The sequence below is a fragment of the Xenopus laevis genome, chromosome 2L (assembly GCF_017654675.1).
Source record: "Xenopus laevis strain J_2021 chromosome 2L, Xenopus_laevis_v10.1, whole genome shotgun sequence".
NCBI lineage: Eukaryota > Metazoa > Chordata > Amphibia > Anura > Pipidae > Xenopus > Xenopus laevis.
This window is the reverse complement of record NC_054373.1, coordinates 181,028,315-181,172,493: the sequence shown is the minus strand read 5'-3', so window position 1 is coordinate 181,172,493 and position 144,179 is coordinate 181,028,315. Positions and strand designations below refer to the sequence as shown.

Below are 144,179 nucleotides of genomic sequence, written 5' to 3'. Positions count from 1 at the left end.
CCCTACTAAATCCCAATAGCTGATATCTCCATGGCTTGATGGGAAGGAGGTGCTAATTGTGCTAAAGAGGTTTACAGTAAATAATTCATCTGACTCATTAATATTTCAGCTATGGAATCACATCACTTGCCATTAGTTAACAAGACTGCTGAGCTAGACCTTCTCCCCCCCCCCAAACCCAGAGAATGGTAAAATCCTTGGAAAATCTCCAAATCAGACTGGGAGGGGCAAGGGGCCAGGAAAGGTCTCTCCTAAATTGTAATGAGGTGTAATATCCACATGGCCTGGAATTCCCTATGTCATTAGTTTCATTCTACACTAAAGTCATTAGCCATTGAGCTGTCCATTAAGAGCCAATACGGCAATATGGCCTTGTTATGAGCTAAGGGGGCCCAGTCTGAAGGCCAGTTAGGGGGAGATTTGGGGTGAATGCTTATTTGTACCCTGGGTACCCCTGGAACTATAGTAGGGTGACTGTTACCCCAATGTTTCTATATATCTGTAACCTTGTTATGAGCTAAGGGGGCCCAGTCTGAAGGCCAGTTAGGGGGAGATTTGGGGTGAATGCTTATTTGTACCCTGGGTACCCCTGGAACAATAGTAGGGTGACTGTTACCCCAATGTTTCTATATATCTGTAACCTTGTTATGAGCTAAGGGGGCCCAGTCTGAAGGCCAGTTAGGGGGAGATTTGGGGTCAGTGCTTATTTGTGCCCTGGGTACCCCTGGAACTATAGCAGGGTGACTGTTACTCCAATGTTTCTATATATCTGTAACCTTGTTATGAGCTAAGGGGACCAGTCTGAAGGTCAGTTAGGGAGAAATTTGGGGTGAGTGTTTATTTGTTCCCTGGGTACCCCTGGAACTATAGCAGGGTGACTGTTACCCCAATGTTTCTATATATCTGTAACCTTGTTACGAGCTAAGGGGGGCCAGCCTGAAGTTCAGTTGGGGGAGATTTGGGGTGAGTGTTTATTTGTGTCCTGGGTACCCCTGGAACTATAGCAGGGTGACTGTTACACCAATGTTTCTATATATCTGTAACCTTGTTATGAGCTAAGGGGGCCCAGCCTGAAGGTCAGTTAGGGGGAGATTTGGGGTGAGTGTTTCTTTGTACCCTGGGTACCCCTATAACTATAGCAGGGTGACACCCCAATGTTTCTATATATCTGTAACCTTGTTATGAGCTAAGGGGGCCCAGCCTGAAGGCCAGTTAGGGAGAGATTTGGGGTGAGTGCCTATTTATACCCTGGGAACCCCTGGAACTATAGCAGGGTGACTGTTACCCCAATGTTTCTATATATCTGTAACCTTGTTATGAGCTAAGGGGGCCCAGCCTGAAGGCCAGTTAGGGAGAGATTTGGGGTGAGTGCCTATTTGTACCCTGGGAACCCCTGGAACTATAGCATGGTGTCTGTTAAATCTTCCCCTTGCTCCTCAGTAGGGAGAGGGGATTGGGGCAGGTGCATAATAATTGGACTCAGCGCAGCCTCTAGCATTTTCCTCTCATTAGTCTGAATTAGATTCAAGCACGCAGGTGATAATAGGGTATTGATAAAATTGGCTCCCCAATGCACCTTGGCATTGCTAGAAGTCACTCAGTGAAATAAGGGTGTTTCAGGCTCCCTAAATCACAGCCTAGAAGACTGTTAGAGGAATAGGTGGGGAACAGGTAGGTTGTTAAGACAGTGGTATGACCAGGCAAATACCCCCCCCATAACAAATTTGTTTAAAGGGTAAGTTAAACCTTTTACATTTAGTAAGAGAGAAGTTGTGCAGTTTTGGATGTTTAATGTCACAGTTGGTCTTTTTTTAGCATTGAAACAATCCTTTTCATCCCCACAAGTATAAGTATAATATGTATTACTGGAAAGCCTGGTGTGAATGTGATTCTAATCAGGACTTATTCACAGAAGAGCAGAATGGGGCCCTGGCCATGGGTACAGGGGTGAGAGGATTTGGCATAATCAGTCATAATATAACTAATTACACCTTGAGTTTGTGTGAACTGTATTTATCATTTCAGCGGTAGCCATGGAAACCCTAAAACAGCGTCTTGTCTTCTGATTTTGGTCAGTCACCCCCAGCTGCAAACACGTCTAACAATGAGAAAGCATTCAATGGGCAATCTGGGGAAGAAAAAAGTATTTTTACATTATTAAAGGGAAAGTGTCCAGGCTCTAAGGTGCGTGTGGTTGTAAATGGGGCGCATTGTGTTCCCCCATACATTTAATTAATTTCAGCATGAAAATACCCTTAGGGCCCCTGAAATTAGATTTGTTTTGGAGGGTTAAATAGATTATAAAGCATTTGATGACCATAAAGTAGAATATCTAGAGCCCGGCCTCCTGTGGATGTTTATTACCTGTTGGATGTTTATTGCAGGGAAATGTCAAACCGACTTCAATTAATTGCACTACCAGAGCTGCATCTGTCTGTCTTTCAGAATTAATCTCCTTATCACTCATTTACCCAATGTCTCATCTCCCCAAACCCCTCCCTACAAAATCTCTCCATGCACCAAATACATTCACAAGACTGTTAAAAGGGGAACTTACCCTTCAAATTAACTGCTAGTATGATGGGGTACAACCGGCTGCAGACTGCCTGTCCCTGACGCTCACAGAGAAATTCTTGGGCAGTTTGTAGCTGGTAATTAATTTTTATGGATTGTGGGTTTTTTATTACTTAAATTCTTTGCTCTGCAGCTCTCTTTTAACTGCTCTTGGCTTTCCCGAAATGATTTATTTCTAACTTGAACAATTGGAATTTGGCCATATTTTATTTAAAAAAATGTTTTTAGAACGGGTTCTATGTAAATGGTGGTTGTGAGTACAGCAACACCTGTGGTTGGTGACAGTAGGCCAAGATGAAGACAGTAGGACAAGATGGAGACAGTAGGACAAGATGCAGACAGTAGGACAAGATGGAGACAGTAGGACAAGATGGAGACAGTAGGACAAGATGCAGACAGTAGGACAAGATGGAGACAGTAGGACAAGATGCAGACAGTAGGACAAGATGGAGACAGTAGGACAAGATGGAGACAGTAGGCCAAGTTGAAGACAGTAGGCCAAGATGCAGACAGTAGGACAAGATGCAGACAGTAGGACAAGATGGAGACAATAGGCCAAGATGGAGACAATAGGCCAAGATGAAGACAGTAGGGCAAGATGGAGACAATAGGCCAAGATAGTAACATACATAGTAACATAGTAAGTAAGGTTGAAAAAAGACAAGATGGAGACAGTAGGACACTAGGAGAAAGTAGGACAAGATGGAGACAGTAGGAAAAGATGGAAACAATAAGCAAAAATGGAGACAGTAGGACAAGATACAGACAGTAGGGCAAGATGGAGACAATAGGCCAAGGTAGAAACAATAGACCAAGATGAAGACAGTAGGGCAAGATGGAGACAATAGGCCAAGATAGTAACATAGTAACATACATAGTAACCTAGTAAGTAAGGTTGAAAAAAGACACACGCCCATCAACCTTTTAGGTTTTTTTGGTTTTTTTAATCTGCCTAACTGCTAGTTGATCCAGAGGATGACAGTAGGACAAGATGGAGACCGTAGGACAAGATGGAGACAGTAGGACAAGATGGAGACAGTAGGGCAAGATGGAGACAATAGGCCAAGATGGAGACAGTAGGACAAGATGGAGACAGTAGGGCAAGATGAAGACAGTAGGCCAAGATGGAGACAGTAGGACAAGATGGAGACAGTAGGACAAGATGGAGACAGTAGAACAAGATAGAGACAGTAGGGCAAAATGCTAACAATACGCCAAGATGGAGACAGTAGGACACTAGGAGACAGAAGGACAATATGGAGACAGTAGGACAAGATGGAAACAATAGGCAAAGATGGAGACCGTAGGACAAGATGGAGACAGTAGAGCAAGATGGAAACAGTATGGCAAGATGGAGACAATTGGCAAAAGATGGAGACAATAGGACAAGATGGAAACAGTAGGACAAGATGGAGACAGTAGGACAAGATGGAGACAGTAGGTCAAGATGGAGACAGTAGGTCAAGATGGAGACAGTAGGTCAAGATGGAGACAGTAGGTCAAGATGGAGACAATATGCCAAGATGGAGACAGTATGCCAAGATGGAGACAGTAGGGCAAGATTAAGACAGTAGGGCAAGATTAAGACAGTAGGGCAAGATGGAGACAGTAGGACAAGATGGAGACAGTAGGACAAGATGGAGACAGTAGAACAAGATGGAGACAGTAGAACAAGATGGAGACAGTAGGGCAAAATGCAAATAATACACCAAGATGGAGACAGTAGGACACTAGGAGACAGTAGGACAAGATGGAGACAGTAGGACAAGATGAAAACAATAGGCAAATATGGAGACAGTAGGACAAGATGGACACAGTAGGACAAGATGGAGACAGTAGGACAAGATGAAAACAATAGGCAAATATGGAGACAGTAGGACAAGATGGACACAGTAGGACAAGATGGAGACAGTAAGACCAGATGGAGACAGTAGAGCAAGATGGAGACAGTATGGCAAGATGGAGACAATAGGCATAAGATGGAGACAATAGGACAAGATGGAAACAGTAGGACAATATGGAGAAAGTAGGACAAAATGGAGAAAGTAGGACAAGATGGAGACAGTAGGCCAAGATGGAGACAGTAGGTCAAGATGGAGACAGTAAGGCAAGATGGAGACAGTAAGGCAAGATGGAGACAATAGGCATAAGATGGAGACAATAGGACAAGATGGAAACAGTAGGACAATATGGAGAAAGTAGGACAAAATGGAGACAGTAGGACAAGATGGAGACAGTAGAACAAGATGGAGACAGTAGAACAAGATAGAGACAGTAGGGCAAAATGCAAATAATACACCAAGATGGAGACAGTAGGACACTAGGAGACAGTAGGACAAGATGGAGACAGTAGGACAAGATGAAAACAATAGGCAAATATGGAGACAGTAGGACAAGATGGACACAGTAGGACAAGATGGAGACAGTAGGACAAGATGAAAACAATAGGCAAATATGGAGACAGTAGGACAAGATGGACACAGTAGGACAAGATGGAGACAGTAAGACCAGATGGAGACAGTAGAGCAAGATGGAGACAGTATGGCAAGATGGAGACAATAGGACAAGATGGAAACAGTAGGACAAGATGGAAACAGTAGGACAATATGGAGAAAGTAGAACAAAATGGAGAAAGTAGGACAAGATGGAGACAGTAGGCCAAGATGGAGACAGTAGGTCAAGATGGAGACAGTAAGGCAAGATGGAGACAGTAAGGCAAGATGGAGACAGTAGAACAAGATAGAGACAGTAGGGCAAAATGCAAATAATACATCAAGATGGAGACAGTAGGACACTAGGAGACAGTAGGTCAAGATGGAGACAGTAGGTCAAGATGGAGACAGTAAGGCAAGATTGAGACAGTAAGGCAAGAGAAATAGAAACATAGGTTTAAAAAGATAAAAGTTGAAGCTGACTAACCAAAAAAATCTGCAGCCTCTTTACTTTGCCTCCCAGATAGCAATCCAACCACTATCTGGACCAACTGGTACTAAGAGTCCATTTCAGTAAGCCTCTATTTACTCACTTGCTAAAAAGCCCTTCCTACAACTTGGGAGTAACGTCAGGAACCCATTGCTAACATGCGTGTTTTCACTTTTCATCTTTACAGAATCATTCTCTTGGGTTAGACTTCAGGGACACGTGCCGTTTTACATTCTAATTGCCAAGTTATTATGTGGAGGCAGTGGAATAAGATGGAGACAGTAGGAAAAGATGGAGACAGAAGGCCAAGATGGAGACAGTAGGACAAGAGGGAAACAATAGACCAAGATGGAGACAGTAGGACAAGATGGAAACAGTAGGGCAAGATGGAGACAATAGGGCAAGATGGAGACAGTAGGGAAAGATGGAGAAAGTAGGCCAAGATGGAGACAGTAGGGCAAGATAGAGACAGTAGGACAAGATGCAGACAGTAGGCCAAGATGGAGACAGTAGGCCAAGATGTAGACGGTAGGCTAAGATGGAGACAGTATGGCAATATAGAGAAACAGAAAAATAGGTTGGAAAAAAAAAAAAAGTTGAAGCTGACAAACCAAAACAAATCTGCAGCCTCTTCACCTTGCCTACCAGATAGCAATCCAACCACTCACTGGACCAACTTGTACTAAGAGCTAATTTCAGGAAGCTTGTATTTACTCACTTGCTAAAAAGCCATCCAACCCATCCGACAACTTGGGAGTAATGCGAGGAACCCATTGCTAATATGAATCTTTCACTTTTCATCTTTACAGAATCTGTTGGGTTAGACTTCATGGACACATCGTTTTACATTTCAATTTCCAAGTTATTATGTGATTCTATAAAAATCCTGTCCAAAAAAATGAATTGTGTGCCCCAATATAAAGATCACACCAAGCTGCACTGATCACTTGTAATGGTTAGAGATAAAAGAGATGATGGAAGCCAGATTATGGAAGTTATTGAGCAGTAGTTACATGGGATCAATAGGAAACGATAGAAGAATGGAATGTGCAGAGACAAACTGAATGGAGAGAAAGGGGAGCAGAGAGCAGGGCCAAGGATGGGGCGACTGTAGTAACTAGAAAAGTTACTGAGATGATTTCCAACTGCCCTTTTCATTTCCCCCCACGGTCTCATCAGCACTGAGAATGAATAGACTGAACTGGAACAATCACATAACACAATCTCCGTGTCAGGCTGCACCAATACAAAGTGTGAAATTGTCTTTGCAGAGAAACCAACTGCTGTCACACTAATGATAGGAGTAAATGTGAAATGGCTTCCTAATAAGATAATGGGTGCTAATGGGGTAACATCATCCTCTTTCAGCTGCCGAACCTCTTAGCACAGACACGCAATGGGATTGATGGGAGTGTGTCACAGATTGTCCCCCACCTGGTTATTATCCTAATGCTTTGTGTGAAATGGTGCCTATAGTAAAAGTGGAATAATAGTCTCTGGGAAGGGAGTGTGACTGTGGGATAGCAGGTATAGTAGGGAGAGATGGTGCCTATAGTAAAAGTGGAATAATAGTCTCTGGGAAGGGAGTGTGACTGTGGGATAGCAAGTATAGTAGGGAGAGATGATGTCTATAGTAACAGTGGGATAATAGTCTCTGGGAAGGGAGTGTGACTGTGGGATAGCAGGTATAGTAGGGAGAGATGGTGCCTATAGTAACAGTGGATAATAGTCTCTGGGAAGGGAGTGTGACTGTGGGATAGCAGGTATAGTAGGGAGAGATGGTGCCTATAGTAACAGTGGATAATAGTCTCTGGGAAGGGAGTGTGACTATGGGATAGCAGGTATAGTAGGGAGAGATGGTGCCTATAGTAACAGTGGATAATAGTCTCTGGGAAGGGAGTGTGACTGTGGGATAGCAGGTATAGTAGGGAGAGATGGTGCCTATAGTAACAGTGGATAATAGTCTCTGGGAAGGGAGTGTGACTGTGGGATATCAGGTATAGTAGTGAGAGATGGTGTCTATAGTAACAGTGGATAATAGTCTCTGGGAAGGGAGTGTGACTGTGGGATAGCAGGTATAGTAGGGAGAGATGGTGCCTATAGTAACAGTGGATAAGAGTCTCTGGGAAGGGAGTGTGACTGTGGGATAGCAGGTATAGTAGGGAGAGATGGTGTCTATAGTAACAGTGGATAATAGTCTCTGGGAAAGGAGTGTGACTGTGGGATAGCAGGTATAGTAGGGAGAGATGGTGCCTATAGTAACAGTGGATAATAGTCTCTGGGAAGGGAGTGTGACTATGGGATAGCAGGTATAGTAGGGAGAGATGGTGCCTATAGTAACAGTGGGATAATAGTCTCTGGGAAGGGAGTGTGACTGTGGGATAGCAGGTATAGTAGGGAGAGATGGTGCCTATAGTAACAGTGGGATAATAGTCTCTGGGAAGGGAGTGTGACTGTGGGATAGCAGGTATAGTAGAGAGAGATGGTGCCTATAGTAACAGTGGATAATAGTCTCTGGGAAGAGAGTGTGACTGTGAGATAGCAGGTATAGTAGGGAGAGATGGTGCCTATAGTAACAGTGGATAATAGTCTCTGGGAAGGGAGTGTGACTGTGGGATAGCAGGTATAGTAGGGAGAGATGGTGCCTATAGTAACAGTGGATAATAGTCTCTGGGAAGGGAGTGTGACTGTGGGATAGCAGGTATAGTAGGGAGAGATGGAGTCTATAGTAACAGTGGATAATAGTCTCTGGGAAGGGAGTGTGACTGTGGGATAGCAGGTATAGTAGGGAGAGATGGAGTCTATAGTAACAGTGGATAATAGTCTCTGGGAAGGGAGTGTGACTGTGGGATAACAGGTATAGTAGAGAGATGGTGCCTATAGTAACAGTGGATAATAGTCTCTGGGAAGAGAGTGTGACTGTGAGATAGCAGGTATAGTAGGGAGAGATGGTGCCTATAGTAACAGTGGATAATAGTCTCTGGGAAGGTATCGGGTTGGGGTATAGCAGGTGTAGTAGCCTAATTTGTAATAATGGGAATATAGTTAATTATTTGTTACTCCTACTTTAGCCCTGAGCAGTTTTCAATGTAAGATCACAATTTGAATGTTACTGTAACAAAATATTTTAGTTTCAGTCTCAGTGGACATGCCCAGCCATTGGCCTTCCATTATTATTCAACTACTAATCCCCTGATCCCCTTTGGCAGCCATATTAGTAGAGTTAGTTAATACATTCATTTGAGTAACAAATGTAGCAATTCTATTGGTTCTATTGGCAAACATAAGTCACATGATACGAATAAAACAGGCCCATTAGGACAGTAATGATGATTTCCATAGAGAGAAATAAAGTGACACTGAGGGGGGAGTCCTACGTGGGGTGCTGGATGCCCAAGAGGAGGCATGAGACACACATAGATGGTAGCGCATGTGAGAGGCCAATATTCCCGATCTGCCCCTTTTCTCTAGCAAATGTCTCGTAAGGAAGAACCAAACTCCAATCTTAAAGCCAAGAAAGATGTCTCCTTATATAAACAAGGCACAAGCTATTAAAGGGGAACTGTTACTATTATAAAAAGAAATCCCCCCAACAAATGTTTTTTATTGGTTTTTCTGAGAGTTGTATGTAATGATTTGTTTCTCCACCAAACGATGTATTTGTCATTTGTTCAACCAACTGCTGCAACCAACCCAGTCCTGCTGACTCTAATTGTACTTGGTTGGGTTACAATGTTGGGTGGAGCATCTGATTAACTATTATTATCTCAAAACCTCAAAAAATAATAATACTTATTAATGATAAAGAATTACTGAGCATCCACTACTTATTCAGAAATAGTGATGGGCGAATTTGTAGCGCTTCGCTTTGGCAAAAAACGAGTGAAATTCGCGAAATGTCGAAAAATTTGTGAAACGTCGCCGGCGTCTCGTTTTTGACGCCAGAGTCCGATTTTTTCACTTGGCGCAAATTCGCTGGCGTAAAAAAACTGACGCTGGCGAATTTTTGCTGCGGCTTCGCAAACTTATTCGCCGGCGGCGAATCGCTGGAATTCGCTGCGAATTCGCTGCGAATTTGCTGCGAATTCGCACCTGCCGAATAAATTCACCCATCACTATTCATAAAGTCCTGGCTATTATTAACATAGACTCTAAGCCACTCAAAGAATCCTAAACCTTCATATGCTTCCAGCTTCCAGCCTGGCTCTGATCCATTCCTAGACTTCCAATCAATTTAGAGACTTTTACATATTAACAATCTAGTCATTCATATATCTAAGGCCATTCCTACACCCCTAGCAATTCATGTACGTTGAGCCATTCTTACATCCCTTGCAGTTCACACAGGTTGAGCCATTCCTACACCCCTAGCAGTTCATGTACATTGAGCCATTCACACACCGCTCTCCATTCACAGTTTTGCAATAATATTTGTAGACCAGTATTTCTTGACTTTTTTTCTCTACAAACCCAAACTGGCTTTGGAAATCAGCCTAGAAGCAGTTACACTACAGGTTCCCAATATCTGTAGTAGAAGAGAATGTTACTTTATTCAGGGGTTAATCATAAGCAAACATTTAAAATGATACATTTCTAGTTCCCCCATGTAAGTCAATAAATAACTTTTAACTTGGTGTCCATTTGTGTCTCATGTTTATATCGTCCTACATAGAAACCCCCCAATCTGAAAACATTATGTAAATCCCAGATGTTCAACCTACAGCCACCCCCATACATATAGTAAGCTCAACTGTTTATAGCAGAGGCAAGAGAACTGACCAATGAGAATGCTGCTCTCCATATCCCAGGCATCTTATTGTTATGTTACTGTACATTATTATTATTATTATTGTGTCATTCTGATATGACTATATGATATGGAATCAAACATCAGGAGGGAAGGCATACTCTGTGTAGTTGTTGTGTTATAGAGACAGACAGATGATGATAGATAGATAGATGATAGATAGATAGATAGATAGATAGATAGATAGATAGATAGATAGATAGATAGATAGATAGATAGATAGATAGATAGATAGATAGATAGATAGATAGATGATATATAGATAGACAGACAGACAGATGATAGACAGACAGACAGACAGACAGATAGATAGATGATAGAGACAGATAGACAGATCGACAGATAGACAGATAGACAGATAGATAGATAGATGATAGATAGATAGATAGACAGACAGACAGACAGACAGACAGACAGACAGACAGACAGACAGATAGATAGATAGATAGTAGATAATAGATAGATGATATATAGATAGATAGATAAATAGACATACAGACAGATAGATAGACAGACAGACAGACAGACAGACAGACAGACAGATAGATAGATAGATAGATAGATGATATATAAATAGAGATAGATAGATAGATGATATATAGATAGATGATATATAGCCAGACAGACAAACAGATATGTATAAACTACCTGCACACCTAATCCCCAGTGCTCCGGAGGGAACCAGTGCATGTGGGCGCACACTCGCAAGAGGGGGGGGCAGGTGACATTCTGGCCTAGTGGTGGCCCAAACAGAAATCCGGCCCTGCTGTGTCCAGTAACAACTGTTTGGAGTTTTGTTAGTGACAGTGTTTATTTCCCCTTTATTCCCTCTTTGCTGATTTCTATATCATCCCAAAGTCACTGTAAAACATGGGATGGGAACTTCAGAGCCGAGATCCTTTATTATCCATGAAACTTTTCTCAGATCAGCGCAGGTCCTGGCACTTTGTCTCCCTATTGATCAGGACTGAATTATTCATGGGATGTCTCGGGCTGATGAGGGGAAGGGAAGCAGTTGATGACTCTCTCTCTCTCTCTCTTGCTCTCGGCTTGTGTAATTCCTGGCCTGGCCAATGTCAAATATTGGAAGAATCTCATTGAATCCGATACAACATCACAATTTGCGGATACTGATCTTCTATCACTGACCTCCCACTCTCTGGGCTGCACTTCATTTTGCCCTACTGTTGCCATCTTCCTTACTTTGTGGTGGCCAAGATTGAACCCATCCCCCAATTAAAGGGGCCACAAATAAGGCCATTGCTTACTATTTTTCTATCATTTATTGTTTATAAAAATATATTTTTCTCTCTACACTCTCAAAACAATTGGTCCATCAGTCGCTCCATTTCCCAGCAGCCCCTACTGAGCATGCTCCCTAAGCGTTACTAACGTCTGTCCCATAGCAACTGTTACAGTTGGCTCCAGGCCCGGACTGACAATCTGTGGGTTCTGGCAAATGCCAGAGGGGCTGCTATAAGATGCCATAGAAAGTTACTATTTGTGGGCTGGTGGGAGCTGATTGGGCCTCTGTGTACCTGAAATGCCAGGGCCTATTTTAATTCTCAGTCTGGACCTGGTTGGCACATTCTTGAAACAAAGTCGTTATTTGAAGTTTACTATAAAAAAAACTGCTTTGTGCAAGTTAACTTCCCCTTTATGTCAGCTCTGTAACATTTCCTATTATTGTATCTTATTTTCCTATTATTGTAGCTCATTATACAGCAGTAACAATGATTGGGAAGTAAATAGTAACACATAATAATAATATATGGGTAAAATGTCTATTCATCAGATGACAAGTCGTTTTTGGGGAGCAAATGTGCAGCTTTTGTCCAGACCCCACTGCAGGTACATTATTGTCTCTGGACACTTTTCTATTGGGTTAAAACAATATTGAAGAACAGAAAATGACTATTTACTTGTGATCTTGTCCTTCAGCACCTACTTGTATACACGTTGCCACCCAATTCCTGGCAGCTGTGGGGGCAACTAATTTGCAGCCAATCAATGAATTACCCTCATGAGGTGGTACCAACCTATCCGTGGATCACTAAGGCGGCGCCACATAACTAGACACAATATCTACACAACTTATAGCAACTAGATATAAGCATGTGCCGACAGAACAGCAGCCATTTATACAGTGTTCCACTTACAGAGATTGTAAGCTCTCAAGCCCAGATCTTTACTATGAAAGGAAAGGTACATGAAAAGAACAGCACCCGACTGTGACCCTCAACCCATATACCAAGGGGGATTGTGGGACCAAGAAATATCCATGGCTCAGTCTGAATTCAGGCAGAAGTGATTATATTCCACTCCCTGCACCCCCGTTACCCACTCGTCCTCCCTCCAAAAAGTTCACTCTGATACTCACAACAAAGATTAACTAGATATTAACTTTAATCTCCTGATGGGGAGTTTAACTGCTAACGAATGTTTAAAATAACAAAGACATTCTTGCGCTTGGTCTACTTTTTCCCCCCATCTTATAGTAACTTCTTCTATTCTTTTCTGGATAGGAATAGGAATAGGGGGGAACCTGAGAACCATATAACACCAACCAATGTTCTGGTTGCTATGTTACGTGACCCTAGCAACCAACTAGAATACAGCATTTACACTAAGTCACTAATAATGAACAAAGGCAGCGATGCACAGATCATGTTCTAAAAGTTAAAGGCAAAATTTCCCTTGAATAATTATAAATTGTCATGCACTGAATGACCCAATAATAGGCCTCCAGGTCACTGAAGTACAACAGCAGCAGGAGGGCCACACGGTAGCCAGTGACTTTGATTCATAACCAGCATAAGGCCAATCCTTGTGCCCCGGTCACTTTCCTTATGCTTACACTCCCCTCTACTCCCAGGTCCCACTCCATAGAGATCAGCACTTACATATCAGATGTTGTCGGCTGGTACTGTTGGCTCCGGCACAGGATTGAGTGTCCGCAAGTCTGACCCATCTCTCTTCATCCTCCCTCCAACCCACGGCCACAGATGGGGAGTCTGGGGCTTCTCCTCCCTGATGTCCCAAGTAAAGAGCAGAACAGAGAAGTCTCTGGGGCTCACACTGAGCGACCCTGTCTCCAGCTGGGGCTGATAATGGAGCTGCTATTTCTCCCCTGTGCTGTGAGAGGGTGTTTGAAGGCTGGAGCAGTAACAGATACTAATGCAGTAAGAGACACTAATGCAGCGTGTGAAGCATACAGGGGCGGGAGGGAGCCAGGAGCAGCATGTGTGTGTGTGTGTGTGAGTGTATGACACAATGTGTGTGTGTGAGTGTATGACACAATGTTTGTGTGAGTGTATGACACAATGTGTGTGTGTGAGTGTATGACACAATGTTTGTGTGAGTGTATGACACAATGTGTGTGTGTGTGTGTATGTATGACACAATGTGTGTGTGTGTGTGTGTGAGACACAATGTTTGTGTGTGTGACACAATGTGTGTGTGTGTGTGAGTGTATGACACAATGTGTGTGTGTGTGTGTGGGTGTGTGTGTGAGACACAATGTTTGTGTGTGTGTATGTATGACACAATGTGTGTGTGTGTGTGTGTGAGACACAATGTTTGTGTGTATGACACAATGTGTGTGTGTGACACAGTGTGTGTGTGTGTGACACAATGCGCGTGTGTGTGTGAGACAATGTTGGGTTAACCTGGTAATCAATGCTTGGTCTGCAATCATCTCAGCCATTATAGGGAGACACTGATGGGGGAAAGTAATTTTTCCTATATCATTTAAACATTGGGAGGATTAAGGTCCCACTGGCCCAGCTGCTTTTTTATTGTTTTTCCAAAGTCCCCGGATGGGCTGCAGCCCAGGGATTATTTATAGGCGGAAGAGTTTCTTGAAGATGCAGAAATATATACAGAAATATTCAGATCCCATTGCTGCCCTGGTTCTCATACGATGGGACACAGAGAAAGGGCCGGATATCTGTAGGGTCCCCCCCCTTGTAAGTGCATTATGGGTGGTCAGTGCAGAAAAACAATATGGCAGCTCCCACCCATATCAATTTTTACCTCGGACGCAAAGTTTGTGAATCAGATTTGCAAATGAAAATAAAGATTGTCAGCTTTTACCAGTGATCTGGAAGTAGTGCGTTTCTTCAAGGTGCTTCTGGAGTGCGCTGCCGAAACTGTTGTGTCAAATTTTTAAATAGCCTCACAGTATGAGGGGCTTATATAATATATAGATATATATATAAATCCAGGGTCGGACTGGGTCAGCGGGGCACCAGGAAAAAACCCCAGTCGGACCCACTGGCCCAGACCTCCCTCCTCTTGCTGCCCCTCCCTCTCCGGCCCAAGTCCCCCCAGTCCGACCCTGTATAAGTCTGAGTGATCTGGAACATTACATTTTGCCAATATTTTAGCATTTCTATTAATCACTGCACAGAAGGAGCATGAAATGTATGGAAACCCCACATTACAAGAAGTGCCCTGGTAAAGTCTCATAAACGCCACATGTTCTGTTGGGCTGGTGGGTGAGAGATGGGGGTCTAATTTTTTCCAACTTTATTTTCACTGCACCACGAGGTTCCACAAAGCAATAGATGAAGGAGTCCAGGAGAAATGTTGGGGGGACCCAGAAGCAATGCTGAGCCTATGGCTGAGGGTTCCCAAAGTAATCCCACGTCCCACACCCTAATGTGCCTCTTCTGTCTGCCCCTAGTTCTGGCCCTGCCCAAAAGCAATGGGTGGAAGCAGCGACATAACTACATATTACTGGGCCCACAGCAAATTATTTTTCAGGCCCCCGAAATGTTTACAGTTTGTCTTGTTTTACCAACATTTATTGAAACTGAGCGTTCAATGCCCTTTTGTCCTGAATGTTCCCAGTTAAATATTGACCTGTTTCATTACTTATGGCATACCTCCCAACATTTTGGAAGTAAAAAGAGGGACAAAAAATTTTTTTCCGCATGTAGCACAGCAATTTTTTGACCACACCCCTTTCTGTGGCCACCCCCCCTAATTACCATGTTTGTTTTACAAAATTTGGCAGGTTATGAAAGTTTGAAAATATTTCTCTTTATCTAAACTGTATTTTTTGTGTCTCAAAATTGTTACAAAGTATCTTAGTTGCACCTGTTAGCTGTTCTGGGCTCTCTGCTAAAAGCCAATTAAGTGAGAAACTTTGTTTCTTTTTCTGGCTGTTCAGTGCAGAGAAAAGAGGGACTTTCCAGTACAAATAAGGGACTGCGGGTTGAGCTGTCAAAAGAGGGACTGTCCCTCAGTGAGGCAACTTCGGGCGACTATAGAAAACGCATCTCCGCATGTGAATTAGCGCAGGCGACTTTTCATTGCAGCCTATGGGGGAAAACGCTGAGGCAGTTCGGGAGATAGTCGCTCAAAAGACGAGGCGATTAGTCGACAGGCAACAAAATCTCCCGGAATCTCCTCGTGTGGCCTTACTCTTAGACAGTTTAGATGGTGTTGCCACCAATGAATTATAGCCTGATACTCTTCTATTCTTCTAATTTTATATCAGTCCATTGCTGGACTTTTGCTATAATCTTGTTTGTTTATGTAAAACACAATAAAAATGTGTTAAACTGAAACTGAGCATAAATTAGGGCTTCATGGGACCCCTGTACCTCCTGGGCCCCCCTGCAGCCGCAGGGTCTGCTTCCTCTACACTTACACCCCTGGGTGCTAAAAGCAATGGGTGGAGGGGAACCCACACAGAATAGGGGGAACCAGAAGCAATGGGTGGAGGGGGGCCCAGAAGCAATAGGGGGTGCCAGAAGCAATGGGTGGAGGGGGACCCAGACAGAATAAGGGGAGCCAGAAGCAATGGGTGGAGGGGGGCCCAGAAGCAATAGGGGGAGCCAGAAGCAATAGGGAGAGCCAGATGCAATGGGTGAAGGGGCCCAGAAGCAATAGGGGGAGCCAGAAGCAATGGGTGGAGGGGCCCAGAAGCAATAGGGGGAGCCAGAAGCAATGGGTGGAGGGGGAAGTTTGTTCTTCTAGATACCCCCTAAAAGACCAGTATTCACGTCAGGGAGAGTGATATTTGGTGGACTAATTGGATTTGTGTCTGTTGATCCAGCACCTAAACCCAAACTGTTTCTTGGAAACAAAAGCTCTACTTTATATGAGAGAGGTTTGAATTCCATAGTTCTGTACAGCCGTATACAGAGAGTTCCAATATAAGTCCTGGATAAGGGGGATATGATCACTATATATAAATATATAAGGGGGATATGATCACTATATATAAATATATAAGGGGGATGTGATCACTATATATAAATATATAAGGGATATGATCACTATATATAAATATTTAAGGGGGATATGATCACTATATATAAATATATACGGGGGATATGATCACTATATATAAATATATACGGGGGATATGATCACCATATATAAATATATAAGGGGGATATAATCACTATATATAAATATATAAGGGGGATATGATCACTATATATAAATATATAAGGGGATATGATCACTATATATATATATATATATATATATATATATATATATGTATATATATATATATATATACACACACACATATATATAGGGATATGATCACTATATATAAATATATAAGGGAGATATTATAGCCTGATACTCTTCTATTCTATTCTTCTAATTTTATATCAGTCCATTGCTGGACTTTTGCTATAATCTTGTTTGTTATCACTATATATAAATATATAAAGGGATATACAAAACTCATGATTTATTCACCAGTTGTGTATTGTGCACGTGACACTACTAGACTAATTTAGCCTCTTGCAGCACCTCGAGGGCACAGGTATATACAAGAGATAATAATGTCACGGCACCTTTACATGTTGGACAGTAACATTCTGCTTTATGGCAGCACCATCAATATGACAGGCAGTGGCAGTAGCGTTGTCTATTTGCTGTACAATGTGTCTCCCCTGTAGGATGACAAACTCCATGTGATAATTCCCAGGCCACAATTAAGTTACTGGGACCAAGTGACCCCCCAGTCTCAGTCTGATGAACACGCGAGTGACATTTAGTTAAAACGTGGCCTTGGAAATGGTGGAAGGAAAGTTGCTTTGGGGTCAGAAATGTCACTACAATGAAAAACAGTGGAGGAATCAATAGATGATAAATGGCACATAAATAAAAATGATTAGTGACCCCGGGAAGTTAAGGGGAAGTATTCCCTAAAGAAATAAATGAAAAGATGATTTTACATTTTTTCTTCCTTTTCATCAAATCCTGATGTGAGAGATATTAAAGTGACAAGAAGGGAGCTCTGGGGAGGGATAAAGGGGTCACTGAGCATTAGATGTGACCATAGCGATGTTCTCGGAGGCACAGAAGGGACAAAATTACCTGTCAGGCTGTCTAACACTATGGGGGGGGTCAGGCCTTGAGAAGTTCCATGTACAATTCTATATCCATCACGGAACTGCTCTGAGCATCAGAATCCGAGGGTGTTATCAACCCAGTGACTGGTCCAAAATGTTTGGTCCCTTAAAGGGCCAGTACTGCTACCAGAGGGCATGGCCTAATGTCAAAGGAGTGTGGTTTAACATGAAGTGTGTGTCCCTGTATCAGGAAATACCCAGACTCATCAATCTTTAAAGAGGTTGTTCACCTTTAAATGAACGTTTACATTTTTTTATTATTTTGTTTTTTGTTATTTATAGGGATGCACCGAATCCTCTATTTGGGATAAGATCCCTGAATCCTTCATGAAAGATTCAGCCCAATACCAAACCGAATGCAAATCCTAATTTGCATATGCAAATAGGGACAACAAGGGAAAAAGTGGAATTTTTTTTTACTTTTCTTGTTTTGTGCGAAAAAGTTACGTGATTTACCTTCCCGACACTAATTTGCATATACAAATTAGGATTCAGATATGGTTCGGCCTGGCACAAGTATTCCGCTGATTCCTGCTGAAAAAAGCCAAATCCTGGCCAATTCCTGAACCAAATTCTGGATTTAGTGCATCCCTAGTTATTTTGGCAGCTCTCCAGTTTGCAATTTCAGCCATATGGTTGCTAGGCTCCAAATTCCCCTAGCAACCATGCATTGATATAAATAAAAAATTGGAATATGAATAGGAGAGGCCTGAATAGAAAGACGAGTAATAAAAAGTACCAATATTTTTGTAGCCTTACAGAGCATTTTGTTTTTAGAAAGGAATAGGAGTGCCCATAAAGGTGCCAGAGCATAACATGGCTATCCGTGTTCCACTGCTTATAGCCAATTAGGGTGGTACATGTGGCAGTGCCCTCTAAACCATACACTTATTAACCACATGATTGTGCCAAAGCCCCCTGTCTCATACAGATTATTATTCATATGTCTGTGATTCGTTACAGAAGCTGCAATATGTACTAAAACATGAGAGCAATTATCACATGAATGTCCATTGGCAGAACTGCTAGTGACGATGAGAGTCAAGTCCTGCTGTGTCCCCTCTCTATCAGTGACATTTACATTCCCTTCCTTCCTGGGCCTCCAGCAAGGCTTCTGCTTATTAAATGTTTTAGCTGATTAAAAGCCCAGAAATTAATCATGGTGGGCTACAGACATGAGGACTCCCAGCTGGGCCGGTGCTGAGTTCCAAGGATTCAGAAAGGGCAGGAGGAAGCCAAAGTGACAGATACATTTGCCTGATACATTGTCTCTAACACTCACATTGAGCCCAATTCCTGTGGCGCCTTATGGCCACTATTAATATTCATTTGCTTATCCAAATAGGATCTGCGCTGTCCCACAGCTTCTAAATAGCTTGTCTGATAGATACAGAGATCTTCCCACTCCCTGGCGCTCTCTCTGGGCATGTGGGGCTTCTATTAACATAAATGTCCTTGTATCAAGTTTCTCTATTTGCCCATTATGAAATATGACTTAGTCTTACATTCAGCACACACATGAGATAAAAACAGTGCCAATTCCATGTATAATACACCAGAACACACAGCAGATAAATACAGTGCCAATTCCATGTATAATACCCCAGAACACACAGCAGATAAATACAGTGCCAATTCCATGTATAATACCCCAGAACACACAGCAGATAAATACAGAGCCAATTCCATGTATAATACGCCAGAACACACAGCAGATAAATACAGTGCCAATTCCATGTATAATACCCCAGAACACACAGCAGATAAATACAGTGCCAATTCCATGTATAATACCCCAGAACATACAGCAGATAAATACAGTGCCAATTCCATGTATAATACCCCAGAACACACAGCAGGATAAATACAGTGCCAATTCCATGTATAATACCCCAGAACACACATCAGATAAATACAGTGCCAATTCCATGTATAATACCCCAGAACACACAGCAGATAAATACAGTGCCAATTCCATGTATAATACCCCAGAACACACGGCAGATAAACACAGAGCAAATTCCATGTATAATACCCCAGAACACACAGCAGATAAATACAGTGCCAATTCCATGTATAATACCCCAGAACACACAGCAGATAAATACAGAGCCAATTCCATGTATAATACCCCAGAACACACAGCAGATAAATACAGTGCCAATTCCATGTATAATACCCCAGAACACACGGCAGATAAATACAGTGCCAATTCCATGTATAATACCCCAGAACACACAGCAGATAAATACAGAGCCAATTCCATGTATAATACCCCAGAACACACAGCAGATAAATACAGTGCCAATTCCATGTATAATACCCCAGAACACACGGCAGATAAATACAGTGCCAATTCCATGTATAATACCCCAGAACACACAGCAGATAAATACAGGGCCAATTCCATGTATAATACCCCAGAACACACAGCAGATAAATACAGGGCCAATTCCATGTATAATACCCCAGAACATACAGCAGGATAAATACAGTGCCAATTCCATGTATAATACCCCAGAACATACAGCAGGATAAATACAGTGCCTATTCCATGTATAATACCCCAGAACACATGGCAGATAAATACAGTGCCAATTCCATGTATAATAATACACCAGAACACTCGGCAGGATAAATACAGTGGCAATTCCATGTATAATACCCCAGCAGATAAGTACAGGGCCAATTCCATGTATAATACCCCAGAACACACAGCAGATAAATACAGTGCCAATTCCATGTATAATACCCCAGAACACACGGCAGATAAATACAGTGCCAATTCCGTGTATAATACCGAAGAAAACACAGCAGATAAATACAGTGCCAATTCCATGTATAATACCCTATAACACACAGCAGATAAATACAGGGCCAATTTCATGTATAATACCCAGAACACACAGCAGATAAATACAGTGCCAATTCCATGTATAATACCCCAGAACACATGGCAGGATAAATACAGTGCCAATTCCATGTATAATACCCTATAACACACAGCAGATAAATACAGGGCCAATTTCATGTATAATACCCAGAACACACAGCAGATAAATACAGAGCCAATTCCATGTATAATAATACACCAGAAAACACGGCAGGATAAATACAGTGCCAATTCCATGTATAATACACTAGCAGATAAGTACAGGGCCAATTTCATGTATAATACCCCAGAACACACGGCAGATAAACACAGAGCAAATTCCATGTATAATACCCCAGAACACACATCAGATAAATACAGTGCCAATTCCATGTATAATACCCCAGAACACACGGCAGATAAACACAGAGCAAATTCCATGTATAATACCCCAGAACACACAGCTGATAAATACAGTGCCAATTCAATGTATAATACCCCAGAACACACAGCAGATAAATACAGTGCCAATTCCATGTATAATACCCCAGAACACACAGCAGATAAATACAGTGCCAATTCCATGTATAATACCCCAAAACACATGGCAGGATAAATACAGTGCCAATTCCATGTATAATACCCCAAAACACATGGCAGGATAGATACAGTGCCAATTCCATGTATAATACCCCAAAACACATAGCAGGATAAATGCAGGGCCAATTCCATGTATAATACCCCAAAACACATGACAGGATAAATACAGGGCCAATTCCATGTAGAACACTAAAATAAACCTGCCTGTTATTAATCAAACATCTGTGCTGCCTGTGCTCTCAATTCATATAATATCTGCCCAGTACTGATGTACAATGTATGTGCAGCTCACAGATCTGGAAGACAATCAAAAGCCCTTTTCTACCTGCCGTACTCGCCATGTATTTGATATTGGGGTCACCAAGATCTGACAGGGGCCGAATATATTGTGTTCTAACAGGGGCCTTGAGATTTCACCTTTCCCTTCTCCTTCCCCAGAAGCCGTGGCCCCCTCTCCCAGTGCGGCGCCTGGAGATCAATCAGCCGTCGCTGAAAGAGACAATTACAAAGAGACATCTTACATGGAATTAGCATAATTACAAAGAGGCCTTCTATTGTCAGGCTGGCGGTACGAGGAGCGATGGCGGTGTCACCATGATGAGAACTATCAATTCTGAGAGAAAAAGAGAAGAAAGTGAATTTGGAATCAAGAAGCTGCATGTAATGGTTTAATTTGTCTCCAATCATAAAGCCACATGTCCTGAGACATTAAAGTGCTGAGTACCCCCATTATTTCAGTATTCCCAGCGCATTCTCATGTCTCTGAGAGCTCGGTAGCAATTCTACAATATGGAGACTGGGGTAACTTTCAAACCAAAATTGGTGACATATACTTAATCCTCTAAAACGAACGGCGTCTCCCCAATCCGGCAATCAAAAAAGAGCTCTCCTCCATCCTCAAATAGACACTTCCCACAGATAGATTGCTGTATATCTCAAAGACCATAAGTCATTGATGGGAAAAAAACAGAAAAATAATATAGTGTAGTATTTCTAATAACATTTTTGCACGTGCACTTTAAGTGATTTGAAAGTGCTTAAATACACCCAAAGTTTGTTTTTCGTGCCACCTTAGAACAGATATATCCTGTGAAATACTATTCCCTTAGGACAGAGGGTATTGTTATGCCTTTGAATGGTTGAAATTAAACCCGTGGTGTCTAGTTGTAGTTCAACAAGAGCCCACACTCCGGTTCCTAGAGAGTCTGACAGGTGATCATACTTACAAACTGTAGGTTAGTAAGAGACACTGATAATGGTAAACGTTCCGATTCACTTCTAATCTTCTTGTGTCCTTAGTGGGTAAAGTGAAGCAACATGTGTGGAAGTGTTTATACAAGTTTAATAAATAAATAAGATTGCACTCACAAAAGTTTCTTCATAATCAATAGATCCCTATTGTAAATGTATGGGCATGTTATGTTCCTTGACTCTATCTCCAGAACCTGGAATTGCAGTTTCTTGTTGTGGAAGAGAAATACAAGATTATATTGATCAAAACATTTAGAGGGTTGTTTACTAAGGGTTGACACCAGCTGATATTAGTGTGCCCTCCTGCCCTGCATTTGCTTCATCTCCACCACTTGACATTATCTCCATTTCCAATATTTTTTATTGGCCCCACCGCTGGTCCTTGAATTTACTCCATCTCCTTTCTTTGATAATGTTTCCACTTCTTACCATTATATTTGCTCTATCTGCTACACTTGATATTGGCTCCGCTCCATCTCCTACACCTAGGATTGGCTCTATGTCCTACACTTGACATTGCTTCCACCTCCTGCACTTGTATTTGCTTCATCTTCTACACTTCATATTGGCTCCATCTCCTACACCTGATATTGGCTCTGTGTCCTTGATATTGGATCCACCACCTGCCCTTTTATTTACTTTATCTCCTACACCTGCCTTTGGCTCCATCTTCTGAGCTTATATTTACTTCATATCCTACTCTTGATATTGGTTCCACCACCTGTATTTGCTTCATCTCCTACACTTGATATTGGTTTCCTCTCCTATATTTGATATCAAGTCTAACCCCTGCTCTTGAAATCATTCCTGCAACGGCTGTTGGCTGCATTTCTTGCACCTGTTATTGCTTCTGTCTTTTATTGGTGGTATTGTCTGTATCTTCTACATCTTCCTTTAAATCTCCTACACTTTCCCTGACTCACTCTCCGATTTCCATTATTATGTGCATTGCTTCATCTGATTCCTACATCTGTTACAGGCTCCATCTCCGACACTTTGGGGCAGATTCACTAAGGGTCGAATTTCGAAGTAAAAAATACTTCGAAATTCGACCCTCGAATTGAAATCCTTCGACTTCGAATATCGAAGTCGAAGGATTTAGCGCTAAACGTTCGTTCGATCGATCGAAGGATTTTTCGTTCGATCGAACGATTAAATCCTTCGAATCGAACGATTCGAAGGATTTTAATCCAACGATCGAAGGAAAATCCTTCGATCAAAAAAAGTTTAGCAAGCCTATGGGGACCTTCCCCATAGGCTAACATTGACTTCGGTAGGTTTTATCTGCCGAAGTAGGGGGTCGAAGTTTTTTTTAAAGGGAAAGTACTTCGACTATCGAATGGTCGAATAGTCGAACGATTTTTCGTTCGAATCGTTCGAATCGAAGTCTAAGGTCGTAGTCGAAGGTCGAAGTAGCCCATTCGATGGTCGAAGTACCCAAAAAATACTTCGAAATTCGAAGTATTTTTCATTCGAATCCTTCACTCGAGCTTAGTGAATCGGCCCCCTAGTTTTGGCTTCATGTCCTACATCTGCTACTGGTACATTTCTCCCTGTGTCTTTGTGACCCATCTGCTTTCTGCTCTGTTATTCCCCTAATTTCCAGGAGAGGTAAGGGCTCAAACACCACTGCCCCTTTGGGTTAGACAGAGGAGGAGATTGGTCAATTTGTACTTTACCCAGTGTTTGCACAATGGGCCCAAAATATCAGCCTGGGAGTAAAGGTGGCCAAAGACATAACAATTACGATCTTTCTTAGAAAAGATGTTTCCAAGAAAGATCGTTTGTTTCAATACACACGTGTAGAGCTGAATGGTCAGATATACAGATAGAAACAATAGAATTCTACCTGTATCTGATGATTCAGCACTAACAATGGCCCATGTTTAGTTGAATTCAAAGGCACCCAATCAAAATTTTCCTCTCAGCCCGATAGACGAGCCGACCGATATCCAAATCTTTTGCCGATATCGGTCGGCTCTTTTCCCACCATACACGCACTGAATATCGTACGAAAATTAATTTCGTACAATATTATCTATGCGTCTATGGACACCTTATGAGCCTAACTGTGTACCCAGATAATGTCCCTAACTTTATTGGACTCATAGCTGATCCCCATTAGCTCGAGAGACAGTCACACTATTTGTGCCACACACACAATTATTCCTTTTACAATAGTGATTATTTGCCCCCCCCCGGAATTAAAAAAAAATGTAACCAATAAGAAAGCACTTTAGAGAGGAAATGTAACATTAGGCAATTAAGACACGTTACCCTAATTGACACATAGGTAACTGCTGAGCAGATTTCCTAAATGAAGTGTATGTAATGTAACCGCTAATTAGGTATTTCAGCAAAGGCAACAAATTAACATTAAGTGGTGTTTGCCTGGCGATGATTATGTACATGAGCACAGAGAATGTGGCCCCATCATTATGTTCAAATGGAAATTAGGATCAACTTGGAAATCCAGATGGAAGGGGTGCAAGGAAACTAGGAATAGGTAGAAGAGGCACAGGCCTAGGGTTCAGTGGCATTGCCCCAGGTTCAGCAATAGAGGTTTAATTCTTAGACCTCCCTTTGTTACTATTGTTAGTACCATCTATGAGCACCACGGATTCAGCCTCTGCTTCAGAGAATTCAGTGACACAGGCAGATTCCAAAAGTGGAACGGATTTGGCCCTTTCAGATCCCCTAGGACTGAGAGATCAAGCTGCGTAGTGAGGGGCTGATATATTTAGAAGCCCCACATTCTCCCCTGCTGAGACTTTGCTTATGAGTTGGCATGGAGATTAATATGTGACACCCACTCACATTCTCTGCGCTGCCCACCACTGACACCCGGGCACCACATACAAAGGATCCAGAGTAATTTGTAATATGAGCAAAATAAAAGCTTGAAACCAAGAAAAAGCTTCTTCCCCTTTAATGTGAGTGTGTCTCTATGAGAGCCTTGTGTGCACAACAATATCAACTCGTTTATTCTTATTAAATGGAACATCTAATGAAGTCGCTTTCACTGCAGGTAGAAAGGCTCCTGGGGGCCCTTGTACTGTAAAATGGAAAAGTAAGTTCTGGATTCCCGAGTGCGGCACTGAGAATGAACCGATTGAGAATGTGCCCCCTAAATGCCTAGAGAATCCCACCCGGCACCTACACTGAGCCAACGTGTGTCACGAGTGGGGGACCCTCGTGTGGATCGTGAACATACACTGAATATGTCTTTAAATTCTTTAAAACATGAGTAACTATAAATATCTCTGGAGCAGACTTTCAACACATTGAAAAAATTCTGAGGGTTTACTTGCCCTTTCAAGCCCCCAGGAGTGGATATATGTGTGTTTCACTTACCCACGTTATCAGCTAAATATAGATCTCACTGCCGACGCTACAATGCAGGGCTGAACTCTCATAATGAACACTCAGCAAATATCCTCTTTATCTCATTTTATTCCCTTTAGATTGTAAGCTCTTGTGAGTCCATTTTATTCTGAAACCCTTGTTGTTAAACAATTGTAGGACCCCTGTTGTAAATTAAAGGCGTGGTTCACCTTTGTGGTAACTTTTAGTGTAGAATGTCCATTTCCTAGCAAGTTTGCAATTGGTCTTCATTATTTTTATAGTTCTTAAATTTGCCGTCTTCTTCTGACTCTTTCCAACTTTCAAATGAGGGTCACTGACCCCATCTAAAAACAAATGCTCTGTAAGGCTACAAATGTATTGGTATTGCTACTTTTTATTCCTCATCTTTCTATTCAGGCCTCTCCTATTCATATTCCAGTCTCTTATTTAAATCGGTGCATGGTTGCTAGGGGATTTGGACCCTAGCAACCAGACTGCTGAAATTGCAAACTGCTGAATTAAAAGCTAAATAAGTCAAAAAACACAAATAATAAAAAATGAAAACCAATTACAAATTATCTCAGAATATCTATCTCTACATCATATGAACAGTTCATTTACAGGTAAACACTCCCTTTACTATAAAGCACTGCATGTGTGACGATGAGGATGATTTCCAGGATTCTTGTTATTCTTTTTATTATTAATATTATTAATAAGAGGCTGAAACACCATTTATATCCATCCAGACTGGATGTAACCATTTTGCCACCCTCTATTTGCCTGGCTGAGAATGCTGGGAACTGTAAGCCTTGCTATTCCTGAACTAGATCCTAATACAGGGATCCCCAACCTTTTGAACCCGTGAACAACATTCAGAAGTAAAAGGAGTTGGAGAGCAACAGTAGCATGAAAAATGTTCTTGGGGTGCCAAATAAGTGCTGTGATTGGCCATTTAGTAGCCCCTTTGTGGATTGTCAACCTACATTGAGACTCTGTTTGGCAGGGCACCTGGTTTTTATACAACTAAAACTTGCCTCCAAGCCTGGAATTCAAAAATAATCACCTGCTTTGAGGCCACTCGGAGCAACATCCAAGGGGTTGGAGAGCAACATGTTACTCATGAGCTACTGGTTGGGGATCACTGTCCTAATATAATCAACCCTATGATGTCATGCATAGATGTCAGTTCTAATGGAGGTTAGTTAGGACATGCTGCTCACTTATGTACCAAGTTGATAATTAAAGCTTGACATCATCCATGTTGCATCTTAGGCACCTAAACCATAGCACCAACTGCCACATAGTGTGACGTTATATATGCGCCCTGTAACTTTGTGCACTGCTACCAGGGGCGTAACTATAGAGGAAGCAGACCCTGCGGTGCAGGGGGGCCCAGGAGGTATAGAGGCCCCATTAGGCCCTAATTCATATACATTTTGAATAAATATTGGTAAAACAAGTCAACCTCTAGACATTTTTGGGGCCTGAAAAATCATTTGCTGTGGGGCCCAGTAACATCTAGTTACACCACTGACTGCTACAGTAAGTGGTTCCACTAGTACTCTGTGCTGTCCCCAAATCATGCCAATGACTGCAGAGCAGCAGAGATGGAGTCGGAAGCAATTTTCGGTATCTGGATTCTATATAGCTATATAGTAGTCTCTCTGAAGCAAACACCATTTTTACCAGTGCATTGTAACAGTGTGTTATATTGTCATTACTTTTATCCACTTTCAGTTTTTGGTGCTACTGGTCCTTTAAAAACAGAGACATCAGAAGTACAAAAAATAAGGAGTCAGAGAATTTATGTTCCCTGCCCTGAATGGCCGGTATATAGAAGAGTAATGATATGCCCCTGCACTGGCACCTCTGTGCACAAATTGAAAGCTTCCTGACAGTTTTGCAGTGACATTGATGTGCTGTGGGTATTAGCAGCGAGCGCAACATTTTAAGTCTGGGCCCTTGCAGAGTTAAATGCCCTGCCCTGGATACTCTCAGATAGGGATGCACCGAATCCACTTTTTTGGATTCGCCGATCCTGTGAATCCTTTGCGAAAGATTCTACCGAATACCGAACCAAATCCTAATTTGCATATGCAAATCAGGGGTGGGAAGAGGAAAATTTTTTACTTCCATGTTTTGTGACGCGATTTCCCTCCCTGTCCCTAATTTGCATATGCAAATTAGGATTCGGGGCGGCCTGGCAGAAGGATTCGGCCAAATCCGAATCCTGCTAAAAAATGCTGAATCCTCAACTGAATACTGTGCATCCCTACTCTCAGATCACTAAAGATAGGTGAATAATCTTTTATGGCCAATAAAAGCTGCCTCCGGATCAAGCCTGACCATGTGATTGACCCTATGGCCTGTCCAATGGATCTCATGCTGACAATCAGACATATACTGTATCAGAAAATCCCATTGGATGAGGATGGTATCTGTGTGCCCAGCTTTCTATAATTGCCCTAACTGAACCCAAAGGTCTGACAAGTTCTGCCCCAGACGGATCACAGATCATGGCCTGTTGGTTGTTATGGGTGACTAAATGTGTTCCCTTTTGCACCCAAGTTCTTAGTAGTAGGTTCCTTGCCACCCTTTTCTCAACATGTGCCCCTGTCCCTGTGCCATCTCCGTGCAGAGAGACAGCGGAACAGATAGAGACAGTGAGGAGGAAAGCGAGAGGTTGATGTGGGCGGGTGAGAAGCAGAGACAGAGAATGTAGGGGAGAGTGGGCAGATTGCACAGCAAGTGCCAAGTGTTGGGGGGGGCAGATAAAATGACAGTTATTAGCTGAACGCAGGAAACAATAATGGGGTTTGTAGCCGAGGGAGCGGCACCTGCAGGGGTCAGACTTGCTCTCAAATTGCTCAGAGGTTTGACTGATAAATAAAAATAATCACTTTTACTCCACAGCGTCAGGCAATGATAGTACAGCCAATGGGAGCCACCGGCAGCATGCTGGGTAATAACACTACTACCAATAATAATACTGTTACCTTCTTTCCTAATAAATGCCTTCGTTTTTTTCACACGTATCAATGGCACCTCTTTCTCTACCTTATCCCTCCCATCCTCCTATTTAAGTGAGTTGCAGCAGAGCTGTTATCCTTTCTAGATAAGAGAGACTGGCAAAAGTACGGGGACCTCTGCACCCCTCAACATCACAAACCCAAGGGGATTAATAAGAAGTTGCAGGGTCGGACTGGGGGGCCCGGTGCCCACCGGGGCTGCTGCCCCAGGGTTCCCGTCTGCCCCCCGTGCTGTGACGGCTTGACGTATGAATGTTTTTTTACCATTGAGACGCTAATATGGGTGCAGATCTAGTTCAGCGGGGACCACAAAAGCCCGGTGTCCTGCTGGCCCAGTCCGACCCAGAGAAGTTGCCCCTCGTGCTCCTATAACTGCCCCTAATCTTCTGAGAAGGTTCCATTAGATGTTGGAGCATTGTTGCTCGGAGTTGCTTCCATTCAGCCACAAGAGTATTAGTGAGGTTGGACACTGATGTTGGGGATCAGGATAACAGTTGGGGTTCCAATTCATCCCACAGGGGTCAAGTTGAGTTGAGCTCAGGTTCTTCCCATCCCAGCAAACCCATTCTGTAGGACCTGTACTACAAAGGAGAGGAATGAAGCTGCTGCTTTAAGAGTCAGGGTAGAAGCAATCATGATTTGGGGAGACAGTGACGATGTAACTGCCCCCACGAGGGAGAATGGGTAAATGGGGCAGATCTATGGGGGTTCTGCGAGTGACGCACAATGTTGCCCATTTAACCATAACTTGTGCTGAGTGGATTCTCGGCAGAACCATCATTACCCGGTGGGCAGAGTTTAATGTGAGAGAATCTGATTTTGCTGCCAGGGATCTGACTCCTGTCTCTAAATTGCCTAATTACATGGATCGCCAGCTCTTTCCCCGCTGTGACAAGTCCTATTAATGTTCTGCGGAAAAAGAGAACAATTTGGCCGTTCATTAAGCTGATTGTATATTCCACGGCTCTGCCTGATTCTATCTGAGTTCCCACAGCCAGAACCTGCAGTGCTGCACTACAGAGACGCTCTCAAGTAACAAAGGACTGTAGGACAGATAGACAGACCCAGGCTGGATATACAGAGAGTCCCCTGGCATCAGGAATTAAAGCAACACTTACTATAGAAATACGCTGTGTAAATGTAGAGGCATTTTGCAATCGGTGTCTATATGACTATCCTTGAAGTGAGAGAAAACCTTCATACTAATAGGCCCATAATAATTTCCATTCCCTGTCCTTAACAATGAGGGTCTTGACACTAAGGCTTGCAATCTAAAGCCACAAGTGTCGACACAACTACAGCGCAAGCTCTGTGATGTCTCTTGTTCCTCACACTGGAACATTAATAGGATCAATCTCCTCTCCCCCATTTGTCTCTCTACTCCCTAACCCCCTTTTCCTTCTCTCCTTCTATCTCTCATTCCCTCTCCTTTCCTTTTCTCCCCCAACTGTTTGGCCTTACTCTCCCCCATCCTCCCTCTTCTCTCCCCTTCTATATTTCTCCTCTCCCCCATTTGTCTCTCTACTCCGTAACCCCCTTTCCCTTCTCTCCTTCTGTCTCTCATCCCCTCTCCTTTCCTTTTCTCCCCCAACTGTTTGGCCTTACTTTCCCCCATCCTCCCTCTTCTCTCCCCTTCTATATTTCTCCTCTCCCCCATTTGTTTCTCTACTCCGTAACCCCCTTTCCCTTATCTCCTTCTGTCTCTCATCCCCTCTCCTTTCCTTTTCTCCCCCAACTGTTTGGTCTTACTCTCCCCCATTCTTCCTCTTCTCTCCCCTTCTATATTTCTCCTCTCCCCCATTTGTCTCTCTACTCCATAACCCCCTTTCCCTTCTCTCCTGCTGTCTCTTACCCCCTGTCCTTTTCTTTTCTATTCTCCCCCAACTGTTTGGCCTTACTCTCCCCATCCTCCCTCTTCTCTCTCCTTCTATATTTCTCCTCTCCCCATTTGTCTCTCTACACCCTAACCCCCCTTTCCCTCCCCTACTCTTTTTCTCAGCTCTGCTCTACGTAGTCATGCCTATTTTCTTTACCACCCCACTTTTCTCCTCCTCCTGCATGTGTCCCGTGATGCAAGTGAATTTTCTTTTTTTAACGTTGCCGGGCGACCTGTGATTTTGTGAATCTGAAAAAACATCTATGAACCTGCAGGGGCAGAAGGAGCAGAGAAACCAAAACCATAAAGGAGTTACAATAATTACATCATTCCTGGGTGGTCGGTTTTGCCAGTTCAGGTGGTACATTAACAGATAAAATTCACAAAGGCCCCTCTACACTAGCAGTTCCACTAGGGACCCCAGGGACAGGATCAGTAGTACTGTAATGACTTTAAGGACAGAAATCAGATGAGAGCAAACATTGTCACTGAATAACCTACATCAGAAGAGAAGCCTTCAACCCTACAACTCACCTACCTTAGCTGAGCCACGATCATGAAAATGTCATTTATTGTAGATGTGTTTTCTTTTTTTAATTCTATTAAAACTTCCTGCAGTACCCACCTATTTCCTGTCCAAGATTCCTGCTTCCTGTTTGGAGGGGGCGGAGATTGGAATGTGTAATTCTGCAGCCCATGAGTGGGAGGAGTACTGAGTGTAGGGAAAGTCTAGAGCTCCCCCTGTTGGAGGGCACAGAGAATTGCATTTAGTGTCTAACTTGGCTGCAGGTCTTGTTGCAGATGTTGCAGAGACTTCAATATGAACAGAAACAGTGTTTCATGGTCTCACTGGACACACACTACTCCCCTGATAGAGAACCTGAGTGGACAGAGTTGGGCCGGGTTACACCATAAGGATTGGTCACAGTTTGGCAATAGACCAGTATGTGTTAGAGCTGCTGTATGTGTGTGAGGCTACAGGGGCGTTAGTGATCCTGCAACTGCTCTTTAACACATTTCTACTGATATTTCCCCCAGATCAGATTGAGCTTTAGAAGAAGCAGTTGTTACATCTCTCCACTCCCCGTGAGCAATTTCATGCTGATTGTGAGGGAATAAGCAAAACAGAAGCCTCTCAATGCAGAGTGAGTGCGAGATTATCTCTGCCATTGAAAGAATTGCAGCATTTCACTCGCACGGCCTTCAGCCCCTGTTCCATTGTAACCGCTCATTATGTGCCATTGGCAGAAATCTATTATTTGGTGCTCGATATTTTTCAGAAGAATAAAACCAACATAATATAAAGGGGAAGTATCACTTGAACACACACATGTTGCAGAGCTTGTCCAGTTCCAATAACTTATCTTAATGTCCTTGTAGAGAGTATTTATATCCCCTCGCAAGCCCCCCATACTCAAGGTAAGGCCTTACATGGGACCTATATCCATCCCTGGAGGTAATGCTCTTTTAGTCTGGCGGAAACTATTTCCCATAAAATCACTTATCATAATGTTGTGATATGAAATGAATTCCAATATGTTGTCCCTTAATATCCTGTCTCAGAGCTTTACTCCCACAGATGTCAGAACAACAGGCCTATAGTTGCCTGGCTGAGAATGGGATGATTCTTTATGCAACTCCTTTGCAATTTACCAATCCCTTGGTACAGTAGCACACACAATTTGCCTTAACCTATTTAACAGGGGTTCCACATCCTCCAGCTTCATTTTATTTTCTTTAAATAATAGTTACCCTGGCCAGCAAAATCAGGAGAAGACCTGCTCATCTGTTAATTCATGCAGATCTTTTTTTTTTTTTGGCATGACTATCATTGTACCAGCAGATTTATAGCTGATTCCAGTGAAAAAATTCTTAGCTATCCTTGTGTTTGCTACCAACTTGCTCCTCATGGGCAGAGTCACAGGCCAGAAAGATCAATCTCTGTCACAGCAGCTAAAAAACAATTCTGTGTACTTGGTTTGCCCCATAAAGGCAAAGGAAGGGAGCAACTGTCAGGTTCTTCTTAATAACAACTCCCACTATATGTTATTGCTAACAACATTGGGAGTTGTAGTTCAGCTGCAGGGCCAATGGTTTGGAAACTCTACATGCAGCAATCATTGTATCAGCTTCAGTGAGAGAGGGCAGTGAGCATCTGTGCATCAGACTTGTGCTTCAGGGAACTGAGGTCTTAGATGAAGAAGAGCTGGCTTGTACTAGTTAGTTTCAGGAGTCAGAACCAGCAGTGCAGAACCAAACAAACAAGTTCTGTTTGGAAATAACTTAAAAATTATTGAATAGATAACAAAAAATGAAATATAAAGTTGGGCCATGCTGTACTTATACTTTTTGCAGCAATAACAACTGTGTGTGTGTCTGTGTGTTTTTTGACAAGTGTTCAGAGTAATGCAGGTGGCACATATCTAACATTGGCCTGTATATGGGGGGCAGCACAGTGCTGGGGGGCTGCCCGTTATTAGCAGGGTATGGGCTGGGCATCTGGTTACAGTAGGAATGTGATTGGGTAATTAGGCAACAACACGGAATCTTGGGAATGGTCCAATCACAGTCCTGATCTCTACCCAACTGAGAATCTGTGGCACCATCTGATCTGCCTGATGTGTTGTAGCAAATGGCCAATGTATATTCCTTATTATTGCTGCTATATCTGACTTATAGTAATCTATGTCTTGGGGGGAGTCTTCCATAGCCCCCCCTTCCATTAGGCAGAGGCATCACACTGTTAATTCCCAGTCTCACCTACCGGTAACCAACGGGGCAGGGACAGAGGTGGATGTGATAGGGCAATAAGATTGTAAGCTCACTGGGGCAGGGACAGAGGGGGTGTGATAGGGCAATTAGATTGTAAGCTCCACTGAGGCAGGGAGAGAGGGGGATGAGATAGGGCAATTAGATTGTTAGCTCCACTGGGGCAATCGAGGAAGCACGAGGGGGATGTGATGGGCTCAATCAAGATATATAGCTCACCCCGCCTGTGCAAAGGACATATGAGGTGTGCATCAGGGATATTAGATGTGCGGGACATGAGTAGTGCAGCAGAGGCTCCACTGGGGACAGGGCAGAGGGATGTGATAGCTTCTGTATCACTGGGGCAGGGACTTTGACTCTATTACAAGATAATAATATCACTCTCGCTTTTGAACTGCTACTTAGTTTCTTTCACATGGATATTTATCTATATATGAAGACATGTCATACAGAGGATATTATGGGATGTGCGGTGACACCTGATTAGTCAGAGAGGCTCAGGGACATTCTATGGATGTGACACTTCTGTTTCTCACTTTACCTTGAGAATCAGCTCCTGAGAGATACAAAGTCCTATAGACTGAGGGATTATTATATAATGGATTCATACTTACCAGTATGCTCTCCCGGGTTCTCTCTATAAAGCACCTCTGCACGTTATACATTATCACACTTCTGTACCATGTATGAGCAAAGCTGCAATCCAAGTGCTCTCCAGAAATCATTAACCCCCTGCACCTTTCCATCTCTAAGTTTGTTTAACAAAATAATTCCACTCTCTCAACTTTATTGGGCTAAAGAGGAGGGGCAACTGCTCCGTGGGATCTTCCTATTTGGGATTCTGTGTTGCAGGGGAATAATTATCAGCCATAAGCAGAGAAGATCAGAAATATAGAAGGGGAGAGAAGAGGGAGGATGGGGGAGAGTAAGGCCAAACAGTTGGGGGGGGGAAGGAAAGGAGAGGGGATGAGAGACAGAAGGAGAGAAGGGAAAGGGGGTTGGGGAGTAGAGAGACAAATGGGGGAGAGGAGAAATATAGAAGGGGAGAGGTGGGGGAGAGTAAGGCCAAACAATTGGGGGAGAAAAGGAAAGGAGAGGGGATGAGAGACAGAAGGAGAGAAGGGAAAGGGGGTTGGGGAGCAGAGAGACAAATGGGGGAGAGGGAAATATAGAAGGGGAGAGAAGAGGGAGGAGAGAGTAAGAGAGTAAGGCCAAACAGTTGGAGGAGAAAAGGAAAGGAGAGGGGATGAGAGACAGAAGGAGAGAAGAGAAAGGGGGTTAGGGAGTTGAGAGACAAAAGGGGGAGAGGAGAAATATAGAAGGGAGAGAAGAGGGAGGGAGAGTAAGGCCATTTGGGCAGAGGGACATAAAGAACAAGAGATAAAAGAGAGAAAGTGGAGAGAAGAAAGAGAGTGGGCAGGAGAGGATATCATTATAACTCAGCAGAGCCAGGTATGAATATCGCTATGAAATTTCCATTCACTCTATTGTCAGTTTGTTTCTGATGTGACACATTAACTCACAGTGAGTTGGGTACAAAGAGGTACAAATACTCATTATCTCTTGTTCCGGGGGAACATTATATGACAAATGGGGAGAGCGACTCGCAAGAAGCGCAGGGGATTGTGGCATTTACATTGCAGAGGGAGCACATCTCTGCCTGGTTTCCCTTCGAGTGTCTGTCACTTGTTCCCAGGAGCTTACAGTCATTAGAAGCAGCAATGGTTCCAACTCTCATAGTGACAGGTTTAACTCTGAATCAGAACTTCTGTATCCCTCCATTGCCTTGTCAGCACTAGGAGTGGAAGCACATTATGAGGGGGGATGTTCTTTCCTCTAGAAAATGTACATTTTGGGATGAAATAAAAGATTTACTGATAGGTGATACTCTTCATTCTACTGGCAGTGGTTTGGCATGGGATGGCTAGTTATGATCTCAGCTTCTCCTTTAACAGCGGCCCTTTTGTAATCTAATTGCTAGCTCAGCAGCCAAGTGATCAAATCAAACATGAAACCCCTTGGAGACCCTTCATCTAGGCCTTAGATACAATCCCATTATTTCTTAAAGGGGACACACATATTTGTTTATTGCTTTCTGAAATCAGCTTCATTGTATAGGGCCTATATCATTTGCTGCCTGTGCTGAGGAGCTGACACTTCTTTGAGATGTTATCTATATGTGCTTAATTCTCTCTTCTCTTGCCAGAAATTCCTCGTTTGGAGCTACATTGTAGGCAATGACAATAAATAAATGATCCTGTTGCAGACGATTGTTACAGTTCAACGTGACACATTTATGTGCGGAGGGTACAGGTGCCTTATAACCATTAAACACTAAAATTTGGGGAAAAAACATGGCAGAACTAGTCATCAAGATGAGGGAAGGTGATGGGACAGATGGGGAACAGGACAACAGCTCCACCTAGTGCCCGTAACACAATATCATTATATTACTGACTATTTCCAGCTTCCAATTTCCATTTGTAAAACAACAAAAAGGAAGACTATGTGACCTTGAGTCTGTGTAATTGAGACCATGGGCCCAGTGCCTATAGATGTACCCGGCTTTAGCTTGGGCATGGTGGGTAGACATGGAACACTTTTTACCCTTTTGCATTTATTGTATTTGTCTAATTCAGAACTTGGGGCATTTGGATCATCATGGTTCTGAAGCCAGAACCAGTTTTACTTGTTTACTAGGGATTACTACTAGGGTACATTAGTAAAAATGGTTAAAATGTGACTATTTCATAATTTTATAAAACTTCGAAGAATGTGCTTCCATTCATTGAAACTTTAAAGGGGAACTAACCCACTCATAGGTTTTTAACGACAAAAACTCCTTGCAAGGACCCCATTGTCCTGCCCCCCCAATCCCAGTCAGTGTATCCCCGCTGGGTTGGAGACAGATCTCGGCACTTTTTTAGAAGGAGGCTTAGTTCCCCTTTAAAGGGGTGGTTCACCTACACATTAACTTTTAGCATGTTATAGAATGGATAAGTCTAAGCTACTTTTCCACTGGCCTTCATTTTTTTCTTTTTTAAAGTTTAATTTATTTCTTCTTCTAACTCTTTCCTGCTTTCAAATGGGGGTCACTGACCCCATCTAAAAAAACAAATGCTCTGTAAGGCTACAAATATATTGTTACTTTTTATTACTTGCCTTTCTAGTCAGGCCTCTCCTATTCATATTCCAGTCTCTTATTCAAATCAGTGCAGGGTTGCTAGGGGAATTTGGACCCACGCAACCAGATGGCTGAAACTGCAAATTGAAGAGCTGCTGAATAAAAAGCCAAATAACTCAAAAACCACAAATAATAAAAAATGAAAACCAATTGCAAATTGTCTCAGAATATCACTCTCTGTGTCATACTAACAGTTAATTTAAAGGTGAACACCCCCTTTAACACTATTACTGATCTGATATAACTAGTAAGTGGCTAATTGTATTGCTTCTACGAGAAGATTTTGAGGTGCTTAATATCATTATTGGCCTGACCAATAGTGAGTATATGAGGACATACATATAAATATACGGTTTAATGTGGGATACAAAGCACCCAGATATTATCTGTTCAGATTTATTATTAGTTGTGACTCTGTTAGTAAGCTATTAGTAATATATAATATATAGATGGTGCTTTTGGCTTAGTAGTAGTAGCAACACAGTGGAGTAGTAGATACCATTACCAGTCGACCAGAGGTAATGTCAAACATCACAGACTTGTTTTTAAGAGTCTTATTTCTATTGTAGCCTAGTGTATAGGAGGTTCTGTAACAATGTGTAGCAGAATACTGAGCAAAACATGCGTATGATTTTACCTTCTCAATTTGTATTGGCAGCCCCAAAGCAGAAACACGAGAAGAATGTCCATAGACTCTAATGTAGTTTGCAAAAAAAATGACGCGTGACAAAGTCTCGAAAATATTTTGCCGAAGCGAAATGGGACAGATTTGTTCATCACTTGTACTGATAACAGATCCTGCAGGAGCTCAGCTGGGGGTGATGGGAGCAGTGAAAGACCCATGTGTTGCAGTGGGAGAGAGGGTAGTGGGGTAATGGTTTCTGCATAACTATTCATATCTGCAATGAGCAGAGACACCTGTACATTTGCTCCATTAATCCCTGTAAATCCTGAAAAGCATCCGGTTGTGTTACTTGCCCTTTACATCATTAACTGGACGAGGGCAACGGAGGAGGAATCAGTGCATAGAAAATACTCACGTTGGATTCCAGTGAAACTCCAATTGTCGCCATGGGGGCATCTTGCTCAGCACTGAAACACAAAGAAGCTCAGAGATGCCAACGATACTGTGACAAAATATAATCTAATAGAAACTTGTTTTATTGTGTTTGGCTTAAAGGAAAACTATACCCCCCAAACAATGTAGGTCTCTATAAAAAGATATTGCATAAAACAGCTCATATGTAAAACCCAGCTTCATGTAAATAAACCATTTTCATAATAATATACTTTTCTAGTTGGATGTGCCATTGGGTAATCATAAATAGAAAATTGCCATTTTAAAAAATAAGGGCCGCCCCCTGGGATCGTAGGATTCACTGTACTCACAAACATACCAATAAACCATACATGTTAGGTCACATGAGCCAATTAACAGACAGAGTTCTGTCTTTTGCTTCCACACTTCTTCCTGTTCCAGTTAGAGCTGCAGTATTTCTGGTCATGTGATCTCTGAGGCAGCACAGAGACCATCACGAAATGGTGGCTCAAGGCAAGAGATGTAAAAGGGCAATATTTACTTAAATGTATATTCCAGTTTGGTAAAATTCTTTAATATGCCACTTAATATGATATGAGCTATCTGTTGCTTAAGTGTTCATTTTGGGGGTATAGTTTTCCTTTAAAGAGGTTGTTCACCTTTAAATCAACTATTGCTATGACGTAGAGAGGGATATTCTGAGACAATTTGCAATTCGTTTTAATTTTTTATTATTTGTGGTTTTTGAGTTATACTTTTTGTTCAGCAGCTCTCCTGTTTGCAATTTCAGCGATCTTGTTGCTAGGGTTCAAATTACCGTTAACAACCATGCACTGATGTGAATAAGAGATTGGAATATGAATAGGTGAGGCCTGAATAGAAAGATGAGGAATACAAAGTAACAATAACAATACATTTGTAACCTTACAGAGCATTTGTTTTTTAGATGGGGTCAGTGACCCCCATTTAAAAGCTGGAAAGAGTCAGAAGAAGAAGGCAAATGATTCAAAAACTTGAAGACCAATTGAAAAGTTGCTTAGAATTGGCCATTGAACAACATACTAAATGTTAATTTAAAGGTGAATCGCCCCTGGAAGGGGAACTAAAACAGTCTCTCACCCTCACTTTTATCAGTTGCTGTTATTAACATGCAAAAAAATCTACCAATGAGAAACCTAGAGGATCTGTTCTGATCTAACTCCATGTTGTTTATTCCTGCAGCTGGGGTTGGAAGGGTTAACGTCAGTTTGTCACAGAACAACTAAACAGTCGTCTGTCCTCCCACATGATGTTTAATTCCAGTGTCAGATTAAATGGCTCAATAATCTCCCAATGTAACATAACAGCAAATGCTGGGAAATGCATTCTCATTGGTCAGTTCTCTTGCATCATTAAACAGGTTGAAATGACAATGGCCCAGTGGAAATTCCTAGGAAATAACCATTTACTTTCTTTCTTCCCATTACCCGGGATCAGGAGCAACAGGGAAGTTCTGTATCAGGGTAAGTACTGGGGGAGACTGCATTTATCTTACCCATGAGGAGGTTCTTGTCTGACCATGGGAAAGAGAGCACAAATAATCAGAGTTCTGCATCAGACTATGTACTGGGGAGGTTTCTGTCTGACCATGGGAAAGAGAGCAACCCAGGAGAAGGAAACACAGAGAATCAGAGTTTTGTACCTGGGTAAGTACTTGGGGAGGTTCCTATCTGACCATGGGAAAGAGAACAACCCAGGAGAAGGAAGCACAGAGAATCAGAGTTCTGCATCAGGCTAAGTCCTGGGGGAGGTTCTTGTCTGACCATGGGAAAGAGAGCAGCCCAGGAGAAGGAAGCACAGAGAACAGAGTTTTGTACCCTGGGTAAATACTGGGGGAGGTTCCTGTCTGACCATGGGAAAGAGAGCAACCAAGGAGAAGAAAACACAGAGAATCAGAGTTCTGCATCAGGCTAAGTACTGGGGGAGGTTCCTGTCTGACCATGGGAAAGAGAACTTCTATGGCAGCACAGTTGTTCCTCTGTACTAAATTACAATTTTGAAGGATATATGTGGTATAAGGGGCCATGTTATTATATTTCAAGGTTGGGAATGAATGCCTTGCTACAAACCTGTGTCTGTGTTACAAGTTTCATTTCCATATTGTGTGAGTGGGTGAGTGTCAGTTCCCCGGTACAGTAAGTGATTGAGCAGTGAGTTTGGCATCTCCATGAAACCATAAAGCACTCAGCGTGAGACAAATGATGTTTATGGATTTATTCTTCATAGTGAAGCAAATAAAAGCTTTTATACCTGAGCACTTTCCCTAATTAGAGCCAAATGGTGATTAATAGCTGATCAGAACCCAAATGAAAAGCCCCCATTATAAACCACTTTATTTCCCAGGGAACATTTAAAAGCTGCTGACAAACCCTGATAAGAAGGAGAGATTTATTTGTCTGTGAATAAATATAATATTTTGTATATGGAGGTCTTGTACTCCGTGTCCTGGTGCTGAAAACTCCCCCGGTCCATAAATCCCACATTTGCCCATAAATCAAAGTAATTACTGAGATAATGATATTTGTGTGTTAATGAATTTAGATTGCAAGCACCCCGGTTCCTATACAGAAAGAGATATTGATTCTGGCACTGTGGCCCCTCAGTTGGAAGGGAAGGTTCTGGTGCTGCTCTCTCGGCTTATTTGGTCCAGTCTGACCCAATGTCGAGAGGAATAAATTGTAATTGTCAAACTCTATTTCTCTTGGGCTTTTAATGGATTGGGATAAATCCTTCCCATCATCCTATTCCCTGGATATTGGACTTGTCAGGAACATCACTGGCTCTGATCCCGATAGAAGAGGAATGTGGGTTATTATTATTCTCATTGTCAGTGTTAGTCGTCTCTTTTTTCTTCAGGAAGGAAATCTTATTTGTTTGTCCTTCATTGTGTTTTTATAGACACAGCAAGGGGTCGGGATACTTCGTATTGGATAAAGGAAACAGTAAAATGTCTTCGGGATCTGTGCTGCACTGGTGCAAATCCCTTGACTTGATTCTCTGGAAAAGATGTAGGACAGCGGTAGGATGGTGATATTAGGGCAAAAAGATATGTGAACAGTAGTACAATATAATGGCAGTAGATTGCAGTATGGCAAGATGGAGACAGTAGGACAAGACGGAGACAGTAGGACAAGGCGGAGAGAGTAGGACAAGATGTAGACAGTAGGGCAAGATGGAGACAGTAGGACAAGATGGAGACAGTAGGATAAGATGGAGACAGTAGGATAAGATGGAGACAGTAGGGCAAGATGAGGACAATAGGGCAAGATGGAGACAGTAGGGCAAGATGGAGACAGTAGGGCAAGATGGAGACAGTAGGACAAGATGGAGACAGTAGGATAAGATGGAGACAGTAGGGCAAGATGAGGACAATAGGGCAAGATGGAGACAGTAAAGCTGGCCATAGACGCAAAGATCTGATCGTACGAATCGAGGATTCGTACGATTTTCGAACCGTGTGTGGAGAGTCCCCGACATTTTTCGTCCAGCAGAGATCGGACAGGTTAGAAAATTTCTGTCGGCTGCCAATAATATCTCTGCGTGTATTGCTGATCGTACGATTTTCAGTGGGAGACTGTCACTAGCTTTGGTTGGACATAGATATCGTACGATTGCTGTCAGGGGCAGAACATTGCTGATATGTTCTTTAACTAATCTGACTGGCAAGACTTTGATCTGAATGGTTAGTGGCGGGTCGGGAGATGGGAAAGTCCAATCGGTAGATGATATAGTGCGGGAAAGATTATGGCTAGCTTAAGGCAGATGGAGACAGTAAGGCAAGATGGAGACAGTAAGGCAAGATGTAGACAGTAGGACAAGATGTAGAGAGTAGGGCAAGATGGAGAAAATAGGGCAAGATGAGGACAGTAGGGCAAGATGAGGACAGTAGGGCAAGATGAAGACAGTAGGGCAAGATGGAGACAGTAGGACAAGATGTAGAGAGTAGGGCAAGATGGAGAAAGTAGGGCAAGATGAGGACAGTAGGGCAAGGTGGAGACAGTAAGGCAAGATGGAGACAGTAAGGCAAGATGGAGACAGTAAGGCAAGATGGAGACAGTAAGGCAAGATGGAGACAGTAGGGCAAGATGGAGACAGTAGGGCAAGATGAGGACAGTAGGGCAAGATGAGGACAGTAGGGCAAGATGCAGACAGTAGGGCAAGATGGAGACAGTAAGGCAAGATGGAGACAGTAAGGCAAGATGGAGACAGTAAGGCAAGATGGAGACAGTAAGGCAAGATGTAGACAGTAGGACAAGATGTAGACAGTAGGGCAAGATGGAGACAGTAGGGCAAGATGGAGACAGTAGGGCAAGATGAGGGCAATAGGGCAAAATGGAGACAGTAGGGCAAGACGGAGACAGTAAGGCAAGATGGAGACAGTAAGGCAAGATGGAGACAGTAGGACAAGATGGAGACAGTTAGGCAAGATTGGGTCCAGTAGGACAAGATGGGGAGAGCAGACATAGGGCAAGATGAAAGAGAAAGATAGAGACGAAGATGGGACAGAGACAGTGAGCAGTAGGGCAGGATGGAGACAGTAGGACAAGATGGAGACAGTAGAACAAGATGGAGACAGTAGGACAAGATGGAGACAGTAGGGCAAGATGGAGACAGTAGGACAAGGTGGAGCTGAAGACAGTAGGACAAGATGGAGACAGTAGGGCAAGATGGAGACAGTAAGGCAAGATGGAGACAGTAAGGCAAGATGGAGACAGTAGGGCAAGATGTAGACAGTAGTGCAAGATGGAGACAGTAGGGCAAGATGAGGGCAATAGGGCAAAATGGAGACAGTAGGGCAAGACGGAGACAGTAAGGCAAGATGGAGACAGTAAGGCAAGATGGAGACAGTAGGACAAGATGGAGACAGTTAGGCAAGATTGGGTCCAGTAGGACAAGATGGAGACAGTAGGGCAAGATGGAGACAGTAGGGCAAGATGGAGAAAGTATGGAAAGATAGAGACAGTAGGGAAAGATGGAGACAGTAGGACAAGATGGAGACAGTAGGGCAGGATGGAGACAGTAGGACAAGATGGAGACAGTAGGGCAAGATGGAGACAGTAGAACAAGATGGAGACAGTAGGACAAGATGGAGACAGTAGGGCAAGATGGAAACATTAGGGCAAAATGGAGACAGTAGGACAAGATAGAGACAGTAGGACAAGGTGGAGATGAAGACAGTAGGACAAGATGGAGACAGTAGGGTAAGATGGAGACAGTAGGACAAGATGGAGACAGTAGGACAAGGTGGAGATGAAGACAGTAGGACAAGATGGAAACATTAGGGCAAAATGGAGACAGTAGGACAAGATGGAGACAGTAGGACAAGGTGGAGATGAAGACAGTAGGACAAGATGGAGACAGTAGGGTAAGATGGAAACTGCAGGTCTGATTTTCTATATAGCAAGAATTAGAACACAAGGGCACTCTTTAGGATCAATATCCTTTTATTTCAAATACACTATATATTTTATATATATATATATATATACACTATTGACTAGAAAAGTCTCACTCAGTAAAGACGCAAAACAAACAAACGATAGAAATACATAAATATGTGAAATCCAAACCTCTAATGAGACAGAACAAGAACGAGGCTCAAGTTTTATGAGGAATAAAAACTGTAACAATGTGATCCCTGTGACCTTTCCAGAGTTGAATGGAATCTGAGCAAGAGGCGTGTGAGCATCAGGGCACTTCTAATTCACAAGTTTTATTGGGAGCTGCTTAACGAGTCGTTTATTATTAGAGAGGTGAGACAGGACCCCTGGAGCTGAGAAATGCCCCCAGTCCCCCAAGCTCAGCTGCAGGAGGGAGAGAAAGAGAGAGAGGGGAATAAGGTGCTCGGCTATAAGGGGGTCTCTAGCTAACGAGCAATGAGCTGTCACACTGAGTGTAGGGAACTTGTTGTGAGGGATTCATTAGCCATTCATTAGCCATTCATTAGAACACTCAGGAACATGTCTTTAGGCTGAAACACGTCTGTGCCTGGAATAAAATGAGATATTTCTGCTCCCAGAATAATAGTGACGGCTCCCCGACGTAGGGCTGCACGGCTCATTGAATTGAGAAGGGGATTAAAAACATAGAGAAAAAAAGTGGAGCCAGAAAATGGAGAAATTGTGTGGGTCTCACTCTCCTCACAGTCCTTTTAACCCCCCACTGGCATACTGGCACCTTGCACTGGGTTTTACTGGGAATTTATCAGAAAAAAAACATGTATAAAGTAATTTCCTCAATAAAAACAATGTGCTATCCCCCAGATCCACTCAGTTACTTCTAATATCCTTATCATTTACAGTAGGGGGTACATTATCCCTTATAATACATGAGTGATACTCAGAGTTCTCTGTATAACTCAGCCTGCAGGCCTGTGATCCTTTATAATGGTCACAGAACAACCCCTCAGTGATATGTAATATCCTTATCATTTACAGTAGGGGGTACATTATCCCCTTATAATACATGAGTGATACTCAGAGTTCCCTGTATAACTCAGCCTGCAGCCTTGTGTCTTTATATGGTCACAGAACAATACCTCAGTGACTTCTAATATCCTTATCATTTACAGTAGGGGTACATTATCCCTTATAATACATGAGTGATACTCAGAGTTCCCTGTATAACTCAGCCTGCAGCCTTGTGCCTTTATATGGTCACAGAACAACCCCTCAGTGACTTCTAATATCCTTATCATTTACAGTAGGGGTACATTATCCATTATATATATCAATGTTCCTGTATACTCATAGTATGTATTTGCAGCTAATCCTCTATGTAATTACAATGAACGTTCTGTTCTATAATATGTTGTACTCTATATAATGTCATTGAATATAAATACCCAGGTTTTAGATCCAGTAATTGCAGATTTACACTTTAATCACTAACAAGAGCAGAAAATTGCAGCAACGAGGGAAAGGAGACACAGAATTATTTACTAAATAAAATAGATTCAGTGGCAGTTTTGGGGGAAATCAGCATTAATTTAATGTCCCTGTGATCATCTGCTGGCAGCGCAGGAACAGGCGCAATTGGGAGACTCCTCACTAGATGTTACTGAGTCACATTCCCAGGGAACAGCAGTGAATATAATGAGACAGTAAATAATACAGTGGAATTAAATAAAGCATTCTGTGATATTCTGTATATATATATATATATATATACTATAATATTTATATATAGTTTAATTTACAATACGCATCTCAGGCAGTCACTTACATTTATAGGATAGGGAGAGAAATCAATTGTGCTTAAAGGGATATACACTTATTTTTCTATTAGAGTTTCAGTTATTATCATTAATCATAATTATCAGCTCAGTGGCAGCAGTTACAGAGAATTAAGGAAAAGTGAATCAGACAAGAATAGTCAATAGTTTACTTACCCTTTGAAGGCATTGCTGAATTGTGGAGAAAAGCAGGGGTTTCCTTTAAAGGGCCGGGTTACGGGTACCTGTGGAATATATATATATATATATATCTTGCAGGAGGAGTTGGGTGGGGTGTAGGTCCATGTATAATTACAGTCCCAGTCTGCAAAATTCACAGAGGGGAGTGAGATTTTGGGGTTCAGTAGGATGGGGGTATTCTAGGTTGCACTGCGTCACTGGGTTCAGGTCTCGTCTTGTCCAACTCTTCAGTTCACAATATAAACTGGTATCTTGTTGCCAGGGTCGCCTCCCTTAGAAACCAAGCAGTAGATTGAATGACTGTCCCTAGCAACAGATAATGGGTAACTATATCTTTAATGAATAAAGGGTTCTATCTAAATATAACAGTTTCAATGGACAATGAACCCCACGTTTGCCATGATCCAGTGTCGGGGGCTTCTGGCAACCCCATTATTAACGGTAATTAACAGGAACGGAATGGAGTGCGGCGCCGCAGTGTATTCACTTCTGTCATTTACTGTCATTATACTAATTGCTTTCTTATCACTATTTATTTTCCCGTAATAAGCTGCTGGTAATTAGTCGCAAACAGTTTTATGAATAGAAAAAAAGCACTAAAATAAAGGGTAAGTACAGGTGAGTGTAAAGTGGAGCAGAATGGCAGCTGGTTAAGGGGTGCAGGGGATACAGGGCATTTACTAACACTGGAGCTGAAGATTCCCCAGAGTAAAAGCTGCTCCACCAGACGCAGTACCGTTTTGGTCTCCAGTTCTCAATGGGATATTAATGAAATAGAAAATGTACAGAGAACAGCAATAAAGGTAATAAGGGGAATGAAAGGCTGCCCTTTATACTTTATACAAATATATAATAAACTCTCTCGCCTCATTCACCTGTCGGACTTTAAAGAAAACTCAAAGCATCCCAATAGATAAGAAATGAATTGTGTTTGATTCTTTGTTCTGGAGTAAAAAGGGTTATAGCAAGAGATGAGAAGTTGTGGGATTCTTCCTGAAGCAGCTGTACTGGCAGATATATTAGATAGCTTCAAGGAAGGGCCGGATGCTTTTATTTAGCAAGTTTTCTTGGATTCACTGCTGATCCAATTGGTGTTGTAGTATCAGAAATCACTTCTTCCGCATTCTGAATCTGGATCTGCTAGATGCTGCAGGAAGTTGCAGGAAGTTGCAGTAAATTGCAATAAGTATCAGTAAGTTGCAGTAAGTAGCAGTAAGTTACACACAAAAATAGGAACAAAGGCACACTCACTTCAATGCTTCTGCAAATACTTCAAATTCTTGAGATCTCGGCATAAATAAAAAGAAAAGAATTTGAAGTATTTGCAGAAGCATTGAAGTGAGTGTTCCTTTGTTCCTATTTTTGTGTGTAACTTACGAAAGCTCTTCGCAGCAGGGCTGACATTGTGCACCTCATATACAAATTCCTTTTTTTGAATATATAGAAGCGGGGGAAAAAAGTTTGGGATTTTGTATCTACAGTTGCAGTAAGTTGCAGTAAGTTGTAGTAAGTACCAGTAAGCAGCAGTAAGTACCAGTCAGTTGCAGTAAGTTTCAGTACGTAGCAGTAAGTTGCAGTAAGTAGCCGTAAGTTGCAGTAAGTATCAGTAAGTTGCAGTAAGTACCAGTAAGTAGCCATAAGTTGCAGTAAGTACCAGTAAGTTGCAATAAGTAGCAGTAAGTAGCAGTAAGTTGCAATAAGTAGCAGTAAGTACCAGTAAGTTGCAATAAGTACCAGTAAGTACCAGTAAGTTGCAGTAAGTAGCCGTAAGTAGCAGTAAGTTGCAGTAACTAGCAGTAAGTTGCAGTAAGTACCAGTAAGTTGCCGTAAGTAGCAGTAAGAAGCCGTAAGTAGCAGTAAGAAGCCGTAAGTTGCAGTAAGTAGCAGTAAGTTGCAGTAAGTAGCAGTAAGTTGCAATAAGTAGCAGTAAGTTGCAGTAAGTTGCAGTAAGTAGCAGTAAGTTGCAGTAAGTAGCAGTAAGTAGCAGTAAGTTGCAATAAGTAGCAGTAAGTTGCAGTAAGTAGGAATAGAAAAGGCTTGAGGCTGATGAATGGCTCTTTATTCAGTTACAGCTACTCTTGCTGCCCAGTAGGGAATGTTCTACTAAGTAGAGACAAACAAACATGAATGGAAGGAATGAGTGAGTTCTTTGCTGTATGAGAGGGAAGGGAACTTGTAACAAACACATCACTTTGTGCCTAATCTGTTACTCAGATTGTTTGGGAATGAATAACCCCCCAGGCACAGCATTCCATTAAACTGCACCCCTGATATTAACACAGGCTTTAGAGGTCACACGGCCAGGCCCCCATGTTGTCATTTGAGGTAATCGGGGTTCTAATTGCAACCAATTACTTAAAAAAATAAATGTTCATTAAATCTGCTGAATAGTCTTTATTATTGGATCTATATCAGTCATGTGATATTTAATGTTTTATAAGTGAAACACTTTTTACTTGCCCTTCCCAATACAAGTCTGGCACGTCATATATAGGTTTTATATATATTAACCCCTTTTCCACTAATTGCAGTTGAAAGTGGTATTTGTTTATCCTTTTCTGTTTTCTGACTCTTGAAACAAAGTAGCCGAATTATATTTTCTCTAATTACAAACAAAAAAAAATGTTTTGGGGCCAGTTAGGGGGAGATGTGGGGTGAGTGCTTATTTGTGCCCTGGGTACCCCTGGAACTATAGCAGCGTGACTGTTACCCCAATGTTTCTATATATCTGTAACCTTGTTATGAGCTAAGGGGGCCCAGTCTGAAGGTCAGTTAGGGGGTGATTTGGGGTGAGTGTTTATTTGTACCCTGGGTACCCCTGGAACTATAGCAGGGTGACACCCCAATGTTTCTATATATCTGTAACCTTGTTATGAGCTAAGGGGGCCCAGTCTGAAGGTCAGTTAGGGGGTGATTTGGGGTGAGTGCTTATTTGTACCCTGGGTACCCCTGGAACTATAGCAGGGTGACTGTTACCCCAATGTTTCTATATATCTGTAACCTTGTTATGAGCTAAGGGGGCCCAGTCTGAAGGTCTAGTTAGGGGGAGATTTGGGGTGAGTGTTTTATTTGTACCCTGGGTACCCCTGGAACTATAGCAGGGTGACACCCCAATGTTTCTATATATCTGTAACCTTGTTATGAGCTAAGGGGGCCCAGTCTGAAGGTCAGTTAGGGGGTGATTTGGGGTGAGTGTATTTTTACCCTGGGTACCCCTGGAACTATAGCAGGGTGACTGTAACACCAAGGTTTCTATAACAACGTGAGAAGTATGTGTATCAAGATATATATCAATGTATGACTCTGTGTATAATTCCAGTTAATCTCAGGAGATATTATCTAGAGAAGAATACAAGAGAAGGACTCAGTTGCTTCTCATTCAGATGTTTCCCAGTGTTGTTTAGGAAAGATCAATCGGTCTGGCAGCTTCGGAGCAATGTGACAAATACAATCCCACAGAGTAAAGTGTGGAACGTTTCATGGCTCCTCAAACAGTTTGATATGAAATCTAACGGCAAATTATCAAGGCAACGAGGCTGAAGGCCAGAGAGAAGCAGATAAAACTGTTAGAGACAGAGATAAAAGATAGAGATCGGGGCCCCAGGCAGTCAGGGCTGATAAGAGAGAGGGAATGGGAGAAGTGCAGGAGGGACAGAACATTGAGGAGCTGCTCATTGAAAGGAGAAGTCGGAGTTTAACGGCATTTGTGGAGATTATTTGGAGAAAGGAAGTGCCAGTTCACTGGTCAAGGCCAACAGCTTGTTACATTATATGATTAAAGGGGCTACTGCACTGCTGCCATCTGACTCCGACTTTTAATAAACAGCCAGTGGCTACAAACAGCAGAACTGCACTCACTCCAGAGGTTTGACACCCACAATATTCCTGTATCCAAGGGTGGGTGCCTTCTCTGGCAGCACCCACTGTTATGTATAAAAGCAAACTATCTGCTATAAGGGAGACCATGCGTGTAGGAAATGTGGCCCTCAAGGGCCCCGGCTGACGCCAAACACAGAATGAGGTTAAGTGCAACTGATTTTTATTATTTACATCACAACTGGGCAAATCTGTACAAAATAAGTATTTAGTAAGAAAATAACAGTTCCCAACTCTGGGGGGCAGGATCAGGTTTAGAGAAGAAGAGACCCCAATCTGAGGGGTGTTATTACATCATCATGGGGTGTAAAATCTGTGACCCTCCAGCTGAACTATAACTCAAAGCCTTTGCCTGTGGGTAGTACAGGGATAGGATCTGTTATCCGGAAACCTGCTATGTAGAAAGCTCTGAATTACAGAAAGACCATCTCCCATAAACTCCATTATAATGAAATAGTTCACATTTTTTAACAAATGATTTGCTTTTTCTCTATAATACTAAGACAGTGTCTTGTACTTGTTCCTAAGGTATAATTAATTCTTATTGGAGGCAAAACACTCTTATTAGGTTTTATTTTATGTAATAAATGATTTTTAGCATGGAGATCAAAATTACAGAAAGACCCCCTATCCGGAAAACCTATCCCATACCTGTACAATGTTAAATAATTCTGTCCCAAATGACAAACCCTTACATTTACTAACACGGAGCAAAAGTGTGCCACTGCAGTTGCCCATAACAACCAATCAGCAATCGGTTCAGATGGGTTGCCGTGGGTAACTGGATTAGTGCAGTCCAAAGGATTTATTTAATTGTTTAGTTAAAAACACTAATTTTACTATTCATTTTTAGGATGATGCAAACAACATAGATAAATAATTTGCAACTACACTTCCCGTGGCCACAGTTTATTGTCTCGTGATACAAGTTTTTGTTCTGGAATGTATACACATATATGGTTGCTAGGCAAACCCGCCCTAGCAACCATGTTGGATTTTAAGCTTCACTTTGCAAAGAGGTAGAATGATAAAATAAAACTGAAAGCCAATCACAGAGGTGCTCATCACATTAAAAGTTCATTTAAAGGCAACCTTCCTCTTTAGTTATGTTAGCCCCTCCCCCCAGGCATCAGCGCTACAGATTAGGGTTAATAACATGACGGGAAGATTGTGAATAAACCTGTAAAATTATCAATATTTTATAACATTCGGAGCCACAGCAAAATCCTTTACTTGCTGCGTTGTCGGCACTTCAAGGGGCGCAGTTTAAGCACCAAAACAAAACCGTTTAAAATTATTAAAAAGACTAATAAAGTTTCTTACAAACATGAGAAAGGGGGGAGGCAAAAAAGGGGGTCATTTACAAGATAAAGTAGTTCTGCAGATCATCTTTGTACAATAAATGTCCTGAGCAGTTGCGGCAAATGTGGCTCCGCCCTGAAAGCGACAATTGCCTAAAATTCTCCCATTGACAAAGCATGATGCTCTTAAAATAAGGCACTGCCCCCGCAGACCAGGCCACGCCCCCGCGGAACATTCTAATCCGAGAGCAAAAAGAAATTCCAGGTTCTTCCCTGTGCCCCCAGCTTGGTGCCCGTGAGAATCACATTGGGTTGGTCCTTGCGTCTGGGCCATTTCAATTCTAAGCAGAACCTCCAGTTGGATGAAAGTAAATTTCAAGTAGAAATGTCACCTGTCCTTTAATATCAGCTTCCCAATCCCACATTAGCCCAAGACAGAGGTTGGCCAGTTACTCAGGCAAAGGAACAAATCTTATCACTTATTTACAAAAGATCCGTTATATATATATATATATATATATATATATATATATATACACAGCCAACAGTGGGCGGGGCTTATTTGTGCAAACTGGATTCAAATACTCGATTCTGTAGATTCGTAACACAGGTCCAGGTTCTAATGCCGAGATCAACACGAGTTCTTATAGTTACATAGTGTCCAGTGACTCCACTGAATCCTCCCGTGTTCCTTCTGACACTAGTCCTCATATGAGACTCATTCCTTTGTACAGAGGGACTATGGGAAGAATTGGTTTAGTAGCAGAAAATATATACATTGCATATTATGTTTATTAACATTTTTACAGATTTATTTCTTTATGTCTTTATATGGTCACAGAACAACCCCTCAGTGACTTCTAATATCCTTATCATTTACAGTAGGGGGTACATTATCCCTTATAATACATGAGTGATACTCAGAGTTCCCTGTATAACTCAGCCTGCAGCCTTGTGCCTTTATATGGTCACAGAACAACCCCTCAGTGACTTCTAATATCCTTATCATTTACAGTAGGGGGTACATTATCCCTTATAATACATGAGTGATACTCAGAGTTCCCTGTATAACTCAGCCTGCAGCCTTGTGCTTTATATGGTCACAGAACAACCCTCAGTGACTTCTAATATCCTTATCATTTACAGTAGGGGGTACATTATCCCTTATAATACATGAGTGATACTCAGAGTTCCCTGTATAACTCAGCCTGCAGCCTTGTGCCTTTATATGGTCACAGAACAACCCCTCAGTGACTTCTAATATCCTTATCATTACAGTAGGGGTACATTATCCCTTATAATACATGAGTGATACTCAGAGTTCCCTGTATAACTCAGCCTGCAGCCTTCTGCCTTTATATGGTCACAGAACAACCCCTCAGTGACTTCTAATATCCTTATCATTTACAGTAGGGGGTACAATATAAAGCATCACAAGATTTGAATGAGAATATTTACCTATAACTCGTCCCACTGGTCTCATACATTGCCGAGAAGCTAAAAAAACAGAAATTTGTGTTATATTCGTGAGTGTAGTTTTCCTTTAAGACAGGAGAAGTGGGTAACAGAGTTGGCCTATGAGTATTTTCAGGGTGCTCCCTGTTTCCGCACCCCATGATAAGCAGAACGGTGCTGACAAACACCCCTCTGTGTGCCCCAGGGATATCTCTCACACCCCCTGCTACTGTCCTGCCCAGGTGATTGGTCAGTTACTCACAGTGACTGGATCTACAGTTATTTGTGACAGGCTCCTCCTTATTTCATTCTCGTTGCCTCGTATAGGGATGAGCGACATGTTCCCCAGTCTGGTCTCTATATTTGTCCTGGGGGCCTGCACAATAGCGCCCTCCTCTGGCCACAGATTACCGTGCTGAGACACAAAGAGAAAGAACATTTTTATTCTTTTTTTATAATTTTTGCATTATTTGCCTTCTTCTGACTCTTTCCAGCTTTCAAATAGGGGTCACTGACCCCATCTAAAAAAAACAAATGCTCTGTAAGGCTACAAATGTATCGTTATTGTTACTTTTTATTCCTCATCTTTCTATTCAGGCCTCTCCTATTCATATTCCAGTCTCTTATTCACATCAATGCATGGTTGCTAGGGGAATTTGAACCCTAGCAACCTAATACCTAAAATTGCAAACTGAAGAGCTGCTGAATAAAAAGCTAAATAACACAAAATAAAAACCAATTGCAAATTGTCTCAGAATATCACTCTCTACATCATACTAACAGTTCATTTAAAGGTGAACAATCCCTTTAAGGAAGCAGGTGGAGGTGTAATTTGGGGAGTAGCATTAGTGGGTACAGTTAAAGGTATATATGATCATTGGGTATCTCTTTCTTTTCAGTTAGGAGGACTTGTGGGCACAAACAAACTTACTGGAATGTCACACACACACACACACACACACAGCTGAATTCTGGGAAAGTCAGTTTTTCTGATAAGCAATGAAGTGAATTGTGAGTTACCTGAACAAAAGTGAATGCAGCAAACCACTCCCTCATGATTTTCACAGAATCAAAGGCCAGGTACCTGCAGTGACAGAGGAAACCAAACGGTGATGCACCTGTGATATTTGCTTTCTACCAGCTGCCCTATATGGTTGCTATGGGTAACTAGACCCTTAATGCCTCTTTACATTATATTTCCATTCCTTGAGTTAATGCCCTTTCACAGCACTTTATTCACTGCCTAGAGTTGCACAGTCCGTTATCCATACACTTCCCTAAATTCCTCTCAGTTAAAGAGGCCCCAACACACTTAAATTTGTGTTATTTTTGTCCAAAAATTTGTATTTGTCAAAGTAAATGGACCCAGTAGACCCCCCTCCCCCTAAGGCTTTGCACTAAACTCCAATCCAATGGGGCCTAAAAGGGTTCTCCCAGTATATTGAATTGTATGGCAAGAGCAAGCAGTTTAAGGAAATGGAGCAAGACTCCCTCTATGTATTTATCTGCATGACCATGGGAAAGAGAGCAGTCCAGGAACAGGAAGTAATAATAAGAGATTAGCACCAGGGTGCAAACCTTTAGGGTGGGGTAGTGGATTTTATTGGCTGGGAGAAAGTTCCTAATTCGTTTTCTGTTATTGCTTCTTTAATAGTGAGGGGCGAACTTCTCGAAAAATTCGCGAAAAATCGTGAAATCGGAAAGTTCACAAAAAAAACAATTGTGCAAATCAAAGTTTTCACTAAAAAATGGATCAATTTGGACCGTTTTCACTATAAAAAAAAAATCGAGCAATTTGAACGTTTTCATGATAAAATCGTGAAAATCGGAAATTGACGCCGGCGAATTTCCGCAAATTTATTTGCCTGTGGAGAAACGCGGAAATTCGTGCCAGGCAAATTTATTCGCCCCATCACTATTCTTTAACCTTTGCAACAAGGAGGATCTACGACTCCATACGACTCAGGTATAAAGTAAGAAAAGTATCATATGAATAAATATATATTATATATATATATATATATATATTAGCACCAATTTACCATTGTGTCTTCTCCTGTCTGTCATTCTTATAGACAACAGTAAACCCCCAGCTGCAACACAAACAACACAAACACAGGCAGGTTACACTTTCCATTATTAAAGGGTGAAATATATTGTGTACATTAGATATTGTGGAGGCTATGGCGCCCCAAAATAAGGAGAGAATAAAACAGGGTTTATTTACTTCCCAGCAGACAATACTGTTCCACTATATCAATAACGGCCCCCGTTTACTTGACCTTTATCCTGCCGATCATGTGACATCGCCAATAATCAGGTTTTTTTTTTTGTTTTGTGTTTTTTAAAAGAGTTTCTGCAGAAACTCGACCAATGGCCAGTGTTTCTCTGGCCGGAATGTTGTCGTGTCCCCCAAACTGCCCCCGTTACAGCAGATAAATAAAGATCAGAAATGTCTGGGAAACACGTTGTTGCCATGGAAGCAGGAAAATAAAAAAAGAGAAATTGCAGTGGGATTTTTATTTCATAGTTTTTGTACAAAAATGCGCCGGTTCATTATCTGCCGCCATCATCAATGTAATTAACTGGCTGTTTCATGGGCTTAATGAGATCCAACAAAAGAGCCGCCAGTTAACCCTTGCAGGGCGGGGTTACTGATTGTGTCTTAGCAATTGCCCAGCCAAAGCGTTTCCATTGCCAATCATCAGGCCATTAGAGTGGTCTCTGCTGCCCCCTAGTGGAGAGACCAAGCAGCAGGGCTTTCTCTATAGCTCTCTAGCCCATACCTGGTGGGCGGCCGAATTCTCTTCTTGATGCCCAAATAAATAGTGAGGTTTTTCACTGGCCACTCCTTCTCCGGCCGCTGACTCTGTGACAGGGAAAAGTAAGTGTTACTGGTGCGTGAGACAGACAGACACACATACGAACAGGCTCCATGTTTAGGGGCTCAGCATATTTAAAGGAGAACTAAACCCTAAAATTGAACATGGCTAAAAATGGCATATTTTATATAGTGAACTTATTGCACGAGGCTAAAGTTTGAGCTTGTCAATAGCAGCAATGATCCAGGACTTCAAACTTGTCACAGGGGGTCACCATCTTGGAAAGTGTCTGTGACACTCACATGCTCAGTGGGCTCTGATTGGCTGTTGAGAAGCTAAGCTTAGGGCTCGTCACTAATTATCCAGCAGAAAATGAGCTTCCCTGGCTGTAATATAAGCTGATGCTACAGGTTTGCTGATTATTAAATTCTGATGCTAATTGCACTGGTTTCTGTGCTGCCATGTAGTAATTATCTGTATTAATTACTAATCAGCCTTATATTGTGACATTTCTATTCTATGTGTACTGTATATTGTGAGTGGCTCCCTAAGCTCAGTAAGTGACAGCAGCACAGAGCATGTGCAGTGAATCAGCAGAAAAGAAGATGGGGAGCTACTGGGGCATCTTTGGAGACACAGATCTTTTCTGCTAAAGGGATTTGGTTGCCTTGGGCTGGTACAGAAGCACAAAACATCATGTACAACATTACTAGCTACTTCTTTAGTTAGGCTTTAGTTCTCCTTTAATCAACTCACATATAAAATATTCACGCTGCATGGCGCACTGGTGACTTAATTGCCTATTGCATGGCTGCAGTATATTATTCTTTCTATTTGGACCATCTCCTATCTGAATTCCCATCTGCCGCCTGGTTGCTATGGTAACAAAGTCTAAGCAACCAGAAAGTATTTAAAGGGGACCTGTCATCCCAAGAAATGATCCCAAATTCTTTTCTATCATGTTAGTTGAGCAAAATAAACTTTACTCACACTATATTCATTGTTTAAATTTTGTTTCCATAAGTCTTGGAATTCACAATCATAGTAAAGCAGGGAGGTGCCATGTTGTGAACAAGGCAAAGTTGCGTTTCACCCCAAAATTGTATGCGCCAGAATGGGGGACCTAATGACCATGCGCAGTGCCCTACACAATTATATAGTGTGAGGAGGGAAGGGGAATGTGGGGAGAGCAGTGACATTCAGGAAGTACTAAATGGAAAGTGAAAGTAAATGTCTGCCCCGCCTCTATGCCTGAGGAGGGGCAGGTGATATATGATTGACAGCGGAGACTTTTAAATGGGTTTTAGAAAAGGTAAGGATGTTTTAAAGAAAAGGAGAATTTGGGTTTCAAGTTTAATTTGCAAAGGACTTTCATAATACAGCTTTTAATGTCTGGTTGACAGGTCCACTTTAAAATTCCAAGCCCTGCAAGGGCTGAAAACAACAGAAAAACCCCAAAAGTGAGTCTGCACAGCCAGTAGATAGGGCTTAGATCATCTTCCCTCTTTTCCCTCACAGCTATGAATTGGCATGAAAGAGAAAACGAGAGAAGGAAAACGGAAAGCGTAAGACCAATGGCAAGGCTGCTCAGATAACTCCCACAAACAATGGTGTTAAAAGTGATTTTGCCCTTAAACGGGTGAGTCCCATGTGAGAATCAGTGCATAGGATTAAAGGTCTGATAGAATCCGTCACCAGCACCACAGAAAGGGGGATACGTCTAGAGAGACAAGTACCCGCCCACCTCTCACCTCACTCCCGCTCTCCGCAGACAGACTCACCCGCTTGGCGCTCTGCTTGATAAAGGAGAAGCACAAAGAGCAAATACATGTGACATGCGCCTGATTCTGATTGGTCACTGGAGGTGAGAGATTCTTGGGGGCGGGGCAGTAAAGAACAACTGTCAAATACAACTGCCCCCCATGCTTCATTAATCTCAACTACAGTTTGGGGGATTTCGTACCATGAAAGTGCCTCTTTAAAGGGGAAAAATTCCATAGTTCTAAATTTCATAGTTCTGTGATCTCTCGGTAATTTTCCTTTTAAAGGGGTAGTTAACCTTAAATAAGTAAATTTTTAGTATATTTTTTCATATTCTAAGTAGGGATGCAGGATTCAGTTCAGGATTCGGCCTTTTTCAGCAGGATTCACATTCGGCCGAATCCTTCTGCGGGGAGGGAAATCGCATGACTTTTTGTCACAAAACAAGGAAGTAAAAAAAGGTTTTCCCCTTTCCACCCCTAATTTGCATATGCAAATAAGGATTTGGATTCGGTACAGTATTCGGCCGAATCTTTCACAAAGGATTCGGGGGTTCGGCCAAATTCAAAATAGTGGATTCGGTGCATCCCTAATTCTAAGCAACTTTTCAAATGACTTTCATTATTTTTAAAAGTTTTTAAATTATTTACATTCTTCTTCTGACTCTTTCCAGCTTTCAAACTGGGGGGGTCACTGACCCCATCTAAAAAACAAATGCTCTGTAAGGCTACACATTTATTGTTATAGCTACTTTTTATTCCTTTCTATTCAGGCCTCTCCTATTCATATTCCAGTCTCTTATTCAAATCAATGCATGGTTGCTAGGGTCAAGTGGACCCTAGCAACCAGATGGCTGAAATTACAAACTGGATAAATAAAAAGCTAAATAACTCAAAAAACACGAATGAAAAAAAAATGAAAACCAATTGCAAATTGTCTCAAAATATCCCTCTCTTCATCATACTAACAGTTAATTTAAAGGTGAACAACCCCTTTATGGATACAATTAATTAGGAAACACTAGTGCTGCCATACTATTGGCTTAGAACAGGGAAGTAACATTCCCAGATATACATGCAAAGGTTTCAGCCAATTACAGGTGGACTTTTTCTATGCACATCAGACTTCCTGTGTCCCAAGTTCCCATAAAAATGGCCTCTTGCAAGTGTAACGTACTATCCATCTGGCAGCTCCCACTAACTGGCAAAAATTCTAACTCTATATTTATAATACATCCTCTCTTTAAAGGGTAACTAACATCACAATCATGACTCATTTTGTTAACTACATAAGGGTAGGTACCCGTATTTCCTTGTACATGCGCAGCATGGTGTTATTCAGCATGAAGTAGTGCTCGTGGAAGGCAGTATTGAAGGCTAGTAGGCCAGTAGGCATTCGGAACTTTATCGGTCCATTCTTAGAATCTCCGTCTCGGCTGTCTGAGATAAAGAGAGACCCGGTGAGAAGCCATAATGGGGCCTGGTGGCATTTATACAGCACATATAATATAATCATAGTTGAATTGCGCCATCTAGTGATACAACAGAGCAATAGCAGGAAAGTAGCATTTGATTATTCCCCTGGGCAAAGAGATTGGATTAAAGGGCATATAAATTATTCCAACGGAATGCGTGGAAGCAAATGGTCACATGATTATAAGGAGCGACGTTACCGAACTTACTGATATACTTGAGCATGGCGGCCATGTGTCCGTGCTTCTTTACAACTAGATTGCAGTTGGACCGGTCAGAGTGGAAGATGTGCAGAACTTTCTCAGAGAAGTGCAGGGGCCGCTCTGTGTTAAAGACAAAAGATCAAATTCCCAGTATTGGGCAATGGGCACGCACGCACACACACACACACACACACACTAGAATTGGAGGACACTCATGACATGTAAAGAAACATATACATGCAATAAAATTCACTTGGAATAAAACTGGGAGCCATTAGCCAGAATAAGACTCTGTTTTGGGGTATGTAACACTCTCTGTGCCCAGAGCTCTGATTTCCGATCATATTGGCCCTTGCCTGCTCTCTGTATCTCTCTCTGGCCATGGGAAAGAGAACAGCCCAGGAGCAGGAAGTACAGAGAATCAGAGCTCTGTACCTGGGTAAGTAGTGGGGGAGATTGGATTCAATTACACAGGGGGAGGTTCCTGTCTGACCATGGGAAAGAGAACAGCCCAGGAGCAGGAGGTACAGAGAATCAGAGCTCTGTACCTGGGTAAGTACTGGGGGAGATTGGATTTACTTACCCAGGGGGAGGTTCCTGTCTGACCATGGGAAAGAGAACAGCCCAGGAGCAGTAGGTACAGCGAATCAGAGCTCTGTATATGGGTAAGTACTGGGGGAGATTGGATTTACTTACCCAGTGGGAGGTTCCTGTCTGACCATGGGAAAGAGAACAGCCCAGGAGCAGGAAGTACAGAGAATTAGAGCTCTGTACCTGTGTAAGTACTGGGGGGAGATTGGATTCACTTACCCAGGGGGAGGTTCCTGTCTGACCATGGGAAACAGAACAGCCCAAGAGCAGGAGGTACAGTGAATCATAGCTCTGTACCTGGGTAATTACTGGGGGAGACTGGATTCACTTGGGGGGACAGTTTATTTGCCCTTTGGAGTTGGGATTTGGTTATGGACCACCATACAGTGCACACACACAAATAAAGGAATAATAATACAGTACAGTCCTGTGACTTTATCTATTCCCTTTACAAATAAGAGAAGCAGATTTTATCCCATACAGGTATATATAATAGACAGGGGTTCAGCAGGTACCTGTCTCCTCCATCTCGTCCACCTCAGAGCACCCCCAGTACTCCGTTGTCTCGCTGTGGATGCCCCTCATCCCAAGAACCGTCTTTGTCAGCTCTTCTGCCGACATGTTGGCGGGAATCTGACCGAGTGAAACAAAAAATTGTCCCTCTTATATCTGCCCTTGTGTAAATACTCCAGCACAGGTAACTGAAAGAAAATCTGCCCTGGAATGACCCGACTTACCTGCACGCTGTGTTCTGATTTGTTACCCTTCTCTTCCAGATAAACGGTGCAGATAAAAGCCGGACTCTGGCAAAGAAACAGAAATCTCTCCTTATTCCAGTTATCAGTCTGTAGGGCTAAATACTGCCCAGTCACCCCTTATTCTCATATCTAGAGTTTTCTGTATGTTTCATGGCTCCTTAGAAACAACTGCGGTCTGCAGCTGAACTTTGCGTTGACTGAGCAATGAGTCAAATGTGACAGATAATAAAGGGAAACTGTGGCATTTCTACCTGCAACTGAGCAAATGCTCCTGTTCCTCACTCCAACCCTCTCCACCTGTGCCCCTCCCACCAATTGCACCTGAGGCCTATGCCCCACCCACCTGCCCCTAGTTAGGGGCTCATTTCTCACCTGGGGTATGGGGTTCCTCTTCTCTCTCAGTTTGATAATGGCCTTTATTACACTCAGCTGCTTCTGCAACTCCTGTTCACTCACCTGCAACAAGAGGGCGCCACTGAGTTACCCAAAGCACAGGCTGAGGGGCAATGGGAGGGGTGAATAATATTACAGTCAGTGACACGCCTTACCCCAAAAATTGGTCGGAAGTAAGTGACGAGGTCCTCGACCACACGCCCGGGCTTGAAGTTTTGTCCGTCCGTCTGGAAGAGCGTGGGGCCAAACACAATGGCCAAGTTATGGACGTTCATTTGATTCTCATCCGAAAAGTGCTGAATGCTGCACCGGGGGTAGGAGATAGGGCTCATTATATATTATAAAAGGTCACTTATTCAGGGGGTGGTTCCTGTCTGACCATGGGAAAGAGAGCAGCCCAGAAGTGCAAAGTATTAGAGCTTTCTACCTGCTGGGGGGAGGAGGTCACTGGGTTTAAAGGTTAAGTAAACCTTTAAAATATGTGCATGTAAAACTGATGAGGGGTCTAGTCTAGTCATTTACATTCATTTTTTATTTTGTTTTTATTCCAAGATATTAAGGGATACATGTACTTTTAATATGAATGAATTTTGTTACAACAGCGCACTGCTGGTCAGTTTCCCACCAGTCTGACACCAAGTAGTCAGGAAGATGTAGGAGAAAGAAGAAAGAAGAAAGAAAGAAAGAAAGAAAGAAAGAAAGAAGAAAGAAAGAAAGAAGAAAGAAAGAAGAAAGAAAGAAAGAAAGAATAAGAAATGAAGAAACGAGAGGAAAACAGAGCCTTATGTTCTTCTGCTTAGGAAAGATGTGAGAAAGGTTTCTAATTGTTTTCCTAAGCAGAAGAACATCAGAGCAGCCTCTTTCTTTCTCCTGACAACTTCCTTGACTACTTGGTGGTCAGACTGGTGGGAAACTGACCAGCAGGTGGCGCTGTTGTAACAAAATTCATTCATATTAACAGTACATGTATCCCTTAATATCTTGGAATAAAAACAAAATAAATAATGAATGTAAATGACAAGTACTCAGAATAGAACTCTCATCAATTTTACATTCACTTATTTTAAAGGTTTACTTATCCTTTAATGCTATGGGGCAGTTCCTACCTGACAATGGGTAAGAGAGAAGCCCAAGAGAAGAACACAGAACCACACATTTTTACCTGGGCAAGTAATGGGGGGGGGGACTAGTGATTAATGGATATAATTACCCAGGGTGCTATGTCTACCTGACCATGGGAAAGAGTGCAGCCCAGTAGATGCAGTACAAAGAATCAGTACCTGGGTTGGTACCGGGGAGACAATGAGATAATATATATAATATATATATGTATATTTACCAGTATAAGTGAGTAATTAGTGCTTTGAGAGTAGCCCTGTTGACTTGAGGCAGGTTCTGCAGAAGTTCCTGGTACCTTCCAAACCTCATGAGCTCGTCGTCTATTTCTAGGAGAAAATTAGGGAAAACACGTAAACCTTATAGTGTATGCTCTATAATGAGAAGTGTGACTGTTCCACTACATAGAACCCAGTAACCAGGGCACATTCATATCAAACCTGTTTCCCTGGCCCTTCTGCAGTGACAGTACCTGCCCCTCTATAGTTCTGCCACTGTAATAAACAGATTGGGCCTGAATGCTAAAGGCACCGATGGAAATTATAAAGGTCACATGACTAATTACTCCAATGCTGTGCTCTAATTGCTCCTACTGTACCTGGTACATTTAACCAATGGTGACTGTGTTCCCCAAAGATTCCTTCCTCCAGTCCCCGAAAGAATCTCTTCAGGGTGTCGGAGATATTGTCCACCTGGTGTTCATCTTCCTTGAGCACCACTCTCCGTGCGTCCTTCTTCAGGGCTTCCAGGAGACTTGTGGTCTTAGAGTTCTGCCCACTCTTCCTGTATATTCCTTCAGAGGCCATACCTGGGGGGCATTTACAATGATCACAAACAGTTCATGGACAGCTCAGTAAACCCCCAAATCAGATACCTGTATCAGGTTTCCCTAGACTCTAAAAGGTCCCTCTACATTCTGACAGGTTCTTCTAGGGTCTGAGAGGTTCCCTCTTTGTTCTGACAGGTCCCTTTACACTCTGACAGGTTCCCAGACTCTACGTTCCTACGCTTGACATCCCTAGACTTGACCGGTTCCCTCCTCTACAGTTCTCACGCTCTGACAGGTTCCCCTAGACCAGTGATCCCCAACCAGTAGCTCGCGAGCAACACATTGCTCTCCAATGCCTTGGATGTTGCTCTCAGTGGCCTCAAAGCAGATGCCTAGTTTGGAATTCCTTGCTTGGAGGCAAGTTTTGGTTGTATAAAAACCAGGTGTAATGCCTTCTGTAGGCTGCCAGTCCACATAGGGGCCATCATATAGTCAATCAAAGCCCTTATTTAGCACCCCATGAACTTTTTGCATGCCTGTCTTGCTCTCCAACTCTTTTTATTTTTGAATATGGCTCACAGGTAAAAAAGGTTGGGGACCCCTGCCCTAGATTCTGAAAGGTTCCCCCGGACTCTGACAGGTTCCCCCGGGCTCTGACAGGTTGCCCCAGATTCCGGTAGACAGCAGCTTCCTGCAGTTATATATCAAGCTCATGTTCACCTCTCCTTTATAATCTAGGTTACCCCAATACTTCTCCTCTCACCAACATGAAAATCTCTATTCCGGGTGCAGGAGAGGCCCGGCACTTACCAAACTGGGAAATGTATTCGATGCACTTGTGCACCAGGACAGGAACGTCAGAACCTGTCAGTTGCTGCTCTGATAACGTATCCCCTGTGGAGCTGCTCGCCTTCTGGATCGCGTTCACCCAGCCGGAAAAATCCAACTTTCTTGCTGCCAGAATGTACGTTATCCTGATTGGACAAGAGGTGGGTGTCAGGCAGGACAGAAAGACAGTCCAGACACATTAATCAGTCAGGACAAGGCATAAGCAAGAGGAGAAAATAGAGGAACTATTTGGGTCAATAAGCAGGAGATATGAGGGACTGACCCGAGTACCAGCCTGTAAGAATGGGTATGTTTGGGGCGTCAGTCAGTCTTGCACAATATTTATTACTACAGGAATGGGGATCAGGGGCTCTTGGTTGAAGACAAGGGTGCCAGTGCAGGGGGCCTATGGTTAATGTTTACTTCTCCTTTAAATAGGGTCTGATGGCCATTTCCCTATAATGCGGAGTTCTGCAAAAACTGGTTTAAATTAGTGGCCCAAGACACTTATGAGGGTGGCCCATGGGGCCTGGTAGAGGGGCCCTGGGAAGCTGAGGTCTCTGTACCCACCATGCACCCCAAATGATTAGAATAGACTTGTGTGTATAGATATATATACCTGTACATGTGAGTATATATATATCTATACACACGTCTGTGTATTATAGATATATATGTGTGTGTGTATTATAGATATATATGTGTGTGATATATATATATAGATATATATGTGAGTATATAGATATCCCTGTGTGTATTTAGATACATATGTGTATATAGAAGGAGATGGGACCGTACCTGCCCTTGGCCACCAGTACCAGAACATCCTTATCCTTGTTCGCTGCAGGTGAAGGAATAATATACCGGTTAGCGGGTGTAGGACACACACAGATGGGCACATACTCTACATATGGGGGGCACATACTGTACGTACAGGGGGCACATATGGAGCAATTACCCAACACGTACAGAGTTCCGAGAGCTTCTTCAGGGGAATGACGTCCACCGTATCCCCGTCCTCCAGATACATGTGCAGTTTGGTCTTATAGAGGGAGAACCAGCCGATGGTGGTGCGCTCCAGGCTCAGCCCCCCCTTGTACTGCAGCCGCCCAATCCGGTCAAAGTCATAACTGAGAAGCTCCTCGGCTCTAAGGGGAAGGAAACACTGGAGGGGAGACAGAGAGTGGGGGTGCTATTAATATAATGTATAGGACTTCCCGATGCCTCATTTACCCAATGTCCCCAGCAACAACACAATGAACACACAACTAGGCACCATTCTACTCGGTCAGCTGATCTGAATGGCCAATGATATTACAATACTAGACATTAAGCCCGTTAAATTAATGGGCGCTAGAACATATGTAGAAAATTCGCCAGAGACGGTCCGTGGGGCATATGCGCAGTAGCGCAATCCCACGGACACAGGGACTGGACGCAGAGACACTTCAACTTTATTATATAGGATCACTTCCTGGGTTGTGGAAAGCAGGAAGATTGTAGAGGAAATATGACTTCCTCCATGATATTTCATGTGCCTGCACTTGTACATCTATATAAATATATATTATTAGCACAGAGATAGGGCTATAAGGTAAGTTGGATTTTAGGAATAATTGCCCCTTTAACTGCCTACCTTAGTGATGGATTTCACCCACTCTCTGGCTTCCTCGGGGGTTTCTGCCGCAAACAGATAGAGACGCTCCGACTGCGTGTAAATTTCGAAAGTGCTTTCAAACCTGCCGGGCGGGAAAAGACGTATCAGCGACATATACAGAAGCGCAGGGCATCCAATAGCCAATGTGTAAATAACATATGAAACATCATCGATGTGCTTTTGTATCACACACATAACACCAGCTGTGGCCCCTTGTGTTCGAGTTCTTACCCATGAGTGTCTGGAGGGTTCACAGCAACGCACACAATCTCCCCCATTTTAATCTCGCCGTTGGGCGTGGAGCTGAGGTTGTTCTCATAGTAACTTAATACTCCGTCATTGAGTACAGACCAGCGCCGGCTGAACTCTGCCAGAAACAGAGAGGAGAGACTCAGAGACTTGCAGCATGGCAGCACCGCATACACATTCCTATGTACACATTCATACATACACATTCCTATATACACATTCCTATATACCCATTCCTATATACCCATTCATACATACACATTCCTATATACACATTCATACATACACATTCCTATATACACATTCCTATATACACATTCCTATATACCCATTCCTATATACCCATTCCTATATACACATTCATACATACACATTCCTATATACACATTCCTATATACCCATTCCTATATACACATTCATACATACACATTCCTATATACCCATTCCTATATACACATTCATACATACACATTCCTATATACCCATTCCTATATCCCCATTCCTATATACACATTCATACATACACATTCCTATATACACATTCATACATACACATTCCTATATGCACATTCCTATATACATATTCATACATACACATTCATACATACACATTCCTATATACACATTCCTATATACACATTCATACATACACATTCCTATATACACATTCCTATATACCCATTCCTATATACCCATTCCTATATACACATTCATACATACACATTCCTATATACACATTCCTATATACACATTCCTATATACACATTCCTATATACACATTCATACATACACATTCCTATATACACATTCATACATACACATTCCTATATACCCATTCCTATATACACATTCATACATACACATTCCTATATACCCATTCCTATATCCCCATTCCTATATACACATTCATACATACACATTCCTATATACACATTCATACATACACATTCCTATATGCACATTCCTATATACATATTCATACATACACATTCATACATACACATTCCTATATACCCATTCCTATATACACATTCATACATACACATTCCTATATACACATTCCTATATACACATTCCTATATACCCATTCCTATATACACATTCATACATACACATTCCTATATACACATTCCTATATACACATTCATACATACACATTCCTATATACACATTCATACATACACATTCCTATATACCCATTCCTATATACACATTCATACATACACATTCATACATACACATTCCTATATACACATTCATATATACACATTCCTATATACACATTCATACATACACATTCCTATATACACATTCATACATACACATTCCTATATACACATTCATACATACACATTCCTATATACACATTCATACATACCCATTCCTATATACACATTCATAAATACACATTCATACATACACATTCCTATATACACATTCCTATATACACATTCCTATATACACATTCCTATATACACATTCATACATACACATTCCTATATACACATTCCTATATACACATTCATACATACACATTCCTATATACACATTCATACATACACATTCCTATATACACATTCCTATATACACATTCCTATATACACATTCCTATATACACATTCCTATATACACATTCATACATACACATTCCTATATACACATTCATACATACACATTCCTATATACACATTCCTATATACACATTCATACATACACATTCCTATATACACATTCCTATATACACATTCCTATATACACATTCCTATATACACATTCCTATATACACATTCCTATATACACATTCATACATACACATTCCTATATACACATTCCTATATACCCATTCCTATATACACATTCATACATACCCATTCCTATATACACATTCATACATACACATTCCTATATACACATTCCTATATACACATTCCTATATACCCATTCCTATATACACATTCATACATACACATTCCTATATACACATTCCTATATACACATTCATACATACACATTCCTATATACACATTCATACATACACATTCCTATATACCCATTCCTATATACACATTCATACATACACATTCCTATATACACATTCCTATATACACATTCATACATACACATTCCTATATACACATTCATACATACACATTCCTATATACCCATTCATACATACACATTCCTATATACACATTCATACATACCCATTCCTATATACACATTCATACATACACATTCATACATACACATTCCTATATACACATTCCTATATACACATTCCTATATACACATTCATACATACACATTCCTATATACACATTCCTATATACACATTCCTATATACACATTCATACATAGGGATGTAGCGAACGTCGGAAAAAAAGTTCGCGAACATATTCGCGAACTTGCGCAAAAACGCGAGCGGTTCGCGAACGGTTCGCGAACCCCATAGACTTCAATGGGAAGGCGAACTTTAACATCTAGAAAAGACATTTCTGGCCAGAAAAATGATTTTAAAGTTGTTTAAAGGTGCAACGACCTGGACAGTGGCATGCCAGAGGGGGATCAAGGGCAAAAATGTATCTGAAAAATCTGCCTGTGTGTGCTTGGAAGAGATAGTGTAGGGGGAGAGCTGTTAGTGATTTCAGGGACAGATGATAGTAAGTTTGCTGGCTAGTAATCTGCTTGATACTGCTCTGTATTGGAGGGACAGAAGTCTGCAGGGATTTGAGGGACATTTTAGCTTAGGTAGCTTTGCTGGCTAGTAATCTACTGTTCTCTTTAAACAACTGCCATACGTTGACCTTGTAGGCATTGTTTGCCCAGTTTTTTGGACGCAGCCACTGAAGCACAGTTGCCAGAAAAAATATGCCATATAAATGCTGAAATAGTCATTTTTCGCCATAACGTTGACCTTGTAGACATTATTGCCCAGTTTTTTTGGACGCAGCCACTGAAGCACAGTTGCCAGAAAAATTATGCCATATAAATGCTGAAAATATAAATTTTTTTGGTTGCAGCCACTGAAGCACAGAGGCCAGAAAAATTATGCCATATAAATGCAGAAAATATGCATTTTTTTGGTCGCAGCCACTGAAGCACAGTTGACAGAAAAATTATGCCATATAAATGCTGAAAATATAAACTTTTTTGGTTGCAGCCACTGAAGCACAGAGGCCAGAAAAATTATGCCATATAAATGCAGAAAACATGCATTTTTTTGGTCGCAGCCACTGAAGCACAGTTGACAGAAAAATTATGCCATATAAATGCTGAAAATATAAATTTTTTTGGTTGCAGCCACTGAAGCACAGAGGCCAGAAAAATTATGCCATATAAATGCAGAAAATATGCATTTTTTTGGTCGCAGCCACTGAAGCACAGTTGCCAGAAAAAATATGCCATATAAATGCTGAAATAGTCATTTTTTGCCATATACGTTGAGTCAACGTATGGCAAAAAATGACTATTTTCAGCATTTATATGGCATATTTTTTCTGGCCTCTGTGCTTCAGTGGCTGCGGCCAAAAAAACTGGGCAAACAATGCCTACAAGGTCAACGTCGTTGACCTTGTAGGCATTGTTTGCCCAGTTTTTTTGGCCGCAGCCACTGAAGCACAGAGGCCAGAAAAAATATGCCATATAAATGCTGAAAATAGTCATTTTTTTGGTCGCAGCCACTGAAGCACAGTTGCCAGAAAAATTATGCCATATAAATGCTGAAAACATAAATTTTTTTGGTTGCAGCCACTGAAGCACAGAGGCCAGAAAAATTATGCCATATAAATGCAGAAAATATGCATTTTTTTGGTTGCAGCCACTGAAGCACAGAGGCCAGAAAAATTATGCCATATAAATGCAGAAAATATGCATTTTTTTGGATGCAGCCACTGAAGCACAGTTGCCAGAAAAAATATGCCATATAAATGCTGAAAATAGTCATTTTTTGCCATACGTTGACCTTGTAGACATTGTTTGCCCAGTTTTTTTGGTTGCAGCCACTGAAGCACAGAGGCCAGAAAAAATTAAACCAGTAGGGTTTGCACCCTAGTTTGTAACGGTGGCGGAGGGAGGAGGAGGACGCTAAAGGACAGCTGTGTGTGGAGTCATGAGGCTTGAAGAGAAGGACAGCTGCATAGAAGTCAGAACAAGTCTTCCGGCGTGCAGTAACCCTCCGAGATCCACCCCTCATTCATTTTAATAAAGGTCAGGTAATCGACACTTTTGTGACCTAGGCGAGTTCTCTTCTCAGTTACAATCCCTCCTGCTGCACTGAAGGTCCTTTCTGAGAGCACACTTGAGGCTGGGCAAGACAAGAGGTTCATGGCAAATTGTGACAGCTCTGGCCACAGATCAAGCCTGCGCACCCAGTAGTCCAGGGGTTCATCGCTCCTCAGAGTGTCGATATCTGCAGTTAATGCCAGGTAGTCCGCTACCTGCCGGTCGAGGCGTTCTTTGAGGGTGGATCCAGAAGGGTTGTGGCGCTGCCTTGGACAGAAAAACATTTGCATGTCTGACGTTACAGACTGGCCAAAGGGCTTTGTCCTTGCAGGTGTGCTCGTGGCAGGATTACTGGCACCTCTGCCCCTGGAATGTTGATGAGTTCCTGAAGTGACATCACCCTTAAAAGCATTGTACAACATGTTTTGCAGGCTGGTTTGTAAATGCCGCATCTTTTCGGACTTGTGGTATGTTGGTAACATTTCTGACACTTTATGCTTGTACCGAGGGTCTAGTAGCGTTGCGACCCAGTACAGGTCCTTCTCCTTAAGCCTCTTGATACGGGGGTCCTTCAACAGGCATGACAGCATGAAAGACCCCATTCTCACAAGGTTGGATGCAGAGCTATCCATCTCCGCTTCCTCATTATCAAGGACTGCATCATCCACGGTCTCCTCCCCCCAGCCACGTACAAGACCAGGGGTCCCCAAAAGGTCACCACTAGCCCCCTGGGAAGCCTGCTCCTGTTGGTCCTCCTCCTCCTCCTCCACAAAGCCACCTTCCTCCTCTGACTCCACTTCTGGCACCTCTCCCTGCGTTGCAGCAGGTGCCTGGGTTCGTTCTGGTGATTCCGACCAGAAATCGTGCGCTTCCAGCTCCTCGTCACGCTGGTCTACAGCCTCATCTGTCACTCGTCGCACGGCACGCTCCAGGAAGAAAGCGAAGGGTATTAGGTCGCTGATGGTGCCTTCGGTGCGACTGACCATATTTGTCACCTCTTCAAAAGGTCGCATGAGCCTGCAGGCATCGCGCATAAGCACCCAGTAACGGGGGAAAAAAATCCCCAGCTGTGCAGATCCAGTCCTACCACCCAGTTCAAAAAGGTACTCGTTGACGGCCCTTTGTTGTTGCAGCAGACGTTCCAACATAAGGAGCGTTGAATTCCAGCGAGTCTGGCTGTCAGAAATCAAACGCCTGACTGGCATGTTGTAGCGCTGCTGAATGTCAGCAAGGCGTGCCATGGCTGTGTAGGAACGTCTGAAATGGGCCGACACCTTTCTGGACTGGGTGAGAACGTCCTGGAATCCTGGGTACTTGGAGACAAAACGTTGGACTATTAAATTTAACACATGTGCCATGCAGGGCACATGTGTTAAATTGCCTAGTCTCAACGCTGCCAACAGATTGCTTCCATTGTCACACACCACTTTTCCGATCTGCAGTTGGTGTGGGGTCAGCCACCGATCGGCCTGTGACTGCAGAGATGACAGGAGTACAGATCCGGTATGGTTTTGCTTTCCAGGCACGTCATCCCCAAGACAGCGTGACAACGGCGTACCTGGCACGTCGAATAGCCTAGGGGGAGCTGGGGTGCACAGGTGTGGAGGAGGAGAAGGAGGACCCAGCAGCAGAGTAAGAAGAAGAAGAAGACGAGGTAGAGAGCGATGGAGGAGTAGAGGTGGTGGCAGAACCGCGTGCAATCCGTGGCGGTGACACCAACTCCACTGTTGTTGTTGAGCTACCATTCCCTGCTTCCCAGCCATTACCAAGTTCACCCAGTGGGCAGTGTAGGTGACATACCTGCCCTGACCATGCTTGGAGGACCATGCGTCAGTAGTCATATGGACCTTTGGCCCAACACTAAGTGACAGAGATGCGGTAACTTGGCTCTGCACATGTTGGTACAGGTGTGGTATTCCCTTTTTAGAAAAAAAATTGCGGCTGGGTACCTTCCACTGCGGTGTCCCAATTGCTACAAATTTGCGGAAGGCCTCAGAGTCCACCAGCTGGTATGGTAAAAGCTGGCGGGCTAAGAGTGCAGACAAGCCAGCTGTCAGACGCCGGGCAAGGGGGTGACAGTCAGACATTGGCTTCTTACGCTCAAACATGGCCTTCACAGAAACTTGGCTGGTGGCAGATGACTGGGAATGGGAACAGGTGGTCAAGGTGGAAGGCGGAGTGGAGGGTGGTTCAGACGGGTCAAGGAGAGCAGAGGTAGAGCAGTAAGATGCTGGACCAGAAGGAGTGTGGCTTTTAGTTTGCCTGTTGCCTTTGAGGTGTTGCTCCCAAAGTGCTTTGTGCTTGCCGCTCATGTGCCTTCGCATAGAAGTTGTACCTATGTGGCTGTTGGGCTTACCAAGGCTCAGTTTCTGACTGCACTCATTGCAAATTACAATGCTTTTGTCAGAGGCACACACATTAAAAAAATCCCACACTGCTGACTTTTTGGAAGTGTGCGATCTGGCGGTAACAGTAGAAGTTGGCGGAGTTGGCGGTATTGGCGGCAATGGCGGGTGCGTTGGCCGGCTGAACACAGGTGCCGATACATGTTGTTGCCCTGCTGATCCCTGCGGGCTGTCCTCCCTGCTTCTTCTAAGTCTTATTCTCCTACTGCCTCTCTGACTCTCCGTCTCTCCATCTGAACTACCCTCCTCTTGCTCTCTTCTACTAGGCACCCACAAAACATCAATCTCCTCATCATCATTCTCCTCAGATGCATCAATTTCTTCTGACACATCACAGAAGGAAGCAGCAGCGGGGACCTCCTCCTCATCACTCATTATGTCCATCTCTATCGTGTTCTCTGCCAGAATTAAATCTGGTGTAAGGTCCTCATCTCCTTCATCTTCTTCTGGCAATAATGGTTGCGCATTACTCAGTTCAAGAAACTCATTGGAAAATAACTCCTCTGACCCCAGTGAAGAAGGGGCACCGGTGGTGGAGGAAGTGTTACGTGGGTGGCCATAGCAGTGGAGGATGAGGAGGATGTTGTGGTAAAGTTAGAAACGGTAGAGGATGGGGTGTGCTGTGTAAGCCAGTCAACTACCTCTTCAGCATTTTGGGAGTTCAGGGTCATTGGCTTTTTAAAACTGGGCAATTTGCTAGGGCCACAGGATTGCATAGCAGCACGGCCCTAGCACGGCCTCTGCGTGGCGGCCTGCCTTTGCCTGGCATTATTTTTAAAAAAACAACAACAACAACAAAAACTCAGTTGGTTTTTCTGGAAACGATAATACACACAGCTAGATGGCGGGTTGAAGAAAACACTGTGCAAATAATGCCTACAAAGTCAACGTATACACTACTACAGCGGTGGATACGGATTACGTAAAATATATGAATGCTGCTTGAAAAAAAGTAACTCAAGTGGTTTTTCTAGAGACGATAATATTATCAATATTTAGACAAAATGTGAACAAGGTCACACAGCTCGATGGCGGGTTGAAGAAAACAGTGTGCAAATAATGCCTACAAGGTCAACGTATACACTACTACAGCGGTGGATACGGATTACGTAAAATATATGAATGCTGCTTGAAAAAAGTGACTCCGGTGTTTTTTCTGGAGACGGTAATATTATGGATATTTAGACAGAATGGGAACAAGGTCACACAGCTCGATGGCGGGTTGAAGAAAACAGTGTGCAAATAATGCCTACAAGGCCAACGTATACACTACTACAGCGGTGGATACGGATTACGTAAAATATATGAATGCTGCTTGAAAAAAGTGACTCCGGTGTTTTTTCTGGAGACGGTAATATTATGGATATTTAGACAGAATGGGAACAAGGTCACACAGCTCGATGGCGGGTTGAAGAAAACAGTGTGCAAATAATGCCTACAAGGCCAACGTATACACTACTACAGCGGTGGATACGGATTACGTAAAATATATTATGGCTGCTTGAAAAAAGTGACTCCGGTTTTTTTTTCTGGAGACGGTAATATTATGGATATTTAGACAGAATGGGAACAAGGTCACACAGCTCGATGGCGGGTTGAAGAAAACAGTGTGCAAATAATGCCTACAAGGTCAACGTATACACTACTACAGCGGTGGATACGGATTACGTAAAATATATGAATGCTGCTTGAAAAAAGTGACTCCGGTGTTTTTTCTGGAGACGGTAATATTATGGATATTTAGACAGAATGGGAACAAGGTCACACAGCTCGATGGCGGGTTGAAGAAAACAGTGTGCAAATAATGCCTACAAGGCCAACGTATACACTACTACAGCGGTGGATACGGATTACGTAAAATATATGAATGCTGCTTGAAAAAAGTGACTCCGGTGTTTTTTCTGGAGACGGTAATATTATGGATATTTAGACAGAATGGGAACAAGGTCACACAGCTCGATGGCGGGTTGAAGAAAACAGTGTGCAAATAATGCCTACAAGGCCAACGTATACACTACTACAGCGGTGGATACGGATTACGTAAATATATGAATGCTGCTTGAAAAAAGTGACTCCGGTGTTTTTTCTGGAGACGGTAATATTATGGATATTTAGACAGAATGGGAACAAGGTCACACAGCTCGATGGCGGGTTGAAGAAAACAGTGTGCAAATAATGCCTACAAGGCCAACGTATACACTACTACAGCGGTGGATACGGATTACGTAAAATATATGAATGCTGCTTGAAAAAAGTGACTCCGGTGTTTTTTCTGGAGACGGTAATATTATGGATATTTAGACAGAATGGGAACAAGGTCACACAGCTCGATGGCGGGTTGAAGAAAACAGTGTGCAAATAATGCCTACAAGGCCAACGTATACACTACTACAGCGGTGGATACGGATTACGTAAAATATATTATGGCTGCTTGAAAAAAGTGACTCCGGTGTTTTTTTCTGGAGACGGTAATATTATGGATATTTAGACAGAATGGGAACAAGGTCACACAGCTCGATGGCGGGTTGAAGAAAACAGTGTGCAAATAATGCCTACAGGGCAAATAATGCCTAAAAGGTCAACTTATACACTACTACAGCGGTAGTAAAATAAAAAAAAGTAAAATAAAAAAAAATGAATATTAAAAAAAAAAATTAAAGTTGGTGCTGCTGAACTACTAGGAGCAGCAGATTAGCACACCAGTCCCACTCCCCAACACTGCTAGACTAATAGCACTGGGCTCTTATAGTAGTAGTAGTAGTAGTAGTAGTAAAACAACAAAAAATAAATAAAAGCAGTCCTTACAAGGACTACTGTTATTGCAGCAGTCAGCAGATGAGATCAGAAGCAGGACAGCTGCCCACTGCAGCTACATACAGAGCACTGCAGTAGAAGGTAGATTACTAGCCAGCAAAGCTACCTAAGCTTAAATGTCCCTCAAACCCCTGCAGACTTCTGTCCTCCAATAACAGAGCAGTATCAAAACGATTACTAGCCAGCAAACTTTCAACTGTCCCTGAAATCACTAACAGGCAGCAGCTCTCTCCCTACACTATCTCTTCAGCACACACAGGCAGAGTGAAAAAACGCTGCAGGGCTTCGGTTTTTATAGGGAAGGGGAGTGGTCCAGGGGAGAGCTTCCTGATTGGCTGCCATGTACCTGCTGGTCTGGGGTGAGAGGGCAAAAAAAAGCGCCAACAATGGCGAACCCAAAATGGCGAACGTCGCGCGACGTTCGCGAACTTCCGGCGAGCGCGAACACCCGATGTTCGCGCGAACAAGTTCGCCGGCGAACAGTTCGCGACATCTCTATTCATACATACACATTCCTATATACACATTCATACATACACATTCCTATATACACATTATTACATACCCATTCCTATATACACATTCCTATATACACATTCCTATATACACATTCATACATACACATTCATACATACACATTCCTATATACACATTCCTATATACACATTCCTATATACACATTCCTATATACACATTCATACATACACATTCCTATATACACATTCATACATACACATTCCTATATACACATTCATACATACACATTCCTATATACACATTCATACATACCCATTCCTATATACACATTCATACATACACATTCATACATACACATTCCTATATACACATTCCTATATACACATTCCTATATACACATTCCTATATACACATTCATACATACACATTCCTATATACACATTCATACATACACATTCCTATATACACATTCATACATACCCATTCCTATATACACATTCATACATACACATTCATACATACACATTCCTATATACACATTCATACATACACATTCATACATACACATTCCTATATACACATTCCTATATACACATTCCTATATACACATTCCTATATACACATTCATACATACACATTCCTATATACACATTCATACATACACATTCCTATATACACATTCATACATACCCATTCCTATATACACATTCATACATACCCATTCCTATATACACATTCATACATACACATTCATACATACACATTCCTATATACACATTCCTATATACACATTCCTATATACACATTCATACATACACATTCCTATATACACATTCCTATATACCCATTCCTATATACACAATCATACATACACATTCATACATACACATTCCTATATACACATTCATACATACACATTCCTATATACACAATCATACATACACATTCCTATATACACAATCATACATACACATTCATACATACACATTCCTATATACACATTCCTATATACACATTCATACATACACATTCCTATATACACAATCATACATACACATTCATACATACAGATACATACAGATTGGAAAACTGGGCAGCAAACTGGAAAATGAGGTTCAATGTTGATAAATGCAGGTTATGCACTTTGGCAAAAATAATATAAATGCAAGTTATACACTAAATGGCAGTGTGTTGGGAGTTTCCTTAAATGAGAAGGATCTAGGGGTCTTTGTAGATAACACGTTGTCTAATTCTGGGCAGTGTCATTCTGTGACTACTAAAGCAAATAAAGTTCTGTCTTGTATAAAAAAGGGCATTAACTCAAGGGATGAAAACATAATTCTGCCTCTTTATAGGTCCCTGGTGAGGCCTCATCTGGAGTATGGGGGCAGTTTTGGACTCCAGTCCTTAAGAGGGATATAAATGAGCTGGAGAGAGTGCAGAGACTAAGTGCAACTAAACTGGTTAGAGGGAGGGAAGAGTTAAATTATGAGGGGAGACTGTCAAGGTTGGGGTTGTTTTCTCTGGAAAAAAGGCGCTTGCGAGGGGACATGATTAGACTTTACAAGTACATTAGAGGACATTATAGACAAATAGCAGGGGACCTTTTTACCCATAAAGAGAATCACGTACCAGAGGCCTCCCCTTCAGACTAGAAGAAAAGAAGTTTCATTTAAAGGAACAGAGTAGGGGGTTCATCACAGTCAGGACAGTGAGGTTGTGGAATGCACTGCCGGGTGATGTTGTGATGCTGATTCAGTTAATGACTATAAGAGGGACTTGGATGATTTTTTGGACAGACATAATATCAAAGGCTATTGTGATACTAAACTCTATAGTTACTATAGATATGGGTATATATTATTTATGTGAAAGTAGGGAGGGGTGTGTGTATGGATGCTGGGTTTTCATTTGGAGGGGTTGAACTTGATGGACTTTGTCTTTTTTCAACCGGATTTAACTATGTAACTAACTAATCATGTAAGATAATAGGGCTCATTTATAAACCAAATGCAATGACCTCAGTGTGGGGTAGAATGGGGTGAGAACATTGAGGTGATGGACGCTGATGGGCACCAGATACTCCAGTCCAACACTGACTACTATACATGGTAATCTGCACCCCCATTTTGCACTGCGTTCATAAATAAGCCTTAGAGTGTACAAGGAGAACAACATCGCCCCAAGAACATAAAATTGGGACACTCGCACATTAGAGAGGAACTGCACTCCACATTTTTTTATAATAAAAAAAACTTCAATTCTAAGCAGCTTTACATTATACTTTAATTATACATTTTAAATGGGTTTTACCTGTACTATTCCCTTCTCCTAGTGTAAGACTACAGACACAATGTACCAAAAATCTGCTGCCCTCCAGCCAAGACTACAGTTCCCACAATGCCTTGCACACATATGCGGTTGTCCTATTTGGCAGATATGTTAAAGGGATACTGTCATGCGAAAACATGTTTTTTTCAAAATGAATCAGTTAATAGTGCTGCTCCAGCAGAATTCTGCACTGAAATCAATTTCTCAAAAGAGCAAACAGATTTTTTTATATTCAATTTTGAAATATGACATGGGGCTATACATATCATCAGTTTCCCAGCTGCCCCAGTCATGTGACTTGTGCTCTGATAAACTTCAGTCACTCTTTACTGCTGTACTGCAAGTTGGAGTGATATAACCCCCCCTCCCCCCCAGCAGCCTAACAACAGAACAATGTGAAGGTAACCAGATAGCAGCTCCCTAACACAAGATAACAGCTGCCTGGTAGATTTAAGAAAAGCACTCAGTAGTAAAATCCAGGTTCCACTGAGACACATTTAGTAACATTGAGTAGGAGAAACAACAGCCTGCCAGAAAGCAGTTCCATCCTAAAGTGCTGGCTCTTTCTGAAATCACATGACCAGGCAAAATGACCTGAGATGCACCTACACACCAATATTACAACTAAATACACTTGCTGGTTCAGGAATGACATTTTATATTGTAGAGAGAATTACTTGCAGTGTAAACAGTGTCATTTATAGATAAAAACTACACCATAAAAATCATGACAGAATCCCTTTAAGAACATGCAAGGCATTTTGGGAAATGAAGTCTCAGAACAAGGTGGAACAGATTGTGGGTGCAGAAAGTGAGGGGTGAGCACAATAATGCAACAGAAGAGTCACAGGGGGGACCCACCTTCCTTGGACTTTCTCTCAGTGACCAGACGAGTCATTGATGAGGTTTTATACAGGAAGCCATTGTGGGTGATATTGGGGCGCACAACATAATATTCCTTCTCTATGTTGGTCCCCAGCTCCAGGCGAGGAATTTCTGTCAAGAGAAGAGAAAATTAAACACATGAAGAGATAAAACCACATAGAAGCGTCAGCTCCTCAACAAATGATATAGATCTCCAATGGTGTACCTCCTCCCTGCTGCCTTCCACTTAGATTGTAAGCTCTAAGGACTCTCAGAGACCTCCTTCCTTCTGTGCCACTTAATCCGCATTACAGTGTATATTTATTATTATATTTATCCTCCTCTTTGCACTAACCTTGTATTGTATAAATGTGCAGCATTGTGTTTACAGTACAGGTATGGGACCTGTTATCCAGAATGCTCGGGACCTGGGGATTCCCGGATAACAGATCTTTCTGTAATTTTGATCTTCATACCTTAAGTCTACTAAAAAATCATGTAAATATGAAATAAACCCAATAGGCTGGTTTTGCTTCCAGTAAGGATTATTTTTTATCTTAGTTGGGATCAAGTACAAGCGACTGTTTTATTATTAAACAGAAAAAGGAAATCAGTTTTTAAAAATTTGGATTATTTGTATTAAATGGAGTCTATAGGAGAAGCTCATTCCATAATTCGGAGCTTTCTGGATAACAGGTTTCTGGATAACGGATCCCACACCTGTACAGCTAAATGTACCCTCCAGCAGTACCAGCATCTACCCCTTGGTGGCAGCAAAGATCCACTGACCACGACTCAAACCACACAATGGTGACATTGTAACGAGTCACGAGAGATGAATAGTGCTGAGTATCTTGATGACTCTGGTTGTTTCTGTAAATGTTACTGGGACTGAGTCCAAACAACGGGATTTTGAGAGTTTGGGGTGTTTTTCCCATAGACCAGACAAACTGACAATGAGGTGTAAGATGTGGCTATAAGATGTCATGTGACTACAAGATGTGGCTATAAGATGTGGCTATAAGATGTGGCTACAAGATGCGGCTACAAGATGCGGCTGCAAGATGCGGCTGCAAGATGTGGCTACAAGATGTGGCTATAAGATGTGGCAACACAAGGCACCCAGAGGTGGCACAGCGCATCCCCCACCCGGCGGAGGAGAATTGAAGTGATAATAGTCATAGTGATAAGGGGAAAGTAGGAGGACATGGTGAGAGCCAAACCAGATGATGACAGTTGGGCAATAGTAGGACAAGAGGGTGACAGTAGCAGCTCTACAACAGTCAGCCAATCAGAGAAGCTGGGAGACCATTTCCCTTATTTCATTATCATGGCTGCAGCTCTGAGTGCGCTAGGGCCACTTTCTCTAACACAGGGGCCATTGTCTGCTGAGCAACTTTCCATCAATCTGGTGTCGTGGGAACAGCTGCCGATTTTGTCTGATATTTTATAACTTCGGCAAACAAACCGCACCAGGCAGTTAAATACTGTAATAATAATAATAATCCATTATTTATAGGACTTTGTTACTTCCCCTTTAATTTCCATTATGTCGGGTTTGGGCTCAGTTCATTTATGCACCATCTGCTCATTTATATGTGACTCACACTCCTGAGAGGGAAAGGGTTAAAGGTGATTATTTCCCAACCAAAAAATCACTTCCTGGTCCTGGAGGCTCCAAATGATTGGCTGCAGCACAGTAAGGTGTCCTATTGCTGGCCTGGGGGTAGGTAAGGGGGCTGCGGTATTTGCAGAGATGGGGGGGGCACTAGTGATACAGAGATATTTGGCAGGTTATGAAAGTATGAACCTATTTCTGTGGGTTTTTTTTTTTCAGTTACTACAGTTTTGCTAATGAAGGTGAATTGCCCTTTAAGCTGTGAGTCTAACATTTCCCAAGGGACCTGTTCTCATATATTGTTACAATTACTTATTTCCTTATCTTGAAATTGTTACAAAAGTATCTTAAAAGCAGCTGTGGCTGTTCTAGGCTCTCTGCCAAAAGCCAATCAAGTTAGAAACATTGTTTATTTTTCTGGTTGTTCAGTGCAGAAGAAAACAGGACTTCCCAGTACAAATATGGGACTGCAGGTTGAGCTGTCAAAAGAGGAACTGTCCCTCTAAAAACGGAACAGATGGGAGGTATGGTGGGGATGGGGGGTGAAGTGCAAGTTGTACTCAGCCCAATTAATTTTAAATCATTAAATAAAGGTGTGATCACAAAATTCATACAGACAAAGACTCACATGCTCTGCACATCGATACATTATATATAGTGAATAAAGTCCCCCCTCTTGTAAATGATATAGTGAATAAAGTACCCCCTCTTGTAAAATATAAGGATATTAGAAGTTACCGAGGAGTTTCGTGACCATATAAAAGTACGAGGCCGAAGGTCATGGAACTCCGAGGTAAATTCTAATATCCTCATTTTTTACAACTGGGGGTACTTTATTTATTATAATACACAAATTTCAGTGAGTCATGTGTCAGAAATGACATCAGAACTCACCGTTTATAACTGATGACATCAGAACTCACCGTTTATAAGGATATAATTTACAAGATATTCATGGCTTTTGTGTATTATAAGGATATTATAAGTCACAGAGGAGTTCCATGACCATATAAAAAGGCTGAGTGTTTATATACAGGTCATGGAACTCTGAGGCTACTTCCAATATCCTCATATATTCCAACAAGGGGTACTTTATTTATTATAATACACAAGTTTCAGTGAGGCATGTGACAAAAATGACTCCGTTTATTACTGATGACATCACTAGTTAATGTTTATGAAGATATTCCTATATATATTTATTAATAACGAGTGCAGGAACCTCTTGTCTTTGTCTGTAACTATCGGTGGGGCAGCCACAGAGGACTATGCCATAGTTTTATGGGATCTCTCAGTACTGACTATGAGCAAACCTAGGGACTGTTCCTGCTGAATTGTGCTTAGTACAGGGAATACTATGCTGCCATAGTTTTTATGGGATCTCTCTATACAGGCTATGAGCAAATTTAGGGGCTGTTCCTGCTGAATTGTGCTTAGTACAGAGGAATACCTATGCTGCCATAGTTTTATGGGATCTCTCTGTACAGACTATGAGCAAACTTAGGGGACTGTTCCTGCTGAATTGTGCTTAGTACAGGGAATAACTATGCTGCCATAGTTTTATGGGATCTCTCTGTACAGACTATGAGCAAACTTAGGGGATGTTCCTGCTGAATTGTGCTTAGTACAGGGAATACCTATGCTGCCATAGTTTTATGGGATCTCTCTGTACAGACTATGAGCAAACTTAGGGGACTGTTCCTGCTGAATTGTGCTTAGTACAGGAGAATGCTGCCACGGATGTATGATACAGGTTTTGGCTACATGTGGGTGGTTCCTGAATTTTGCAGATAGCTAGCTAGTAGTCACACTCCCCTTCCCCTTTAAGTACAGGTTCAGGGTGTTCAGGTTGAGGGTGTGTGACTGTGGGGGGCAGCCAAGCGGAACAAGTTATTTGTTTTGGAAAAACTCTGATTCACTGATTTTATCTCACGTGAGCAAACCCCCCCTCCCACTACACCCACACAACATGTCGTTGCCCTTATAAACAGGAGCCAAGGAGGCACATGAAGCAGAAACACTGATCTTATGGAATCTGCACCTGAATGTGATAAAGAGGGAACAACTCCGCTCTCTGCCTTCTTTATTATGCAATGCTGGTTCCACGAATATTGTAAACTGCTCCCTGTCCCAATGCTCCAGCCCAACATTCCGAACTGGTCAGTTTTCTCACCACTCACCCCAGCTGCCCTTCACATCAGCCGCCAACTCAATAGCACCCCCTCATGGCCATAAATAGACACTACATGTGATACTGTGACAATCTCTTTTGACAAAAAGTGAAGTTGGTTCAGTCCAATCAATTATAAGGCCAAAGTCCTTACCATTATACACCATTATACACATGGGAAACTTTGCCTTTCTTACCTGACGTCCGGTTTTGCATCAGGAATTCCATTTGCAGCCTTTGTCCCGCCTGCTCCGCCAATGTGATGGAGGTCGGATAAGAGGGGTCGTCCGTACTGCAATTCACATCTGCCCCACAGAACAATAATGCCTGCGTCTCAGCCAGATCACTAGTGGTCACTGCAGTACACAGCGCCTGTAGGAAGAACACACAAGGGGTTGTTAGCAGCACACAGAACTCAGCAACATTATTATGTAGGTCAACAAAGAAATGAAGCCACAGGGCAATAGGGTATCAATTTACTACAAGCAATGTACCAATATGTTCAGCACAAGCCAGTCATTGTAAAATGGGCAAAATCTCATGTCATTCTAATAGTTAGAAACGGATCACAATCTTAGCATTGCAATAAGGGATCCCATTCTAAATTATGTTCTTGATAATGACATTATAAGTAACAACCAGCATGACTTTATGGGGGGCAGATCATGTAAGTCACATTTAATTGCTTTTAAAATCCTGTAGGGTTCAGTACTGGCTCCAATTTTTTTCAATTTGTTCATTAATGACTTAGGGGAGGGTATTGTAAGTAATCTATCAGTGTTTGCAGATGGCATTAAATTATCCAGCTCAATTAATTCCATCCAGGATGTGACACTTGCAACAGGATCTTGACAAACTGGCAATCTGGGCAGCTAAGTGGCAAATGAGATTCAATGTTGATAAATGTAAAGTCATGCACCTACAGACTATGATCAAACGTAGGGGATGTTCCTGCTGAATTGTGCTTAGTACAGGGGAATGCTGCCACTGATGTTTGATACAGGCTTTGGCTACATTTGGGTGGTTCCTGGGTTTTGCAGATTGTTAGTAGTCACACTGCCCTGCCCCTTTAAGTACAGGCTGCTCAGGTTGATGGTGTGTGACTGTGATCACTATATATATATATATATATATATAAATATATAAGGGGATATGATCACTATATATAAATATATAAGAGGGATATGATCACTATATAAAAATATATAAGGGGATATGATCACTATTTATAAATATATAAGGGGGGATATGATCACTATATTTAAATATATAAGGGGATATGATCACTATATATAAATATATAAGGGGATATGATCACTATATATAAATATGTAAGGGGATATGATCACTATATATAGATATATAAGGGGGATATGATCACTATATATAAATATATAAGGGGATAGATATTATTATATATATAAGGGATATGATCACTATATAAAATATATACGGGGGATATGATCACTATTATATAAATATATAAGGGGGATATGATCACTTATAATAAATATATAAGGGACAGTATGAAATAAAAAATATAAGAGCGACGTAATGAATAAAGAGTACGGAGAAGAGGATATAGTGTGGAATAAAGGACAGTTGGGGCAATGTGGTTACACTGGAGAATAGACAGTTAAGGGGGATATGATCACTATACATAAATCTACAACGGGGGCGGTAATGAAATAGAGAATTTATCTGCCACTTTCCTCTTTATCAGCTGGCAGACAGATTTCAATTAGACAAAAGGTTGAATGTGTGACTTTTCCCAGCCCTATTCAATCTGTTACTGTGCAGTTACAAGCTGTACATTTGCACTGTACTGTGTAAGGAAACAATGTAGCAGCTCTCACTTCAGTCTATAAATAACAAGCTATAGGCTAAAGCTATAGGCTAATGCTGTAGGGTAGGGAGAGACAGTACGGCAGCAAAGTTCTCTATACACTGATATCACAATGACTTTTTGAACCCTAATGCTTTTAATGTGCCGTCTCTTCCTCGTTAGAACAATCATGTGACTCCCACTGAGTGATTAACAGTAATGGCACGTGAATGGAACACAAAGATTAATTAATAATATTCTCTGCAGCCAATCACCAGGGACCCAGGAAGTTCAGGACGAAGGACAACTAAACCCTCCACAATAGAGCTCCACTGCGCCCCCTAGTGCTCAAAAGTAGATTAAATGTCACTGAGCAAAGACTTAATTACAGATGTGAGGGAATTGACCAGTGACTGCAGTTCTTCATTATAATTAGTGTTTGTTTTAGAGCAGGAGGAGCAGGTTTAAGGGGAACTCCACTGAATCTTTCACATTAAGAAAAATAAATATAACTCCCAATGGCTCAACATACATCCGAGTAGAGAATTAGAGGCGCCACAATGAAACCCGACTCTGAAGTCTCCATTCATAGTAACGCTGATTTCTACACATTTAACTTAAGGGACTGGGATCTCATTTAAAGGGAAAGGAAAGCTATGGAGGCAGTTTATTGCCAATAGATTAGCTGCAATAATACAAGCTATAACACTGTATTTATTCTGCAGAATACTTTACCATACCCGGGTAAAAGGGTCTAGAAGCTGTTTGTTAAGGATAGCAGCTGCCATATTAGCTTGGTGTGGCATCACTTCCTGCCCAAGTCTCTCCCTGCTAACTCATAGCTCTGGGCTCAGATTACAGCAGAGAAGGGAGAGAGAGAGGAGCAAACTGAGCATGCTCAAGCCCTAGCCCTAGAGATTTAAGCTGAAAACAGGAAGTCTGATACAGAAGCCCATGAGTACACAATAGAAGGAAAGAAATGTGGTGTTTCTTTTGACAGAGGACTCAGAGCAGCATTACTTTGAGGGTTTACTGGTGTATTTATATAGACCTTTCTGATAAAGCTTACTTAGTTTTAGCCTTTCCTTCTCCTTTAAAGGCCAGAGCAGCTGTGTAACTAAAAGTTTTCAGTGATTTTTAAGTTATTTTTAAATATAGTTGCAATTTGGAGCAGTTACTCTAGGACACTTTCAATTCTCTGCACTGCTGATTTGGACTCTTGGAACAATGTACCAGCAGTCAACTGAATAATCTACACATAAATTGTTGGGGGTTTTTTTTGGCAGCCAATGCCCTATCTTGTATGAGAGATGTTTCACTCTAGAGTTCTGTGAAGCCATAAATGGCATTTGACCCCTGTTTATTTCCCTGTGTAAGAATAACAACAATTGTATTTTTACTCAGCGTATCTGTTATCTGCTATAGGCTTTGTCATCAAGTGCCCTATTGCCCTGCTCACTTTTGAACTGCCCCCCCCATTGGCCCTTTCAAACCATGTATAAGTCATTCTTGTGTACAGGCATGGGATCTGTTATCCAGAAACCCATTATCCAGAAAGCTCAGGATAATGGAAAGGCTGTCTCCAATAGACTCCATTATAATCAATTAATCCAAATTTTTAAAAAATGATTTCCTTTTTCTCTGTAATAATAAAAGTCGCTTGTACTTGATCCCAACTAAGATATAATTAATCCTTATTTGAAGCAAAACCAGCCTATTGGGTTTATTTAATGTTTACATGATTTTCTAGTAGACTTAAGGTATGAAGATCCAAATTATAGAAAGATCCGTTATCTGGAAAACCCCACGTTCCAAGCATTCTGGATAAAAGGTCTCACACTTGTATTAGAAAGTTGGTTAGAAGGACATTTTCTTCGTTGATGCAAAAAAAGTGAGATGCAGTTTCCGTTCTAACAGCACACAAGAGCTTACATTCTAATAAGAGAAAGACTTTTGGGCCAGGTGTGCTGTGTTTATAATAAAGTCGCTTCCCCATTTCATGCAATAAAGCCTCCAGGTACAGAGATATTCCACTCTCTAAAGTGCTTATAAAGCTGAGCAAACACCATATAGATCCGTCCCCCTGGGGCGCCTCCAGCACTCTCTGTCACTTTAACCCCTTCCTGCTACCTCATTCACTCCTTTATACACATTTACAGAGAAGGAATGCTCTGGGCACACAATAAGCTTTACCCATGTCCCTCTAAACTAAGACATACAACACCTGTGATGAGATACCTGTGTGATTACAGCCAGTAACACACAATAGCCAAAGGCTGCTGGGGATGCTGGGAGATGTAGTCCAAAACAGCTTAAAGTTTCCCATTCGTGGTTAAACGGAAACTTTACCTACTGATCCGTTTCAAAGGAAGAATGTTCAGCTTATAGGAACTCAGTATGTAGACTGTAACAGGGAATATAACGTACCCAATCCGGCAGTTTGCGGAGAAGTTGCCCGTGTTACACGCTGATCTCCTGGTAATAAGCCCCAATCCTTCAAGCGAGAGGGAATTCCAAAGAACAGGCTTCCACTCCAGCTTTATAAAAGTGTCTCTGTGGCCGGAGGAATCAGTGCAAGGGATGAGTGTGCGAGAGACTCAGCACAACTATATGGTTGCACTCTAGTACAAGGTGATGTCAGGGAGACTCACATCTGGATTCCCAGCCACTCCCCGCAGGGAGGGACACAGGCACTAAGATAACACAAGTCAGCGTGGGGAACAGAGTAACCCCTTCCCTGCCAATCTTTACAATTTCAACTGCTTATCAACACATGCACTATGTGCCCCCTGCTGGTCACTGGAAGCTCAGCATTCTGATTCAGACATGAGTTTAAAGGTAGCGTCACCCTGAAAACACTGTTTTGTACAATGAATGAAAATCTAATTCTAAGCAACTTCCTCCCACTGGTTTTTAAGTTATGTGTAAATGTCATTGCTACTGGCTGCCCCCATGGCTACACAGCAGCTTGTTTTTATAAACTATAGTAGTACTTATCTGTTATCTACTGTGTATCCTGTGCTTGCATGGCTGCCCCCATGGCTACACAGCAGCTTGTTTATATAAACTATAGTAGTACTTATCTGTTATCTACTGTGTATCCTGTGCTTGAATGGCTGCCCCCATGGCTACACAGCAGCTTGTTTATATAAACTATAGTAGTACTTATCTGTTATCTACTGTGTATCCTGTGCTTGAATGGCTGCCCCCATGGCTACACAGCAGCTTGTTTATATAAACTATAGTAGTACTTATCTGTTATCTACTGTGTATCCTGTGCTTGAATGGCTGCCCCCATGGCTACACAGCAGCTAATTTATAAAAACTATAGTAGTACTTATATGTTATCTACTGTGTATCCTGTGCTTGAATGGCTGCCCCCATGGCTACACAGCAGCTTGTTTATATAAACTATAGTAGTACTTATCTGTTATCTACTGTGTATCCTGTGCTTGAATGGCTGCCCCCATGGCTACACAGCAGCTTGTTTATATAAACTATAGTAGTACTTATCTGTTATCTACTGTGTATCCTGTGCTTGAATGGCTGCCCCCATGGCTACACAGCAGCTAATTTATAAAAACTATAGTAGTACTTATATGTTATCTACTGTGTATCCTGTGCTTGAATGGCTGCCCCCATGGCTACACAGCAGCTTGTTTATATAAACTATAGTAGTACTTATATGTTATCTACTGTGTGTCCTGTGCTTGAAAGGCTGCCCCATGGCTACTTGTTTAAAAAAAACTATAGTAGTACTTATCTGTTATCTACTGTGTATCCTGTGCTTGAATGGCTGCCCCCATGGCTACACAGCAGCTTGTTTATATAAACTATAGTAGTGTTTCTGAAGCAAACAGAGCATTATATCTCAATGTCCCGGCCTATACTCCCTACTGATTTATGTTGTTATTATTATCAAGTTAAATTACATTTGGGAGTTGGACTTTTCTGTGCGTCACACTGTATACTGGCTTGTAAACATCATGTGACAATTGTGAAGTCTGTGCAAAATTAGGGGTTTTTAAAAAAGCTCAGTCGGGCGTAAATACGCATAAACTGCACTACCAGTATTGGCGTTTTTTAGCAGAAACACCAATATGTCAAGAAACTACCAAATAAATAGACTCTATGGGATCTGCAAGTTTAAAACCACACTTTACGTAAATACGCAGCGTATTTTAAATATGGCGTCCAAATTCTCACGAGATAAATGACGCATATACGCTTTTGCGGCCGATGATGTAATTAATCTGTAAATTGACGATCATTTCTGCTCCATTTTGCATGTAAATAGTTTTTCTATTACAAGAGATCCAGCGCTCAGAGCCCTTACATGAGCATTAATCGCTGCACTGAGCCCCAGGAGCTGGGCCAGATATACTGTATATAGAACATATGTAGTGGCTTATCAGTGTCAGACTGGATGGTCCAAGGGCCACCGGGGCTTCTGACACAGCTGTAACCCCCCTCAGGGCCCCTCCACGTACCTGTTCTCTCAATTGGGGCCAGAGCAGGGCGAGATCTGCAGGGCCCACCAGCTTTTTACTCGTGTCCCACAGTCCCAGTCCGACCCCGGGCTTATTTAATAGGACAGCATGACACTAACGGGGCCAATAGTAGGTGACCACAAGTCCTGTGACTTTTTGATTTTGAAATTTTATACTACAGTCCATAAGCCTCTAGTAATGCCCCTTGCATCCAGAAGTGATGGGGTCCCTGTACTTCTCTTCCTTTCACCATTACTATTGATGGCATGACTATTAACCCAGTTAACTCAGCACGCTACTTAAAGGCCCTCTTTGACCAGTCCCTCTCCTTCTCTAATCATATTAATAATACTGCAAAAACATTTCTATTACGAAGTCATTTCTTCCTCCATAATAAAGCCAAGATACGCTGGTTTCTTTCACAAAACACAGCCAAAACACTAATCCATGCCCTTATCTTATCCCGTTTAGACTATTGCAATCTCCTCCTAACTGGTCTTCCTGACTCCCATCTCTCTCCCCTCCAATCAATCTTAAACTCTGCTACCAGGATCCTTCTGTTCTCTCCTAAAAGGGAACCTGCTCAACCCCAACTAAAATCCTTAGCATGGCTGCGTGTTAAGCAAAGGATAACATATAAACTCCTTCTACTAACATTCATATCCCTCACTCCTCTGCTCCTCACTACACGTTCCTGGTAATCTTCTCCGCTCTTCTCAGAGTCACCTTCTCTTACACCATCCACTGCCACCTCTCGTCTCAAACCCTTCTATGTTGCTGCTCCTTACGTCTGGAATCCCATCCCTGAATTCCTCTGTAAGGAATCCCCTCTTAATCTCTTCAAGAAAAAACTAAGAGTCTACCTTTTGGACGACTAGAACATTAGCCTAGTTCTGTCCCTACTGACTATGCCTTATCTTGTACACTTTTTCATCTCCAATTTGTACCTGTATGTTAGCCTCCCATCCACTTAGACTGTAAGCTCTACGGGGTAGGGACCTCCTTCCCACTATGTCTCTTACCACATAGCTCTTAAGCTCTTTGTCCTATGATTCTGTATATATTTATTATGTGATTTGTCTCCCCATGTATACTTTTATATATATATATTGTTCTTTTATGCACTGTACAGCACTTCTTTACAAATAAAGTTATACACAGACATACATACTAACCCTGCATGTAGCCAAATGACACTACTGGGCATAACTTGAGATAATGTGCCATACTCATATCCTATAACAAGAAGTGTTAACCAGGGGTACGTAAATATTGGGGGGGGGGATAGAAGTGAAGGCGAGGGAAGGGGTCATCAAATACCATAGCAAAGGGCAACGGTGCTTTTCAGAGTTATATGGGGCCTTATATGAATCATTCTGAATCGAGACTTCATATTAGGGTCACCATGCTACAGCTTCAGGGATATTCACACCAATTCTCAATAGGATGGGTGACTGGGGGGTCTGCAGGTTCCAAGTTACACCCCTGGGATGCACAGCCCCCCACTAACAACTAGAAGCTGAGATGTTGGTGGAGCTGGAGACGGAACACGAGGTTCTGCTGGACGGTCCTACCTTGTCAAGCTCAGTCTGGTTTCCAAAGAGCTGGTGGTACTGCCGGTACTTCCCCTCCCGATATTTGGCCAAGATGAACTTTTTCCTCTCCTGCATGCTGCTGGTCACACCAATGGCTTCACTGGGGGGCACATTGGCCGCCCAGAACCTGTTGCTGACAGTATTTCCCACTTTCTGGAACAGCTGTTGGGAGAAAATATCAACGCTCCATAAAACTGCCAACTATGTAGCAGAAACATGAAATTATAAAGTGGGCAAGAGAATTTAGCAGTTTTAAGTAAGTAAATGTAGGTCAGCAATGATCGCAAAGCTAAATGGCTATAATTAAGTAATGACGATCGCATCTTTCATTTAAAATGGATTTGATATAAGATTGTACTAGACTGTAAGCTTTGATGGCAAGCCCCTCCCTATTGATCTGTATTTAGTCTGTATGTGCTGCTGTGTATTTACCCTCCTCCCACTGTACTGCGCTGCAGACTATGTCGGCGCTTTACTTGTTACCAGTAATAACAATGGGAGCCAAAGTGATGACGTCAACGAGGAAAGGGAAAGCTGAGAGGGACTGGAAGTGGGGCCAACGCCTTGTCCAGGTTGTTCACATGGAAAGAAAAAAAAAATAAAACATCCCAAAATCCGACCCAAAGTTCAGCTGATCCAGAAACTTGGCAGAGCGTCGGCTTTATGTAACAAAGAACATTCCAATCCGGGAACGTTTTGTGCAGAGCTTTAACCCTTGACCACCCAGACTTGGCTTATGCCCATATCCCCTCCTTTTTGCTGCTGAATGATGGGACAAACACCCCTACACTGTACGTCCTACTGGCAGCCCTTTATATACACCCCAGGGTATCCGATCCCACACTAAAGGGAACGCTGGGATAGACGGGAAGCCATTCTGGGCAAACTGGTTTGGCCACATAAAGGGATTCAGGTAGAACTAGTTCTCTCTCTCATACACCTCTGTATAGTGAATAGATGAATATACGATCTCAATAAGACTTGATCCAAGTGGGCTGGTCCTGGCTCCACTATCTCTCACATGATTGGTGGATTAGTACTTCCCTGCTAATTCCCACAACCAGCATTGATTTTTATACATTAAGAAAATAAAAAAAAGATTTCTATACCTCGATCAGCTCCTGTGTCCAGACTTTATTGTCCATTTTGAGACTCCGCACTTTGCTGATGTTTGGCCCGAGGCTTCGGTGCTCCCCTGGGAATAAGCAGAACAAGTTGCTGTGAGCTCATAAACAAATACATGTATAGGGATCCATTATCCAGAAAGATCCGAATTACGGGAAGGGTACATAATATTTCACTGTAATTCCTGCTAACATATAATTCATCCTTATTGGAGACAAAAACAATCGTATTGGGTTTAATTAATGTTTAAATGTGTTTTTTAAATCATTTAATGAGATTTAAATTAGGGAAAGATACGTTATCCAGAAAACCCCAGGCACTGAGTATTCTGAATAACAGGTCCCATACCTGTCAGAGTATTAATCTCCATCTCCACTGAGTCACCATTCACTGGGGGGACATTTATCATAACTGGGCAAATTTTGCCCATGGGCAGTAACCCATGGCAACCAATCAAATTTGGCTTTAAAAAGCTAATCAGTGATCGGTTGCTATGGGTCACTGCCCATGGGCAAATTTGCCCAGTATTGTAAATGAGGCCCACTGACGTTATATTATCAATGTACATGGCAGAGACATGTAAGAGCCCCAAATGCAGCTGCTTAGAAGATATTGTCCTAAACCCCAATCCCAGTTCCAAAAGCTAAAAACTCAAGTGTTCTTAAAGGGACACTATCCAAAAAAATAAAGGTTTCTTATTGTTGCCTGGATACAGTGCTGGATATGTGAGAAGGCCAAATAGATTGATTAGATTATTAAAGCTGTACAGTCCCCATCAGGTTGTGCACCCCAGGGGTACATCAGAAGCTTATAGAGGGGACACAGGATAAGTCTGTTCTGTTGGGAAGTTTATTAGGGAATGTCTCACCTGCGCATCGCTTGCACATTACTACACACAGGTTGATGGAGGCCCAGTCGGGATTGGGCGCATTACAGTCGGCGCAGCGCCGGTTCCCTTCTACCGACCAGATCTTCTTGGCAACTTCAAGGTTGGAAAGAGCTTCTCCGATGGACTGCAACATGGCTTCCACCCACTCAACCTTCTCCGACTCACTGTCTGCCGAGAAACTGAAGGAAGGGGATGGGACAGGGATAGGCTGAGGGTTAAACCCTAATTATACATAATATAGAAAGCAATAACCACCTGTATCACAGGTAGCTACAGATACTGTGCTAATTGGATGGTAACAAAGTGAATTCAAAACAAACAAAAAAACCAATATGTGGCCCAACCTTTATAAGGAAAATAGCATATATCAGATTTAATTGAACAATAAATATCCTCACTGTGATTGGACAGTATATATAACAACACCTATTCTATATTAAAAGTTATAGTCATGTACCTTCCCACTATAATAAAACATTATACATACAAGCCTCAGAACAGTGGCTGCTGCTCCCAATTATAAATTCCATTGATTTAACCAGGGGGTCTGACATTGGGACAATAGGAGAGAGAGCAGCCCAGATAAGAACAGAGAATCACAGCTCAGTACCTGGGTAAATACTGGGGGAAGAATGAAACGCCATTATTCAGGGGTAGGTTCCTGTCTGACATTGGTAATAAGAAAAGCCCAAAGTCAGGAAGCACAAAGAATGAGAACCCTGTACCTGGTTAAGTACTGGGGGGATTACACTCACTTACCTAGGAGAAGGTTCCTGCTTGATCATAAGAAAAAGAACAACATAGAAGCAGGAGGTTCCTGCTTGATCATGAGAAAGAGAGCAGCCCAGGAGCAGGAAGTACAGTGAATCACAGCTCTTTAACTTAGTAAGCACTTGGTTAAGATTGGATTTATTTAACCAGGGGGAGATTCCTGCCTGACCACAGGAAAGAGAACAGCCCAGGAGCAGGAAGTAAAGAGAATCAGAGCTCTGTACCTCAATAAGAACTTGGGTAAGATTGGATTTACATAACCAGGAGAAGGTTCCTGCCTGGCCATGGGAAAGAGAGCAGCCCAGGAGCAGGAAGTAGAGGGAATTAGAGCTCTGTAACTCAATAAGCAATTGGCTAAGATTGGCTTTACTTAACCAGGAGGAGGTTCCTGCCTGACCATGGGAAAGAGAGCAGCCCAGGAGCAGGAAGTACAGGGAATCAAAGCTCTATACTTCCTTAAACACTTGAATAAGACTTGATTTACGGAACTAGGAGGTGCTTCCTGCCTGACCACAGGAAAGAGAGCAGCCCAGAAGCAAGAAGTACAGGTGAATCAGATCTCTGTAACTCAGTAAGCAATCGGCTAAGATTGGATTTTCTTAACCAGGAGGAGGTTCCTGTCTGACCACAGGAAAGAGAACAGCCCAGGAGCAGGAAGTACAGAGAATCAGAGCTCTTGACCTCGATAAGAACTTGGGTACGATTGGATTTACATAACCAGGAGAAGGTTCCTGTCTGGCCATGGGAAAGAGAGCAGCCCAGGAAGTCCAGGGGATCAATAACTGGGAAAGTGCTTGGAAGAGAATGGATTCATTTGTGCAGAATGGTGGATGTTCTTAAAGTAATTCTTCATTTTATACCATGTTGATCTACTGGGAAATTACTGGGTCACGGGTAGAAACCCCAAGGTGCCCCACCCATGAGACCCAGTGTTCACCAGTCGCAGTGTTGCTTTGTGATTGAGACAACTGGAGCCGTCAATTAAACTGGGTCACACTCACCTGAAAGTCTTGTACGGAGTTGTCAGGTCAAAGCTCCTCCTATCGGAATCTTTCACACTGCCGAGGTTCATATCAATGAATTTTAATCCGACCCCGGATGCTTGATCCTAAGAGAAGGAAAGGAGTATTGCTGAGTATGTAAGAGTATCAACCGCAGCATTAAATACCCAGAATGCCACTGACTTTGACTCAGAGAAAAAGAGACCGAACATTTACTTCCCAGTTTCCCCAAGGAAATGTGATTTCCCATTCCTCACGGATTTCTGATTTTTTTAAATGTAAAATGTCAGTGTATGTGTGGGGGGTGTTTAAGACAATGGGAGTTACAGTAATGATGGAGACATCACTGCAGCACCCAACAGGCACATACTGTATAGAAAAGCTTCAGCTCTGACTGTCACTAGGGTGCCACCTTTTCTGGAAAAAAATGCAGGCCTTCCTATATATTTATCTTTATTCCCGATTAATAACATTGGGATCATATCACTGGCCTTCCTATATATTTATCTTTATTCCCTATTAATAACATTGGGCAATCACTGGCCTTCCTATATTTACTTATCTTTATTCCCTATTAATAACATTGGGATCACTGCCTTCCTATATATTTATCTTTATTCCCTATTAATAACATTGGATCTATCACTGCCTTCCTATATATTTATCTTTATTCCCTATTAATAACATTGGGATCACTGGCCTTCCTAATATTTATTTTTATTCCCTATTAATAACATTGGGATCACTGACCTTCCTATATATTTATCTTTATTCCCTATTAATAACATTGGGATCATATCACTGACCTTCCTATATATTTATCTTTATTCCCTATTAATAACATTGGGATCATTTCACTGACCTTCCTATATATTTATCTTTATTCCCTATTAATAACATTGGGATCACTGGCCTTCCTATATATTTATCTTTATTCCCTATTAATAACATTGGGATCACTGACCTTCCTGTATATTTATCTTTATTCTCTATTAATAACATTGTGATCATTTCACTGACCTTCCTATATATTTATCTTTATTCCCTATTAATAACATTGGGATCACTGGCCTTCCTATATATTTATCTTTATTCCCTATTAATAACATTGGGATCACTGACCTTCCTATATATTTATCTTTATTCCCTATTAATAACATTGGGATCACTGGCCTTCCTATATATTTATCTTTATTCCCTATTAATATCATTGGGATCAACCATCATTTACCGGTCAGTTGGCAACCCTAATTGTCACCCACCTCTGCGCTCTTGTACAGGAACACCTTATCCATCACCACTTCCACATACACCTTGTTCCTAAATCCTCTCAGCTCCAGGAGGCCACTCTTGTCTGCACCTGTGGAGCCCACGGACACTGTCTGGTAAGTAGATAATCGGTTCCGCTTCTCTTCCACCACCTGCTTGAAGGCTTTCACCCACTCATTTCGTTCCGCTGGCACCAGAGAGACATAATGTTATAGTTGTGCAGGGCAAAACTATACTCAGGCAGTTGTCTGCACATGTTTTATATAGCACTTTTACTTACTCCCTGCCCCACCCCTGTAAGTTGTCATCAGTGTTCTAGTTCCACCCAATGCTTGAGTCACAGACTCTCTGCCCTTATCCTGTAACCCTCCATAAGGCTAGGGCCAGACAATGTAAATGATTACCTGCAGCTCCTCCCCTTACCTTATGAAGGGAGGGCAGATTTAGGCACAAGATGCAAAAGACGTGTTTCAGCACAGAAATCTGCAATGTCTGCACTCAAGTGGAAACAAAGCTTCTGGGTGCAGGCAGAACAAGAGTGGAAGAGCAGCAGATCCGCAATTGTCTGGCCTAGCCTAAGGGTGTTCTAGTCCCACCCACTGCATAAGTCGCAGACTTTTTGTCCCTCATCGTGCAAGCTTCCATAAGAGTGTTCTAGTCCCACCCACTTCTTAAGTGACAGACTCCTTGTCCCTTTCCCAGTAAGCTTCCATAAGAGTGTTCTAGTCCCACCCACTGCTTAAGTCGCAGACTCCCTGTCCCTCCCGCAGTAAGCTTACATAAGTGTTCTAGTCCCATCCCCTGCTTGAATCACAGACTCCCTGTTCCTCCCCCTGTAAGTTCCCACAAGAGTGTTCTAGTCCCACCCACTGCTTAAGTCACAGACTCCCTGTCCCTCCCGCATTAAGCTTACATAAGTGTTCTAGTCCCATCCACTGCTTTAGTCACAGACTCCCTGTTCCTCAATCTCAACTCCTCTGATGAAGCACCCAATGGTGCGAAACACGTCAGGAGGGTGTGGCTTGCATGAGGTTTGGAGACACAGATAAGACACTGCCATGTGGTATGTAAATACTGAATTTAACACAAAATTGTTTTAATTTGGTTGAATTTGCACAAATAAATGTCTGAAGTGAGACAAGGTGCATACTGTTTTTTTGAATAATTGCTTTCAACCTGTAAACTGCCAAAAGTGTTCTAGTCCCATCCGCTGCTTGAGTCACAGACTCCCTGCTCCTCATCTAGTAAACTGCCATTAGAGCGTTCTAGTCCCACCCACTGCTTCAGTCACAGACTTCTCTTACCATCACTCTCAGCCCTGAAGACAAAGTCTCGGTTAGAGGTTCTGACTTCAAATTTTTGATCCCCACAGGGAGTGACTTCAGATATGAAATTGGTTTTGACGAAGCCATTAGAGTACATGTCCTGCAACAAAAACAAAGGGAGATTAGCACAGGTTCTTTTGCCCAGAGCATGTATAATTATTAGAAGGATCTGCAATACCAGTTGCTTAGACAGGAATATTTAATAACCTCAGTTATAATAAAAGTTGCAATGTTTGCAGCAGATCTAGTAACCCATAGCAACCAATTAGGAGGTAGCATTCATTGGTTTTCTGTTAAAGGCAAAGATCTGACTGGCTGTTGTGGGTTAAGAGACCTGGGACAAACGTGGCATCTTAGTTACATTGAACTGATAGACTGTAATGAAACAGCGCCCACCACTGGCCTTGGTGTCCTTGGAAACGCTGACAATGAGCCCCCGATCGGTTCACCGAGCAGCGACACTTAATCAATATTAACTCAGCACTCAGTATTTACAAAAGTACATTTACTAGATGAGTAACCTTTTTTGGTTTCACCCAAACAATGTCAGTCTGTAAACAAGGAAATTGGATTTTATATTCTACATTACTCTATAGAAGACACACGACTGAGCCCAGACCTGGGCACAAAGGAAAGCTGGGGTGGGGGGAAGGCTGTCCTTGCGAGGTCTGTATGCTACGGGCACCCACCTTGTCACTCTCATAGTATCGGAGATAGTCCAGGTCCAGCTTCACCCATCTCTTCTGGAAAATGTACGACCTTCAGTAGAGAAGAAACAAAATGACCCTTTTTTTATTTGAACAAAATGCAGTGATTTTTAAGGGCAAATATTGCCGAAGCGACTCCTGGAAACAACGGAAAATGTCACTGCTGTTTATAAGAACAGAGTCGTGTCCAACAATCTGATGTGGTTCTTTCATCTTTAACTTTAGATTTAGCAAGTGGATTAAATGTTATGGAATCAACTCGCTCTCAGAATTTCCTACGATGGGTCTCTCTACACTAGGGTTCCTGAAGGCTCTAAGCCCAGTGGTATAACTTGCAGGCCTGGGCCCACCTGCAAAAATTATTCTCTGGACCCCACTGGTAACCCAAAATTGAAGATGACCTGTGCTGCTGGAAGAATTGTGGGTGACACTGTCGCAACCCTCAGGCCCCCTGTATAGCGGAAGCTGACACTGACCCTGCTGCAGTTATGGGGTTCACTTTCTCTATAATTACACCATTGCTTAGGCCCATTATTATTCCTCTTGGCCAACGCATCAATTCACATGTTTCCAAAGCCCCCTCTGTACTGATTTATCTCCTCTCCTTCCTCCACCCAAATCTCTAAAAGGAAAACTATACCCCTACAATGAATACTTCGGCAACAGATAGTTTATACCATATTAAGTGACATATTAAAGAATCTTACCAAACTGTTATATATATTTAAGTAAATATTACTTACACCTTGCTTACACATTCTTCTTGCCCTTGCATACCGCACCTATTTCGTGATGCTGTCTACTGTGTCGTTGCCTGCCTGCAGAAATGCAGCACTGAACCTGAAATACTGCAGCTCTAACTGTAACAGGAAGAGATCTACCGAACTGAACCAGAAAATACTGACCAGCTCACTAACTGTAACAGGAAGAGATCACCTGACCAGAAATACTGCAGCTCTAACTGTAACAGGAAGAAGGGTTGAAGCAAAAGACAGAACTCTGTCTGTCAATTGGCTCATGTGACTTAACAAGTATAGTTTGTTTGTTATGTTTGTGTGCACCGTGAATTATATGATCCCAGGGGGCAGCCCTTATTTTTTAAAAATGGTTTTCTATTTATGATTACCCAATGGCACATGCTACTAAGAAAGTATATTATTATGAAAATGGTTTATTTACATGAAGCAGAGTTTTACATATGAGCTGTTTTAGGGCTGGGACACACTGGGCGATTTGGGGAGGAAACTTCGGGCGACTTCGGAAAACGAATCGCCGCGTGTGATTAGCGCAGGCGATTTTTCATTTTAACCAGGCGCAGAGCAAGGGGAGGCATTCGGGGAAGATTGGTCGTGGAAAGTCGCGGCGATTAGTCGCCAGGCGACTAAATCTCCCCAAATCGCCCAGTGTGTCCCAGCCCTTATGTTTATGAGGGGTATAGTTTTCCTTTAACTCAGGTCTCTGCCGCCAGCACTACCTTTAGTTAACCCTCTCCAAGACAGGAATATTTTTTATTTCCCCCATACCAGAAGCGTCTATCACATCAAAGCCCAAGTAATTGAGTCTGGAATTCTGGGGCATTTTTATGACCTAAACCCAATGAGGGAAGAGATTGATGATGTAACCAAAAGACCTAACACTGAGACATCACTAAAGGGGTGGGACCCTGTCGTAAATCTGGTCCACCAACCGTCTAAACATACACATGGGACCGTACCCGCCCCAGCCCATGGGTAGTGAATTGGGTGAATTCAGTTACAGTGATTTGGAGCTGTGGTGTTGGCTCAGCCAGTTCCACACTCTCTATAAACCTCCCAGTGGATCCTAGTGGGGAAAAGGGGGGCGCAGCTGCAGAGCCGGGATCCCAGCCAGGAAAATAGAGAACATTCCCCTCCCAACCCATCCAGAACCATTAATTGCACCATATACTGATCCAGAACTCTTTTGGGAACCTTTTCTTGTTGTGTTAAAGCAATAGAGCTGGTTAAAGTTATGCAACATTCCTACAGTCAAAGAAATATGGATTTTGGAAGCTGATGGTGCTAATGAGATTTCCGGAGAAGTGAAATACATCTGTTTCTTCTCACGATCAGCAGCAACAGGACTGTGGGGTGGGACCGGTCTGAGATCCCAAGTGGGATGAAAAATCTCTAATAGAAACCAAATGAGAAAGGGAGGTGCAGCCTAGTGCCCTGCAGGGTGAGATGTATCCAGGAGCTTGTAGGGTTCAAGGATTTGGGTGGATTTACCCTCTTGGCCTGAAGTTGCCCCAACACATATGCTCCACCTGTCACTCATCCAATTGCTCCGACTGTTCATTGCCCTCTAATCCTTACACTAATCTATTGTCACTGAGTAACTCGCTTAGATTTCATTATTACTGTAAATCTCTTCTATTACTGTACCCCTACTGTAAATGATAAGGATATTAGAAGTCACTGAGGGGTTGTTCTGTGACCATATAAAGGCACAAGGCTGCAGGGTGAGTTATACAGGGAACTCTGAGTATCACTCATGTATTATAAGGGATAATGTACCCCCTACTGTAAATTATAAGGATATTAGAAGTCACTGAGGGGTTGTTCTGTGACCATATAAAGGCACAAGGCTGCAGGTTGAGTTATACAGGGAACTCTGAGTATCACTCATGTATTATAAGGGATAATGTACCCCCTACTGTAAATTATAAGGATATTAGAAGTCACTGAGGGGTTGTTCTGTGACCATATAAAGGCACAAGGCTGCAGGCTGAGTTATACAGGGAACTCTGAGTATCACTCATGTATTATAAGGGATAATGTACCCCCTACTGTAAATTATAAGGATATTAGAAGTCACTGAGGGGCTGTTCTGTGACCATATAAAGGCACAAGGCTGCAGGCTGAGTTATACAGGGAACTCTGAGTATCACTCATGTATTATAAGGGATAATGTACCCCCTACTGTAAATTATAAGGATATTAGAAGTCACTGAGGGGTTGTTCTGTGACCATATAAAGGCACAAGGCTGCAGGCTGAGGCACTTTCTCACTTACCCTTGGGGTGGGTTCTTGTCCAACCACCCAGTTTTAATAACCACCGACTGCTGAGTGGAGTCTGCATCCTCCATGCTCCCACTGTAGCTGTGAGTGCTGGAGAACCCCGAGGAGAGGGAACTGCTGGACTGGAAAGCTCTGAGGTCACTGTCACTCCGAATACTGGAGGAAAAGGGAGAGACATGGAGTTTTGCAAGAACATCAATTAGACAACAAGTCTAGAACATCAGGTAGAAGACAGTCTAGAACATCAGGTAGAAGACAAGTCTAGAGCCCCATACACAGTGTCAGGGGCCCAGAGGGTACAAGGGGGGCAGTGAGTGAAAAGCAGTTTCAATAAGTATTTATCTAAAATATCCTTTCCCCCAGAGTTTAGGGGGGGGCCCAGGAACTTGTAGTGAGTGCCAATTAAAACAAGATGACACCAGGAACATATCAGTGGTGCCCAATCTGCAGTACGATGTAGGGTGTAGTAGAACTACAAGAATATCGGAAGTCTTATAGGTTCTATAAGCCCACTGGTACAGCCCATAGCCATAACTATAGGGTCCATTGATGCCCTGACACAATGGGGAAAGCGCATGCCGTCGGGCACACACAATGCCACATACAGGGGCTGAGAGGGTGAGATGAAGAAATTGTGGCCATGATATAGATCTCAGGTATTTGGGAGACAAGGGTCCAGCCAGTCCTAATTCTGCACCAAATTCAGTACAGTGGCCCACTCTCAGAAATTGTTGGACTACAGTTCCCAGCATCCCCTACCTGCCCTTGGAAAATACGGAGAGTGAGGGAGCGATTTTGCACCCAGTTTCTTGCTGGATAATCACAAGCCCATTGTGTCCATGACTTGCTCCAGACAGAACAGCCTTAGTCATTACAGATAAAGGATCCCCCAGCAGCTCTAGTCCACCCTCCTATGGGCATTTGCCTTAATCCCAACCCCCCCCCTGCAGCCTCCTTACCAAAGCCCAATCCATATGGTGTCTCTCCCAGAGATCTCTTCTCTCTCACTGAGCCAAAATAGTCCCCTGGGACTCACACTTCCTGCACAGTCACATACCCACCCCAAACCTGTCCGGCCAGTTACTCCTATAGGTACAGACTGCATCATTAACCCTCTGAGACATGCAAATGTCTGTAGTTCAGTGTACGGGCACTTAGTGTACTAAAAGTATAGCAGCATAGGTATTCCCCTGTACTAAGCGCAATTCAGCAGGAACAGTCCCTACATTTGCTCATAGTCTGTACTGAGAGATCCCATAAAACTATAGCAGCATAGGTATTCACCTGTACTAAGCACAATTCAGCAGGAACAGTCCCTAAGTTTGCTCATAGTTTGTACAGAGAGATCCCATAAAACTATGGCAGCATAGGTATTCCCTGTACTAAGCACAATTCAGCAGGAACAGTCCCTAAATTTGCTCATAGTCTGTACAGAGAGATCCCATAAAACTATGACAGAATAGGTATCCCCTGTACTAAGCACAATTCAGCAGGAACAGTCCCTAAATTTGCTCATAGTCTGTACAGAGAGATCCCATAAAACTATGGCAGCATAGGTATTCCCTGTACTAAGCACAATTCAGCAGGAACAGTCCCTAAATTTGCTCATAGTCTGTACAGAGAGATCCCATAAAACTATGACAGAATAGGTATCCCCTGTACTAAGCACAATTCAGCAGGAACAGTCCCTAAGTTTGCTCATAGTCTGTACAGAGAGATCCCATAAAACTATGGCAGCATAGGTATTCACCTGTACTAAGCACAATTCAGCAGGAACAGCCCCTAAGTTTGCTCATAGTCTGTACAGAGAGATCCCATAAAACTATGACAGAATAGGTATCCCTCTGTACTAAGCACAATTCAGCAGGAACAGCCCCCTTTTTACCAGAAACAATTGTGAGTATCATGAGTTACAGGGCTCAATAGAAACACAAGAAATAACCTTTAGGCAGAAGAGTAAATGAATCTCTGGTCAGACTGCGCTACTGTGAATAACAGACACATTGTGTTTAGCTACAAAAGAATCTCTTTAGGTTCCATACCTGATCCCACTGGGCCATACCATACATTATGATGTGATCACATGGGAGTCAAACGGGTTTTGACCAAATCCACTTTTAAAGGGGAAGTCAATTTACTGGAATACAGACTTGATTACAGGATTTCCATCTAAATCACATTGTTACTTAATCTAACCCTGCCAACTACTCTATTCCTCAACAAGGGGGCACAGCCTGCCATGGACACAGGGCTGCCCAGCACGGAAGGTTTAAACTTACACTTCATAGATTTATAGATTCTTTTTTCAGGATTTTATCTATTTGATCCTTTTGTAGCAAAAAAAAAAAAAAAAAGCCATGTTCCTAGATTCCTTTTGGGGCTCAAACTTTCTGATGAGGAGGTAAGGTAAAAGGGGTGCTGTATGTGTGACAATCTGTGAAATTCCCAAATATTATAAAACTTCAGAAAAGAAAAACTAAATATTGCTGATGCTGCATGACACCCCCCTGTAGCCAATGGCAGCCTTCGGTTGTCAGGGAATGCTGGGAGATGTAGTCCGGCAGCCACTGGAAATGAACAAGTCATAGAACTCAAGTCAAAAAGGGAACATTTTAAATACCTGAGGGATTTTTTAAATCTCTTGAATTTTCTCTATATCCTTGTTCCTCTTTAGCCCAGGAATGCCCCCGCCTGGCATGTGATCTTGGCTGGGCATAAAGAGAAGGGGTGGAGCTGCTCTGTACTTTTTAACATTATTTTACTTATAGCCCCTCAGGTTTCTATGCAACCAGAATAGAAAAACGTATGGAGGTCGACCAGGAGCAGATTTTTGGGCAGGTCACAAAGGCCCAGGACTAGGGTGGCAAAGATCTGGGGTGGCATGTGCCCGTATTGGAACTGCCAGAATTCAGGGACAGCACAAGCAACAATGGAGTAGGGAAGGGAGTAGGGGTGCAAGCAGGGGTGTGAGTGAGCGGCCCAGTCCTAACGCTGTGATCTTCACTAAATGCCACATTTTTCATCCGGCGTCAGTGCAGAACACAGTGTAAGAGGGCAAGTCCTCCATAGATGAGCTCTTACTGCTCTTAGACGACCCCTTGAGTCTTCTCTTCTTTCCAGTCTATAAAGAACTGGCCTATTGAGTCACGTGAAATGGAGAACATATCCAGCGCCCTCTGGTGGCAGGTTTTTTATTCTCCTCCTCCGCCCTGTCAGGTTAAAAAAGTTATGAACTGAGGAACAACAGCTTGGGGAGAGGGGGGTGCCTTTTAAAAATCCAAAACCCCCCCCCCCACTTAAATTGAATATATTAAAGGAAATGTTTCCCACGCATTAAAAGGAGTTTGGTTTTCATGAATATTAGGGATGCTTCGGATCCAGAATTTGGTATGGGATTCAACCAAGATTCGAAGTGGAGAAACCGAATCCAAAAAAAATCACATGACTTTTCATCACAAAAACAATGAAGTCAAACATTTTTTAGTCACGCGCAGTTCTCTTTCTCCTTCGTTTGCCTAATTTACATATGCAAATTAGGGTTTAGCCGAATATTTTACAAAGGATTTGGCCAAATGGTAAAATAGTGGATTGAGTGCATCCCTAATGAATATGCCCCCTGGCTATGTTTGTCTCTATATAACAACCAGGCAACATTAACTGCACCCTAAGGGCAGGGAGCACATAAAAGCCAAAAAGCTGGAATTTTAATGACAAGGGAAAGGCAGTGTTTACATCTCTGTGTCAGGTTCCCCTTTACATCTGCAGACAAGCTGAGAGCCTTTATGGCCCCTCTAACTGCCACAGCTTCCCGCAGCCCCCATTGGCTTTAATTGCAGTATTTCAGTTCACAAGGAGACAGAGAGTAGAAAACACATCACTGTGTGATTTCAGTGAGAAAGTTGCCTTCCTGCTATTTACCTGCAACTCCCAGCAACTCTCCCACTCACCCATGTGGCCTGTCCCATAGGGAATAATACAGACAACATATGAGACTGAGCAACAGAACAACACCAGCAACCCAAACCGGTGCAAAGGGAGTGACAAACCCAGTCTAAAGCAGCAGTTTTTAAGCTGCAACTTACATGTGGTTCCCAAGTGTCATGCATTAAAGGGCAACTCCACCCTAAAATAAGTTTGGATCTACCTCCTGCACAAAAACAGCACATGCAATTTCATGGATCCAAAGTTCTAACTGTATTTGCATTTAGCCTTGTGAATACAATTCCTCCCCACCCTCCTCCCGTTGCACAGCACCTTGGGAAATTGGAATAAAGTTATTAATAAATGGAAAATAACAATGGAATCCTGGTGTAGGCTGGATCCTTACCTATTGCCCATGGGTGGGTGGGTCCTCTTCCGGGGACCCTGTATTTGGCAGTGGGATTCCCTTGGCTGAACTCAGTGATTCCCACACACAGGAAGGGATAACGACCCCCAGACACCCCGCCTGCTCCTGAATGCAAATACTCACAGGGCAGGAATTCCCTGAGGGATCGGGATAAAGTCTCCAGTTCATTGAGCTCTGACTCCAGTCTGTTCACAGAGGAAAGGAAAGGGCTGTGATCTTTATTCCCGAGCCCTAGGAGCTGCCAGGGGCCAAAGGTGACTGGCACCAATTATGATCTTGGAGGGCTCTGCGCAAACCCCCAAGCTGAGCTGCTTCTTCATATGGGGCCAAACACTCACCAGAGGGCCAGTTTCAATTTAGGGAAGAGAAGGTATTTTCCAGGGACCCCTTAGCAGAAAAATAGGGAGTTATACATCATACGTTACAGTATATACTTGCTGGAGTGCAACTCCCAGCACCTGCTCACAGGTAAGACTGACACTGCTGCTGTTATAAATGCATTAGATTGCTAGCTCCACTGGTGCAGTGACAGATGCGAATGAAGAGAAGGCTGAATATGTCACCAATATATCAATAAACAATAATTATTTGTTTCCTACAATGATGGTTTATATTGTTTTTGTGAATTTCCCCCCCCCCCTCAGGTGCTGGTTTGGGGGACACAATGGTACTGTCCTGCTGTATTCTGCCTCCAGGGACACTCAGCTCATTTATACCCTCATTTCTGCTTCTTTTAATCAAACACTGCCCCAGGTGGTGCCAGGGCCACATTTCTACAGGGTTAATACAATAAACTGTTGAGATATAAATGGAACAAACTGACTAATCACAAAGGCCAATCAGGTTCCTCTTCCCTGATCATCACAATTAGCAACTCTATCAGCTTCCTCTTCTCCAGCCAACACAGTCTGGCCGGGGTCCTGGAACCTTGCAGAGTCAGAGGCCAGAATAAAAATAATTTCTATATTGGCACCCACAACAGGTCAGGAAAAGCCCAATGGTCACTTGAGCCCTGATCTGCTCAGGCCACATACAATTATGGCAAAATTCCACTCACAATCCACACAAAATCTGCTGAAACCACCAAGCCCCACCCCTTTCCCAACTGGCAAATCACAGTTTTACATCTCTTAGGGCCGTCTGATGGCAGCCCTGTTTCTGAACATTTAATCACCTGTAACATGTTCATAGTAAGTATTTATACCCCAGTCATCACACAACACCAGAGACTCAGGAATGGGAGAATCAAGACACTCTGATACAGGGGACACGCTGTTAACAGGGGAGAAACATAGAGTCTGTGACTCAAACAGTAGGTGGGACTAGAACACTCTAATGGCAGCTCACAGGGGGAGGAGAATAGAGTCTGTGACTGAAACAGTAGGTGGGACTAGAACACTCTGATGGCAGCTTACTGGGGGGGATAAATAGAGTCTGTGACTCAAACAGTAGGTGGGACTAGAACACTCTAATGGCAGCTCACAGGGGGAGGAGAATAGAGTCTGTGACTGAAACAGTAGGTGGGACTAGAACACTCTGATGGCAGCTTTCAGGGATAGAGAATAGAGTCTGTGATTTAAACAGTAGGTGGGAATAGAACACTCTGATGGCAGCTTACAGGGGGAGGAGAATAGAGTCTGTGACTCAAACAGTAGGTGGGACTAGAACACTCTGATGGCAGCTTACAGGGGGGGATAAATAGAGTCTGTGACTCAAACAGTAGGTGGGACTAGAACACTCTGATGGAAGCTTACAGAGGGAGGGACAATCTGTGACTCCAGCAGTGGGAGGGACCAGAAAACCATGATGGCAGTTTACGATAAACCTTTCTTTTCCACTTGTTATCAGGGACAATTCTGATTTGTTAACAGACAAGGAAATCTCAACCTGCAGAGTGACTATGAATACACCATATACATGTGACACATGCATGTGCTTGCACACTGGATACCAGAAAGTCAGATTCTTACATGGACGGGACATCCTCGTAGTCTGACGCATCATCAATTTGCTCATCATCACTCGCCAAGTTGCTGAACTTTAGACTATTGAACCCGGTGAGGATAACACCATCAATCTGCAAAGACATAAGGGTATCAGAATGTCAGTAACTGCCCTTCATACACACCCTCTACTGATCTCCCTACCACTGTAAAGAGTGAGGGTATAACCTGTATACACATCATACTGTAATGTCTAAGGTAAACAGTATTGCAGTTCCTACCCATATGTATAAATACAAATACATAGAAGGAATGCTCTGGGCTCATATTAAGTTCTATAGCTAACACTAGCACATACAATAGGTAAGTGATTAGAGAAGTATCTCACCTCCCCTGTCATTTCATACAGCTTTCCAAAATCTCTCTCCACGGGCTCTAGTTTCGGCTGAGTGGGAATCACTAAGGAAAACACAGAAATGAAAGTAAATACACAGCTCTCTGTCCCCAAATCTGTTATACAAAGAGCAAAGTCCATGCTTCCCTGGGTCACTACATACTGAAGAATAAAGTATTCACAAGGGGACAGTTTGCCTTACCCTCTCTAGGTGGTAGCCTGGGTGCCTGTGTGACCTCTCTGCGTGGTAGCACAAAGTCTCTTGGTGGTGGTACAACCTCTCTTGGTGCCGGTGTGATCTCCCTTGGTTGTGGTACAACCTCTCTGGATGGTGGAATTACATCTCTGCATAGTAGTTCAACATCTCTGGTTGGTAGGACAACTTCTCTGGGTGGCAATATGACCTCTGTGGGTGCTGATGGGTTATCTCTTGGCAATATCTCTCTTTCTGATGGTATGTCTTCTATGGGTGGTGGTATGACCTCCAAGATCGGTAGTATGACCTCTCTGGGTGATTGTGGAACCTTTCTGGGTGCAACCTGTTTCAGTGGAATATCTCTAGGTGGAACTTTTGGAAAGGGTTTAGGGGCAATAATAGGATAGATGTCTGGAATTTCTTCAGTAGATTTTGCTTCAACTTCAGCAGGAGGACTGTGAGGGAGAAAATGTAGAGCCTGGTAAACCTCAACTTTGTGCATTGTTTGCACCTGATACATTTGGATCTACAGTGAATGAAGAAATGATGCCAACTCAAGAAGGAAAGGTGTATTTTTAAACATAAAAAAGGATAAAAAAAAAAAGTAAACGATATCTCCTAAAAATGTGAAGGTCCTGAAATAATACAAAATAACATTACTGTATGAATGGATATTCTAGGGCAATTATTCAAAGTGATGCTTACTCCCTGGGATCAAAGATATTCCAAGTGGAATTGAGATTGAAGTTCAGTTCAGAGAGCCAAGTATAGAGAAGACCCAGGCAAAGAGAAAAATCCCATTCAGAGGAGACCTACATTCACAGAAAAATCATGTCTTCCACCTAAGCCTGGTCCTACTCCCCTATTTATTATCTATATTGATGGCATGCTCATTAATCCTGTCAACTTGGCTCGCTGTCTGGGGGTAATCTTTGACTCCTCTCTCTCCCTAACTCCCATCTCTCCCCTCTAAAGTCTGTATTAAACACTGCTGCCAGAATTATCCTCCTCTCATCCAAAAGGGTACAGGCCCCTCCGCTGCTGAAGTCCTTATCATAGCTTCCTATAAAACAAAGAATAACTTATAAACTCCTCCTCATAAACTTCAAAGCCCTTCATTCCTCTGCACCTAAGGACATCTCATCTCTTGTCTGTCTATATGTTCCTGCCCAAAACCTCCGCTCCTCTCAGAGCAACCGCTTGGTTGTACCCCCCACTACTACTGCTGTTTCCCGTATCAAACCCTTCTCTCTTGCGACTCCTTATATTTGGAATGTCATTCCTGAATCTCTCAGGAGAGAATCCTCCTTCAGTGTTTTTAAAACAAAACTCAAAGACTACCTCTGGGAGCACCTGGATAACACCTGAACTGGCACTTATATAACAGTGTAACAAACTGTAACCCACGGCACCTTAATACCCCTCTGAATTGTGTCTGTATGTTACCCTCCCATTTAGACTGTAAGCTCTACGGGGTAGGGTCCTCTAACCTTTTGTTTCCTTGACACTCAGCACTTAATCTGTATTGTAATTATATTTTTTTATATTAATGTGAATTGTATTTCTAATAATACACTTATTGTTACTTTTTATTCCAATGACCCCTTGTTTGTTACTATTAATTTATTGTTTTGCTGTACAGTGCTTTGCCCTCGAGGAGCGCTTTACAAATAAAAATATACATACATACATACATACATACATGTCTAGGGAAGACTCAGGGGTAGAGGAGACGCAAGCCGTAAAGGAAAACCAAGTGTAGAGAAGATTTAGGCAATGAAAAAGAATACATGCAGAGGAGACCAACAGGCAGGTGAGAACTATATATAGAGGAGACCCAAGAACAGAGAAGACCCAAGTAGAGAGGTTGCCCAAGATAAAACACATATAAAAGAGACCAACATGCAGAGGAAACCATGTATAGAGGAGGAGACCAATGTTTTTTGGAGACCTGGACAAATCACAGGAACCATGTGACCCCTACTATAGGAAAGGAGGCCTAATTGAAGACCAGACCAATAAGCAGGGAAGAACCATGTGTAAAGCATATAAAGAACAAAGGAACCTTGAAGGCAAAGAAGACCCAAATGTAGGTAGATCCAAGCATGAAGCAATCAAAGTGCAGGGAAGACCCAGAGAGAGAGGGAGAGAATCAGATTTTGAGGTACAGAAGTGACCCTGATGCAAATGAGATGCAAGTGCAAAAGAGACCTAACTACAGGAGGGATCCCTGTAAAGGCACAGAGAAAAGTTACATTAAGAGTAGGAGAACTGTATGTAGGGAAGACCCATGCAAAGAGCAAACCCAAGTGAGCAGATCCATATCACATGTTGAAAGAGACCCATGTACAGATAAGGGCCACAAACAGAGGAGACCCATGTGCAGGAAAAAAAATTGATGCTGAGCAGGAGACCCACATTTAGATGAGGAGAAGCGGACCTTCCTGCCTGGTATTCCTTCAAGTCACATCTCAATCACAATCAGTGTCGGACTGGGATGCCAGGGGCCCACCAGAAAACCTTAGACTGTGGGCCCACTTTCGAAACCATTATTCCTCCTCTCCTCACTCAACCTCTTTATTCTCCTAGTCTTTTATCTCTACATACTATACTCAATTCTTCCATTATTAAACCTCTTAAAGAAATAGGGAATGGCCATGAAATAGGCCAAATGGTCAGAAGCAAGAGGCCCACTGACACCTGGGCTCTTATCAATAATGGGCAGTGACTCGAGAAATATAACTACTAGAATGATATTTTCTTTCATTAGGCACAAGAATAGAGATGAGAATGTTAGAGGACAGCTGGATGTGTGATGCTTGGGGCCCCAGGCTACAGTCACATCTAATGTCATCAGGGACCTGCACCTTATACCAAGTCTGGGCACGGACCATAGGAAAAACCACCTGTAATTTCCCTTTATACAAACCCATGGCTGAAGCGCAGGGATTTCCCCGTCTTTATTTTATCCGGCGATTATTTACCCATCACAACCTCAGGCTCCTCCCTCTGGGATCCTGTTTAACCCTAAAGATTCTAATTAGTTCACATGTTCTGTTAGGAAAGCAGCTCCCAATGCCCGAATATCAAATGCTGATATCTTGTATAACAAATGCACATTTCTTTATATAGCATGTACTTTCCCTTTCATTTCCAGAATATGAAATTAAAAATCCCTGCACTGCCAACCACAGGATCAAAGACTGGGTTTTGTTTCCCTTTAATACCCACCAAATTGCTGCTTTCCCTCAGTCAGAAATAAACCCTGAGCAGGGCATCAAAATTCCCCAAATAGAGGCTTCCACTACAAAAAAATAGTGCATAGATAGAGTCCAGTAACCAATGGCAACCAATCAACAGGTAACATTTCTTAGTCAACTCTCACCCGATTGGCTGCCAGGTGCTAATATTCTGTATAGCAATATATTACCGTAAAGTAATTATCATGATGCTGCGGATCGAATCTGAATAACTCGTGAAAAAGGGAGTGCGGGGAACCTGGCCAGAAAGAGACGTTGTTGTGGGTGTGGCTTGGACACAATGGGGCGTGGCTAAGTGACACCCAGTTTTTAATACATCCATTGTCTCTGCCTTCTCTGATTTCAAGAATGATAATGTGGTGGTAAATCCCTGTTATTATTCTGCCAATAAACCAAAGGTAGGAGATCTCCAAGCCTTGTAGCTAAAAGTGGCAGGGAAGAGCAACTCCACCTCCTTTGCTGCTCTCCTTCCCATGTTCACGCAGGGGTGGGGCTTCAGCCTAACAGATTAGGTGTTTTTGCAGAAATGATTTTTATGGACTCGCTGAAACCAAAATGCTTCCTTTAGTGGGTAATGCTGCTATCTGTCACCTACACAATCAATGCAAGGGGAATAATCCTAACAAAGGAGTAAGGTCGTACCCTGCCTGACCAAAGACAAGAGAGCAGCACATGAAAGCAACTCTTCTGTCTGGTCATAGAGAAGAGAGCAGCTTTGATTCACTAGGTCAATGCTTGACCACTGGAAAGAGAGCAGCCCAGGAACAGGAAGAATCAGAGGTCTCTAGTACTTGGACAACTTAGATTCACCTTCCCAGGGATGGTTCCTGCCTGACCACTGGCCAAAGAGCAGGCCAGAAAAATGAAATAAAGAGCATGAGAGCTTAGCCCCTGGGTAAATACTCAGGGGAGACTGGATTCAGCTACCCAGCAGGAGGTTTCTGATTGACCTTGGGAAAGAGAGCAGCCCAGGAACAGGAATTATAGGGAAATCAGAGCTCAGCACACCTATTCCATATGAAATGTTGCAATGTATAAACAGTGTTAAATAAGGGTTTAACTTGACTTGTAGCATTTTAAGATATAACCCCCCCCCCTTTGGTATGCAATCAGATTGTACAATTGTCTCAGATCAGATTTGATGTCTCTGTTTAGCAGAGCACTAACCCTTGGCCTAGATGTATCCCTGGGGCATAACATGTTGTTGCCTCTTCCGCCTAATGCTGCTGATTTGGCACAGAACTGGGGGGGCCGGTTATTCTGAGGACACAAGGGCCGTGTGCAGAGGACAGAGACCCATTGTGCTGACTCCTGTCCTATTCACAACCTAAATAGCCGGACTATTCCTTAACTCATCTATGGAAAAGCTCAGCAGAACTCCAGCCCTGTGTAACATAAACACCTATGGCAGCCTGTCAATGCAGTGCCATTCATAGTCCCTGTTACTTGGCAACACTAAATGGTCCATAAATTAGATTTGGAAACTTCCTACAATCCTACATCTCAGACCTATTGTCTTGCATTCTGATAGGCCTTCAGGCTGGGCCTTCCTTAGCTCATAACAAGGTTACAGATATATAGAAACATTGGGGTGTCACCCTGCTATAGTTCCAGGGGTACCCAGGACACAAATAAGCACTCACCCCAAATCTCCCCCTAACTGACCTTCAGACTGGGTCCCCTTAGCTCATAACAAGGTTACAGATATATAGAAACATTGGGGGTAACAGTCACCCTGCTATAGTTCCAGGTGTACCCAGGGCACAAATAAGCACTCACCCCAAATCTCCCCCTAACTGACCTTCACACTGGCCCCCCTTAGCTCATAACAAGGTTACAGATATATAGAAACATTGGGGTGTCACCCTGCTATAGTTCCAGGTGTACCCAGGGCACTAATAATCACTCACCCCATATCTCCCCCTAACTGACCTTCAGACTGGGCCCCCTCAGCTCATAACAAGGTTACAAATATATAGAAACATTGGGGTGTCACCCTGCTATAGTTCCAGGGGTACCCAGGGTACAAATAAGCCCTCACCCAAAATCTCCCCCTAACTGACCTTCAGACTGGGCCCCCTTAGCTCATAACAAGGTTACAGATATATAGAAACATTGGGGTAACAGTCACCCTGCTATAGTTCCAGGGGTACCCAGGGCACAAATAAGCACTCACCCCAAATCTCCCCCTAACTGTCCTTCACACTGGCCCCCCTTAGCTCATAACAAGGTTACAGATATATAGAAACATTGGGGTGTCACCCTGCTATAGTTCCAGGTGTACCCAGGGCACTAATAATCACTCACCCCAAATCTCCCCCTAACTGACCTTCAGACTGGGCCCCCTCAGCTCATAACAAGGTTACAAATATATAGAAACATTGGGGTGTCACCCTGCTATAGTTCCAGGGGTACCCAGGGTACAAATAAGCCCTCACCCCAAATCTCCCCCTAACTGACCTTCAGACTGGGCCCCCTTAGCTCATAACAAGGTTACAGATATATAGAAACATTGGGGTAACAGTCACCCTGCTATAGTTCCAGGGGTACCCAGGGTACAAATAAGCACTCACCCCAAATCTACCCCTAACTGACCTTCAGACTGGGCCCCCTTAGCTCATAACAAGGTTACACATATATAGAAACATTGGGGTAACAGTCACCCTGCTATAGTTCAGGAAGCTGAAGGTAAGTGGCCACAGTAATACTAGATGAAGAGAAGAGTATGTGCATATTTGCTGGCTGCAGGGCTTTCCCATCATGCACAACGCACAGAAACCAGAATCTGTCGGCTGCACAGAGTAAGTGACCGTAGTCCAGCCGCACTCTGTTACAGGAAGGAAGCACTCTAACCACACACACTAGTCTGCCTGCAGCCTGCCCCCCACTTGTTACACAGTGCCCTCAGGAACGGGTCCAACAGTCTCTAACAGTGAACTCCAGTCCTGACTGCTTTCCTGTAGAACAGATACAATGTGTCATATAGAGATACACAGAGATCATTGCCCCCAGGGAAGTGGGATTATACACAAATGATTTAGAAATAAAGAAAAAACAGAGACTTGTATAATAAATACAAATTATATAAATTAACAACCCCTAAGGGTCTCAGTGAGTTCCTCTACCCACACTGTACAGTCACATTAGCAATAAGTAACGTGCTCAGAGTTTCCCGGAGTACAGTTATTTTAAAGGTCAAATTTCCCTCACTTCCCCTTAACTCGGAATGCTTCCATCGTGTTGGCACTGGCGCTTCCCTTTTGCTGTGCAGGTGAGAGGGGCACGAGGAATGAATCGCTGCAGTGCAACCTAGACTCATCACTACTAAAAACATCATATTTATTTTTCACAACATTGCCACAAAGTGTCTTAGAAGGAAACCCACCCACTGGAGCTTCAAATGTCAAGGTGTTTCCATTATCAGTCACACTGTCTCCCTGCAGCCTTCTTGTTGTCACAGTCATAGAGTGTCTATTCTTATAGCAACATTCAGTGTCCATTGCTGCTGGGAGTTGCACTTTATACTTGAAGGGCTTCTGTTTGGGCAATGATGTTATTGAGCAATGCTGTGTATCAGAGGAACTCCCAGTGGGTCCAGGTCCTAGTAGGCACCAGTAATCAACACTTTATAAAATTATATCACCTAATATCTCCATCTTATGGCTGTGAGGGTGGGTCCTAAAATATATTCTCTGGTAGATCCTATGAGGCCCAGTCTGGCTCTGCATCTTACCCATCTGTCTCCATCTTGCTTAAGCCTTACTGTTCGAATTTCACTGCACTGTCCCCATCTTGTTTTTCTATTTATTCTATGACCTTTTGTCTCAATTGTGCACTACAAGCTCCATCTTGCCCTACTGTCTCCATCTTGCCACACTGTCTTCATCTTGTCCTACTGTCTCCATCTTGTCCTACAGTCTCCATCTTGACCTACTGTTTCCATCTTGTCCTACTGTCTCCATCTTGTCCTACTGTCTCCACCTTGTCCTACTGTCCTCATCTTGCCATACTGTCTACATCTTGTCCTACTGTCTCCATCTTGTCCTACTGTCTCCATCTTGTCCTACTGTCTCCATCTTGTCCTACTGTCTCCATCTTATCCTACTGTTTCCATCTTGTTCTACTGTCTCCATCTTGTCCTACTGTCTTCATCTTACCCTACTGTTTCCATCTTGTTCTACTGTCTCCATCTTGTCCTACTGTCTTCATCTTACCCTACTGTCTCCATCTTGTCCTACTGTCTTCATCTTGCCCTACTGTCTCCATCTTGTCCTACAGTCTCCATCTTGACCTACTGTTTCCATATTGTCCTACTGTCTCCATCTTGTCCTACTGTCTCCACCTTGTCCTACTGTCTTCATCTTGCCCTACTGTCTCAATCTTGCCCTACTGTCTCCATCTTGCACTACTGTCTCCATCTTGTCCTACTGTCTCCATCTTGTCCTACTGTCTCCATCTTATCCTACTGTTTCCATCTTGTTCTACTGTCTCCATCTTGTCCTACTGTCTTCATCTTACCCTACTGTCTCCATCTTGTCCTACTGTCTTCATCTTGCCCTACTGTCTCCATCTTGTCCTACTGTCTCCATCTTGCCCTACCATCTCCCTCTTGCCCTACTGTCTCCAACTTGCCCTGCTTCATTTTTCTCTGCTCCCTCCATATTCCCCTAGTCCCATACTCTGCATCTTGCCCAACAATCTACATTTTGTCTTGCATTCTTCATCTTGCCCTACTGTCTCCATCTTGGCCTACAGTGTCCATTTTGCCCTACTTAACCTACCTAACAATTATCATTTTGCCTCAGTGCACCATTTTGTCATATAGTCTCAAACTTGCTCTACATTCTCCATCTTGCCTTATAATCCAACCTTGTCCTACTGTCTCCATTCAGCCATACTGTCTCCATAATGCCACACTGCTCCATTTTGCCACATTGTCTTAGTCTTGCTCTACATTCTCCACCTTGTGCTACACTCTCCATCTTGCCCTGATGTCTCCATCCTTCATTACAGTCAACAACTTTCCCTCCTGCTGCCTAATTACCCTGTAGCCACATTGCCATGGTGTTGCCACCTGCCTGGAGACACCTACAGTCACCATATTGCTGTGGCACCCAGGGTCTTGAGTACTAGCCCCTAACAGAGATCTTTTCACACTAGATTAACTTTAATCCTGACACCAAAAAAAGCAGAGATCCACTAAGTAAAGAAGAAATAGGCAAGTGTGGAGCCTGTAGTGGTTTCATTGCCTGAGGATGAGATGGAGAACCCCCGCCCGGGCAGAGAACTGATAATCAGCAGAGAATCACAGAAGCTGTGACTATAAAATCATCAAAGTCACTTACCTACGGGTGCCCAGGGCCCATCTTTACTTCCAGTGAGAGCAAATAATCCAGTTTTACTGCAGCGGCTGCACAAAGTAAGGACAGAATTCTGGCGGACACAATCCTTTGCCACATTCCCCCCAGTGAGAGAAGAGTCACCTCTGAGCACAATTGTTTCCTCTCGCTTGTGATCAGACACTGACACGTCCCACTCTCTATCTGCTGTTTCCTGACTCACATGAGAGGAAATAAATGTAAAATGACTCCTCCTAACTGTCAACTTACCAACTGCCACCTGATTTATTCACTAATGGGCAATGGCACTGACAGCAGCATCGGCCCAAAGTCATGTAGCAGAAGGTGTCCGATTAAGAGGCTTATACCTGGCTTCTGCTGAATTGTTTCAGGGTGAGAACCAGCAGTGCAGAGAAAACAGACAGTCAGTCAGACACTGCTTTAAGTGGCAGTTACAGTTACACTTACTTTATGTGACATTTAATTGTTATAACTAGAAGTAGACACCTGTGTCACTTGTTCTGCTGCACTATAAAGTATGGGGTCACATTATTGACTTTGGGGATCATTTACCAAAATGATTAATTTATGAATAGCGAGACGGGGTGCGAAGAACACGTGGAATGAGCCCATTGGATCCAGTTATTTTGGGTAATACAGCCACAATGTGTATAGTGATTCCCACACTCCTACTGAGATTTGGGGGTGAGTGGAACGGAGAGTCACATAACATGAATGAATAAATGCATACCTCCCAACATTTTGGAAATAGAAAGAGGGACAAAAAGATTTGCTGCACAGACCTCACCCATTTTTTGTGGCCATACCCCCTAATTACCATGTTAATTTTACAAACGTTTGCAAGAGCGACTAAGCTGATAAAGAATATACTTATGTATATATATATTATATATATTATATATATATTATATATATATATATATATATATATATATGAGATCATACAATGGAATGGGTCTGGATAATTTCTCTTGGAGAAAATTACTTTTCATTAACATTCTTCCCCTTGATTTTCAGTCTGTTCTCCCTCTATGGTTGAAGCCCAGATAAAGTGATCCGTCTCTTGTGCAATTCTCTTACACAACTGTCACTCGTGTTTCCGGCAATTTGGCAGAATCACATCACTGAAACCCAGTCAGAAGAAAAGGAAAATATAATTCTTACGTTGGTGCTGACAGATACCAGATCTCCTGCACTGTCTGACCTCTGATCGTTTGTCTGGATGTTGGGATTGTGTGTATAAATAATCCCAAACTCTCAGCAGCTTCTCCCTTAGTAACTGTCAGATCTGCATCTGCCACCAGACTTTATTTTTTACTGTTTTAGTGTCAGCTGTGTGTCATGGTTGGGGTTAGTACAATATCAAGGTTTGGTTTTACTTGGGACAGTTGGGATCTGATGATCTGGTTGTGGATTTGCCCCCCCCCAATGTTTCTATATATCTGTAACCTTGTTATGAGCTAAGGGGGCCCAGTCTGAAGGTCAGTTAGGGGGAGATTTGGGGTGATTATTATTTGTACCCTGGGTACCCCTGGAACTATAGCAGGGTGACTACCCCAATGTTTCTATATATCTGTAACCTTGTTATGAGCTAAGGGGGCCCAGTCTGAAGGTCAGTTAGGGGGAGATTTGGGGTGAGTGTTTATTTGTGTCCTGGGTACCCCTGGAACTATAGCAGGGTGACTGTTACCCCAATGTTTCTATATATCTGTAACCATGTTATGAGCTAAGGGGGCCCAGTCTGAAGGCCAGTTAGGGGGAGATTTGGGGTGAGTGTTTATTTGTACCCTGGGTACCCCTGGAACTAAAGCAGGGTGACACCCCAATGTTTCTATATATCTGTAACCTTGTTATGAGCTAAGGGGGCCCAGTCTGAAGGCCAGTTAGGGGAGATTTGGGGTGAGTGATTATTTGTACCCTGGGTACCCCTGGAACTATAGCAGGGTGACACCCCAATGTTTCTATATATCTGTAACCTTGTTATGAGCTAAGGGGGCCCAGCCTGAAGGTCAGTTAGGGGGAGATTTGGGGTGAGTGTTTATTTGTGCCCTGGGTACCCCTGGAACTATAGCAGGGTGACTGTTACCCCAATGTTTCTATATATCTGTAACCTTGTTATGAGCTAAGGGGGCCCAGTCTGAAGGCCAGTTAGGGGGAGATTTGGGGTGAGTGCTTATTTGTACCCTGGGTACCCCTGGAACTATAGCAGGGTGACACCACAATGTTTCTATATTTCTGTAACCTTGTTATGAGCTAAGGAGGTTCTATTCAAAGGTGGAACAAACAAAGAGACTAAACTAACCAGTCTGACAGTTAGTGATATAAGGAAAATAATGGGAGTGATATGACAGTGTATGAGATGGTACAGGCCAGGCTTCATCTGCTCAGTATTGTTTCCCCAGTTCCTTTTCTTGTATAAAGCCCAGAGTACATTGCACTTGGCAAATAAATAATAACAGATCTTTGGGGAAGTAGGTTCTCACTCACAAACAATGAGCTGAACTCTTACACATGTGTTATGAATGTGGGAGGAATAATTAACTCCCTGCGTATAAAGACAAATGTCAAAAGTAAAGATTTTGTTAAAGTTTATGAAACACAGAGGTTTGTCCCAAATCTGCTGGCTGAGTGTCATTGGTTACTATTTACTCATGTCATGTGATCCAGGCATTTAATGGGTTACATTTGTATCCCACTGTCCCCTTTAAGGGGTAAAAGGGAAATCACACTCACAAGATATGAATTTGCCACTTGAGTTCTTTCCCCAGGGCTGAGACTTGTGCAACACAAAACTGATTGTGAGCTCAGCTGGTTTGAGCCACTGTCACATTTTGCTTTCTCAGTGTCTTCATCCTTGCAGCCACTGTTCCTTAGAAAATATCTGCAACTTGGGCATCTTCCTCATTGTATCTCTGCCCAACCAGGCCCGGACTGGCAGTCTGTAGATTCTGGCAAATGCCAGAGGGGCTGCTGTAAGTTGCCATAGACAGTCACTATTTATTGGGCTGGTGGGGGCTGTTTGGGCTTTTGTGGAACTGAAACAACAGGCCCTATTTTGATCCCCAGTCCAGCCCTGCCCCGACTACTGTAGGCTCTTCTTCAAGTCACAGAAGCCAAAATCCCCTGCCAATACCTGTCTCTTGCAGCCACTGCTGTCTCTTGCTCACATTAGTTGGCCTGTCCCATATTTGTAACAATGAATAAAAAGAATGTATTATCTCCCTCTACTGGCCAGCCGTGCAAAGTGCAGCTATAAAGAAAGAACAACATGGCAGCTTTGTGTCGGTGCATAGTAAGGTCAATGTGAGTAACGAGGTTCCTAATAGGATTACAGAGCAGGGGGAGCAGGTTATGAATTGCTGAATGTTAAATATTTCAAGACTCATTACAAAGTAAATGAATCAAGTGGTTCTTCCACATTTTTGACATTCTTGGAGGAGTCTGGAGTTCCCACATTTCCCTGTACTCCTGGCCTGAGGTCTTTTGTATCACAGACAGCACCATCCACAAATGTATTTTCTTAAAATGCCTTTATTGAGACATAGGCTCCTGACCCAGATAAAACACAATGTTTCAGACCTGCATAGGTCTTTTTTCAAGCCACTACCACAAGCAAATAGTATCTTGAAAAAAGACCTTTGCATTGTTAACACCTGTGATCCCTCTATATTGTTCACACTTGTGACAACTCTATTGTTTAAATCCTAAAGGCCAGTACTGTTCTACCTGAGATCCAGACTGAAACTGCCCACATTGTTCACCTGTTCACACTTTGTACAAAATGCTAATGGGGCCCCAGCACTGTGTCACTGTATGTAGTACATATTAGACTGAGAGCTTTCCTTGTCTCCTGCTCTGTTCTGCCTTCCCTCCCTGTGTGGGCCATTCTCTGCTTGCCCAGTGCTGCTTGTGTATGCCATTCTCTGCTTGCCCAGTGCTGCTTGTGTGTGCCATTCGCTGCTTGCCCAGTGCTGCTTGTGTATGCCATTCTCTGCTTGCCCAGTGCTGCTTGTGTGTGCCATTCGCTGCTTGCCCAGTGCTGCTTGTGTATGCCAATCTCTGCTTGCCCAGTGCTGCTTGTGTGTGCCATTCTCTGCTTGCCCAGTGCTGCTTGTGTGTGCCATTCTCTGCTTACACAGTGCTGCTTGTGTGTGCCATTCTTTGCTTGCCCAGTGCTGCTTGTGTGTGCCATTCTCTGCTTGCCCAGTGCTGCTTGTGTGTGCCATTCTCTGCTTGCCCAGTGCTGCTTGTGTGTGCCATTCTCTGCTTGCCCAGTGCTGCTTATGTGTGCCATTCTCTGCTTACTCAGTGCTGCTTGTGTGTGCCATTCTCTGCTTGCCCAGTGCTGCTTGTGTGTGCCATTATCTGCTTGCCCAGTGCTGCTTGTGTGTGTGCCATTCTTTGCTTGCCCAGTGCTGCTTGTGTGTGCCATTCTCTGCTTGCCCAGTGCTGCTTGTGTGCGCCATTCTCTGCTTGCCCAGTGCTGCTGGTGTGTGCCATTCTCTGCTTGCCCAGTGCTGCTTGTGTGTGCCATTCTCTGCTTGCCCAGTGCTGCTTGTGTGCGCCATTCTCTGCTTGCCCAGTGCTGCTTGTGTGTGCCATTCTCTGCTTGCCCAGTGCTGCTTGTGTGCGCCATTCTCTGCTTGCCCAGTGCTGCTTGTGTGTGCCATTCTCTGCTTGCCCAGTGCTGCTTGTGTGTGCCATTCTCTGCTTGCCCTACGCTACCTGTGGAATGTAAGCCAGTTAGGGGTTTGTTCTGGGGGTTTGTTAGCATTTGGAAATTGTTGTTAAGGGCCCCTGAGGTGCTTAATCATGTGTTGGGGGGTTTTGTATTATCCACAGGGGAGGATGAGGCATATGGATTTAAGGGTATGTTTTAACATGACTTCAATTTCTCACATATGAGTGATGAGGGATTTCCCTGCAGTGAGCACCAACCATTTGGTTTTTTGGTGTGCTGCCACCATTAATGTGGATATGATCTTAAAAGTTCTTGTGGTAATATGGGTGTGGTTTACAGTGGGTGCGGTTTAAAAGGGGGGAGTGGCCAACACTGACTTCCATTATCGGCCCTCCACCACATAGGCCAGTAAAATTTTGGCCCTCGGTACCGCAGAAGTTGGACAGCACTGCTCTAGGTGATACCTACTCCAGAACGTAACTACATCAGTCTGTACCCTAATCCATAGGGTACCTACTCCAGAACATAACCTGCATGAGTCTGTAACCTAATCTATATGGTATCTACTCCAGAAAGGAATTTACACCAGTCTTTATTCTACTCCATATGGTACCTACTCCAAAATATAATCTATATCAGTCTGTATGCTCTAGGTGATACCTACTCCAGAACGTAACCTACCTCAGTCTGTACCCTATTCCATATGGTACCTACTCCGGAAAGTATCCAACACCTGTCTGCACTCTACTCCACATAGTACCTACTCCAAAACATAACATAAAATCCTCCATTATGGGGCAAATACATGGCAATTGCACTCAATATTTCACTTTGCTCATTGCACTTGCAACCGTAAACCCCAAAGCTACTGCACTTGGCACATTTGGCACCACTCTGGTACAACTATGGCCTGACCCTCCTTACATCACAATTCGCCCTCACTCCAAACCTTTATTAACTGAATATTACAGACTATAACCTGCCCCATACCCTGCTCTACCCAGTACTGAAACATTTCCCAGATAATAACCTCATTTTAATGTTGCCCTAACCATCCAACCCTACTCCAGGTGTATTCTACTCCACATGAGCCCATAATCCAGACGCTGCCCTTTTCCAGATTCTACCCTTCTCCACATCTTACCTTACTCATGTTCCTACCCTACTCCATCTTTTTTCCTACTAGGAGCCAGTACTATTGTTATGAAGATGCCCATGGATACAAGAACTCTACAGGAATAGAGCGCAGTGCTGTCCAGTGGAAGCTAAGTGGCTGCATGAGTTGCCATATACAATGAGGATATTCATACACACAGCAAAGTGTAACACACAACACAAACACTGAGGTTATTATGAAAAACCACATGAAAAAGGCTGAGGTTCATCACATGATACAGAAGTAACTATAGAAGGACTTGTTACTTGCTGGGTATTGTAACAGAATATCTGACATATCATTAGTCAAGTGAAATCCATGTGTCAAGTTTCGGCCCATATGTTCTGACTCACCTTCCTACTACTGCTTCTTGGGCTGCTCTCCTCCCACAGTTCAGGCACTGGGAGGGTCTTAGTCATGACAAATGATTGGCTCATTGGTGTTTTATTTTAACACTTGAGATAACGAGCTTTGTATAAACAACCCCTTCTATTCTACCTTTGTTGTAACTGTTTTGGTTTACAAATAAGAAGCAATCCACTACACAGGGGGGATTATCTGTGCACTAGAAATGTGCCCTACAAAAATCAAACATGGAATAACCCCAAGCCCTATTTCAGTAAGAAATGAGTAATATTAGTAACTGTAGTGAAGCAAAATAAGATTATTTACCTGCTGGACAAGGGAACAGTGTGAGTCCTTGCAGGCACCACAGGAGGGCGCACTGGTAGAGGTGGAGGGCTCTTGCTTGGACTCTTGTTCTCTACCTTATGACGTTTGGCGGGTAGGGGTGGAGCTACCAAATGGCCACTCCCCTCACTCTGTTTTTCCTCATTTGCCACTGGATGAGATTTGGATTCAGTGCTCTGAAGACTGACAGCAGGGGGAAAGACAGATTTTTCTACTGGTGGGGAGTCCTGGAGTGGGGAGGTGCTACTGGGAAGAGTGAAGGAAAATTTGAAGGGAGGAGCACATCCCTTTCTTGGGGGGATGGGTGGCGGCACCCGAACCTGTCCTCCTTGGCCTGAATTCTGTAGAGACTGGCAGTTATTGGGCATAGAGGGGGGCACTGCCTGGTCACTGCTGGTGGTACCACCTTTAAACACGTTCCTCTTCATGGGCACAGGCCTACACGCCACCTCCTCTGTCGGATATTCCAAAGACATAGATTTCTGGAGGAATCCAAGAATCCGCTTCCGATGTCCGGGCAACATGACCCCTATTTTGGTCAGTTCCTCATCACTGAGGGCCCTTAAGTCGGTGACTGTGTACAAACCATGTTCCTCAAAGAGCTCCAGGTACTGCTCCAGTTTGAGAGTGTGGAGCCACTCCGATATAAGGCAGGGCCCCTCCGACATCTTCAGTCATTTAATGTTCACTTCATCTCTGACCCGAGACCTGCAAATGGGAAAGGAACGGTGAGTCCTTCAGAGTAGAACCTTCTCTGCCAACCCAGGAGGATGTGTCAATTTATTCTGTGCCCCTTTATACATTCCTAGTAAAGAATTGTGCATGAAAACCCAACTTGTGTCCATAATCACTACTATGTACTGCTCCTACAAGAAAAGTATATACATAAAGGATCCTTGGGGTCCGAAACATGTTGTGATGCAATAAAGAATGTTTTGCGGCCGAGACTGCTTTGATGTGCTCCATCCATACCCTTGTTTAAAGAAAAGTATATACAAGGCCCCCCGGTGCTTCCCCTTGTTCAAAACCATGGGAAAGAGAACAGCCCAGGGGCAGGAAGTGGTATTAAACCTTGATGTATTGGGGAGCACCTTGGGTTCACTAGTACTGGGTGGGTTCTAGTAGGGTTATGCAAATAAGAATGGATATCTTCAGACCAAGGCAGAGAATTATCTTTTTCCCTATGGAGGTGACATACGACCACTTCTAGAGGAAAGGAGATTTAAACATCAGCAGAGAAAGAAGCTATGAAAGAAAGCTGTGAAAGAAGCTACTAACCTAAAGGGTTACTATACTATTGTTTAAATCTGAAGTTTTTTGCACTCCTGAAACAATGCTCAGTCTTTGTTCATTTCTTGGATTGGAGTCCTTTCAGGTCTAAAAATGTCACTTTTCTGTAAATTCAGAATAGATGTTTCTGTTATGGAGCATGAGCCCCCTCTGCTGGGCAGCGTAAGAACACCGGCCAATACAGAATTAGTAATTATTTAAGATCAGTAAAATGAGTGACGGGCAGAACTGGGTTTTGGTAAGGTTTTCACTCTTGGTTACTATTCTCACATATAAAGCATCAGAGCATGTGGCTAGTTTCTATATACCAGCGGCTACAAGAGATCTGAATGGTTCCACCAGGAAACACTGGTCACTTTCATGCAGAAGTAAGAGGGGAACTGGCAGCTCTCAGTGTGGGAGGAGTGACAGTCACAAGCAAAGTCCCAACTCAGGAAACTCAGGAAACCCAAATGCTGCTGGTGGTTTGGGCAGAGCTGGTTTTACTTGTGGCTGATTTATACTGTGTTTAACAATAACTCAGTTGGGCAACACTGATATGAACTCAACCCGCATCTCAATTTTCTACAATCGAAAGCAGAGATGCTATTTTGTAGCATTGGGTACAAACCACTTACCCCACTGCCAGGGAAATCCATATAAAAACAATCTCACAGTAGCACCCCAAAACTATGCAAAATGTATTTGTACCAAGATTAGGTAATGTTTCATGCTTAATATCAGCCCTTTATCAAGCCTACAAACTTCTGCACCTCCATCTTCCCGTGCTGTCTCTACCTTCCCCTACTGTCTCCATCTTGTCCTACTGTTTCCATCTTGTCCTACTGTCTCCATCTTGTCCTACTATCTCCATCTTGCCCTTCTGTCTCCATCTTGACCTACTGTTTCCATCTTGTCCCCTACTGTCTCCACCTTCCCCTACTGTCTCCATCTTATCCTACTGTCTCCATCTTGTCCTACTGTCTCCATCTTATCCTACTGTCTCCATCTTATCCTACTGTCTCCATCTTGTCCTACTGTCTCCATCTTATCCTACTGTCTCCATCTTGCCTTACTGTCTCCATCTTGTCCTACTGTCTCCATCTTGTCCTGCTGTCTCCATCTTGTCCTGCTGTCTCCATCCTGTCCTACTGTCTCCATCTTGCCCTACTGTCTTGTTCTACTGTCTCCATCTTGCCCTACTGTCTCCATCTTATCCTACTGTCTCCATCTTGTCCTACTGTCTCCATCTTGTCCTACTGTCCCCATCTTGCCCTACTGTCCCCATCTTGTCCTACTCTTTAATAAATAAGAAGTGCACCAGTTGCCATACCATTTCCATTGTGATGGGTGCACATACAGCAAAAATTCTCTGCCAAAGTTAAACTGATACAATGGAAAAACTGAAAGCAGCATCTCCCAAAAATATACATACTTCCCCTCATTACTTCCTCAGAACTATTGCAGTCAGTAGAGGAATGAATCCACCCCCTGGTTCTGTTTAAAGCGACTTCCCATTAGTGATTTGTCTGAGCTTTGCGGATTCTTTAATAGAGGGACTGTCCCCAAACCTCCAGTTTGTAGTGGATCTGGACCCAATTCCTTCTTCAGCTTCTCATAGCAACACATAGTTACCCCTTACTGCTCACACTTAATATTCCCTTTAGCTTTTTAAGAGCTTTCTCTATTTCCGGCAAAATGTCTGTGTCCCGACCTTGTGTATCAATAGACTTATTTCCCAGCAGCACCTCTGCTTTATATTTCTCACTATCCCTCCTAAACCCAAAAATATAATGTTGCCTAATGCAATTTCCTAATAGCCATTCATTCCACATTCTCTGCACTGCTGCCTCTGACTCCTGATACACTTCCCAATATCCATTCATTCCTCATTCTCACGGGGTTTATAGTTCTGTGTAACTGTCATTGTGTCTGTCCCTTTCTCTGCACTGCTGCCTCTGACTCCTGATACAACTTCCCAATATCCATTCATTCCTCATTCTCACTGGGTTTATAGTTCTGTGTAACTGTCATTGTGTCTGTCCCTTTCTCTTCTCTGCACTGCTGCCTCTGACTCCTGATACAACTTCCCAATATCCATTCATTCCTCATTCTCACTGGGTTTATAATTCTGTGTAACTGTCATTGTGTCTGTCCCTTTCTCTGCACTGCTGCCTCTGACTCCTGATACAACTTCCCAATATCCATTCATTCCTCATTCTCACGGGGTTTATAGTTCTGTGTAACTGTCATTGTGTCTGTCCCTTTCTCTGCACTGCTGCCTCTGACTCCTGATACAACTCATTCTCACTGGGATTCTCAGTAGATCCGCACTACCCATCCCTTTCTATTCTCTGCACTGTTGGTTCTGACTTTGTTGTGAAACAATGTGTTAGACAGCAGCCGATTAACAGACCTGAAATTACAGAACTCGTTACAGAAGGGCTGGCATTAAATAATACCTACTCATTATTATAAACCTGGTCAGATTTCCAGTGCACAGCAAATCAGAATTCGTGCCCTATACCCTGGCACTAGGCTTTGCTGTAGTAAGTGGCATAGGATGTGATTGTGCAGCACATTCAAGTGACAGTGACATCTGTCCTAGGGGGGTAATGCAATTAGATGCACCCATAACAGGGTGGGCTTGTTTATCACTAGTGCACCTGTCCATAGATATTTTTATTAAGCAAATGGCTACAGATGGGTACACATTTAGGTTGTGCTTAGTTATTCCAGGGTTAATAACCCCTGTCAGGGGTGTAACTACAGTGGAAGCAGACCCTGTGGCTGCAGGAGGGCTCGGCAGTGTAAGGGGCCTAATTAATGATCAACTGCAATATATCTAGGGAGAATGTTCTGGTGCCCTAAATTGAATTTGCTGTATGGCCCAGTCATATCTAGTTATACCATTGACCCCCGTAGTTCCGTAGCCGTACTATCCTGCTCACAAACCCAAGCGCAGCTCAAGTGGACAGTCTGTTTGTTTGTTATTAAATAAATGGCATTGTAATGAATAATCTTCCTTTTGCGACTCATGAATCAGCTGCACCTACATCACATCACCCACAAACGATTTAGAAAGGAGTCACACAGGTTTCTTCCTTGTTGTTTCTGGATCTGAACATTCACCGCATGATGTAGGTGCCAAATGCTGAAGGGCACACTGGGGAGGGCACAAGTGGCTGCCAAGGTCCAAATTCTAATCAACAGCAAATACTTTAATAAGAAACACAATTTTCTTGGACTTTTATTTCCTCATCCTGCATTAAAGTGATACACCCAGATTCACATATACTGGGGCAAAGTGGGCCCCATGGCTTTGACTGAATGCAAATACATTTCTCTCATTCTCTCATGCACAAGCGGGTCAGCAACTACTTCTTTAGAAAAAAAGTGGGGCACATTTTACGGAGCTGTCTCTTATGCAGGGCCCAGCCTACAAGGGGACCCCAATCTATCTGACCAACCAGATGGCAGCATTCCATATAGTAAAACCAAACTTTACAAATGTACCGAGTGGTTTTCAGGGATGCTTAGCTTCAATCTGGCATAAGTTTACCCCAAAAGCACAGGTCTATCCAATCTAACCAATGAGATCACAGAATTGCATAGGGTGCAAATCTTAATCCAAAAGGCACTCACATGAACAGCAATGTGCAGTATATTTGATGCTTTTTATTTAGATCTCAGAAAACATTTTCAATTGCTCTTACAAACCGTGATTTAAAGGGTAAGCAGTCAACCCTGTACACAATAACGGCATTTAGTTTTTCTATTCTTTACATTTCCCTCTTTTTCCTTCTCCTCTTCCCTCTCCTCTCCTCTTCCACTTTATTTTTTATATGCCATTTCCCCTTTTCCCATTTCCCTTCTTCTCCACTTATCTTTTACCTTCTTCTCTTTCCCATGCCTTGTCCTTCCCTTCTTTTCCTTTCCACCCCTTGTCCTTTCCCTTCTTTTCTTTTCCATTCCTTGTCCTTCCCTTCTTCTTTTTCTCATCCCCTTATCCTTTCCCTTATTTTGTTTTCCACCCATTGTCCTTTCCTCTTTTCTTTTCCATCCTTTGTCCTTTCCTTTCCCTTCTTTTCCATTCCTTGTCCTTTTCCTTCTTCTCTTTCTCATCCTCATATTATTTCCCTTCTTCTTCTTCCCATCCCCTTGTCCTTTCCCTTCTTCTCTATTTTACCCATTGCCCTTTCCCTTCTTCTCTTCCCCTTGTTCTTCTCCTGTACTCTTCCACTTTATTTTTTATATGCCATTTCCCCTTCTCCCTCTCCCCGTTTCCCATTTCCCTTCTTCTCTACTGATCCTTTCCCTTATTCTCTTTCAATTCTCTTTTCCACCAATCATTTTTCCCTTCTTTTCTTTTTTACCCTTTGTCCTTTCCCCTCTTCTCTTTTCCACCCATTGTCCTATTCCTACTTGGTGAGCCTCTACATGATATGAATGAAAACAAACCAAAAAAAGGAGGTTCTTCCCACCCACTGTAGGTTTATACTTACAGGCATATTGCCCCAAAATAAATCACAGGGAGGAATCTCTCCTTCATGGGCCAAACCTCAATCCTGCCCATCAGAATCAGACAATGCAGAACTGCAGTTGCCCCCTCTCCTAGAACTAGAAGCTGCAGGGGAGATGAAGCCAGGGAGAGGGAATTGTGTGTGTGTGTGGGGGGGGGGTGTTCTAACTAAAAAATTGGGATAATTTGCAGAACATTGTTTTAGCAGAACATTGTCACAAAAGGGTGCAGGGGGTCTTCAGTCTGAACCCAATGAGAGCAAACTAATAATAATAATGTCTAATAATAAAAACTAAATAATGAAATGAGCAGCTGTATGGCAGAAATTGGGGTCTGTGGGTCTGTCCCACCCCAACTGTAATGCTGAGTTAGGGGGACACACAATGCGCATATGCTGCACATTCTGACTCCACAGCGTTTGTGTCATTGTATAATGTGTAACTGTCAAACTGGCAGAGCGTTTAATCTGATGGCCAACGTCCACTGTCAGTTCCGGACCCTCCTCCCTGCGCTCTCACTCGCTTCCTCTTTTCATGTTTGTGTCTCTGACCAGAGCAGGGTGTGGGGAGTTTCTCTTAATGTGACTATTTGCCCTTTCAGCTTCCTTGTCAGCCCCTTGCCAAGATACATGCTCCAAGGTCCAATCCCAGATTCTCCTTCTGCTCTGGTGGAAAATTCTGGGAGAGAAGCTGGAATTTTAAGGATAAAAAAATAATTGGTAAAAAAAACTGCCATTAAGCTTGATCTTAATGTCCCATCTGATATCACAATGGTGATGCAGAACAGAAGGGATGTCACAATGGGCATATATATGGAGACTATTCATTATAACATTCCCTTTAAGGATCAGATAAAAAAAATTGACATTTGTGTTAAATATCATTGGCAATTTAGTCTCCAGCTGCAGAATCTCCCCACACTGTGCTCCTATGGGCAGGAGGGAAATTCTTTATCACATTTCCTCTACAGGAACTTGGTAATGAACAGAAAAGAGAACGAAAGTCACGCAAGCGCTGACCCCCACCAGTGAGAGTCCCCCCCCCACTTTGTGTGCAGGAAGGAAAAGAGTTAAAGGAGACGACAGTTACTGTGCCGGACACAAATATGGCTTTACATGGTCATCAATGTCTTTGGGTGAAGACTTAATTGCAGCTTCTCTCCTCTCTGTATGGGCTTCACGAATTTATGTAAAACCTTATAGAAATATTTATATATATATTTATAACAACCCCAATTAATGTGCTGATATTAACTTAAGGATCAAACAGAAAAATGCCCACTGCAACCAGATCAAAGACCCCAACAGGTCACTCAATAATTCAGTCTATTCCCCCACCCAGGATACATTACAGCACAATATCTAATCCCCAATGCAGGGCACCCAGTGTGCATTCCCAAATGTAGGTTAGAAGTTAAGGTTACAGATGTTTAGAAACATTGGGGTAACAGTCACAGTTCCAGGGGTACCCAGGGCACAAATAAGCATTCACCCCAAATCTCCCCCTAACTGGCCTTCAAGCTGGGCCCCCTTAGCTCATAACAAGGTTACAGATATATAGAAACATTGGGGTAACAGTCACCCTGCTATAGTTCCAGGGGTACCCAGGGCACAAATAAGCATTCACCCCAAATCTCCCCCTAACTGACCTTCAGACTGGGCCCCCTTAGCTCATAACAAGGTTACAGATTTATAGAAACATTGGGGTGTCACCCTGTTATAGTTCCAGAGTACTCAGGACACAAATAAACACTCACCCCAAATCTCCCCCTAACTGACCTTCAGACTGGGCCCCCTTAGCTCATAACAAGGTTACAGATATATAGAAACATTGGGGTAACAGTCACCCTGGGTAAAAAAGGATAAGTATGTAACGTATGATTTAACCTCAAACATGCCAGAGGGATTACTACAGAAAATATATGATCAGCAAATTAACACCAGACATGCCAGTAACATTACTACAGAAAATGGGTAACAAGAACTATATGAACCCTAGACATGCCAGTAAAGTCTGAGCCTTGCATTAACCCCAGACATGCCAGTGGTATCAACAGACCACTACAAAGTCAGAGCCTTGCATTAACCCCAGACATGCCAGTGGTATCACCAGACCACTACAAACTTTTCTTCTGTCCCAGACCCCACACTGCTTGTCTTTCTCTCTGTCCACTGACACAGAATCTTCATCTTGCAGAGAACAAGGGTTGAACATGAGACTCGTGTCTTTTTTCAGCTTAACTTACTAAGGGAAGAAACAGGAAGAAAGTGCAGCAAATGAATTAAGCTGATAATTCTGTCTCTTGTTTTTCTGACTATTTACCCTTTAAACATTCCCATCATGCAGCACATGCCCAGACCCAGCATTAAATAAAGACTCGCTTGTTAGTTGACAGGGGCTGCTTTTTAGTGACACCCCAGGAAAGTTCTCTGTGAAAGTCATTTGCATAGAATTCAGTTTCAGAAACACCAAGGAAGTTCCCCTTTACACACCGCCCGGCACTCAGGGGGTTACGTGCTCACACTGCTCTTTTCCCAAGACACAAAAATAAACCTGAAATAAAGATCCTTTTGTGCTCGGCTCAACCAGTCGTCTCATTGCCCTCGCCCTGACATCACCTCGCTGACACTCACATTTCCTGCTCACAAGTATTGCAACCAGCAGTGTGTCACACTAATGCACTTTTTGCCTTCCTCTCGATCAACAGGCAGTTGGGCAGGTTAAAAAAAGTTAAAAGGTTGAACATGATGGATGTGTTTTTTTTTTCAACCTGACTTACTATGTTACTTCCCACTCACTCTACATTAATGGGACTAAGTGGGAGCTGCCATATTGGTTCCCCCGAGACAGATAAGGGTGTGGCTTAGATGCAAATGGGAGGTCCCAGGCTGCTTAGTGACCCACTCACTGCTGTACTGAAGGGAGAGTGGCCCCACTCAGCTGAGTAATGTGACAGCCTGGATGGACACACATTGCTCTGGGATTAAGTTTTTATCGACACTGCTTTTAAATAGGGTTCACTTGCCCTTTAATTTGACCTTACAGACGGGAGGCCATGTTTTTATGTTACAGAACCCAAATCACTTTAATCACTTTAAACTCCCCCATTTACATCCATCAAGTTCAAGCCTGTGTGGGTCTACACAGTAGCTACTGTGTAACTGGATATTATAAAGCTGATCTCATTAACATCAATATACTTCCCTGTCCATTAGATTGCAAGCTCCTACACCAGTCAGGCTAATTGATTATGTGCAGGGACAGGGTGCAAAGTGCAAGAAACAGGTGCAATGTGCCCTGAGCATACAATTCTAAAGCACAGCGTCACCCCCCCCCCCCCATGAAAACAGCACTGCCCGAGGAGGGTTGGGGGGTCACGTTAAAGCACCCCGTCCCCTACCTTGTGCGTCACTGCTGTGAGTGCAGCCAGACCCCAAGCTTAGGGGGCACCTTTGCTCAGTCCAGGTTCCACAGTCTGTATTCGAATGTAAGATGTAGGTTCTGATGTTGCGCCCCCTTCAGGCGCTGCTCTGTGAATACCTGCTGATAATTATCCCAATGAGTTAACTTTAAGCAACAGAGCTTGCACTCAAATGCACACAATTCCCAGTCGCCAATTTAGGGGGGTTGAAAAACTGTCTGAATTGAAATAATCAGAAACTGTTCCCTTAGCTGCGTGGGGGGGGGGCACCAGCCTCTGGGAAACAGCACCGCCCCCCCCCTCCCCTACAGACCAGCACCTCAATATGATACACTGCTCAGAATTAACCCCCAAATCACCCTCCTTGCAGCAGCGATCAATCCCCCCGGGAGCTGTAGGAAGATAAAGCATCTATGAATCCCATGCACAAGGCTGTCTCTCTCTGTCTGTCTCTCTCTGTCTGTCTGTCTCTGTCTGTCTGTCTGTCTCTCTCTGTCTGTCTCTCAGACACAAGACACAGAGTATACAAGCCCCCAGAGTTGTACTTTCCCTTTAATTCTCCCCTCTAAGGGCAGCACCAGTGCCAGTGTGGGCAGGGGTCGGGCACAGACACAAACATGGAAGGAGTTTTACCTTGTGCCGCTGTCTCACTGCTGATCCAGAGCAGTCTCTCTCTCTGTGTGTCTCTCGTATGTGTGACACGCTCCCTTCCCTTCACACTTCCTCATTGTCGAGTGTTAGTGAATGAGGAAACAAGAGGTGTGAAGTAAAAAGCTTTGTACAAACACAGCGTCTGAGCATCGTCTCCCCATCATTGTGATGCAACTGGGGTGCGCGCCTTCTCTCTATTCTCCTGCAGTTTCTCCAGCAACCGCCACTTGTGCCCCCCCTGTTTGTTCCCTAGGAAAAGTCTCATCCACCCCCTGCTCCTGCATATGAGTATCCACTCACACTCACCCTCACTTCTCAGCAGCTTCTCTCACCCACTCACTCGCAAGCCACTGAGCCTATGGGGCAGGGATCTGGCACAGCCTGGCAAGGGCAGGACTTGGGTAAATACAGTAACAGCCTGGCACATCACCTGTAAATACCCTGTACAGCCCACTCTATTCACATGATGTAGCACAGATTAATATTGGCTACAGCCTGGGGTATCCCTGTAGTTATGTCAGTCTCACTCACATTCACCATAAGGTTGTAGCTTGGCCCAGGCACAGCCATCACTATCATGTTTGGGGATATTACCCGGGGATAAATCTGGGTACAGTTATTCTGAAAACACTGGGGTACCACTAACCCTGGCTATATATATATATATAATGTATAATAGCACCCAGAAGTGCATTTTAGCATGTGAGTGCAAAGACAAGATCACTATGTGAATAGGCATGTACCCCACAGGCATGTCACCCAGAGACATGTATCCCAGAATCTGTACCCCAGAGACATGTAATTCACAGGCATGTACTGTACCCCAGAGGCTGTACCCAGAGGCAATTACACCAGAAGCTGTACCCAGAGGCATGTACCCCACATTCATGTACCCCAGAACATGTAACCCACAGGCATGTACCCTACAGACATGTAACCCACAAGCATTTAGGCTACACACATGTAACCCACATTCATGTACCCCAGAACATATAACCCACAGGTATGTAACCCACAAGCATTTAGCACACAGGCATGTAACCCACATACATGTACCCCAGAAACATGTAAACTTGTACTTTAATGGTATAAGTTGGGCAAATCCTTAATGGAGACAGACTGGGGTTATAAACCTGTATCAGCAGCAGGACACAGTATTGTCCTATTTCACTTGATGGATGTGTCTTTTTTTTTCCAAACTCAGCTACAATGTTACTATGTACAGTATGTATAGGGTTAATGTACACAGATAAAATGTCCCGTATAAGTAGTGAAACAATATGGCATCTCCCACACTTATTTATAAATCCCACTATACAGAGAAAGAATATTCTGTGGGCAGAGTTCAATGGTCTACTATGGGATATAAATGGAATAAAATCCGGCTGGTGCAGTATAAGTAGAAATAGTACCAGGGAGAGAGATTCATTGGAGGGAAAGTGAAGCCCAATTGTAACCAGAACCAATGTTTGTTGCACTCCTGTTACACAACAAGGGCTACAAACTGTAAATCCTTGTGTAAGTGGCCTATAAACCTCTGTTTGTGTAACATGATTGTTATACCGGGAGGCAAAAGGATTTGGGATTTGTCATTTGATCATTACATCATGATCATGCTGCTTTATTATAGGCAATGTATCAGGAAGCAAAGCAAAGGCAGGGAAAACCAAACCAGGGCGATTGCAAAGGGGAAATCTGATGTCTGGGAGTTGTGCCACACGTGGGCTCTATTTACAGACAGCTTTGTGGCCACTGCCCCACCAGATAGTGCCCCCGGGAAATTATTGCTCTCAATCTGGCAAGTCTGCGCTCAGAGTCTAAATTTATTTAATAATCTTTAACAATATACACTCGTAAAGCTGCTGCTCTCTGAAGCATCTCCCCTTATCCACAGAAAATCACAGTTTATATTATGGGAAGAGATTCCTTTCAGCACTTACCCTCTGATCCCTAATAAACTCCGATAAGGAAGGTGTGAGTAACTCCTGCCCTGTTGTTTATGCACTGATATTGCCTGGATATTAATGGAGAATATCGATCAACTGCCATATGCCAGGGAACTCTGAGCATCACTCATGTATTATAAATGAGGGGTTGTTCTGTGACCATATAAAGGCACAAGGCTGCAGGCTGAGTTATACAGGGAACTCTGAGTATCACTCATGTATTATAAGGGATAATGTACCCCCTACTGTAAATGATAAGGATATTAGAAGTCACTGAGGGGTTGTTCTGTGACCATATAAAGGCACAAGGCTGCAGGCTGAGTTATACAGGGAACTCTGTGTATCACTCATGTATTATAAGGTATAATGTACCCCCTACTGTAAATGATAAGGATATTAGAAGTCACTGAGGGGCTATTCTGTGACCATATAAAGGCACAAGGCTGCAGGCTGAGTTATACAGGGAACTCTGTGTATCACTCATGTATTATAAGGGATAATGTACCCCCTACTGTAAATGATAAGGATATTAGAAGTCACTGAGGGGTTGTTCTGTGACCATATAAAGGCACAAGGCTGCAGGCTGAGTTATACAGGGAACTCTGAGTATCACTCATGTATTATAAGGGATAATGTACCCCCTACTGTAAATGATAAGGATATTAGAAGTCACTGAGGGGTTGTTCTGTGACCATATAAAGGCACAAGGCTGCAGGCTGAGTTATACAGGGAACTCTGAGTATCACTCATGTATTATAAGGGATAATGTACCCCCTACTGTAAATGATAAGGATATTAGAAGTCACTGAGGGGTTGTTCTGTGACCATATAAAGGCACAAGGCTACAGGCTGAGTTATACAGGGAACTCTGAGTATCACTGTGAGAAAAGTGGAATGTCATATGGCTGTTTAGTTTGACGTACATTTATTATTTTGTTCTTAAACTATTTTTTGCTCTGAAACCTCCCTGGGTTGGAGTTTTATATGCTACCTGGTTGCTAAGGCCACTGACTGTAGGAAACAGATAGTGGTGTGAGTGAAAGTAAGTGAGAATAGAAAGATAATATAATTCCAGACCGTTAGTGAATTTGCCTTCTGGCCATTTAAGTTTATTTAGGAAAGAGACAGGTTGGTGCTTTACTGGCAATACAGCAGCAGGGCCACCATCAGTGGGGACAGGAGGAGACCAGACAGGGGCCAGACATAGCAGGAGTGGGGCCTGAGAAAAGTAAGGTCCAATTTGCAGGCCTTAATGGGGCAGGGCTTGCAGAAGAAGTGGGCAGGGTTTGGAGATTCATGGGTGGGATTTAGTTGGACATTTTGTGCTTTCAATTGGGCCTCATTGCACTTAGTTATCAGGACTCACCACCCAGGGCACCCAGACAGGCACTGAGCTAATACTCTAAGCCCCCCTGGGAGGAACCTGCTAACTAAGTAGTAAGGGCCCCCCAAACATTATGACTTTCACTGACCAGAGTTCAGTGAAAGTAGAGGCCTTTCTTTTGTTTGTGTTTGAAGCTGCTTTTTATAACCATTATAGGGGTGGCACTCAGGTCTCCTGGACTGACTAATACATCATAATATTATAGAGGTGGCACCCAGGTCTCCTGGACTGACTAATACATTATAATATTATAGGGGTGGCACCCAGGTCTCCTGGACTGACTAATACATTATAATATTATAGAGGTGGCACCCAGGTCTCCTGGACTGACTAATACATTATAATATTATAGAGGTGGCACCCAGGTCTCCTGGACTGACTAATACATTATAATATTATAGAGGTGGCACCCAGGTCTCCTGGACTGACTAATACATTATAATATTATAGGGGTGGCACCCAGGTCTCCTGGACTGACTAATACATTATAATATCATAGAGGTGGCACCCAGGTCTCCTGGACTGACTAATACATTATAATATTATAGAGGTGGCAGTTGGGTCTCCTGGACTGACTAATACATTATAATATTATAGAGGTGGCAGTTGGGTCTCCTGGACTGACTAATACATTATAATATTATAGGGGTGGCACCCAGGTCTCCTGGACTGACTAATATATTATAGAGGTGGCAGTTGGGTCTCCTGGACTGACTAATACATTATAATATTATAGAGGTGGCAGTTGGGTCTCCTGGACTGACTAATACATTATAATATTATAGAGGTGGCACCCAGGTCTCCTGGACTGACTAATACATTATAATATTATAGGGGTGGCAGTTGGGTCTCTTGGGCCAGTTAATAGATTTAGGAAGAACAGGAGGGAGGCTAAAGAGGCCAATAATAATCATGGGGGGAGGAGGGAGACGTGGGGGGTGAGGTCTGTCCTCGGTTGATCAATATCAACCGGTGGAACAGGAAAGTCTCACAACAAAGAATTCATTGCAGGAAGAATTTGGCTCTGGCGCGGGGCCCGACACATTCATAGGAATAAACATCCTCATTGTGCAACTGCCAGCCCGGGTAACAAGCAGTTGGAACAGTCCCCAGTGCCTCATGTGCCCAATAGGGTGTTTTTTTGCCCCATTGTCCATGTTCAATATCACTGGGACCCAAACTGACAAACACTGAGCTCCCAGTACAAACAACTCAAGGGCCCTAAGCAGGGAAAAGTGAAACTGGAATAAGCCAATGAGGGAGAGGATGGGAAGAGCCAATAAGACAAAAAGAAGTGCCAGTGGATTCAGCCATTGATAAGCAGAGGGGCTAAGGAAAAAGAGCCAATGAGAGGAAGAAATGACAATGGATTCAGCCAATGAGGGGAGGATGGTTAAAATGGCCAAAAAAAGAGAAATGTGCAAAAGGATTCAGCTACTGAGAGGGGGTGGGGGAAAGGGAAAGAGTCCATGAGAGAGAGTGGGGGGGAAGAATTATTGAGGGGCAGTGGGGGAAGAATTAATGAGGGGCAGTGGGGGAAAGATAAATGAGTAAATGAGGGGGAATAGGTGAAAGGGTCAATGAGAGGGAGTTGGAGAAACAGTGAATTATAAGAAGAATGAGGGTGAATGTGAGTAAATAGCTAATGGGGGGGTAGATAATAAAGCAGTGGGCGTTAGAGAATGAACCAGAATGAGTGAGATTTTATAAAGGAATATGCTAATGAGAGTGAGAAGAGGGACGATAATGAGCCAATTACAATGAGCAGTAGAGATGGAATTAGCCAATGAAAAGACTGACTGTTATTTTATCATTTCTTCTCTTGCAGATTTTGCCCTTTCTGCAATTAAATCTTTCAGTATTGGTTTCTGTGGGGAAACAACATTTAAGGTTTCACCCCAGTGACAGTCCCAGTGTGGCTGGTCCCAGCGAGCATCATGGGATGAAACTTTTTGAAACGTGTGTTTAATCAGCTCCTCTGTCTCTCTAATGAACAGCACAGGGAAGTTAATGAGTGGTCACAAGCAGGGCCGGCCTTAGGCCAATTGGACCAATTGGGCCCAATTGGGCCCCGCACCTCTGGGGGGCCCCGCACCACAGGGCAGCACAGATAATATTTCCCTCAGCACATGATGCTGCCTGGCCTGCCCCCAACTTTGAGAGTCCAGCCCATCCCCAAATCCATAGGTCTAGCCTGCCCCCAACTCTCATAGGCCCAGCTTTCCTCCAACCTTGATAGGCCCTGCCTGCCCCCAATCCAACCAAGCCTGCTCCCAAACTGAATCGGCCCAGCCCCAAACTAATTGGCCCAGTCCACTCTCCTATTTCCTCCCTCTCTCTCCTACCCTGTGTGCCCCTATTATGTTACCTTGTCTGCCCCTTTCCTTTCTATTTTGTGCCTGTATGCCCTTATTTTCCTAAATACTTGGTGTGTCAGTAGCCAGCAACACTTTGTCTAGGGGCCCCGCCAACATGGTCCCAATTGGGCCCCACATGTGATAGGACCAGCCCTGGTCACAAGTCTGATTTGTTGAGCAAGGCCCTGGATCTGCAAGGCTGGAAATCCCATTAATAAGTGTCTGTGCTGGGGTGACTCACACTCACACTCACACTCACTCCGTGGCCTTGTCACCTAATGGGGAAGTGCGGTTTCTTTTTGTTGCAGTCAATAACTAAACTTCCCACAACTCTGTGTTTGGCCCCTGTCACAGCAGCACATGATAATTATAGAGCTCACACACAGTCTCCGTGTCACACAAGCATGATGCCCCTGTAGTTATACGTGATCAGCTTCATGGCACTGCTATATACCCTAGTACAGGCTTTGCTTGCCCTTTAATAATCTTTCTTATTTTATCAGGCCTTCCACTATTCCTCTTCCAGTCTGCTACTGAATCTAATGGCTGGTGGCTAAGGTCGTCCCCCCAAGGAGCCCTGACAAGCCACATTCTAAATGTACATACAGTAGACGGGGTTCAGCCCACAAGCACGACACAGAGGAAAGAAAACAGTGTTGATATTCCAGACTGATTGTTTCAATTTATACTCAAACCAGTGCAAATCATTTCAGGTTCCTCTAAAGGGCCACTCGCCCACTCTCTCTCTCATTTCCGTTTTTCCCGCACCAGCGGCAGGATAATAACATTATAAATAATAATAACAAAATTTTTTCTCTAATGAGCGCAAATTCAAGTAAACGAGTCAGAAAATGAAATAAAAAGGAAGTCAAATGAACCATGATGTAACAACAGAAAAGAGCAATTAAAAAAAACCATAACTTGCATTGATGATGAAATAAGCCTTAGCAACAACATTTTCAGTTTCAGGGTTCAAGACAGCAGAATGGGAAATAAAAGGGTGTTTAGGTGACTTCAGACTCTTGGATATGAGAATGTTTAGGTTTAGTTTCCCTTTATAGCAGGTGGATCATAGAGGGGTGGGGTTCCTATTGGAAGGATTTATTTGATCTGATGTTTCCCACAGAATCCTCAGCAACTGCTGATTTCCCATGATGCTCAGTGGGATATAACAGGCCCTGCAAAGCTAAGAAAGGAACCAATGGGAAGCTGGAAATTTCAGCCTGTCGGTATATTGGGTGACACAAGTACAGGAGGGGGTGCAGTAAAGGGACATTTAACTCTCCAAACTCTACTAACCACCATATTTACTGATATCGCTCCCTGTCCCAAAGAGCTTGCACTCTAATCCTGGTACTAATCTGAGAGTCATGCAGTATGGAATTGTCCTACAAAGCTTGCACTCTAATACTAGTTATAATCTGTTGCTCACACAGTGGGGCACTGGGCCACAAAGCTTGCACTCTAATCCCAGTTCTGATCTGAGGGTCACACAGTATGAAATTGTCCTACAAAGCTTGCACTCTAATCCTGGTACTGAAATGAGAGTCACACAGTATGGAATTGTCATACAAAGCTTGCACTCTAATACTAGTTATAATCTGTTGCTCACACAGTGGGGCACTGGGCCACAAAGCTTGCACTCTAATCCCAGTTCTGATCTGAGGGTCACACAGTATGAAATTGTCCTACAAAGCTTGCACTCTAATCCTGGTACTGAAATGAGAGTCACACAGTATGGAATTGTCATACAAAGCTTGCACTCTAATACTAGTTATAATCTGTTGCTCACACAGTGGGGCACTGGGCCACAAAGCTTGCACTCTAATCCCAGTTCTGATCTGAGGGTCACACAGTATGAAATTGTCCTACAAAGATTGCACTCTAATCCTGGTACTGAAATGAGAGTCACACAGTATGGAATTGTCATACAAAGCTTGCACTCTAATTTTAATTATGATCTGTTGCTCGCCCAGTGGGGAACTGGGCCACAAAGCTTGCCCTCTAATCCCAGTTCAGATCTGAGGGTGCTATGGTTCAGAATTTTGGGGTTATGTAATTAAAGACACTAAATTTGCCCAGGGGCAGTAACCTATAGCAACCAATCAGCAGGTAGAATTTCCAGGTCACATGTTTAAAAGCAAACATCTTATTGGTTGCTACTGGTTACTGCTCCTGGGCAAATGTAGTGCCTTTTATTACATGTGGGGGAAAGAGTCTTATGAGAGTTTGAACAAAGGGTAACTAACCACCCACTATTTAAGGGATCTTAGAACCACATCTCCCATCACCCTCAGTAGTCCCTGACCAGCAGAGCTTGCACTCTAAGCACATGAGAGAAGATAAAGAAGCTACTGACCTCTCCCTGCATTCGCTGCTACCACTTCTTGTTGTTGGTATTTCCCTGAGTCTCCTCCCTCCAGTCTGTGCTACTGGGATTAACCTGCTCAATGAACAGAAGCAGAAGGGAAAGCCCAGTCCCAGCACGTGATAGGTTACTTTTCTGTTCCCGGCGCTCCACCTACTGGTTGCTATGTGTAATGTCACTTGACTCCCAGTCTGTTTATTGGGAAAAGGAATTCCAGGCCTGGGGAATGGTTTATTCTCTGCCCCCTCACCCCTTCCAGTGGAACAGAGATGCTTTATTTGGATCTCACAATATAACCCTTTATAGTATTTTTGTTGATTTTCTTTTGTTATAAATTTTATTAGAAAATAAAGAAAAAGTACAGTAAAAGGTTCCCTGTTCCACCTTTTCTGGAAAAAAATACCGGCCTTTCTATATATTTATCTTTATTCCCTATTAATAACATTCGGGATCTTAAATTATCTTATTCCCTATTAATAACATGGATCATAATCACTGACCTCCTATATATTTATCTTTTATTCCCTATTAATACATTGGGATCACTGACCTTCCTATATATTTATCTTTATTGCCTATTAATAACATTGGGATCATATTACTGACCTTCCTATAGATTATCTTTTATCCCTATTAATAACATTGGGATCATTTCACTGACTTCCTATATTTTTATTCTTATTCCCTATTAATAACATTGGGATCATATCACTGCCTTCCTATATATTTATCTTATTCCCTATTAATAACATTGGGATCACTGACCTTCCTCATATATTTATCTTTATTCCCCTATTAATAACATTGGGATCACTGGCCTTCCTATATATTTATCTTTATTCCTATTAATAACATTGGATCATATTACTGACCTTCCTATAGATTTATCTTTATTCCCTATTAATAACATTGGGATCATTTCACTGACCTCTATATTTTTATCTTTATTCCCTATTAATAACATTGGGATCACTGACCCTTCCTATATATTTATCTTTATTCCCTATTAATAACATTGGGGATCACTGACCTTCCTATATATTTATCTTTATTCCCTATTAATAACATTGGGATCATTCACTGACCTTCCTATATATTTATCTTTATTCCCTATTAATAACATTGGGATCACTGACCTTCCTATATATTTATCTTTATTCCCTATTAATAACATTGGGATCACTGGCCTTCCTATATATTTATCTTATTCCCTATTAATAACATTGGGATCATATTACTGACCTTCCTATAGATTTATCTTTATTCCCTATTAATAACATTGGGATCACTGACCTTCCTATATATTTATCTTTATTGCCTATTAATAACATTGGGATCATATTACTGACCTTCCTTAGATTTATCTTTATTCCCTATTAATAACATTGGGATCACTGACCTTCCTATATATTTATCTTTATTCCCTATTAATAACATTGGGATCATATCACTGACCTTCCTATATATTTATCTCTATTCCCTATTAATAACATTGGGATCATATTACTGACCTTCCTATAGATTTATCTTTATTCCCTATTAATAACATTGGGATCACTGACCTTCCTATATATTTATCTTTATTGCCTATTAATAACATTGGGATCATATTACTGACCTTCCTATAGATTTATCTTTATTCCCTATTAATAACATTGGGATCACTGACCTTCCTATATATTTATCTTTATTCCCTATTAATAACATTGGGATCATATCACTGACCTTCCTATAGATTTATCTTTATTCCCTATTAATAACATTGGGATCACTGACCTTCCTATATATTTATCTTTATTCCCTATTAATAACATTGGGATCACTGACCTTCCTATATATTTATCTTTATTCCCTATTAATAACATTGGGATCACTGGCCTTCCTATAGATTTATCTTTATTCCATATGAATAACATTGGGATCATATCACTGACCTTCCTATATATTTATCTTTATTCCCTTTTAATAACATTAGGATCACAGGTCTTCCTATATATTTATCTTTATTCCCTATTAATAACATTGGGATCATATCACTGACCTTCCTATATATTTATCTTTATTCCCTATTAATAACATTGGGATCATATCACTGACCTTCCTATATATTTATCTTTATTCCCTATTAATAACATTGGGATCATATCACTGGCCTTCCTATATATTTATCTTTATTCCCTATTAATAACATTGGGATCACTGACCTTCCTATATATTTATCTTTATTCCCTATTAATAACATTGGGATCATATTACTGACCTTCCTATATATTTATCTTTATTCCCTATTAATAACATTGGGATCACTGACCTTCCTATATATTTATCTTTATTCCCTATTAATAACATTGGGATCACTGGCCTTTCTATATATTTATCTTTATTCCCTATTAATAACATTGGGATCACTGGCCTTCCTATATATTTATCTTTATTCCCTATTAATAACATTGGGATCATATTACTGACCTTCCTATATATTTATCTTTATTCCCTATTAATAACATTGGTATCACTGGCCTTCCTATATATTTATCTTTATTCCCTATTAATAACATTGGGATCATATTACTGACCTTCCTATATATTTATCTTTATTCCCTATGAATAACATTGGTATCACTGACCTTCCTATATATTTATCTTTATTCCCTATTAATAACATTGGAATCATATCACTGGCCTTCCTATATATTTATCTTTATTCCTTATTAATAACATTGGGATCACTGGCCTTTCTATATATTTATCTTTATTCCCTATTAATAACATTGGGATCACTGACCTTCCTATAGATTTATCTTTATTCCCTATTAATAACATTGGGATCACTGACCTTCCTATATATTTATCTTTATTCCCTATTAATAACATTGGGATCATATCACTGGCCTTCCTATATATTTATCTTTATTCCCTATTAATAACATTGGGATCACTGACCTTCCTATATATTTATCTTTATTCCCTATTAATAACATTGGGATCATATCACTGACCTTCCTATATATTTATCTTTATTCCCTATTAATAACATTGGGATCATATCACTGACCTTCCTATAGATTTATCTTTATTCCCTATTAATAACATTGGGATCATATTGGCCTTCCTATATATTTATCTTTATTCCCTAGTAATAACATTGGGATCACTGACCTTCCTATATATTTATCTTTATTCCCTATTAATAACATTGGATCACTGGCCTTCCTATATATTATCTTATTCCCTATTTATAACATTGGGATCACTGACCTTCCTATAGATTTATCTTTATTCCCTATTAATAACATTGGGATCACTGACCTTCCTATATATTTATCTTTATTCCCTATTAATAACATTGGGAATAACATTGGGATCACTGATCCCTATTAATAACATTGGGATTTATCTTTATTCCCTATTAATAACATTGGACTGTTCCTAGATTTATCTTTATTCCCTATTAATTGGGATCACTGTAACATTTGGGATCACTGACCTTCCTATATATTTATCTTTATCCCTATTAATAACATTGGGTCACTGAACCTTCCTATATATTTATCTTATTCCCCTATTAATAAACATTGGGATCACTGACCTTCCTATATATTTATCTTTATTCCCTATTAATAACATTGGGATCATATCACTGACCTTCCTATATATTATCTTTATTCCTTATTAATAACATTGGGATCACTGGCCTTCCTATATATTTATCTTTATTCCCTATTAATAACATTGGGATCATATCACTGACCTTCCTATATATTTATCTTTATTCCATATTAATAACATTGGGATCACTGACCTTCCTATATATTTATCTTTATTCCCTATTAATAACATTGGGATCATATCACTGACCTTCCTATATATTTATCTTTATTCCCTATTAATAACATTGGGATCACTGACCTTCCTATATATTTATCTTTATTCCCTATTAATAACATTGGGATCATATCACTCGCCTTCCTTTATATTTATTTTTATTCCCTATTAATAAAATTAGGATCAACCATCATTTTTACCGGCCAGGCCAGTAAAATATCGGCCAGGTGGCAACCCTATTTGGGATTGGGCTTCTAAATATTACCTACTTAATTCATTCTGCATGGCATGCCAGAAATCTGTATCAAGAATCCTTGTGGTATAATATAAATTTCCTGGGCATTTCCGTGCTGGCGTTGACACGCACATGTGCGCCGGCGTCAACTTGGGCATGAGCGCCGGCGTCATCAGCTTGCGCATTCGCGCGCTCACCCGGCGCTGCGGCTGCCCAGGTCGCCTGGGGCACCTGGCCAGTGTGGCCCGGCTCTGGCAAGATTCATTTAGGGCTCTTACAAACGGGTGTTTTTTCCTGCGCTCCTCTGCGTTACGCTTTCTTCCATTCAGCCGCAGGGGAGCGCAGGAGTAGACCCACTCAAGTATTGTGAAGGGGACTTTACTCACACAGACGCATGTAAGCATGTAAGGTGTAAGGCAGCATGTTGCATTTTACCTGCATTTGCCGCTTACATGCGCCCGTGTGAGTACAGTCCCCTTCACAATACTTGAGTGCGTCTACTCCTGCGCTCCCCTGCGGCTGAACAGAAGAAAGCGTAACGCAGAGGAGCGCTGGAAAAACCGCCCGTGTGTAAGAGCCCTAAAGAGGAAACAATTAAGGTGATTTTTTTATAGCAAAATAATCGGTGTCGTTCAGCAGTTACAAGAGTGGGAGGTGAAAAAAAATTATAAATAGCAAAAAGATCAGTCCATTGAAAGTCCATTCAGTGGAAAAGTCCATAACTATATATTTATTTAAGAATTGTTACAATGAGGAAAATACCCAAAAGACACACGTAGAATAATAACATTTTGGTTATTAAAGGGGTTGTTCATCATTAAATTAACTGTTAGCAGTGATGGACTGGGATGCCAGGGGCCCACCAGAAAACCTTAC

At 42.6% G+C, this 144,179-nt stretch overlaps 2 protein-coding genes and 1 long non-coding RNA gene across 11 annotated transcripts in view; all 3 read right to left on the bottom strand.

The window, feature by feature from the left end:
* The window catches only part of LOC108705781 (cGMP-dependent 3',5'-cyclic phosphodiesterase-like), a 296,620-nt gene extending 283,064 nt beyond the window's left edge, over window positions 1-13,556 (bottom strand). Inside the window, exon 1 of the mRNA XM_041582772.1 lies at window positions 13,207-13,556. Within this exon, the coding sequence (XP_041438706.1) occupies window positions 13,207-13,274 (68 nt within the window). The 5' untranslated portion in view covers window positions 13,275-13,556. The remainder of the gene's footprint in view (window positions 1-13,206) is intronic.
* A 26,341-nt stretch (window positions 13,557-39,897) lies between these two features.
* On the bottom strand, window positions 39,898-46,377 carry LOC121400073. The gene is made up of 2 exons (XR_005965534.1): window positions 45,089-46,377; window positions 39,898-40,695 (listed from the first exon to the last, which is right to left on the bottom strand). It is a non-coding gene; the product is annotated as an uncharacterized LOC121400073 (long non-coding RNA).
* Window positions 46,378-49,134: 2,757 nt separating this feature from the next.
* Window positions 49,135-139,341, bottom strand: arfgap1l.L (arf-GAP with Rho-GAP domain, ANK repeat and PH domain-containing protein 1-like L homeolog). Of its 9 annotated transcripts, XM_041582763.1 has the most exons (36): window positions 131,171-131,359; window positions 130,517-130,656; window positions 121,309-122,034; window positions 106,186-106,634; window positions 105,978-106,048; window positions 105,617-105,723; window positions 99,293-99,454; window positions 96,243-96,312; window positions 95,533-95,653; window positions 94,222-94,415; window positions 92,960-93,066; window positions 91,167-91,366; window positions 90,283-90,368; window positions 89,153-89,335; window positions 81,461-81,635; window positions 77,473-77,607; window positions 64,346-64,481; window positions 64,094-64,196; window positions 63,427-63,622; window positions 63,256-63,298; window positions 62,440-62,603; window positions 61,459-61,668; window positions 61,084-61,189; window positions 59,900-60,047; window positions 59,724-59,807; window positions 59,331-59,396; window positions 59,109-59,226; window positions 58,009-58,122; window positions 57,630-57,766; window positions 56,318-56,362; window positions 54,531-54,613; window positions 53,787-53,837; window positions 52,765-52,828; window positions 52,007-52,159; window positions 51,748-51,786; window positions 49,135-51,028 (listed from the first exon to the last, which is right to left on the bottom strand). In XM_041582763.1, the coding sequence occupies exons 3-35, from the start codon at window positions 121,992-121,994 to the stop codon at window positions 51,769-51,771; spliced, it is 4,785 nt and encodes a 1,594-aa protein (XP_041438697.1). In that variant the 5' UTR covers window positions 121,995-122,034; window positions 130,517-130,656; window positions 131,171-131,359; the 3' UTR covers window positions 49,135-51,028; window positions 51,748-51,768. The 9 variants fall into 9 exon arrangements, with proteins under 9 accessions (XP_041438697.1, XP_041438696.1, XP_041438698.1 ...); XM_041582762.1 differs by lacking the exons at window positions 130,517-130,656; window positions 131,171-131,359 and adding an exon at window positions 139,235-139,341; XM_041582764.1 differs by lacking the exon at window positions 130,517-130,656.
* Between the last annotated feature and the right edge of the window lie 4,838 nt (window positions 139,342-144,179).

Excerpts from the sequence above, each read along its gene's own strand:
- arfgap1l.L (XM_041582762.1), bottom strand. The coding sequence starts at position 121,994 with ATGTCGGAGGGGCCCTGCCTTATATCGGAGTGGCTCCACACTCTCAAA. Across the intron at positions 62,604-63,255 it reads GTACTGGTGGCCAAGGGCAG|GATAACGTACATTCTGGCAG; the intron begins GTACGGTCCCAT and ends TTGTCCAATCAG. Across the intron at positions 57,767-58,008 it reads CGCCATGCTCAAGTATATCA|ACAGCCGAGACGGAGATTCT; the intron begins GTAAGTTCGGTA and ends TCTTTATCTCAG.